This window comes from Oncorhynchus masou, chromosome 6 (genome assembly GCF_036934945.1).
Source record: "Oncorhynchus masou masou isolate Uvic2021 chromosome 6, UVic_Omas_1.1, whole genome shotgun sequence".
Classification (NCBI taxonomy): Eukaryota; Metazoa; Chordata; class Actinopteri; order Salmoniformes; family Salmonidae; genus Oncorhynchus; species Oncorhynchus masou.
Genome location: NC_088217.1, coordinates 1,006,002 through 1,128,147, shown reverse-complemented (window position 1 = coordinate 1,128,147; position 122,146 = coordinate 1,006,002). Strand labels below are relative to the sequence as shown.

General features: G+C 43.3%; 1 protein-coding gene across 3 annotated transcripts; it reads right to left on the bottom strand.

The window, feature by feature from the left end:
• Nucleotides 1–557: 557 nt before the first annotated feature.
• On the bottom strand, nucleotides 558–56,146 carry hdac11 (histone deacetylase 11). 3 transcript variants are annotated; one of them, XM_064967367.1, is made up of 10 exons: nucleotides 55,976–56,146; nucleotides 50,087–50,235; nucleotides 48,618–48,718; nucleotides 41,654–41,770; nucleotides 36,116–36,158; nucleotides 28,593–28,669; nucleotides 27,972–28,034; nucleotides 15,214–15,310; nucleotides 11,443–11,621; nucleotides 558–6,866 (listed from the first exon to the last, which is right to left on the bottom strand). In XM_064967367.1, exons 1-10 carry the CDS (start codon nucleotides 55,987–55,989, stop codon nucleotides 6,591–6,593), a joined length of 1,116 nt encoding a protein of 371 aa, XP_064823439.1. In that variant the 5' UTR covers nucleotides 55,990–56,146; the 3' UTR covers nucleotides 558–6,590. The 3 variants fall into 3 exon arrangements, with proteins under 3 accessions (XP_064823439.1, XP_064823440.1, XP_064823441.1); XM_064967368.1 differs by having other exon boundaries at nucleotides 50,087–50,232; XM_064967369.1 differs by lacking the exon at nucleotides 41,654–41,770.
• Between the last annotated feature and the right edge of the window lie 66,000 nt (nucleotides 56,147–122,146).

The window sequence follows — 122,146 nt, the reverse complement described above, 5'->3', positions numbered from 1 at the left end:
CGGCAACGTTAAAGATAAAGGGTCTAAACCATCTGACCAGATGTTTTTTTGGGTTTAAGTTTCAGGAGCTCCTTTAGCACCTCGGACTCAGTGACTGACTGCAGGGAGAAACTTTGTGCGAGGCAGGGGGGGAAAAGAGAGAAGCATCGGGGATAGTCGCATTAGAAGGGAGATGAGGAAATGTTGGACGGGCAAAGATGCATGGCTGAGTCAAATAGGAATCCTGACTTAATGAAGTGGTGAGCTCAGCCATGTGCTTGTTGTCAGTAACAACCACATCATCAACATTAAAGGACATGGGCAGCTGTGAGGGGGCGGGTTTATTCTCTCTAACTGTTTTCCAGAACTTCTTGAGGTTAGACCTACAGAGAGAGACCTGCTCCTTAAAGATGAACTAGGGGCTGACCCTGTTTTTAATTGTCATTCTCTTCTTTATGGGGGAGTGTTTGTTAACACCACCACTGAAAATATCAATAAAGAGGTCCAAGCGTCTTCAACAGAGTGGATCAAGCTGATTCTATTCCATTTTACAGAGGCCAGTTCATGAAGGAAGGCTTGCTCATTAAAGTTTTTTATCAAGCGTCTATGACAAATCAGGACAGGTCATTTCACTGAGCAGCGATTACGAACACAGGCTGTAAAACAGTGATCATTACATCATCAAACAGGTCATTACAGAAAACACCAGACTGATACCTATCAGGATTATTTGTGAGGATAACATTGAGGAGAGTAGTCTTTTCTGGGTGTTTGGAGTCATGCTTTGTGGGATTGGTAATAATCTGAAAAGATTTAGGGAGTCCCATCGCTATAGGACTTGGTCAGGTGGTTTAAACATGTGCCAGTTTAGGTCACCGAGCAGAACAAACTTAGGGTAAGGGTACAGGAGAGAGCTTAGGGCAGGTAGGGTACAGGAGAGAGCTTAGGGCAGGGAGGGTACAGGAGAGAGCTTAGGGCAGGGAGGGGCCAGGAGAGAGCTTAGGGCAGGGAGGGTACAGGAGAGAGCTTAGGGCAGGGAGGGTACAGGAGAGAGCTTAGGGCAGGGAGGGTACAGGAGAGAGCTTAGGGCAGGGAGGGGCCAGGGGAGAGCATAGGGCAGGTAGGGTACAGGCCGGTGCTGATGGAGGATGATAACACCCAGCAACAGTTAACAGATAACTATTTTAAAGTTTAATACTTAAAACCAGCAAATCAAATTGTTTGGGGACAGACTTGGTGGAGTCAACCGAGCACTGAAGGTGATCCTTGGTAAAGATAGCCACTCCCCCACCTTTGGAAGATCTGTCTTGCCGAAAAAGGATATAACCAGAAAGGTCAGTATTCAAAACACTCTTTCTTAACCACGTCTCAGTAATGACCAACACATCTGGATTGGAGCTGTGAATCCACACTTTCAATTTATCCATTTTAGGTAATACGCTTCTAGTGTTAATGTGCAGAAAACCCAGGCTTTTACACGAGCAGAAATCAGTGAAGCAAATATCAGAGCACAAGTCAGAACTGGGGCTCGCAACCGTAGATGGGCCAGGGTGTACATGCACATTTCCAGATATCATCAACAGTAATACAATCAAGGCACGGCAGAGGACAGGTAGAGCTCCGTAGTGTGGATTTATGACATCTGAATGTGCAGCAGATGGCAATAAGATCATATTGTACAGAAATGTCATCAGGAAACATGAATACAAAGCCGAATGTGGTCAGAATGGGATGGGGGGGGTCAAAAGTCTGTAACCAATAGAGAGTCCCGAGTGTGGGAAAAATCACAGTCTGTTCCACGGTTGGGTAAATACAGTTTGTTGTCAACGAAGTATGCAGGAGTCATGAGGCAAATAGCAAAATGAACAAGAAAAAAAATACACTACCGTTCAAAAGTTTGGGGCCACTTAGAAATGAGCTTATTTTGACAGATTTGTACCTTGTCAGGTCGAGGGTTTGAACATGCAACCTTCCATTTACTAGTCCAACGCTCTAACCACTAGGCTACCCTGCTGCCTCGACAAATGCCCTCCTTGCCTGGTCTGTGAGTTTTAGTGGGCAGCCGTCTCTTGGCGGGTTTGTTGTGGTGCCATATTCTTTCCATTTTTTAATAATGGATTTAATGGTCCCCTTTTGGGATGTTCAAAGTTCCAGATATCTTTTTTAGAACCCAACCCTGACCTGTACTTCTCCACAACTTTGTCCTTGACCTGATTGGAGAGCTCCTTGGTCTTCATGGTGCTGCTTGCTTGGTGGTGCCCCTTGCTTAGTGGTGTTGTAGACTCTGGGGCCTTTCAGAACAGGTTTATATATACTGAGATCATATAACAGATCATGTGAGACTTAAATAAAATCCCACTTGTGTGCAATCTAACTAATTTTGTGACTTCTGAAGGTAATTGGTTGCACCAGATCTTATTTAGGGGCTTCATAGCAAAGGGGGTGAATACATATGCACACACCACTTTTCCATTTTTTATTTTTTAAATTTCACTTCACCAACTTGGACTATTTTGTGTATGTACATTACATGAAATCCAAATAAATGACCAAAATCCATTTAAATTACAGGTTGTAATGATACAAAATAGGAAAAGCGCCAAGGTGGATGAATACATTTGCAAGGCCCTGTAGTTTGTAGTTTGGAGCTGTGCTTTGGGTCATTGTCCTGTTGTAGGAGAAAATTGGCAGTTTTTTCCCTTTTTTCAAACCTTTCTTCCAACACTTTTTTCCAACCTTCGTCTGTTCTTTTGCCCATCTTAAACTTTTCTATAGGCCAGTCTGAGATATGTGTTTTTCTTTGCAACTCTACCTCGAAGGCCAGCATCCTGGAGTCGGCTCTTCACTGTTGACATTGAGACTGGTGTTTTGCAGGTACTATTTAATGGAGCTGCCAGTTGAGGACTTGTGAGGCATCTGTTTCTCAAACTAGACGCTAATGTACTTGTCCTCTTGCTCAGCTGTGCACCGGGGCCTCCCATTCCTCTTTCTATTCTGGTTAGGGCCAGTTTGCGCTGTTCTGTGAAGGGAATAGGACACAGCTTTGTACGAGATCTTCAGTTTCTTGGCAATTTCTCGCATGGAATAGTCTTCATTTCTCAGAACAAGAATAGACTGATGCGTTTCAGAAGAAAGTTATTTGTTTCTGGCCATTTTGAGCCTGTAATCAAACCCACAAATGTTGATGCTTCAGATACTAAACTAGTCTCATTGCCTCTAATCAGACCAACAGTTTTCAGCTGTGCTAACATAATTGCAAAAGGGTTTTCTAATGATCAATGATCATTTTAAAATGATAAACTTGGATTAGCTAACACAACGTGCCATTGGAACACAGGAGTGATGGTTTCTGATAATGGGCCTCTGTAGATACTCCATTTAAAAAATAAGCCGTTTCCAGCTACAATAGTCATTTACAATATGAACAATATCTACACTGTATTTCTAATCAATTTGATGTTATTTCAATTAACAAAACATTTGCTTTTCTTTCAAAAACAAGGACATTTCTAAGTGAAACAAAACTTTTGAACATTAGTATATATGGAGAATACAACAGAATGTATATGAAACAAAAAAAGGAGTTATCTTGAAAGTAAGTTTGTTAGAATTCAAAAATGATTTCTGATTGGAGAAAAGGTGTGAGAAACAGGTTGAATATAATAAGGGTTTGAATGGCTGAATACAATAAGGTTATGAATGGCTGAATGGCTGAATACAATAAGGTCATGAATGGCTGAATGGCTGAATACAATAAGGTCATGAATGGCTGAATACAATAAGGTCATGAATGGCTGAATGGCTGAATACAATAAGGTCATGAATGGCTGAATACAATAAGGTCATGAATGGCTGAATACAATAAGGCCATGAGTGGTGTCTGCTACATGGCATTATTATGTTCATATATTACAACGTTTAACCATCAGAATCATCCTTGATACCACATGCCCTAAAGCTTCTCCCATAATTATAATTCTCTTAGTTTATTATACAATTATAGATTTTTTATATACAGTATATATACACTTATGCAAAAATATTTATTCAATTTTACTGAGCCATTTACTTTATGTACATATTATTATCTTTTAGTATTTGTTGTTGTTGCATCGTCGTGAAGGAACCTGCAAGTAAGCATTTGTTTGGACAACGTAGTGTATACCGTGCATACCCCGTACATAGAGGTACTTTAACATGGACAGACAATAGACTGAAGTATCACTGCTTTCTAACAAGTGCAGGAACCTTAAAACAAACAAAAGTCTTGGGATCAGGAGGATTCTAAATGTCTTTTAGATGTGGTGCGGAGCGTAGCAGATCACATCAGAGATATGTTCCAAATGGCGCCCAATTCCTTATTTAGTGCACTACTTTTAACCAGGGCACGTTGGAGCTCTGGTCAAAAGTAGTGGACTATACAGGAAATTTGATTTGATTTGAAATAGGATGCCATTTGGGATGAAGGCCAGATTTCCCAATCTGAAGAAGAACTACGTTTTGGAATGTTGCTATTCATTTTCATTTTTTCATTAACCGATTCCAATCATATCATATTATTCTCTCATTAATTAATTCACCAATACCAATCATATTGTATTACTCTCATTAATTAATTAACCAATACCAATCATATTGTATTACTCTCATTAATTAATTAACCAATACCAATCAGATTGTATTATTCGCATTAATTAATTAACAATACCAATCATATTGTATTATTCTCTCATTAATTAATTAACCAATACCAATCATATTACTCTCATTAATTAATTAACCAATACCAATCATATTGTATTATTCTCTCATTAATTAATTAACCAATACCAATCACATTACTCTCATTAATTACTTAACATTTTTTTTAAATCACATTGTTATAATGCCCTTTAAACCCTCTGCCAAACACTCATACAACATGTAAAACTCTTCCAATATTATCAACATCCAATGAAGCAAATGTCTGTAAAATCCTACTGTAAAGTCCTTCTGTAAAGTCCTACTATGTCCTACTGTAAAGTCCTACTAAGTTACCTTACAGCCCCTTTGGACAAAGTAGTGCCCTAAATAATAGGGTGTTAGGACACGGCCCATGAGTTTTCCCTGACCAACCCATGTGATTAGACCAGGTAAAGGCCCTTTTTTCATAGATTGGTCCTTCAAGTCAATATGAACTAGCGAATTAAAGTCAGTGGCAGTATCAAACCATACAGGCTCCTTGGCTCAACGTAGTGCACCATATAAGGAATTGGGTGCCATTTGGGTCATAGCCCAGGAGCCCAGGTGAAACTCTGGGCCAGTCAGACCTAACACAGTTCCTAACCATCATCAATATTAGGGTTTAAAAGGCCCTCTTTCTCCCTAGATTGGTTTGAACCAGAAACTAATACATGAACCAGAAAACTTAAGTCAATCTTAAAGTATCACTACAGAATGTCTCAGACCAACCCCGTACCACTACAGAATGTCTCAGACCAACCCCGTACCACTAAAGAATGTCTCAGACCAACCCCGTACCACTACAGAATGTCTCAGACCAACCCCGTACAACTACAGAATGTCTCAGACCAACCCCGTACCACTAAAGAATGTCTCAGACCAACCCCGTACCACTACAGAATGTCTCAGACCAACCCCGTACAACTACAGAATGTCTCAGACCAACCCCGTACAACTACAGAATGTCTCAGACCAACCCCGTACCACTACAGAATGTCTCAGACCAACCCCGTACAACTACAGAATGTCTCAGACCAACCCCGTACCACTACAGAATGTCTCAGACCAACCCCGTACCACTACAGAATGTCTCAGACCAACCCCGAACCACTACAGAATGTCTCAGACCAACTCCGTACCACTACAGAATGTCTCAGACCAACCCCGTACCACTACAGAATGTCTCAGACCAACCCCGAACCACTACAGAATGTCTCAGACCAACCCCGTACCACTAAAGAATGTCTCAGACCAACCCCATAGCACTACAGAATGTCTCAGACCAACCCCGAACCACTACAGAATGTCTCAGTCCAACCCCGTACCACTAAAGAATGTCTCAGACCAACCCCGAACCACTACAGAATGTCTCAGACCAACCCCGTACCACTACAGAATGTCTCAGACCAACCCCGAACCACTACAGAATGTCTCAGACCAACCCCGAACCACTACAGAATGTCTCAGACCAACCCCGTACCACTACAGAATGTCTCAGACCAACCCCGAACCACTACAGAATGTCTCAGTCCAACCCTGTACCACTAAAGAATGTCTCAGACATGTACATTTTAGTAATTTAGCAGACACTGTTATCCATAGACTTACAGGAGCAACTAGTGTTAAGTGCTTTGCTCAAGGGCACATCGGTAGATTTTTCACCTAGCTGGCTCAGGGATTCAAATTTCTGGCCAAACACTCTTAACCACTAGGCTACCCGACCAACCTTGTACCATTACCGACCCCTGCCACAGTCACCTTGGGCATCAGTAAGATCGTGGGGACGTCTGGAAAGGCACTCTATCCCCGAGCATAATATTTTTCCTCTATTGTCCTACGGTTCCAGGAGAAGCTCTGGACCCTAAGATCCAACTCATGTTCGGTTCCAGTCAGATGGTGTTGGGGGCTGGTCCTGTCGACACAGAGGAAGGGGAGGAGTCAGAGCTGCTCATCACGAGGGGGACACCGCCCACACACTCCTCTGCCTCCTCTGCCACCTCCCCATCCTCATTCCCTCCAATCAGGCCCTGGCGTCGCAGGTTGATGATGGAGTCAGCGATGATGCGAGCAGTCTTCTTCTGGTATCCACCAGATGTCACCATCAAGATGGGAATCCCTCTCCTTCGTGCTGCCCGGAACACTATTTCATCCCTCTTTATGATGCCCTGGAAGAGAGTAGCATTTAAGCCTCAGTTTGAGTCTAGACAGCCTCTAGAAAACGGTTTCATCATTTTGTCTTTGACATTTAATCTTAGTGCACAATAACAACCCAAAGCTATGAGGATGAGGAAACGCTCCATAACGTCATAATATGGTAGAATCATTCCACACCCTTTCCCCTGAGGGACTGGAGCTCTGTGTTTCTACTCCTCTCTGCCCCCATGCTTCCCTTTCCCCTCCATTCACAGACATTAACCCCAGCATTGCCAGGTGGAAGGAGACATCTGGACAGTCCCCCCAAATACACACCCTCCTCAGGGGGGAGAGGTGGAGACATGACAATGAGGACAGCTGGTCTGGAGGGTTTAAAGAACAAGTGATTACCATCTCAGGGAATGGAAAGACTGACTTCCCTACCAAACCTACATCAAATCAAATCAAATTTTATTTGTCACATACACATGGTTAGCAGATGTTAATGCGAGTGTAGCGAAATGCTTGTGCTTCTAGTTCCGACAATGCAGTAATAACCAACAAGTAATCTAACTAACAATTCCAAAACTACTGTCTTATACACACAAATGTAAGGGGATAAAGAATATGTACATAAAGATATATGAATGAGTGATGGTACAGAGCAGCATAGGCAAGATACAGTAGATGGTATCGAGTACAGTATATAGATATGAGATGAGCATGTAAACAAAGTGGCATAGTTAAAGTGGCTAGTGATACATGTATTACATAAGGATGCAGTCGATGATATAGAGTACAGTATATACGTATGCATATGAGATGAATAATGTAGGGTATGTAAACATTATATTAGGTAGCATTGTTTAAAGTGGCTAGTGATATATTTTACATCATTTCCCATCAGTTCCCATTATTAAAGTGGCTGGAGTTGAGTCAGTGTGTTGGGAGCAGCCACTCAATGTTAGTGGTTGCAGTTTAACAGTCGGATGGCCTTGAGATAGAAGCTGTTTTTCAGTCTCTCAGTCCCAGCTTTGATGCTCCTGTACTGACCTCGCCTTCTGGATGATAGCGGGGTGAACAGGCAGTGGCTCGGGTGGTTGATGTCCTTGATGATCTTTATGGCCTTCCTGTAACATCGGGTGGTGTAGGTGTCCTGGAGGGCAGGTAGTTTGCCCCCGGTGATCGGTTGTGCAGACCTCACTACCCTCTGGAGAGCCTTACGGTTGTGGGCGGAGCAGTTGCCGTACCAGGCGGTGATACAGCCCGCCAGGATGCTCTCGATTGTGCATCTGTAGAAGGTTGTGAGTGCTTTTGGTGACAAGCCAAATTTCTTCAGCCTCCTGAGGTTTGAAGAGGCGCTGCTGCGCCTTCTTCACGATGCTGTCTGTGTAAGTGGACCAATTCAGTTTGTCTGTGATGTGTATGCCGAGGAACTTAAAACTCACTACCCTCGCCACTACTGTTCCATCGATGTGGATAGGGGGGTGTTCCCTCTGCTGTTTCCTGAAGTCCACAATCATCTCCTTAGTTTTGTTGACGTTGAGTGTGAGGTTATTTTCCTGACACCACACTCCGAGGGCCCTCACCTCCTCCCTGTAGGCCGTCTCGTCGTTGTTGGTAATCAAGCCTACCACTGTTGTGTCGTCCGCAAACTTGATGATTGAGTTGGAGGCGTGCGTGGCCACGCAGTCGTGGTCGTGGGTGAACAGGGAGTACAGGAGAGGGCCCAGAACGCACCCTTGTGGGGCACCAGTGTTGAGGATCAGCGGGGTGGAGATGTTGTTGCCTACCCTCACCACCTGGGGGCGGCCCGTCAGGAAGTCCAGTACCCAGTTGCACAGGGCGGGGTCGAGACCCAGGGTCTCGAGCTTGATGACGAGCTTGGAGGGTACTATGGTGTTAAATGCCGAGCTGTAGTCGATGAGCAGCTTTCTCACATAGGTATTCCTCTTGTCCAGATGGGTTAGGGCAGTGTGCAGTGTGGTTGAGAGTGCGTCGTCTGTGGACCTATTTGGGCGGTAAGCAAATTGGAGTGGGTCTAGGATGTCAGGTAGGGTGGAGGTGATATGGTCCTTGACTAGTCTCTCAAAGCACTTCATGATGACGGAAGTGAGTGCTACGGGGCGGTAGTCGTTTAGCTCAGTTACCTTAGCTTTCTTGGGAACAGGAACAATGGTGGCCCTCTTGAAGCATGTGGGAACAGCAGACTGAGATAGGGATTGATTGAATATGTCCGTAAACATACCAGCCAGCTGGTCTGCGCATGCTCTGAGGGCGCGGCTTGGGATGCCGTCTGGGCCTGCAGCCTTGCGAGGGTTAACACGTTTAAATGTTTTACTCACCTCGGCTGCAGTGAAGGAGAGTCCGCAGGTTTTCGTTGCAGGCCGTGTCAGTGGCACTGTATTGTCCTCAAAGCGGGCAAAAAAGTTATTTAGTCTGCCTGGGAGCAAGATATCCTGGTCCGTGACTGGGCTGGTTTTCTTTTTGTAGTCCATGATTGACTGTAGACCCTGCCACATACCTCTTGTGTCTGAGCCATTGAATTGAGATTCTACTTTGTCTCTATACTGACGCTTAGCTTGTTTGATCACATGTGGTGAGATAGCCAGTCCCCTACCAACCCTACCAGTGGTGAGATAGCCAGTCCCCTACCAAACCTACATCTTCAGGAGGCTGAAGAATTTCGGCTTGTCACCAAAAGCACTCACAAACTTCTACAGATGCACAATCGAGAGCATCCTGGCGGGCTGTATCACCGCCTGGTACGGCAACTGCTCCGCCCTCAACCGTAAGGCTCTCCAGAGGGTAGTGAGGTCTGCACAACGCATCATCGGGAGCAAACTACCTGCCCTCCAGGACACCTACACCACCCGATGTTACAGGAAGGCCATAAAGATCATCAAGGACATCAACCACCCGAGCCACTGCCTGTTCACCCCGCTATCATCCAGAAGGCGAGGTCAGTACAGGTGCATCAAAGCTGGGACCAAGAGACTGAAAAACAGCTTCTATCTCAAGGCCATCAGACTGTTAAACAGCCACCACTAACATTGAGTGGCTGCTGCCAACACACTGACACTGACTCAACTCCAGCCACTTTAATAATGGGAATTGATGTAAATATATCACTAGCCACTTTAAACAATGCTACCTTATATAATGTTACTTACCCTACATTATTCATCTCATATGCATACGTATATACTGTACTCTATATCATCGACTGCATCCTTATGTAATACATGTATCACTAGCCACTTTAACTATGCCACTTTGTTTACATACTCATCTCATATCTATATACTGTACTCGATACCATCTACTGTATCTTGCCTATGCTGCTCTGTACCATCACTCATTCATATATCCTTATGTACATATTCTTTATCCCCTTCACTGTGTATAAGACAGTAGTTTAGGAATTGTTAGTTAGATTACTTGTTGGTTATTACTGCATTGTCGGAACTAGAAGCACAAGCATTTCGCTACACTCGCATTAACATCTGCTAACCATGTGTATGTGACAAATAAATTTGATTTGATTTGATTTTGTGGTGAGATAGCCAGTCCCCTACCAGTGGTGAGATAGCCAGTCCCCTGCCAAACCTACATGTGGTGAGATAGCCAGTCCCCTACCAACCCTACATGTGGTGAGATAGCCAGTCCCCTACCAACCCTACCTGTGGTGAGATAGCCAGTCCCCTACCAACCCTACCAGTGGTGAGATAGCCAGTCCCCTACCAACCCTACCAGTGGTGAGATAGCCAGTCCCCTACCAAACCTACCTGTGGTGAGATAGCCAGTCCCCTACCAACCCTACCTGTGGTGAGATAGCCAGTCCCCTACCAACCCTACCAGTGGTGAGATAGCCAGTCCCCTACCAACCCTACCTGTGGTGAGATAGCCAGTCCCCTACCAACCCTACCTGTGGTGAGATAGCCAGTCCCCTACCAACCCTACATGTGGTGAGATAGCCAGTCCCCTACCAACCCTACCTGTGGTGAGATAGCCAGTCCCCTACCAACCCTACCAGTGGTGAGATAGCCAGTCCCCTACCAACCCTACATGTGGTGAGATAGCCAGTCCCCTACCAACCCTACCTGTGGTGAGATAGCCAGTCCCAGCCAAACCTACCTGTGGTGAGATAGCCAGTCCCAGCCAAACCTACCTGTGGTGAGATAGCCAGTCCCCTACCAAACCTACCAGTGGTGAGATAGCCAGTCCCCTACCAAACCTACCAGTGGTGAGATAGCCAGTCCCCTACCAGTGGTGAGATAGCCAGTCCCCTACCAACCCTACCTGTGGTGAGATAGCCAGTCCCCTACCAACCCTACCTGTGGTGAGATAGCCAGTCCCCTACCAACCCTACCTGTGGTGAGATAGCCAGTCCCCTACCAACCCTACCTGTGGTGAGATAGCCAGTCCCCTACCAACCCTACCTGTGGTGAGATAGCCAGTCCCCTACCAACCCTACCTGTGGTGAGATAGCCAGTCCCCTACCAACCCTACCTGTGGTGAGATAGCCAGTCCCCTACCAACCCTACCTGTGGTGAGATAGCCAGTCCCCTACCAACCCTACCTGTGGTGAGATAGCCAGTCCCCTACCTGTGGTGAGATAGCCAGCCCTCCCAGGGGGTCTCCGTCTAGGATGTCTGTACCGGCGTTGTATACTATGATGTCAGGCCGGACCTCATTGAGAGCACCCTCTGAGTGGAGCTCTACCTTCTGGAGGTACTCATCATCCTCTGTCCCCCAGTCCAGCTCCACCTTACGCTTTATGGCTCCTGAGAGAGACATAGACAGACAGGTAGACATACAGGTAGACAGACAGGTAGACAGACAGGTAGACAGACAGGTAGACAGACAGGTAGACAGACAGGTCCTCCGTCCCCCAGTACATTACATTTAATCGCCCCGGGAAACACAACAATGTACAGTGCATTCGGAAAGTATTGTATTCAGACCCCTTGCTATGGGATTCGAAATTGAGCTCAGGTGCATCCTGTTTCCATTGATAGAGCCCATAGTGCCTATAGAACCCATAGTGCCTATAGAACCCATAGTGCCTATAGAACCCATAGTGCCTATAGAACCCATAGTGCCTATAGAACCCATAGTGCCTATAGAACCCATAGTGCCTATAGAACCCATAGTGCCTATAGAGCCCATAGTGCCTATAGAACCCATAGTGCCTATAGAACCCATAGTGCCTATAGAGCCCATAGTGCCTATAGAACCCATAGTGCCTATAGAACCCATAGTGCCTATAGAGCCCATAGTGCCTATAGAGCCCATAGTGCCTATAGAACCCATAGTGCCTATAGAACCCATAGTGCCTATAGAGCCCATAGTGCCTATAGAACCCATAGTGCCTATAGAGCCCATAGTGCCTATAGAGCCCATAGTGCCTATAGAGCCCATAGTGCCTATAGAGCCCATAGTGCCTATAGAGTGCCTATAGAGCCCATAGTGCCTATAGAGCCCATAGTGCCTATAGAGCCCATAGTGCCTATAGAACCCATAGTGCCTATAGAGCCCATAGTGCCTATAGAACCCATAGTGCCTATAGAGCCCATAGTGCCTATAGAACCCATAGTGCCTATAGAGCCCATAGTGCCTATAGAGCCCATAGTGCCTATAGAACCCATAGTGCCTATAGAGCCCATATTGCCTATAGAACCCATAGTGCCTATAGAGCCCATAGTGCCTATAGAGCCCATAGTGCCTATAGAGCCCATAGTGCCTATAGAGCCCATAGTGCCTATAGAACCCATAGTGCCCATAGAACCCATAGTGCCCATAGAACCCATAGTGCCCATAGAACCCATAGTGCCTATAGAACCCATAGTGCCTATAGAGCCCATAGTGCCTATAGAACCCATAGTGCCTATAGAGCCCATAGTGCCTATAGAACCCATAGTGCCTATAGAGCCCATAGTGCCTATAGAATAGTGCCCCATAGTGCCTATAGAACCCATAGTGCCTATAGAACCCATAGTGCCTATAGAGCCCATAGTGCCTATAGAGCCCATAGTGCCTATAGAACCCATAGTGCCTATAGAACCCATAGTGCCTATAGAACCCATAGTGCCTATAGAACCCATAGTGCCTATAGAGCCCATAGTGCCTATAGAACCCATAGTGCCTATAGAACCCATAGTGCCTATAGAGCCCATAGTGCCTATAGAACCCATAGTGCCTATAGAACCCATAGTGCCTATAGAACCCATAGTGCCTATAGAACCCATAGTGCCTATAGAACCCATAGTGCCTATAGAGCCCATAGTGCCTATAGAGCCCATAGTGCCTATAGAACCCATAGTGCCTATAGAACCCATAGTGCCTATAGAACCCATAGTGCCCATAGAACCCATAGTGCCCATAGAGCCCATAGTGCCTATAGAGCCCATAGTGCCTATAGAGCCCATAGTGCCTATAGAACCCATAGTGCCTATAGAGCCCATAGTGCCTATAGAACCCATAGTGCCTATAGAACCCATAGTGCCTATAGAACCCATAGTGCCCAAGAACCCATAGTGCCTATAGAGCCCATAGTGCCTATAGAACCCATAGTGCCTATAGAACCCATAGTGCCTATAGAACCCATAGTGCCTATAGAGCCCATAGTGCCTATAGAACCCATAGTGCCTATAGAACCCATAGTGCCTATAGAGCCCATAGTGCCTATAGAGCCCATAGTGCCTATAGAGCCCATAGTGCCTATAGAACCCATAGTGCCTATAGAACCCATAGTGCCTATAGAACCCATAGTGCCTATAGAACCCATAGTGCCTATAGAACCCATAGTGCCTATAGAACCCATAGTGCCTATAGAGCCCATAGTGCCTATAGAGCCCATAGTGTCTATAGAACCCATAGTGCCTATAGAACCCATAGTGCCTATAGAACCCATAGTGCCTATAGAACCCATAGTGCCTATAGAGCCCATGGTGCCTATAGAACCCATAGTGCCTATAGAACCCATAGTGCCTATAGAACCCATAGTGCCTATAGAGCCCATAGTGCATATAGAGCCCATAGTGCCTATAGAGCCCATAGTGCCTATAGAACCCATAGTGTCTATAGAACCCATAGTGCCTATAGAACCCATAGTGCCTATAGAACCCAGTGCCTATAGAACCCATAGTGCCTATAGAACCCATAGTGCCTATAGAGCCCATAGTGCCTATAGAACCCATAGTGCCTATAGAACCCATAGTGCCTATAGAACCCATAGTGCCTATAGAACCCATAGTGCCTATAGAACCCATAGTGCCTATAGAACCCATAGTGCCCAAGAACCCAAGTCATTTCATGCCTGTTATAAATAAGTATATTTTAAATGTGACTACTTTAAATGTGTTATGAATTAAACTATTTTACATTTGTTTTGAAAGTACAACAGAATAATGAGACACTGATTTAACCTCCTGAAATAAATCAACTGTACAGGTCCAACACACACACACTTTTTGCACCGACACACACACATACACACACTTTTCCAGCAGGTATGGAGAGGGTTTGTTTGAGAGGGACAGAATGAGAACAGTCTTCAGACGGTAGAGGGGAAGAGAGTCAGAGCAGAGAAATCTCTTTAGGCAGCAGAGTGGGACAGGTCAGAGTCTGCCCCCTGTGGGACACAAAAATAAAACCACTTCTCTATACAGCAACAAACTATAAGAATATTATCGAACCACTATTGATTTCATGGTCCAGTGGCCTCGTCCACATATCAAAACACAATATCCAATTTAGTACCCCAAAAAAACAATATGGAGATCATTTTGCGTATCCGTCTCCAGGGTAGATGTATCGGTTGTAGTGGGTTAGGGGTCATAGGTTAGGGGTACCTTACTCTTTGCGTATCTGTCTCCAGGGTAGATGTATCGGTTGTAGAGGGTTAGGGGTCATAGGTTAGTGGTATCTTACTCTTTGCGTATCTGTCTCCAGGGTAGATGTATCGGTTGTAGAGGGTTAGGGGTCATAGGTTAGGGGTACCTTACTCTTTGCGTATCTGTCTCCAGGGTAGATGTATCGGTTGTAGAGGGTTAGGGGTCATAGGTTAGTGGTATCTTACTCTTTGCGTATCTGTCTCCAGGGTAGATGTATCGGTTGTAGAGGGTTAGGGGTCATAGGTTAGTGGTATCTTACTCTTAGGGTATCCGTCTCCAGGGTAGATGTATCGGTTGTAGAGGGTTAGGGGTCATAGGTTAGGGGTACCTTACTCTTTGCGTATCCGTCTCCAGGGTAGATGTATCGGTTGTAGAGGGTTAGGGGTCATAGGTTAGTGGTATCTTACTCTTAGGGTATCCGTCTCCAGGGTAGATGTATCGGTTGTAGAGGGTTAGGGGTCATAGGTTAGGGGTACCTTACTCTTTGCGTATCCGTCTCCAGGATAGATGTATCGGTTGTAGACGTCCATGATGAAAACACGTCTGTCATCCAGGAAGTCACGCTCATGACCGTTCCCCTAGGCAGAAAGAGGAAGTGATGTCAGAGCCATTCTACACAGAGACCCTTTAGCATCCCTGATATTATGATGTTACCTTCTGACAGAGTGACAGGGTGAGATGAGGGCTAAATAATGTTGCTGTCCGTCCAAAGACGTTCCGGTTAAAATGACACTCATCCAAAAGTCAACGCATGTCCATCACTCTTCATATCCTTCTGTTTCTCGATCTGTCCACTAGTGTCTGGAAGCTGTCATGGAAGCATCACTACTCATCAGTCTGTTGTGCGGTCATCATTATGGAAGCATTAGTTCGTAATCTACATTCAGAACAAGACAACAGTGTCATAACTCTAGGTCTTAATTGGGGTCTGAAACCGCTCTCGTTTCCCACCTCCTCCCCCCATCAGCTTCCTCTCCTCCCCACCCTGGTCTGTGCTGATCAGGCTGTTTTAAGACTCATTTGTATTCCTTCATTAAGATTCAGTCTATTGTTCTTTTCATTAATCATTAACATAGCAGCATCTGTATAGATCTGTTCTGATACCCAACTTTACTTGGGTCAATATACTGATGGAATGCCATTCTAGCATCAGGGCCACTATTCCCTGCATAGTGCCCATATGGCTCTGGTCAAAATGAGTGCGTGCCATTTGGGACAGTCAGAGAATGAATATCATAGAGCCGTATATATTCTGGACAGCTGGAATCTTGACTTAACAAACCTTACTGGGATAATTGGGAGGATGTGGTTTTGGGAGGATGTGGTTCATCTGAACACAAACTAAATATGCTAATTAGTAGGCTTTAAAAAAAGTGCAGTCAGAGTCAACTGGAATTAACATATTATCCACCTCAGAAAGAGATGAGAGGACTGTGTATCTCAATATCAACTGGAATGTTATATTATCCACCTCAGAGAGAGATGAGAGGACTGTGTATCTCAATATCAACTGGAATGTTATATTATCCACCTCAGAGAGAGATGAGAGGACTGTGCATATCAATATCAACTGGAATGTTATATTATCCACCTCAGAGAGAGATGAGAGGACTGTGTATCTCAATATCAACTGGAATGTTATATTATCCACCTCAGAGAGAGATGAGAGGACTGTGCATATCAATATCAACTGGAATGTTATATTATCCACCTCAGAGAGAGATGAGAGGACTGTGCATATCAATATCAACTGGAATGTTATATTATCCACCTCAGAGAGAGATGAGAGGACTGTGTATCTCAATATCAACTGGAATGTTATATTATCCACCTCAGAGAGAGATGAGAGGACTGTGTATCTCAATATCAACTGGAATGTTATATTATCCACCTCAGAGAGAGATGAGAGGACTGTGTATCTCAATATCAACTGGAATGTTATATTATCCACCTCAGAGAGAGATGAGAGGACTGTGTATCTCAATATCAACTGGAATGTTATATTATCCACCTCAGAGAGAGATGAGAGGACTGTGTATCTCAATATCAACTGGAATGTTATATTATCCACCTCAGAGAGAGATGAGAGGACTGTGTATCTCAATATCAACTGGAATGTTATATTATCCACCTCAGAGAGAGATGAGAGGACTGTGTATCTCAATATCAACTGGAATGTTATATTATCCACCTCAGAGAGAGATGAGAGGACTGTGTATCTCAATATCAACTGGAATGTTATATTATCCACCTCAGAGAGAGATGAGAGGACTGTGTATCTCAATATCAACTGGAATGTTATATTATCCACCTCAGAGAGAGATGAGAGGACTGTGTATCTCAATATCAACTGGAATGTTATATTATCCACCTCAGAGAGAGATGAGAGGACTGTGTATCTCAATATCAACTGGAATGTTATATTATCCACCTCAGAGAGAGATGAGAGGACTGTGTATCTCAATATCAACTGGAATGTTATATTATCCACCTCAGAGAGAGATGAGAGGACTGTGCATATCAATATCAACTGGAATGTTATATTATCCACCTCAGAGAGAGATGAGAGGACTGTGTATCTCAATATCAACTGGAATGTTATATTATCCACCTCAGAGAGAGATGAGAGGACTGTGTATCTCAATATCAACTGGAATGTTATATTATCCACCTCAGAGAGAGATGAGAGGACTGTGTATCTCAATATCAACTGGAATGTTATATTATCCACCTCAAAGAGAGATGAGAGGACTGTGTATCTCAATATCAACTGGAATGTTATATTATCCACCTCAGAGAGAGATGAGAGGACTGTGTTATCTCAATATCAACTGGAATGTTATATTATCCACCTCAGAGAGAGATGAGAGGACTGTGTATCTCAATATCAACTGGAATGTTATATTATCCACCTCAGAGAGAGATGAGAGGACTGTGTATCTCAATATCAACTGGAATGTTATATTATCCACCTCAGAGAGAGATGAGAGGACTGTGCATATCAATATCAACTGGAATGTTATATTATCCACCTCAGAGAGAGATGAGAGGACTGTGTATCTCAATATCAACTGGAATGTTATATTATCCACCTCAGAGAGAGATGAGAGGACTGTGCATATCAATATCAACTGGAATGTTATATTATCCACCTCAGAGAGAGATGAGAGGACTGTGTATCTCAATATCAACTGGAATGTTATATTATCCACCTCAGAGAGAGATGAGAGGACTGTGTATCTCAATATCAACTGGAATGTTATATTATCCACCTCAGAGAGAGATGAGAGGACTGTGTATCTCAATATCAACTGGAATGTTATATTATCCACCTCAGAGAGAGATGAGAGGACTGTGTATCTCAATATCAACTGGAATGTTATATTATCCACCTCAGAGAGAGATGAGAGGACTGTGTATCTCAATATCAACTGGAATGTTATATTATCCACCTCAGAGAGAGATGAGAGGACTGTGTATCTCAATATCAACTGGAATGTTATATTATCCACCTCAGAGAGAGATGAGAGGACTGTGTATCTCAATATCAACTGGAATGTTATATTATCCACCTCAGAGAGAGATGAGAGGACTGTGTATCTCAATATCAACTGGAATGTTATATTATCCACCTCAGAGAGAGATGAGAGGACTGTGTATCTCAATATCAACTGGAATGTTATATTATCCACCTCAGAGAGAGATGAGAGGACTGTGTATCTCAATATCAACTGGAATGTTATATTATCCACCTCAGAGAGAGATGAGAGGACTGTGTATCTCAATATCAACTGGAATGTTATATTATCCACCTCAGAGAGAGATGAGAGGACTGAGTATCTCAATATCAACTGGAATGTTATATTATCCACCTCAGAGAGAGATGAGAGGACTGTGTATCTCAATATCAACTGGAATGTTATATTATCCACCTCAGAGAGAGATGAGAGGACTGTGTATCTCAATATCAACTGGAATGTTATATTATCCACCTCAGAGAGAGATGAGAGGACTGTGTATCTCAATATCAACTGGAATGTTATATTATCCACCTCAGAGAGATGAGAGGACTGTGTATCTCAATATCAACTGGAATGTTATATTATCCACCTCAGAGAGAGATGAGAGGACTGTGCATATCAATATCAACTGGAATGTTATATTATCCACCTCAGAGAGAGATGAGAGGACTGTGCATATCAATATCAACTGGAATGTTATATTATCCACCTCAGAGAGAGATGAGAGGACTGTGTATCTCAATATCAACTGGAATGTTATATTATCCACCTCAGAGAGAGATGAGAGGACTGTGTATCTCAATATCAACTGGAATGTTATATTATCCACCTCAGAGAGAGATGAGAGGACTGTGTATCTCAATATCAACTGGAATGTTATATTATCCACCTCAGAGAGAGATGAGAGGACTGTGTATCTCAATATCAACTGGAATGTTATATTATCCACCTCAGAGAGAGATGAGAGGACTGTGTATCTCAATATCAACTGGAATGTTATATTATCCACCTCAGAGAGAGATGAGAGGACTGTGTATCTCAATATCAACTGGAATGTTATATTATCCACCTCAGAGAGAGATGAGAGGACTGTGTATCTCAATATCAACTGGAATGTTATATTATCCACCTCAGAGAGAGATGAGAGGACTGTGTATCTCAATATCAACTGGAATGTTATATTATCCACCTCAGAGAGAGATGAGAGGACTGTGTATCTCAATATCAACTGGAATGTTATATTATCCACCTCAGAGAGATGAGAGGACTGTGTATCTCAATATCAACTGGAATGTTATATTATCCACCTCAGAGAGAGATGAGAGGACTGTGTATCTCAATATCAACTGGAATGTTATATTATCCACCTCAGAGAGAGATGAGAGGACTGTGTATCTCAATATCAACTGGAATGTTATATTATCCACCTCAGAGAGAGATGAGAGGACTGTGCATATCAATATCAACTGGAATGTTATATTATCCACCTCAGAGAGAGATGAGAGGACTGTGTATCTCAATATCAACTGGAATGTTATATTATCCACCTCAGAGAGAGATGAGAGGACTGTGTATCTCAATATCAACTGGAATGTTATATTATCCACCTCAGAGAGAGATGAGAGAGAGAGATGAGAGGACTGTGTATCTCAATATCAACTGGAATGTTATATTATCCACCTCAAAGAGAGATGAGAGGACTGTGTATCTCAATATCAACTGGAATGTTATATTATCCACCTCAGAGAGAGATGAGAGGACTGTGTATCTCAATATCAACTGGAATGTTATATTATCCACCTCAGAGAGAGATGAGAGGACTGTGTATCTCAATATCAACTGGAATGTTATATTATCCACCTCAGAGAGAGATGAGAGGACTGTGTATCTCAATATCAACTGGAATGTTATATTATCCACCTCAGAGAGAGATGAGAGGACTGTGCATATCAATATCAACTGGAATGTTATATTATCCACCTCAGAGAGAGATGAGAGGACTGTGTATCTCAATATCAACTGGAATGTTATATTATCCACCTCAGAGAGAGATGAGAGGACTGTGCATATCAATATCAACTGGAATGTTATATTATCCACCTCAGAGAGAGATGAGAGGACTGTGTATCTCAATATCAACTGGAATGTTATATTATCCACCTCAGAGAGAGATGAGAGGACTGTGTATCTCAATATCAACTGGAATGTTATATTATCCACCTCAGAGAGAGATGAGAGGACTGTGTATCTCAATATCAACTGGAATGTTATATTATCCACCTCAGAGAGAGATGAGAGGACTGTGTATCTCAATATCAACTGGAATGTTATATTATCCACCTCAGAGAGAGATGAGAGGACTGTGTATCTCAATATCAACTGGAATGTTATATTATCCACCTCAGAGAGAGATGAGAGGACTGTGTATCTCAATATCAACTGGAATGTTATATTATCCACCTCAGAGAGAGATGAGAGGACTGTGTATCTCAATATCAACTGGAATGTTATATTATCCACCTCAGAGAGAGATGAGAGGACTGTGTATCTCAATATCAACTGGAATGTTATATTATCCACCTCAGAGAGAGATGAGAGGACTGTGTATCTCAATATCAACTGGAATGTTATATTATCCACCTCAGAGAGAGATGAGAGGACTGTGTATCTCAATATCAACTGGAATGTTATATTATCCACCTCAGAGAGAGATGAGAGGACTGTGTATCTCAATATCAACTGGAATGTTATATTATCCACCTCAGAGAGAGATGAGAGGACTGTGTATCTCAATATCAACTGGAATGTTATATTATCCACCTCAGAGAGAGATGAGAGGACTGAGTATCTCAATATCAACTGGAATGTTATATTATCCACCTCAGAGAGAGATGAGAGGACTGTGTATCTCAATATCAACTGGAATGTTATATTATCCACCTCAGAGAGAGATGAGAGGACTGTGTATCTCAATATCAACTGGAATGTTATATTATCCACCTCAGAGAGAGATGAGAGGACTGTGTATCTCAATATCAACTGGAATGTTATATTATCCACCTCAGAGAGAGATGAGAGGACTGTGTATCTCAATATCAACTGGAATGTTATATTATCCACCTCAGAGAGAGATGAGAAGACTGTGTATCTCAATATCAACTGGAATGTTATATTATCCACCTCAGAGAGAGATGAGAAGACTGTGTATCTCAATATCAACTGGAATGTTATATTATCCACCTCAGAGAGAGATGAGAGGACTGTGTATCTCAATATCAACTGGAATGTTATATTATCCACCTCAGAGAGAGATGAGAGGACTGTGTATCTCAATATCAACTGGAATGTTATATTATCCACCTCAGAGAGAGATGAGAGGACTGTGTATCTCAATATCAACTGGAATGTTATATTATCCACCTCAGAGAGAGATGAGAGGACTGTGTATCTCAATATCAACTGGAATGTTATATTATCCACCTCAGAGAGAGATGAGAGGACTGTGTATCTCAATATCAACTGGAATGTTATATTATCCACCTCAGAGAGAGATGAGAGGACTGTGTATCTCAATATCAACTGGAATGTTATATTATCCACCTCAGAGAGAGATGAGAGGACTGTGTATCTCAATATCAACTGGAATGTTATATTATCCACCTCAGAGAGAGATGAGAGGACTGTGCATCTCAATATCAACTGGAATGTTATATTATCCACCTCAGAGAGAGATGAGAGGACTGTGTATCTCAATATCAACTGGAATGTTATATTATCCACCTCAGAGAGAGATGAGAGGACTGTGTATCTCAATATCAACTGGAATGTTATATTATCCACCTCAGAGAGAGATGAGAGGACTGTGTATCTCAATATCAACTGGAATGTTATATTATCCACCTCAGAGAGAGATGAGAGGACTGTGTATCTCAATATCAACTGGAATGTTATATTATCCACCTCAGAGAGAGATGAGAGGACTGTGTATCTCAATATCAACTGGAATGTTATATTATCCACCTCAGAGAGAGATGAGAGGACTGTGTATCTCAATATCAACTGGAATGTTATATTATCCACCTCAGAGAGAGATGAGAGGACTGTGTATCTCAATATCAACTGGAATGTTATATTATCCACCTCAGAGAGAGATGAGAGGACTGTGTATCTCAATATCAACTGGAATGTTATATTATCCACCTCAGAGAGAGATGAGAGGACTGTGTATCTCAATATCAACTGGAATGTTATATTATCCACCTCAGAGAGAGATGAGAGGACTGTGTATCTCAATATCAACTGGAATGTTATATTATCCACCTCAGAGAGAGATGAGAGGACTGTGTATCTCAATATCAACTGGAATGTTATATTATCCACCTCAGAGAGAGATGAGAGGACTGTGTATCTCAATATCAACTGGAATGTTATATTATCCACCTCAGAGAGAGATGAGAGGACTGTGTATCTCAATATCAACTGGAATGTTATATTATCCACCTCAGAGAGAGATGAGAGGACTGTGCATATCAATATCAACTGGAATGTTATATTATCCACCTCAGAGAGAGATGAGAGGACTGTGTATCTCAATATCAACTGGAATGTTATATTATCCACCTCAGAGAGATGAGAGGACTGTGTATCTCAATATCAACTGGAATGTTATATTATCCACCTCAGAGAGAGATGAGAGGACTGTGTATCTCAATATCAACTGGAATGTTATATTATCCACCTCAAGAGAGATGAGAGGACTGTGTATCTCAATATCAACTGGAATGTTATATTATCCACCTCAGAGAGAGATGAGAGGACTGTGTATCTCAATATCAACTGGAATGTTATATTATCCACCTCAGAGAGAGATGAGAGGACTGTGTATCTCAATATCAACTGGAATGTTATATTATCCACCTCAGAGAGAGAGATGAATGATATTATCCACCTCAGGACTGTGTATCTCAATATCAACTGGAATGTTATATTATCCACCTCAGAGAGAGATGAGAGGACTGTGCATATCAATATCAACTGGAATGTTATATTATCCACCTCAGAGAGAGATGAGAGGACTGTGTATCTCAATATCAACTGGAATGTTATATTATCCACCTCAGAGAGAGATGAGAGGACTGTGCATATCAATATCAACTGGAATGTTATATTATCCACCTCAGAGAGAGATGAGAGGACTGTGTATCTCAATATCAACTGGAATGTTATATTATCCACCTCAGAGAGAGATGAGAGGACTGTGTATCTCAATATCAACTGGAATGTTATATTATCCACCTCAGAGAGAGATGAGAGGACTGTGTATCTCAATATCAACTGGAATGTTATATTATCCACCTCAGAGAGAGATGAGAGGACTGTGTATCTCAATATCAACTGGAATGTTATATTATCCACCTCAGAGAGAGATGAGAGGACTGGAATGTTATCCACCTCAATATCTCAATATCAACTGGAATGTTATATTATCCACCTCAGAGAGAGATGAGAGGACTGTGTATCTCAATATCAACTGGAATGTTATATTATCCACCTCAGAGAGAGATGAGAGGACTGTGTATCTCAATATCAACTGGAATGTTATATTATCCACCTCAGAGAGAGATGAGAGGACTGTGTATCTCAATATCAACTGGAATGTTATATTATCCACCTCAGAGAGAGATGAGAGGACTGTGTATCTCAATATCAACTGGAATGTTATATTATCCACCTCAGAGAGAGATGAGAGGACTGTGTATCTCAATATCAACTGGAATGTTATATTATCCACCTCAGAGAGAGATGAGAGGACTGTGTATCTCAATATCAACTGGAATGTTATATTATCCACCTCAGAGAGAGATGAGAGGACTGAGTATCTCAATATCAACTGGAATGTTATATTATCCACCTCAGAGAGAGATGAGAGGACTGTGTATCTCAATATCAACTGGAATGTTATATTATCCACCTCAGAGAGAGATGAGAGGACTGTGTATCTCAATATCAACTGGAATGTTATATTATCCACCTCAGAGAGAGATGAGAGGACTGTGTATCTCAATATCAACTGGAATGTTATATTATCCACCTCAGAGAGAGATGAGAGGACTGTGTATCTCAATATCAACTGGAATGTTATATTATCCACCTCAGAGAGAGATGAGAAGACTGTGTATCTCAATATCAACTGGAATGTTATATTATCCACCTCAGAGAGAGATGAGAAGACTGTGTATCTCAATATCAACTGGAATGTTATATTATCCACCTCAGAGAGAGATGAGAGGACTGTGTATCTCAATATCAACTGGAATGTTATATTATCCACCTCAGAGAGAGATGAGAGGACTGTGTATCTCAATATCAACTGGAATGTTATATTATCCACCTCAGAGAGAGATGAGAGGACTGTGTATCTCAATATCAACTGGAATGTTATATTATCCACCTCAGAGAGAGATGAGAGGACTGTGTATCTCAATATCAACTGGAATGTTATATTATCCACCTCAGAGAGAGATGAGAGGACTGTGTATCTCAATATCAACTGGAATGTTATATTATCCACCTCAGAGAGAGATGAGAGGACTGTGTATCTCAATATCAACTGGAATGTTATATTATCCACCTCAGAGAGAGATGAGAGGACTGTGCATCTCAATATCAACTGGAATGTTATATTATCCACCTCAGAGAGAGATGAGAGGACTGTGTATCTCAATATCAACTGGAATGTTATATTATCCACCTCAGAGAGAGATGAGAGGACTGTGTATCTCAATATCAACTGGAATGTTATATTATCCACCTCAGAGAGAGATGAGAGGACTGTGTATCTCAATATCAACTGGAATGTTATATTATCCACCTCAGAGAGAGATGAGAGGACTGTGTATCTCAATATCAACTGGAATGTTATATTATCCACCTCAGAGAGAGATGAGAGGACTGTGTATCTCAATATCAACTGGAATGTTATATTATCCACCTCAGAGAGAGATGAGAGGACTGTGTATCTCAATATCAACTGGAATGTTATATTATCCACCTCAGAGAGAGATGAGAGGACTGTGTATCTCAATATCAACTGGAATGTTATATTATCCACCTCAGAGAGAGATGAGAGGACTGTGTATCTCAATATCAACTGGAATGTTATATTATCCACCTCAGAGAGAGATGAGAGGACTGTGTATCTCAATATCAACTGGAATGTTATATTATCCACCTCAGAGAGAGATGAGAGGACTGTGTATCTCAATATCAACTGGAATGTTATATTATCCACCTCAGAGAGAGATGAGAGGACTGTGTATCTCAATATCAACTGGAATGTTATATTATCCACCTCAGAGAGAGATGAGAGGACTGTGTATCTCAATATCAACTGGAATGTTATATTATCCACCTCAGAGAGAGATGAGAGGACTGTGTATCTCAATATCAACTGGACTGACTTATCTTTACTGAGGGACTACTTATACAGTGGTGAGTGGGCCCAGTGAACAGGATGCTATTTGGGAGGCTGAGACATTTACAATGACGCTGGTGAGTGGGCCCAGTGAACAAGATGCTATTTGGGATGCTGAGATGTTTACAATGACGCTGGTGAGTGGGCCCAGTGAACAGGATGCTATTTGGGAGGCTGAGACATTTACAATGACGCTGGTGAGTGGGCCCAGTGAACAATACGGTATTTGGGATGCTGAGACAGTTACAGTGATGCTGGTGAGTGGGCCCAGTGAACAAGATGCTTGTAGTGGCTTCCTTTCATCTTTACCATAGCCACTGCCCAAGCCTGAAGAGGGGTTGTTTGGTACGCATACAGTCCACACTCAAGGTTTCCAAAGGGCCAAACATTCAATGACATCCAGGGATATGGTGCAACAAAAATGTTTATTTTTCTTATATCTAACTAATAAATGATTCTCCAATCAACTTAAAGCATAGAATACTTGATATGGAAAATACATATTATGACCTGTCTGTATGTCTGTATGGTCAAAAAACTATACCGCTCCCGCATCTAGCAAGGACTCCCTCTCCCGAAGGCCCAACTTCCTGCCTTTATCCTAACACACTTACCACAATACAATGAATGGGCAAGAGGGGGGGACAAAAACTGAGTTACACTCACAACAAATGAATATATCTCAATCAGGTAAATATAAATCATAAAGGTACGTACCTAATATTTCATTTACATTAATATTTAATATATTTACACAAATATACATGGAGTTCCGTATGTTCAGTCTTTTATACAAATATGTCCAAATCGGCTCTAACAAAGCTATTTGGGAGGCTGAGACATTTACATTTACATTTAAGTCATTTAGCAGACGCTCTTATCCAGACATTTACAATGACGCTGGTGAGTGGGCCCAGTGAACAGGATGCTATTTGGGAGGCTGATACATTTACAGTGACGCTGGTGAGTGGGCCCAGTGAACAAGATGCTATTTGGGATGCTGAGACATTTACAATGACGCTGGTGAGTGGGCCCAGTGAACAGGATGCTATTTGGGAGGCTGAGACATTTACAATGACGCTGGTGAGTGGGCCCAGTGAACAAGATGCTATTTGGGATGCTGAGACATTTACAATGACGCTGGTGAGTGGGCCCAGTGAACAGGATGCTATTTGGGAGGCTGAGACATTTACAGTGACGCTGGTGAGTGGGCCCAGTGAACAAGATGCTATTTGGGAGGCTGAGACATTTACAGTGACGCTGGTGAGTGGGCCCAGTGAACAGGATGCTATTTGGGAGGCTGATACATTTACAGTGACGCTGGTGAGTGGGCCCAGTGAACAGGATGCTATTTGGGAGGCTGAGACATTTACAGTGACGCTGGTGAGTGGGCCCAGTGAACAGGATGCTATTTGGGAGGCTGAGACATTTACAGTGACGCTGGTGAGTGGGCCCAGTGAACAAGATGCTATTTGGGAGGCTGAGACATTTACAGTGACGCTGGTGAGTGGGCCCAGTGAACAGGATGCTATTTGGGAGGCTGAGACATTTACAGTGACGCTGGTGAGTGGGCCCAGTGAACAGGATGCTATTTGGGAGGCTGAGACATTTACAGTGACGCTGGTGAGTGGGCCCAGTGAACAGGATGCTATTTGGGAGGCTGAGACATTTACAGTGACGCTGGTGAGTGGGCACAGTGAACAGGATGCTATTTGGGAGGCTGAGACATTTACAGTGACGCTGCTGAGTGGGCACAGTGAACAGGATGCTATTTGGGAGGCTGAGACATTTACAATGACGCTGGTGAGTGGGCCCAGTGAACAAGATGCTATTTGGGATGCTGAGACATTTACAATGACGCTGGTGAGTGGGCCCAGTGAACAGGATGCTATTTGGGAGGCTGAGACATTTACAGTGACGCTGGTGAGTGGGCCCAGTGAACAGGATGCTATTTGGGAGGCTGATACATTTACAGTGACGCTGGTGAGTGGGCCCAGTGAACAGGATGCTATTTGGGAGGCTGATACATTTACAGTGACGCTGGTGAGTGGGCCCAGTGAACAGGATGCTATTTGGGATGCTGAGACATTTACAGTGACGCTGGTGAGTGGGCCCAGTGAACAGGATGCTATTTGGGATGCTGAGACATTTACAGTGACGCTGGTGAGTGGGCCCAGTGAACAAGATGCTATTTGGGATGCTGAGACAGCTACAGTGACCATCTCAGTTACAGTGACAACTCACCTGGTGTGCATCCAGATCTATGATGGTGGCTCTGGAGATTCCCTCCACCCTCTCAAACAGAAACTAGGACAGACAAACAGACAGACCGGCAGGAGGTGAACAAACAAACAAACAAACAAAGACAGACAGACGAGACAGACAGGAGAACAGACATATTACTCTTTACCTTAGTCTTAGTCTCTGTCGTGTATTTTATTTAACCTTTATTTAACTAGTTAAGAACAAATTCTTATTTTCAATGACGGCCTAGGAACAGTGGGTTAACTGCCTGTTCAGGGGCAGAACGACAGTTTTGTACCTTGTCAGCTCGGGGATTTGAACTCGCAACCTTCCGGTTACTTGTCCAACGCTCTAACCACTAGGCTACCCTGCCGCTCCATTATTCACATTATTGTGGAATAGTAGACAAATCTATGCTGAACAAAAATATAAACACAACATGCAAAAATGATTGATTTTACTGAGTTACAGTTCATATGAGGAAATCAGGCCATTTAAATTGGGGAAAAATAAGCTTATTGTACATAACATTTCAGTGATCTTTTATTTCAGCTCAAGAGACAGGGGACAAACACTTTACAGGTGTTTATATTTTGTTCAGTATAGTTGCAATGTTCTTACCTTGATAGCTAAGGTGATGTCGGCATAGGCACAGAATCCTCCTCCTTTGTCACTGGAGCAATGATGGAAACCTCCACCTGAGAATGAGTGAGTGAGTGAGTGAGACAGACAGAGAGAGAGACAGAGAGAGAGAACAGAGAGAGAGGGACAGAGAGAGAGAGACAGAGAGAGACAGAGAGAGAGAAAAACTCCCATATCTACTGGGTGAAATTCCACAGTGTGCCATCACAGCAGCAAGATTTGTGACCTGTTGCCACGAGAAAAGGGCAACCAGTGAAGAACACACACCATTGTAAATACATATTTATGCTTATTTATTTTATTTTATCTTGTGTCCTTTTTTTATTTTTTTATTTCACCTTTATTTAACCAGGTAGGCTAGTTGAGAACAAGTTCTCATTTGCAACTGCGACCTGGCCAACATAAAGCTTAGCAGTGTGAACAGACAACACAGAGTTACACATGGAGTAAACAATTAACAAGTCAATAACACAGTACAAAAAAAGGCAAGTCTATACATTGTATGCAAAAGGCATGAGGAGGTAGGCGAATAATTACAATTTTGCAGATTAGCACTGGAGTGATAAATGATCAGATGGTCATGTACAGGTAGAGATACTGGTGTGCAAAAGAGCAGAAAAGTAAATAAATAAAAACAGTGTGGGGATGAGGTAGGTGAAAATGGGTGGGCTATTTACCAATAGACTATGTACAGCTGCAGCGATCGGTTAGCTGCTCAGATAGCACATGTTTGAAGTTGGTGAGGGAGATAAAAGTCTCCAACTTCAGGGATTTTTGCAATTCGTTCCAGTCACAGGCAGCAGAGTACTGGAACGAAAGGCGGCCAAATGAGGTGTTGGCTTTAGGGATGATCAGTGAGATACACCTGCTGGAGCGCGTGCTACGGATGGGTGTTGCCATCGTGACCAGTGAACTGAGATAAGGCGGAGCTTTACCTAGCATGGACTTGTAGATGACCTGGAGCCAGTGGGTCTGGCGACGAATATGTAGCGAGGGCAGCCGACAAGAGCATACAAGTCGCAGTGGTGGGTGGTATAAGGTGCTTTAGTGACAAAACGGATGGCACTGTGATAAACTGCATCCAGTTTGCTGAGTAGAGTGTTGGAGGCAATTTTGTAGATGACATCGCCAAAGTCGAGGATCGGTAGGATAGTCAGTTTTACTAGGGTAAGTTTGGCGGCGTGAGTGAAGGAGGCTTTGTTGCGGAATAGAAAGCCGACTCTTGATTTGATTTTCGATTGGAGATGTTTGATATGAGTCTGGAAGGAGAGTTTACAGTCTAGCCAGACACCTAGGTACTTATAGGTGTCCACATATTCAAGGTCGGAACCGTCCAGGGTGGTGATGCTCGTCGGGCATGCGGGTGCAGGCAGCGATCGGTTGAAAAGCATGCATTTGGTTTTACTAGCGTTTAAGAGCAGTTGGAGGCCACGGAAGGAGTGTTGTATGGCATTGAAGCTCGTTTGGAGGTTAGATAGCACAGTGTCCAAGGACGGGCCGGAAGTATATAGAATGGTGTCGTCTGCGTAGAGGTGGATCAGGGAATCGCCCGCAGCAAGAGCAACATCATTGATATATACAGAAAAAAGAGTCGGCCCGAGAATTGAACCCTGTGGCACCCCCATAGAGACTGCCAGAGGACCGGACAGCATGCCCTCCGATTTGACACACTGAACTGTCTGCAAAGTAATTGGTAAACCAGGCAAGGCAGTCATCTGAAAAACTGAGGCTACTGAGTCTGCCGATAAGAATATGGTGATTGACAGAGTCGAAAGCCTTGGCAAGGTCGATGAAGACGGCTGCACAGTACTGTCTTTTATCGATGGCGGTTATGATATCGTTGAGTACCTTGAGTGTGGCTGAGGTGCACCCGTGACCGGCTCGGAAACCAGATTGCACAGCGGAGAAGGTACGGTGGGATTCGAGATGGTCAGTGACCTGTTTGTTGACTTGGCTTTCGAAGACCTTAGATAGGCAGGGCAGAATGGATATAGGTCTGTAACAGTTTGGGTCCAGGGTGTCTCCCCCTTTGAAGAGGGGGATGACTGCGGCAGCTTTCCAATCCTTGGGGATCTCAGACGATATGAGAGAGAGGTTGAACAGGCTGGTAATAGGGGTTGCGACAATGGTGGCGGATAGTTTCAGAAATAGAGGGTCCAGATTGTCAAGCCCAGCTGATTTGTACGGGTCCAGGTTTTGCAGCTCTTTCAGAACATCTGCTATCTGGATTTGGGTAAAGGAGAACCTGGAAGGGCTTGGGCGAGAAGCTGCGGTGGGGCGGAGCTGTTGGCCGAGGTTGGAGTAGCCAGGCGGAAGGCATGGCCAGCCGTTGAGAAATGCTTGTTGAAGTTTTCGATAATCATAGATTTATCGGTGGTGACCGTGTTACCTAGCCTCAGTGCAGTGGGCAGCTGGGAGGAGGTGCTCTTGTTCTCCATGGACTTCACAGTGTCCCAGAACTTTTTGGAGTTGGAGCTACAGGATGCAAACTTCTGCCTGAAGAAGCTGGCCTTAGCTTTCCTGATTGACTGCGTGTATTGGTTCCTGACTTCCCTGAACAGTTGCATATCGCGGGAACTATTCGATGCTATTGTAGTCCGCCAGTTTACCATTTGTACATTGTTAAAACACTGTATATATATATATATATATATATATATATATATATAATATGACATTTGTAATGTCTTTATTGTTTTGAAACTTCTGTATGTGTAATGTTTACTGTTAATTATTATTGTTTATTTCACTTTATATATTCACTTTATATATTATCTACCTCACTTGCTTTGGCAATGTTAACATGTTTCCCATGCCAATAAAGCCCTTGAATTGAATTGAATTGAGAGAGAGAGAGAGAGAGAGAGAGAGACAGAGAGAGAGAGAGAGAGAGAGAGAGAGAGAGAGAAAGAGAGAAAGAGAGAGACGGACAGAGAGAGACGGACAGAGAGAGACGGACAGAGTGACAGAGAGAGAGAGAGAGAGAGAGAAGGACAGAGAGAGAGGGACAGAGAGGGACAAAGAGAGAGGGACAGAGAGAGGGAAAGAGAGAGACGGACAGAGAGAGGGACAGAGACGGACAGAGAGAGAGGGACAGAGAGAGGGACAGAGAGAGGGACAGAGAGAGGGACAGAGAGAGGGACAGAGAGAGAGGGACAGAGAGAGAGGGACAGAGAGAGAGAGACAGAAAGAGAGAGACAGAAAGAGAGACAGAGAGAGAAAGAGAGAGAGAGACACTTTTGAGCCCAACAATGGCAGCATATTTTCATAGCCCCCCACCCATATGCAGAGGCCTTTGAAGCCCAGATATCCCTGTCCAGGGGTCATTACAATACACCCCATGGATATAAAAAATAACCCTGCAAGGAATAAGTACAACAACAACTAACCACCTCAAGGACAATCCAAAGACACTATTTGCTGAATGCCACAAAGAGGGGAACACAAGCAACTTAATGTTCCACACAGACCATCCCCTGGCACAGTGTTATAAGAGGACACTACCCCCATGTCAAGAGAGAGGGTATTGGCCCAGGGTGGAAACTCACAATACTAGACATTGAGGAAATTGAAACAACCTCTGTCAACGTGTACAAGTCTGGGACAGTGATGGTGCAGGGCATCCTCATGCAGTTCCAGCAGGACTTTTATGGGATCAAAGAGAGAGCACAGTAGGAAAAGCTCTCTCTCTGCGACGACTCCCCCATCCTGAGTGAGTCTGATCAAATCAAGTCATTTCCGGTCACAACTTGTAGACTTGTTTAAGTGCTGCTGTGCATTTTGTTGCTAATCTTACTTTGCTACCTGGCAACTTTACGGTTTCAATTTATCTGGACATGGTTCGTCAGGACCTCCAACAACCGAAGCTAAGTAGTAACATTAACATGATGCTTTATCTGGACATGGTTCTACAGGACCTCCACCAGCCAACCAGTAGTAACATTAACATGATGCTTTATCTGGACGTGGTTCATCAGGACCTCCACCAGCCAACCAGTAGTAACATTAACATGATGCTTTATCTGGACATGGTTCAACAGGACCTCCACCAGCCAACCAGTAGTAACATTAACATGATGCTTTATCTGGACGTGGTTCATCAGGACCTCCACCAGCCAACCAGTAGTAACATTAACATGATGCTTCATCTGGACGTGGTTCGTCAGGACCTCCACCAGCCAACCAGTAGTAACATTAACATGATGCTTTATCTGGACGTGGTTCGTCAGGACCTCCACCAGCCAACCAGTAGTAACATTAACATGATGCTTTATCTGGCCATGGTTCGTCAGGAACTCCACCAGCCAACCAGTAGTAACATTAACATGATGCTTCATCTGGACATGGTTCTCCAGGACCTCCACCAGCCAACCAGTAGTAACATTAACATGATGCTTTATCTGGACATGGTTACCCAGGACCTCCAACAGCCAACCAGTAGTAACATTAACATGATGCTTTATCTGGACATGGTTCGTCAGGACCTCCAACAGCCGAAGCTAAGTAGTAACATTAACATGATGCTTTATCTGGACATGGTTCATCAGGACCTCCACCAGCCAACCAGTAGTAACATTAACATGATGCTTTATCTGGACGTGGTTCGTCAGGACCTCCACCAGCCGAAGCTAAGTAGTAACATTAACATGATGCTTTATCTGGACATGGTTCGTCAGGACCTCCAACAGCCGAAGCTAAGTGGTAACATTAACATGATGCTTTATCTGGACATGGTTCGTCAGGACCTCCAACAGCCGAAGCTAAGTAGTAACATTAACATGATGCTTTATCTGGACATGGTTCGTCAGGACCTCCAACAGCCGAAGCTAAGTGGTAACATTAACATGATGCTTTATCTGGACGTGGTTCGTCAGGACCTCCACCAGCCGAAGCTAAGTAGTAACATTAACATGATGCTTTATCTGGACATGGTTCGTCAGGACCTCCACCAGCCAACCAGTAGTAACATTAACATGATGCTTTATCTGGACATGGTTCGTCAGGACCTTCAACAGCCGAAGCTAAGTGGTAACATTAACATGATGCTTTATCTGGCCATGGTTCGTCAGGACCTCCAACAGCCGAAGCTAAGTAGTAACATTAACATGATGCTTTATCTGGACATGGTTCGTCAGGACCTCCAACAGCCGAAGCTAAGTAGTAACATTAACATGATGCTTTATCTGGACATGGTTCGTCAGGACCTCCAACAGCCGAAGCTAAGTAGTAACATTAACATGATGCTTTATCTGGACATGGTTCGTCAGGACCTCCCACACCCGAAGCTAAGTAGTAACATTAACATGATGCTTTATCTGGCCATGGTTCGTCAGGACCTCCACCAGCCAACCAGTAGTAACATTAACATGATGCTTTATCTGGACGTGGTTCATCAGGACCTCCACCAGCCGAAGCTAAGTAGTAACATTAACATGATGCTTTATCTGGACATGGTTCGTCAGGACCTCCAACAGCCGAAGCTAAGTAGTAACATTAACATGATGCTTTATCTGGCCATGGTTCGTCAGGACCTCCACCAGCCAACCAGTAGTAACATTAACATGATGCTTTATCTGGACGTGGTTCATCAGGACCTCCACCAGCCGAAGCTAAGTAGTAACATTAACATGATGCTTTATCTGGCCATGGTTCGTCAGGACCTCCACCAGCCAACCAGTAGTAACATTAACATGATGCTTTATCTGGACGTGGTTCATCAGGACCTCCACCAGCCGAAGCTAAGTAGTAACATTAACATGATGCTTTATCTGGACATGGTTCGTCAGGACCTCCAACAGCCAACCAGTAGTAACATTAACATGATGCTTTATCTGGACGTGGTTCATCAGGACCTCCAACAGCCGAAGCTAAGTAGTAACATTAACATGATGCTTTATCTGGACATGGTTCGTCAGGACCTCCACCAGCCAACCAGTAGTAACATTAACATGATGCTTTATCTGGCCATGGTTCGTCAGGACCTCCACCAGCCAACCAGTAGTAACATTAACATGATGCCTTCTAATTGCAGTCGCTGTACTCATAATATACAGGAGAACCATCGCCTTACGGCGAGGATAGCTGTGCTGCAAGCCCAGCTTCAGACGCAATCGTTAGGCAAGGGTCATTTCAGTGTAGGAACGGATGAAACAGCGTCTGTGCCACCAGTAAGTACAGATAGTAGTATAAATCTCCTGGCACAGTCCCCGCAGCCGGACAACTTTCTCACGGTTTCTGGAAGGAAATGCTGTAGGAACGCTCAACCGGTGTCGCTCATTCAGCCGACAGAAACTTTCAACAGGTTTTTCCCCATTAAGCAACGAGTCGGAGTCAGAGGCCGAGCCTTCTCTGGTCTCTACTCCCGTTACAGGGTCTGAGACACCAAAGCCTCCCACGGTTAGCTCTGACAAACTGAAAACTATGGTCATTGGCGACTACATTACCTGCAGTATTAGACTTAAAACGAATCATCCAGCGATCATACACTGTTTACCAGGGGGCAGGGCTACCGACGTTAAGGCTAATCTGAAGATGGTGCTGGCTGAGGCTAAAACTGGTGAGTGTAGAGCATAGAAATATTGTTATCCACGTCGGCACCAACGATGTTAGGATGAAACAGTCAGAGGTCACCAAGTGCAACATAGCTTCAGCGTGTAAATCAGCTCGAAAAATGTCGGCATCGAGTAATTGTCTCTGGCCCCCTCCCAGTTACGGGGAGTGATGAGCTCTACAGCAGAGTCTCACAACTCAATCGATAGTTGAAAACTGTTTTCTGCCCCTCCCAAAATATATAATTTGTAAATAATTAGCCTTCTTTCTGGGACTCACCCACAAACAGGACCAAGCCTGGCCTGCTGAGGAGTGACGGACTCCATCCTTGTTGGAGAATAACAACCTCCTCCATTCCTGTCATTATTGAAAGAGACTGTGATACCTCACACCTCACATTGTTTGTCAATTAGGGTGTGCAGGGTGAATACATGGTCTGTCGTATGTTAATTTGGTAAAAAGCCTATTTGACATTTGCTCAGTACTTTGTATCTACTGAGGAAAAGCACGAGTCTGCTGTTAATGATAATGCAGAGGATTTTCCCAAGGTTGCTGTTGACGCATATCCCACGTTAGTTATTATGGTCAAGTTTGTCTCCACTTTTGTGGATTGGGGTGATCAGTCCTTGGTTCCAAATATTGGGGAAGATGCCAGAATTGAGGATGATGTTAAAGAGTTTAAGTATAGCCAATTGGAATATATGTATATTTTATCATTTAATTTAGGATACCATCAACACCACAGGCCTTTGTGGGTTGGAGGGATTGAATTTTGTCCTGTAGTTCATTCAATGTAATTGGAGAATCCAGTGGGTTCTAGTAGACTTTAATAGTTGATTCTACAACACTCTCTCTCTCTGTCCAACCTCCAACTCGCTGTCTGAGTCAATTCATAAGAGTTGAATTGGCAGTGAAACTGAGAAGCCATGAGAAAGAGAGGAGACAGAACTCACCTACATTGATGGCCCAGCCTCGGTCTACAGCCAGTTTCCCTGCCTACAGACGACACACAATACATTAGATTAAAAACAACACAATAATTGTTTTACTTTATTTAACCTTTATATAACTAGGCAAGTCAGTTAAGAACAAATTCTTACTTACAATGACGGACTACGCAGTCATTGTAAATAAAAGGATTAGATTAGAAATAACACAGATTATAAACAACACAATAGACTAGAAACAACACAATACATTAGATTTGAAACAATATAATACATTAGATTTGAAACAACACATTAGATCGGATTAGAAACAACACATTAGATTGGATTAGAAACAACACATTAGATCGGATTAGAAACAACACAACACATTAGATTAGAAACAACACATTAGATTAGAAACAACACAATACATCAGATTAGAAACAACACAATACATTAGAAACAACACATTAGAAACAATACAATATATTAGAAAAACACATTAGATTAGAAACAATACACTATATTAGATTAGAAACAACACAACACATTAGAAACAATACAATACATTAGATTAGAAACAACACAACACATTAGAAACAATACAATAGATAAGAAAAAAACAGTACATTAGATTAGAAACAACACAATACATTAGATTAGAAACAACACAATATATTAGATTAGAAACAACACAATATATTAGATTAGAAACAACACAATATATTAGATTAGAAACAACACAATACATTAGATTAGAAATAACACATTAGAAACAACACAATACGTTAGATTAGAAACAACACAATACATTAGATTAGAAACAACACATTAGAAACAACACAATACATTAGATTAGAAACAACACATTAGAAACAACACATTACATTAGATTGGAAACAACCAATTCGAAACACTACAATAGATTAGAAACAATACAATAGATTAGAAACAACACACTAGATTATAAACAACACATTAGAAACAAAAACAATACATTAGATTAGAAACAACACAATACATTAGATTAGAAACAACACAACACATTACAATATAACACTAATACAACACAACAGGGGCTGAGTCCTTGAGATGAATAAACATGAATCTATAAATGTATCCATAAAAATAAACAAATAATATCCCCAAAAATGTAAATATATCTTGATATGTTGAGTTTTCATTCAGTTTCCCTCCCTCTTCCTTTCTATGAGACTGGTATAGCTTCCTTCTCTACCAGACTGGTATGGCTTCCCTCTCGCTCTACCTTTCTATAAGACTGGTATGGCTTCTCTCTCTCTACCTTTCTACCAGACTGGTAAGGTCTCCCTCTCTACCAGACTTGTATGGCTTCCCTCTCTCTCTACCAGACTGGTATGGCTTCCCTCTCGCTCTACCTTTCTACCAGACTGATATGGCTTCCTTCTGACTTGTATGACTTCCCTCTCTCTACCTTTCTACCAGACTGGTATGGCTTCCCTCTCGCTCTACCTTTCTATCATACTGGTATGGCTTCCTTCTGCCTGGTAATGTTTCCCTCTCTCTCTCTACCTTTCTACCAGACTGGTATGGCTTCTCTCGCTCTACCCTTTCATCAGACTGGTATGGATTCCTTCTGACTGGTATGGCTTCCCTCTCTCTCTCTACCTTTCTACCAGACTGGTATAGCTTCCCTCTATCTCTCTACCTTTCTACCAGACTGGTATGGCTTCCCTCTGACTTGTATGACTTCCCTCTCTCTCTACCTTTCTACCAGACTTGTATGGCTTCCCTCTCTCTCTACCAGACTGGTATGGTGTCCCTCTCTCTCTACCTTTCTACCAGACTGGTATGACTTCCCTCTCTCTCTACCTTTCTACAAGACTGGTATAGCTTCCCTCTCTCTCTACCTTTCTACAAGACTGGTATAGCTTCCCTCTCTCTACCTTTCTATCAGACTGGTATGGATTCCTTTTGACTGGTATGGCTTCCCTCTCCCTTTCTACCAGACTGGTATGGCTTCCCTCTCTCTCTACCTTTCTAGAAGACTGGTATGACTTCCCTCTCTCTCTACCTTTCTACAAGACTGGTATAGCTTCCCTCTCTCTCTCTACCTTTCTACCAGACTGGTATGGATTCCTTCTGACTGGTATGGCTTCCCTCTCCCTTTCTACCAGACTGGTATGGCTTCCCTCTCTCTCTACCTTTCTATCAGACTGGTATGGTTTCCTTCTGACTGGTATGGCTTCCCTCTCTCTCTACCTTTCTACCAGACTGGTATGGCTTCCCTCTCTCTCTACCTTTCCATCAGATTGGTATGGTTTCCCTCTCTATCAGACTGGTATGGCTTCCCGCTCTCTCTACCCTTCCATCAGACTGGTATGGTTTCCCTCTCTACCAGACTGGTATGTCTTCTCTCTCATCTAGTGCTCCTATGACAATCTCCAGTTGTATCAGATACACTACCAAGACTATATGCACACTGTGTTTTTGCATCCAAAATGGCACCCCATTCCCTTTATAGTGCACTACATTTGACAATGGCCTTCAGACCTTCAGACTAGAGGTCGACCGATTAATCGGCATGGCCAATGAATTAGGGCCGATTTTAAGTTTCATAACAAATCGGTAATCAGCATTTTTGGACGCCGATTACATTGCAATCCACAAGGAGACTGCATGGCAGGCTGACCACCTGTTACGCGAGTGCAGCAAGAAGCCAAGGTAAGTTAGCAAAGCTTATCTTATAAAAAAATAATCAATCTTAACAGAATTACTATTTAACTACACATGGTTGATGATATTACTAGTTTAACTAGCTTGTCCTGCGTTGCATATAATCAATGCGGTGCCTGTTAATTTATCATCGAATCACAGCGTACTTCGCAAAGACCGTAATTCAATTGCCAGAATTGTACATAATTATGACATAACATTGAAGGTTGTGCAACAATGTAACAGCAACATTTCGACTTAGGGATGCCACCCGTTAGATAAAATACGGAACGGTTCCGTATTTTGATAAGAATAAACATTTTGTTTTCGAAATGATCATTTCCGGATTTGACCATATTAATGACCAAAGGTTCGTATTTCTGTGTTTATTATAATATAATGAAGTCTATGATTTGATATTTGATAGAGCAGTCTAACCGGTGGTAGGCAGCAGCAGGCTCGTAAGCATTCATTCAAACAGCATTTTCCTGCGTTTGCCAGCAGTTCTTCGCAATGCTTGAAGCACAGCGCTGTTTATGACTTCAAGCCTATCAACTCCCGAGATTAGGCTGGCATTACTATAGTGCCTATAAGAACATCCAATAGTCATAGGTATATGAAATACAAAATGGTATAGAGAGAAATAGTCCTATAATTCCTATAATAACTACAACCTAAAACGTCTTAACTGGGAATATTGAAGACTCATGTTAAAAGGAACCACCAGCTTTCATATGTTCTCATGTTCTGAGCAAGGAACTGAAACGTTAGCTTTCTTACATGTCACATATTGCACTTTTACTTTCTTCTTCAACGCTGTGTTTTTGCATTATTAAAACCAAATTGAACATGTTTCATTATTTATTTGAGGCTAAATTGATTTTATTGATGTATTATCTTAAATTAAAATAAGTGTTCATCAGTATTGTTGTAATTGTCATTATTACAAATATGTATAACATTTTTTGTTTATTAAAACACTTTACAATAAAACTAATTGGTCATCCAATAATCGGTATCGGCGTTGAAAAATCATAATTGGTCGACCTCTACTTCAGACCTAGTGAAGGAGCAAGGACTATACAGAGGAGCTAAGACTATACACTGTGTTGACAGTATACATGGATCCAGTTGTGCAGCCCAGCCGGCCGGCCAGCAATGCTATGAAATCAACCAGCAATCTAGCCAGCCAGTCAGCCAAACAGCCAGCAAGCTAGAAAGCCAGCCAGCCAGCCAACCATTCAGCTAGACAGTCAGCCAGCCAGTCAACCAGACCAGTCAGCCAGCTCGCTAGCCAGCCATTCAGCCAGCCACTCAACCAGCCAGCAAGCTAGACAGCCTGTTAACCAGCCAGCCAGTCTTCTGGCCAGTCAGCCAGCCAGCCAGATGCCAGTCAGCCAGCAAGTTAACCAGCCAGCCAGTCAGCCAACCAGCCAGTCAGCCAACCAGCCAGTTAACCAGCCAGCCAGTCAGCCAGCCAGCCAGTCAGCCAGCCAGACAACTGATGGTATAGTAATAACACGTATTAGCATTTACACACAGACACACAGCTGTGGAGTGAACCACTCAGTTCTCCCTTGGCAACACACAGACACACAGCTGTGGAGTGAACCACACAGTTCTCCCTTGGCGACACACAGACACACAGCTGTGGAGTGAACCACTCAGTTCTCACTTGGCGACACACAGACACACAGCTGTGGAGTGAACCACTCAGTTCTCACTTGGCGACACACAGACACACAGCTGTGGAGTGAACTACTCAGTTCTCCCTTGGCGACACACAGACACACAGCTGTGGAGTGAACCACTCAGTTCTCCCTTGGCGACACACAGACACACAGCTGTGGAGTGAACCACTCAGTTCTCCCTTGGCGACACACAGACACACAGCTGTGGAGTGAACCACTCAGTTCTCCCTTGGCGACACACTGACACACAGCTGTGGAGTGAACCACTCAGTTCTCCCTTGGCGACACACAGACACACAGCTGTGGAGTGAACCACTCAGTTATCCCTTTGCGACACACAGACACACAGCTGTGGAGTGAACCACTCAGTTCTCCCTTGGCGACACACAGACACACAGCTGTGGAGTGAACCACTCAGTTCTCCCTTGGCGACACACAGACACACAGTTGCTGTAGCTGCTGACTCAATATTTATATAAAAGGGTATTTTACATAATGTGCCACAGACAGAGACACAGAGAGAGACAGAGACACAGAGAGAGACAGAGACACAGACACAGAGAGACACAGAGAGAGACAGAGAGAGACAGAGAGACACAGAGAGCTCATGTTTTGCTGAATAGGCAGTATCCGACGCTAAGAGGGATGCCCCCAACCAAGGGTTTGATACTGCAGCAAACGAACCCTGCCTCATGGCCTTGAACCAAATAAAACAAGCACATTAGTGAGACTGACTGAGTTTCAACAGAGGTCATCACAACAGGGCTGCTCTCTGAGTTCATGGGTCTCAGGGAAGGTTAGTAAGACATAAAAAGAAAAGCATCTCTATCCGTAAAGAAGAAAAAAGAAAAAAAGTCATGAATTTATTCCAATACTAATTTGAGAAGAGTCTTTCCCCTCAGAGGCTCTGATACCTGTGAAGGCCCTAGAACAAGGATCTCCATTACAGCTGTTCAGACTCTAAGAAGCCTGTCTCTCCCAGGATATGCCAAAAACAACCAAATAGAACTGGTTTTGAATAAAACATTCAATAACACCCTGTGAATCTATTTCCTGAACACAAAACTCCAGACTGTACTATGACAACAGATTCCTCACGTTACAGTAGTAGCTAATACAGAGGCTGATGAGAACAAAGCTGACAAGCTTACACTATGGCAGACATCATCCAACCTACCATGATGGTGCCTCCGGTCTGCGTTCTGAGTGGTCTCAGGACCCGTCTCTGAACCAGGAAATTAGGTAGGCATAGGAGGGGAGGGATCTCTGTGATGGTCGCTACAACCAGGGACCACTGGATTGGACGAAGAAAACAACACATCATCCTCACACACAGGCAGAACACACACTATGCGAAATTTCGATGTACATCTAGGTTTAGGAAGGTGCTTTCTGAATGGGATTGATTACTGCTGGCAAAATGGCATGGCGTTATTAACAACAGTCTCAACTAACTTACACTGGAATATAATACATATTATAATACATATACACAATAAATAATCATACACATACATGTCATAAAATAAAGCATTAAGTGAAAGCAACAGAATACTGAGGTAGGTATGGTACCTATCTACAGCCCTCCACCAAACAGCTTTGAGGGATATGTGGTTTCCAGTTTGCATAAAGTCCAGTGTAGTTCCTTGATGGCCGTAGTGGTATCGGCTTAAGGGGGAATATACACGGCTGTGACTATAACCGAAGAGAATTCTCTTGGTAATACGCTCAGCATTTGATTGTGAGGCATTCTAGGTCAGGGGACAAAAGGACTTGAGTTTCTGTATGTTATCACAATCACACCATGAGTAGTTAATCATGAAACATACATCCCTGCCATTCTTCTTCCTGGATGGAGAGTTGTTTATTCCTGTCTACGAGATCTACTGAGAACCCAGCTGGCTGTATGGACGGGGACAGTATATCCAGAGAAACTCTGTTTCATGGAATCATGGTTATGTTACAGTCCCTAATGTCTCTCTAGAAGAAGATCCTCGCCCTGAGCTCGTCTACTCTATTGTCCAGAGATTGAACATTAGCGAGTAATATACTCGGAAGCAGTGGATGGTGTGCACTCCTCCGGAGTCGGACTAGAAGTCCACTCTGAATACCTCTTGGAGCAGCCTCTGGGACAAGTGTAATTGCCCTGGGGGGTACAAACAAAGGATCCAATTCGGGAACGTCATATTCCTGATCGTAATGCTGGTGAGTTACCGCCGCTCTGATATCCAAAACTTATTTCCGGCTGTATGTAATAACTCAAAAAAACGTTCTGGACTAATGATGAAAAAAATAACAACAAAGTTGCTGAGGAGCTAGAAGCACAGCTGCCATGTCTGTCGGCGCCATCTTGGTGTGGGGGGTGTGCTTTGGCAAAGTGGATGGGGTTATCTCCTACATGGTTGGCTGCATGGTTGGCCCTATCTGGAGTTATTGTCTGATGGGGCGACAGTGTCCCCTTACCCCCACTGTCTCAGCCTCCAGTATCTATGCTGCAATATGTGCCGTGGGGCTGTCTGTCCTATCTGGTGTCCTGTGTGAACTTAAGTATGCTCCCTTTAATTCTCTCATCTCTCCCCACCTGGAGGACCTGAGCCCTAGGACCATGCTTCAGGACTACCTGGTCTGATGACTCCTGGCTGTCCCCGGTCTACCTGGTCATGCTGCTGATCTAGTTTTTGCTGTTCTGCCTGTGGCTATGGACCCTGAAATGCTTGTTCTGACCAATGAATGCTTGGCTATGAAAAACCAATTGACATTTACTCCTGAGGAGCTGACCTGTTGCACTCTCTACAATCACTGGCAGAATCCTTTTTTTTCTTTAACGAGTCCGACGTGAAGGACATACTGCTTTCCCGGGAACAGGCCCAGATCCCCGTCATTTGTGTGAAGAGAGGGCGAAGACAAAGCTGGACGGCGGGAATCCTTCTGAGAATTCGTAGGCGATCGAATAAACCCCCACTGCCTTCCATTCTGCTAGCAAACGTGCAATCTTTGGAAAATAAAATAGATGACCTACGCGGAAGATTAAACTACCAACAGGACACTGAAGACTGTATTATATTATGCTTCACCGAGTAGACCACATTATCAACATAGGGTTGGCTGGTTATACGCCATATCAGCAGGATAGAACAGCAGCGTCTGGTAAGCGACGGTGGACTGTGTATTTTTGTAAATAACAGCTGGTACACGATATCTAAGGAAGTCTCAAGGATTTGCTCACCTGAGGAAGAGTATCTCATGATAAGCTGAAGACCACACTATCTACCTAGAGTTTTCATCTGTATTTTTCGTAGCTGTCTACATACCACCACAGACCGATGCTGGCACTAGAACCACACTCAATGAACTGTGCTCCACCATATGCAAACAGGAAAACGCTCACCCAGAGGCAGCGCTCCTAGTGGCCGGGGACTTTAATGCAGGGAAACTTAAATCAGTTGAACCTAATTTCTATCAGCTTGTTAAATGTGCAACCAGAGAGGGGAAAAAAACTATGGACCACCTTCACTCCACACAGGGACACATACAAGCTCTCCCTTGCCCTACATTTGGCAAATTACCATAATTCCATCCTCCTGATTCCTGCTAAAAAGCACCAGTGACTTGATCAATACAAAAAAGTGGTCAGATGAAGCAGATGCTAAGCTACAGAACTGTTTTTCTAGCACAGAATGGAATATGTTCCGCCATTCCTCCGATGGCATTGACGCCACACCAGTCATTGGATTCATCAATAAGTGCATCAATGATATCATCCCTACAGGGACCGTACGTACATACCCCAATCAGAAGCCATGGATTACAGGCAACATCCGCGCTGAGCTAAAGGCTAGAGCTGCAGCTTTCAAGGACCGGGACTCTAACACGGAAGCTTATAAAAAATCCCGCTATGCCCTCCAACGAACCATCAAACAGGCAAAACGTCAATACAGTACTAAAATCGAATTCTACTACAGTGGTTCTGATGCTCGTCGGAAGTGGCAGGGCTAGCAAACCATTACAGACTACAAAGGGAGGCACTGCCGAGAGCTGCCCAGTGACACAAGCCTACCAGACGAGCTAAACTAAATCTATGCTCGAAGCAAATAAGACCGAAACATGCATGAGAGCACCAGCTCTTCTGGAAGACTGTGTGATCATGCTCTCCAAAGCTGATATAAGTAAGACCTTTAACCTCTTGAAACTCTGGGGGCGCTATTTCATTTTTGGATGAAAAACGTTCCCGTTTTAAACAAGATATTTTGTCAGCAAAAGATGCTCGACTATGCATATAATTGATAGCTTTGGAAAGAAAACACTCTGACGTTTCCAGAACTGCAAAGATATTCTCTGTGCGTGCCCTAGAACGTGAGCTACAGGCAAAACCAAGATGAAACGGCATCCAGGAAATCAGCAGGATTTTTGAGGCTCTGTTTTCCATTGTCTTCTTATATGGCTGTGAATGCGAGAGGAATGAGCCTGCCCTTTCTGTCGTTTCCCCAAGGTGTCTGCAGCATTGTGACGTATTTGTAGGCATATCATTGGAAGATTGACCATAAGAGACCACATTTACCAGGTGTCCGCCCGGTGTCCTGCGCCGAAATTGGTGCGCAAACCTCAGCTGCAAGTATTTTTCCATGGAATTCAGAGAAGAAAGCAGGCTTCCACGAACGATATATCAATGAAGAGATATGTGAAAAAACACCTTGAGGATTGATTCCAAACAAGGTTTGCCATGTTTCGGTCGATATTATGGAGTTAATTCGGAAAAAGTTTGACGTTGTTGGTGACTGAATTTTCGGTTCGTTTCGGTAGCCAAATGTGATGTACAAAACGGAGCGATTTCTCCTACACAAAGATTCTTTCAGGAAAAACTGAACATTTGCTATGTAACTGAGAGTCTCCTCATTGAAAACATCCGAAGCTCTTCAAAGGTAAATGATTTTATTTATTTGATTATCTGGTTTTTGTGAAAATGTTGCGTGCTAAATGCTACTCAAAGTGCTAAGCTAGCTTTGCATACTCTTACACAAATTAGTGAATTGCTATGGTTCAAAAGCATATTTTGAAAATCTGAGATGACAGTGTTGTTAAGAAAAGGCTAAGCTTGAGAGCAGGTGCATTATTTTCATTTTATTTGCAATTTTCAGAAATCGTTAACGTTGCGTTATGCTAATGAGCCTGAGGCTTTATTCACGATCCCGGATCCGGGATGAGGAGTATCAAGATTAAACAGGTAAACATTCACAAGGCCGCAGGGCAGATTACCAGTATGACAGATTACCAATATGTGTACTGCGAGCATGCGCTGACTAATTGGCATGTGTCTTCACTGACATTTTCAACCTTCCCTGTCTGAGTCTGAGTCACCAACATGTTTCAAGCAGACCACCATAGTCCTTGTGCCCAACACATCCGCAACGCTGATCCTCAACATAGGGGCTCCTGAGGAGTGTGTGCTCAGTCCCCTCCTGTACTCCCTCTTCACTCATGATTGCAAAGCCAAGAACTACTCCAACACCATCTGCTGTTTCCTGAAGTCCACAATCATCTCCTTTGTTTTGTTGGCATTGAGTGTGAGGTTATTTTCCTGACACCACACTCCGAGGGCCCACACCTCCTCCCTGTAGGCCGTCTCATCGTTGTTGGTAATCAAGCCTACCACTGTAGTGTCGTCCGCAAACTTGATGATTGAGTTGGAGGCGTGCATGGCCACGCAGTCGTGGGTGAACAGGGAGTACAGGAGAGGGCACAGAACACACCCTTGTGGGGCCCCAGTGTTGAGGATCAGCGGGGTGGAGATGTTGTTACCTACCCTCACCACCTGGGGGAGGCCCGTCATGAAGTCCAGTACCCAGTTGCACAGGACGAGCTCGAGACCCAGGGTCTCGAGCTTGATGAAGAGTTTGGAGGGTACTATGGTGTTGAATGCTGAGCTGTAGTCGATGAACAGCATTCTCACATAGGTATTCCTCTTGTCCAGATGGATTAGGGCAGTGTGCAGTGTGGTTGCGTTGTCTGTGGACCTATTGGGCGGTAAGCAAATTGGAGTGGGTCTAGGGTGTCAGGTAGGGTGGAGGTGATATGGTCCTTGATTAGTCTCTCAAAGCAGTTCATGATGACAGAAGTGAGTGCTACGGGGCGGTAGCAGGGACAATGGTGGTGCTCTTGAAGCATGTGGGAACAACAGACTGGGATAAGGATTGATTGAATATGTCCGTAAACACACCAGCCAGCTGGTCTGCGCATGCTCTGAGGACGCGGCTGGGGATGCCGTCTGGGCCTGCAGCCTTTACTCACGTCGGCTGCAGTGAAGGAGAGTCCGCAGGTTTTGGTTGCGGGCCGTGTCAGTGGCACTGTATTGTCCTCAAAGCAAAAAAGTCCTTTTTGTACCTGTTTCCACCAGCATCTTCACAAGGTTCTTTGCTGTTGTTCTGGGATTGATTTACTTTTCACACCAAAGTAGGTTCATCTCTAGGAGACAAAATGCGTCTCCTTCCTGAGAGGTATGACGGCTGCGTGGTCCCATGGTGTTTGGACTTGAGTACTATTGTTTGTACAGATGAACGTGGTACCTTCAGGCGTTTGGAAATTGCTCCCAAGGATTAACCAGACTTGTGGAGGTCTACAATTTTTTTCTGAGGTCTTTGCTGATTTCTTTTGATTTTCATCCAGGAAATACATTCACAGGTACACCTCCTATTGACTCAAATGATGTCAATTAGAAGCTTCTAAAGTCATGACATAATTTTCTGGAATTTTCCAAGCTGTTTAAAGGTACAGTCAACTTAGTGTATGTAAACGTCTGACACACTGGAATAGTTAGACAGTGAATTATAATTGAAATGATCTGTCCTTAGACAATTGTTGGAAAAAGTCCTAACCGACTTGCCAAAACTATAGTTTGTAAACAAGAAATTTGGAGAGTTGAAAAATTTGAAAAATTGAAAAATGAGTTTTAATTACCCCAACCTAAGTGTATGTAAACTTCCGACTTCAACTGTATCTGGGCCCCTATTCTGTGGAATTGATTGTGTAAACACCAACAAACATATCTGGGCCAATATTTTGTTTAATTGAATGAGTAAACACCAACAAACATATCTGGGCTCTCTATTCTGTGTAACTGAATAAAGTAAACAGCAACAAACAGACAAAGTTTAAACATGATTTTCCACATGAAACTAAATAATAACCAAGCTTTGATACAATATAATCTTCCCTGATTTGTATCAACATTTTGTTTTGAGTAGTTTGAGTGCTGAGAGGAGAAGGAGGAAGAGCTCGGAGGAGAGAGAAGATACGAAGTAGAAAAGGGGAAAGAGGGAAAAAGAATAAGGAGGTGGAGGAGGAGTAGGGTTAGGGTTTGGTGTACTACACAATGCCATGTGACTCATAGGAGAACCAGAGTGAAGCAATACAGTCTGTTGAGGTAGCGCTTGGTGTCAACCCACCTCGAGTCATGAGGTAGCGTTTGGTGTCAACCCACCTCGAGTCATGAGGTAGCGTTTGGTGTCAACCCACCTCGAGTCATGAGGTAGCGTTTGGTGTCAACCCACCTCGAGTCATGAGGTAGCGTTTGGTGTCAACCCACCTCGAGTCATGAGGTAGCGTTTGGTGTCAACCCATCTCGAGTCATGAGGTAGCGTTTGGTGTCAACCCACCTCGAGTCATGAGGTAGCGTTTGGTGTCAACCCACCTCGAGTCATGAGTTAGCGTTTGGTGTCAACCCACCTCGAGTCATGAGGTAGCGTTTGGTGTCAACCCACCTCGAGTCATGAGTTAGCGTTTGGTGTCAACCCACCTCGAGTCATGAGGTAGCGTTTGGTGTCAACCCACCTCGAGTCATGAGGTAGCGCTTGGTGTCAACCCACCTCGAGTCATGAGGTAGCGTTTGGTGTCAACCCACCTCGAGTCATGAGTTAGCGTTTGGTGTCAACCCACCTCGAGTCATGAGTTAGCGTTTGGTGTCAACCCACCTCGAGTCATGAGGTAGCGTTTGGTGTCAACCCACCTCAAGTCATGAGGTAGCATTTGGTGTCAACCCACCTCGAGTCATGAGGTAGCGTTTGGTGTCAACCCACCTCGAGTCATGAGGTAGCATTTGGTGTCAATTCAAATTGAGTCTGTTGAGGTAAGGCTTAATGTCAACCCACCTTGAGTCTGTTCAGGTAGCGTTTTGTGTGAACCACCAGCAGGTCTTCCTCTGTAGCCTCCCGTGCCTCAACGATGCTCCCATCACTGATCATCTTCTCCTCTGAGAAAGACAGAGGAAAGACAGAGGAGCAAGAGAGATCGATAGAGAGAGAGAGAGCGAGAGAGATAGAGGGAAACAACAGGTTAGACCTGCTCAGTGTCCACCCTACAAACCATACAAATGATGAATAAAACATTTTCCTCCTTCCTGTTCAGCATACAACCAGGCTACACTCCCTTTACCTCCTTCCTGTTCAGCATACAACCAGGCTACACACCCTAATCCTCCTTTCTGTTCAGCATACAACCAGGCTACACTCCCTTTACCTCCTTTCTGTTCAGCATACAACCAGGCTACACTCCCTCTACCTCCTTTCTGTTCAGCATACAACCAGGCTACACTCCCTTTACCTCCTTTCTGTTCAGCATACAACCAGGCTACACTCCCTTCACCTCCTTTCTGTTCAGCATACAACCAGGCTACACTCCCTTTACCTCCTTCCTGTTCAGCATACAACCAGGCTACACTCCCTAATCCTCCTTCCTGTTCAGCATACAACCAGGCTACACTCCCTTTGCCTCCTTCCTGTTCAGCATACAACCAGGCTACACACCCTTTACCTCCTTCCTGTTCAGCATACAACCAGGCTACACACCCTTTACCTCCTTCCTGTTCAGCATACAACCAGGCTACACTACCTTTACCTCCTTCCTGTTCAGCATACAACCAGGCTACACACCCTTTACCTCCTTCCTGTTCAGCATACAACCAGGCTACACACCCTTCACCTCCTTTCTGTTCAGCATACAACCAGGCTACACTCCCTTTACCTCCTTTCTGTTCAGCATACAACCAGGCTACACTACCTTTACCTCCTTCCTGTTCAGCATACAACCAGGCTACACTCCCTTTACCTCCTTCCTGTTCAGCATACAACCAGGCTACACTCCCTTTACCTCCTTTCTGTTCAGCATACAACCAGGCTACACTCCCTTTACCTCCTTCCTGTTCAGCATACAACCAGGCTACACTCCCTTTACCTCCTTCCTGTTCAGCATACAACCAGGCTACACACCCTTTACCTCCTTTCTGTTCAGCATACAACCAGGCTACACTCCCTTTACCTCCTTTCTGTTCAGCATACAACCAGGCTACACTACCTTTACCTCCTTCCTGTTCAGCATACAACCAGGCTACACTCCCTTTACCTCCTTCCTGTTCAGCATACAACCAGGCTACACTCCCTTTACCTCCTTCCTGTTCAGCATACAACCAGGCTACACTCCCTTTGCCTCCTTCCTGTTCAGCATACAACCAGGCTACACTCCCTTTGCCTCCTTCCTGTTCAGCATACAACCAGGCTACACTCCCTGACCCTAAGTGCTCATGTAAAACATTTGAAATGTGATTGATTGATTACCCCTGTACCTTTTAGGAAGTGGATGACTTTCCCCCACTTCCCACTGTCGAAGGGGTGTAGTTTCTCAAGGCCCATGAAGGTGATGTTGTATACTGGAGAGTAGACGATAGGCAGACATGACGACGGCACCTCCAGGTAAAGCTGGGTGCCGTGACTACTGGGAAAAACAAAAAAATATATATAATACAAACTTTATGGTCACCTGTAAACTTTCTTAATAAAATGTGCACTGTCATTACACTGTAACTAAGGTGGAATAGATGCATCCAAATCTAAACTCTCCTATTTATTAATAACTTATCCGTTATTTAATTTGGCACGGTCATTACACTGTAAATGTATGATGCAACTAACATGTGGAGGCAGCGTAGCCTAGTGGTTGGAGCGTTGGACTAGTAACCGAAAGGTTGCAAGATTGAATCACCGAGCTGACAAGATGTAAAAATCTGTCGTTCTGCCCCTGAACAAGGCAGTTAACCCAATGTTCCTAGGCCGTCATTGAAAATAAGAATTTGTTCTTAACTGACTTGTTAAATAAAGGTTAAATAAAATATTCAATATTAAACCACCTCTTATGACGTGGGGAAGATGCAGCCAACCCCCAACTGCAGTTTATCAGCCTCAATATCAGTTATTTGGCAACTACCTACTTTCCCCTTATCTTCTGTGTGAGACATGTTGTTCAGGGGAGTCAACATTATTACAATTCTGTAGCAAACTGTGTCACCATTTGCAAAACTGTTCAACAGAAACTGTTTACTCCAAATGGAAAACACAAACGAGAGTTTCTATTGGACAAATTCAGGTAGATCTCTCCCCGTTTAGTTCAATTTGCGCTGATTGCTTCCGTTTGGATCTTAAACGATGGTTTCCGTAATGAATACACCCCTGGCATCACTGTTTTCATCTGGAATTCATCACAAACACTGGACACACCACTGCAATGTGGACATTTAGGTCATATTTGGTTGAGACGTTGATGAAAAAGATTTAAACCTTTATTCACCCACTCAAGAAGACAGCCAGAAGTTTGTTGAATTATCACTACACTTTCAACCATTTAAAATCACGACAATGTTCAAATGGAAATACAGATATTCTGCATTTATACAATGACTAAATGTGTTACCACTACCACTGTACTTCATCTAATAGCAGAACCACTACAGTTGAGATTAAAAGTTTTTTATTCTTTATTTTTTTATTTCACCAGGTCCAGTTGAGAACAAATTGTCATTTACAACTGTGACCTGGCCAAGATAAGGCAAAGCACAAACAACACAGAGTTACACATGGAATAAACAAACACACAGTCAATAATACAGAAGAAAAGTATATAAACAGTGTGTGCAAATGAGGAAAGCTAAAAAGAAGAGCAAAGGAGCAAAAATATAAAATATAAAATAAAAACAGTATGGGGATGAGATAGTTGGATGGGCTATTTACAGACGGGCTTTGTACAGGTGCAGTGATCTGTGAGCTGCCCTGACTGCTGGTGATTAAAGTTGGTGAGGGAGATATGAGTCTCCAGCTTCAGTGATTTTTGCAGTTCGTTCCAGTCATTGGCAGCAGAGAACTGGAAGGAAAGACGACCAAAGGAGGAATTGGCTTTGGGGGTGACTAGTGAAATATACGTGCTGGAGCGCGTGCTACGGGTGGGTGCTGCTATGGTGACCAGTGAGCTGAGATAAGGTGGTGCTTTACCTAGCAGAAACTTGTAGATAACCTGTAGCCAGTGGATTTGGCAACGAGTATGAAGGGAGGGCCAACCAACGAGAGCATACAGGTCGCAGTAGTGGGTAGTATATGGGGCTTTGGTGACAAAACGGATGGCACTGTGATAGACTGCATCCAGTTTGCTGAGTAAAGTGTTGGAGGCTATTTTGTAAATGACATCGCCGAAGTCAAGGATAAGTAGGATGGTCAGTTTTACAAGGATATGTTTAGCAGCATGAGTGAAGGATGCTTTGCTGTGAAATAGGAAGCCTATTCGAGATTTCATTTTGGATTGGAGATGCTTGATGTGAGTTTGTAAGATGAGTTTACAGTCTAGCCAGACACCTAGGTATTTATAGTTGTCCACATATTCTAAGTCAGAACCGTCCAGAGTAGTGATGCTGAACGGGCGGGCAGGTGCGGGCAGCGATCGTTTGAATAGCATGCATTTAGTTTTACTTGCATTTAAGAGCAGTTGGAGGCCACGGAAGGAGAGTTGTATGGCATTGAAGCTCATCTAGAGGTTAGTTAACAAATCAAATCAAATGTATTTGTCACATACACATGGTTAGCAGATGTTAATGCGAGTGTAGCAAAATGCTTGCGCTTCTAGTTCTGACAATGCAGTAATAACCAACAAGTAATCTAACTAACAATTCCAAAACTACTACCTTACACACACAAGTGTAAAGGGATAAAGAATATGTACATAAAGATATGAATGAATGATGGTACAGAGCGGCATAGGCAAGATGCAGTAGATGGTATCGAGTACAGTATATACATATGGGATGAGTAATGTAGGGTATGCAAACAAAGTGGCATAGTTTAAAGTGTATTACATAAAGATGAAATAGATGATATAGAGTACAGTATATACATATACATATGAGATAAGTAATGTAGGGTATGTAAACATTATATTAAGTAGCATAGTTTAAAGTGGCTAGTGATATATTTTACATCAATTCCCATCCATTCCCATTATTAAAGTGGCTGGAGTTGAGTCAGTGTGTTGGCAGCAGCCACTCAATGTTAGTGGTGGCTGTTTAACAGTCTGATGGCCTTGAGATAGAAGCTGTTTTTCAGTCTCTCGGTCCCTGCTTTGATGCACCTGTACTGACCTCGCCTTCTGGATGATAGCGGGGTGAACAGGCAGTGGCTCGGGTGGTTGTTGTTTTATGATCTTTATGGCCTTCCTGTGACATCGGGTGGTTTAGGTGTCCTGGAGGGTAGTTTGCCCCCGGTGATGTGTTGTGCAGACCTCACTACCCTCTGGAGAGCCTTACGGTTGTGGGTGGAGCAGTTGACATACCAGGCGGTGATACAGCCCGACAGGATGCTCTCAATTGTGCATCTGTAGAAGTTTGTGAGTGCTTTGGGTGACAACCCAAATGACAACCCAAATTTCTTCAGCCTCCTGAGGTTGAAGAGGCGCTGCTGCGCCTTCTTCACGATGCTGTCTGTTTGGGTGGACCAATTCAGATTGTCTGTGATGTGTATGCCGAGGAACTTAAAACTTTCTACCCTCTCCACTACTGTTCCATCGATGTGGATAGGGGGGTGTTCCCACTGCTGTTTCCTGAAGTCCACAATCATCTCCTTAGTTTGGGTTGACGTTGAGTGTGAGGTTATTTTCCTGACCCCACACTCCGAGGGCCCTCACCTCCTCCCAGTGTCCAAAGAAGGGCCAGAAGTATACAGAATGGTTTCGTCAGCGTAGAGGTGGATCAGAGAATCACCAGCAGCAAGAGCGACATCATTGATGTACACAGAGAAAAGAGTCGGCCCGAGAATTGAACCCTGTGGCACCCCCAGAGACTGCCAGAGGTCTGGACAACAGGTCCTCTGATTTGACACACTGAACTCTATCTGAGAAGTAGTTGGTGAAGCAGGTGAGGCAGTCATTAGAGAAAGGCTGTTGAGTCTGCCGATAGGATATCAACGCTGTTATAGAAATAATGATCTCACAGACCTGAGACAGTTGCAAGCTACCTTGATCATGCTTTCTATGATTACATAAGAAGACATAGTTCCAGAAGGCTAATCTCAAAATGAGGCCATGGATGTGTTACTCATTGTAAGGTTGAATAAATACTGTTACATTAGTTTGTGAGATAGCCTAAACGTTATCTACTGTATTACAAAAGTATTGTTGAATTGTTTGGTTGACAAAGCAACCAAATATCAACATTTAGAGGATATCCAATGCTTGGATAGTTTCATATGAGCCACTGGCTTAATCCCGTTCTTTAACTTTTAGTTTAGTTGGAAACTTTAATCGAAAATATAATCTGTTAAATTGTCGACAAGTTACTAGGTTCTTTACGGTGTTGAAAAAGTATTTTTGAATTGTGGTTGGTTGTCAACGCAACCAAATATCAACATTTAAAGGAGTTTAATTCCAGTTTGTCTACAAATTAAACATGTATATGTTGGATTCACATCTCCAGCTCAACCAAAATTGTATGTAAAAGAATGACTAAATAAAATAAAAATCTATTTCAAGTACATTTAAAGTTTGATTCGATTACATTCTTTAACTCTGAATTTATGTTGAGATGGAGACGTGAATCCAACATATCACTTATTAATTGGAATTAAAACCAGACTAAGTCAGTGGCACAGATGGTACGTGGCCTACATGTATAAGCTAGAAACCCCCTGGGCCTATATATATATTATCTATGTTCAGTTGAACCCTGGGTTAAATTGAAACAATAATTGTTGATGACTTCCCTAATGCTGTATAGGCCTAAATAGCATCAATGATGATATGACTTATAAAGTATGGTCACATTTCATTTACTCTGTTAAACCTATCCTTTGGAATGACTGATAGCAATAGTAAATATATGTAGTTATCATTCTCACCAGAGCACGTTGGTAGCAGTCAGTGATAAATACAGTATCAAGGCAAAACTGGGATTGGTTAAAACGCTGGATGGGAAACCACATGAACAGCTGTAGACAGGAAGTGGTTAAAACGCTGGATGGGAGACCACATGAACAGCTGTAGACAGGAAGTGGTTAAAACGCTGGATGGGAAACCACATGAACAGCTGTAGACAGGAAGTGGTTAAAACGCTGGATGGGAAACCACTTGAACAGCTGTAGACAGGAAGTGGTTAAAACGCTGGATGGGAAACCACATGAACAGCTGTAGACAGGAAGTGGTTAAAACCCTGGATGGGAAACCACATGAACAGCTGTAGACAGGAAGTGGTTAAAACGCTGGATGGGAAACCACATGAACAGCTGTAGACAGGAAGTGGTTAAAACCCTGGATGGGAAACCACATGAACAGCTGTAGACAGGAAGTGGTTAAAACCCTGGATGGGAAACCACATGAACAGCTGTAGACAGGAAGTGGTTAAAACCCTGGATGGGAAACCACATGAACAGCTGTAGACAGGAAGTGCTGCCCAGACTGTCGTTTTTTTTCTTTCTGATACTGGATATAATGTTGAAGACCTGACGTTGTTTCAAAGGTACAAATTCAACATATTTTATACAAGGTTTGTCTATGTTGAAAATGGGTTACAATTATAACATAATCCTGTCTTTAAAATGTCACCCTCAAAACAACAGATTCTAAGTTACATTTACAAACAATGTTGATTCAACAGGTTTGTGCCCAGTGGGTGGTGGCTGGAAACATGTGTATTGTAATAGTATGCATCAATCAGAAAGAGGATCATACTGATTTTATTTTCACTAGAAAATAACTTATTGTGTTATTGAACTTCATGAATTTGTTATTTAAATGGTTTGATTTATTACATGGTTTCCGTGCCCATATTATTAAATGAATGGTAACAGCTAAACGAGTCTTTTCAAACATTACTAGGTTAGTCAGAAAGAACGAAAGATTTCAGAAATGTGCTGTAGGCCTAAGTGACCGTAATACAGTCTGAAGTACAATACAGGCCGGAAAGAGAAACTACAAGAACCACATTCCCCCATCGGTTGCACATGCGCAACATAATTTCCAAAGACGAAATGGCATAATAAGGAAATATTTCTCTCGTCTCGTTTTCCAATCTCTGACTGTATCAGTGGTCATTGTTATTCAACATAATTATAACAACTTTTGGAACCAATTTAGAAGCATGTAGCGACATTGAGAAAATGAGTCGTCATCGGCTCTGCAACGCAACTGTGAAATCAGCTTGACTCACCTGTTACACATCATAACCGCTCTTTGGTCTATTAGTTGACGCTAAAACATTTTATTCGAATGCTTTGATATCTTCACAAATGCAACGTTAGATTGTGGTTGTCCGATATCATTCTGTTAGTCAGATCATTGTAATGCAGTCCACAGCGCTTCCTTCCATGCGCACGTCGAATACGCACTCACAACATTCGACCACTACGTCATTTTACCGTAGTCTACTTTCGCTGCGCATCAGTTGTGATTAAACTTTTTTATTTTCAGTGTCAAACATTTACATTTTCTTTAACTTGTTTTATAATAGTGGTGCATGGAGACTATATAAAATGTATGGAATGTATGCATTCGTTTTCATGCTCCTTATTTACAATGTCCACTGGGCAAGCCACCTCATTTCAACATGAACATTTGGGTAATATTTGGTTGCGATTTGATCAATGAGATTTCAAACTTTATTCACCCACTGAAAAAGACAGCCAGAAGTTTGTTGAATTCCCAATGTGTCATCACTAGACTTTCAACCATCTAAAAGTACAAACAAATTCCAAAGGAAAAACAATGTCGATCTTTGGTTTAGTTGTCATCTGAATGATGGGAGCTGGCTGGTAGGAGCGATGGGCCATTAACCGTCAAGCTGATAAGGTACAAATCTGTCGTTCTGCCCCTGAGCAAGGCAGTTAACCCACTGTTCCCCTGAGCAAGGCAGTAACCCACTGTTCCCCTGAGCAAGGCAGTAACCCACTGTTCCCCTGAGCAAGGCAGTAACCCACTGTTCCCCTGAGCAAGGCAGTTAACCCACTGTTCCCCTGAGCAAGGCATTAACCCACTGTTCCCCTGAGCAAGGCAGTAACCCACTGTTCCCCTGAGCAAGGCAGTAACCCACTGTTCCCCTGAGCAAGGCAGTAACCCACTGTTCCCCTGAGCAAGGCAGTTAACCCACTGTTCCCCTGAGCAAGGCAGTAACCCACTGTTCCCCTGAGCAAGGCAGTAACCCACTGTTCCCCTGAGCAAGGCAGTAACCCACTGTTCCCCTGAGCAAGGCAGTTAACCCACTGTTCCCCTGAGCAAGGCAGTAACCCACTGTTCCCCTGAGCAAGGCAGTTAACCCACTGTTCCCCTGAGCAAGGCAGTAACCCACTGTTCCCCTGAGCAAGGCAGTAACCCACTGTTCCCCTGAGCAAGGCAGTTAACCCACTGTTCCCCTGAGCAAGGCAGTAACCCACTGTTCCCCTGAGCAAGGCAGTAACCCACTGTTCCCCGGGCACTGAAGACGTGGATGTCGATTAAAGCAGCCCCCCACACCTTAAATGTGGAAGACACATTTCAGTTGGATGCATTCAGTTGTATAACATATCTTACAAACTAATGTAACAGTATTTATTCAACCTTACAATGAGAAACTAAACTTTAGGCTATTTACTGTATTGTAAAAAGATTATTGACAACGCTACCAAATATCAACATTTAATAGTAACACTTCAAATCAAATTTTATCGGTCACATACACATATTTAGATGCTGTTGCTGGTGTTGCGGAATGCTTGTGTTCAGAGCTCCAACAGTGCAGTAGTATTTTAACAATTTACAACAATACACACATCTAAAAGTAATAGAAAGGAATTAAGAATATATAAATATCAATGCGCAATGTCAGAGTGGCGTTGACTAAAATACAGAAGATAAGAATACAATATATACTCAGCAAAAAAATAAACGTCCTCTCACTGTCAACTGTGTTTATTTTCAGCAAAATAAATGTGTAAATATTTGTATGAACATAACAAGATTCAACAACTGAGACATAAACTGAACAAGTTCCACAGACATGTGACGAACAGAAATTAAATCATGTGTCCCTGAACAAAGAGGGGGGGGGGTTAAAAATCAAATGCAACAGTCAGTATCTGGTGTGGCCACCAGCTGCATTAAGTACTGCAGTCCATATCCTCCTCATGGACTGCACCAGATTTGCCAGTTCTTGCTGTGAGATGTTACCCCACTCTTCCACAAAGGCACATGCAAGTTCCATTTCTGGGGGAATGGCCTTAGCCCTCACCCTCTAATCCAACAGGTCCCAGACGTGCTCAATGGGATTGAGATCAGGGCTCTTCGCTGACCATGGCAGAACACTGACATTCCTGTCTTGCATGAAATCAAGTACAGAAGGAGCAGTATGGCTGGTGGCATTGTCATGTCAGGATGAGACTGCAGAAAGGGTACCACATGAGGGAGGAGGATGTCTTTCCTGTAATGCACAGTGTTGAGATTGCCTGCAATGACATCAAGCTCAGTCCGATGATGCTGTGACACACCGCCTCAGACCATGAGAGACCCTCCACCTCCAAATCAATCCTGCTCCAGAGTACAGGCCTCAGTGTAACGCTCATTCCTTCAACGATAAACGCAAATCCGACAATCACCCCTGGTGAAACAAAACCGCAACTCGTCAGTGAAGAGCACTTTTTGCCAGTCCTGTCTGGTCCAGCGACGGTGGGTTTGTGCCCATAGGAGACGTTGATGCCTTACAACAGGCCTACAAGCCCTCAGTCCAGCCTCTCTCAGCCTATTGTGGACAGTCTGAGCACTGATGGAGGGATTGTGCATTCCTGGTGTATCTCAGGCAGTTGGTGTTTCCAACCTGTACCTGTCCTTCAGGTGTGATGTTCAGATTTACCAATCCTGTGCAGGTGTTGTTACACGTGGTCTGCCACTGTGAGGATGATCAGCTTTCCATCAAGCCTCCCTGTAGCACTGTCTTAGGCGTCTCACACTACGGACATTGCCATTTTTTCCCCTGGCCACATCTGCAGTCCTCATGCCTCCTTGCAGCATGCCTAAGGCATGTTCACACAGATGAGCAGGGACCCTGGGCATCTTTCTTTTGGTGTTTTTCAGAGTCAGTAGAAAAGGCCTCTTCAGTGTCCTAAGTTTTCATAACTGTGACCTTAATTGCATACCATCTGTAAGCTGTTAGTGTCTTAACAACCGTTCCACAGGTGCATGTTCATTAATTGTTTATGGTTCATTGAACAAGCATGTGAAACAGTGTTTAAACCCTTTACAATGAAGATCTGTGAAGTTATTTGGATTTTTACAAATTATCTTTGAAAGACAGGGTCCTGAAAAAGGGATGTTTTTGCTGGGTTTACATATGAGATGAGTAAATCAGTTTGTCAACATTATTTAGACATTATTAAAGTTCCCAGTGATTCCATGTCTATGTATATAGGGCAGCAGCCTCTAAGGTGCAGGGTTGAGTAACCGGGTGGTACCTGGCTAGTGATGACTGTTTAACAGTCTGATGGCCTTGTAATAGAAGCTGTCTCTCGGTCCCAGCTTTGATGCACCTGTACTGACCTCGCCTTCTGGATGATAACGGGGTGAACAGGCCATGGCTCGGGTGGTTGAAGTTCTTGATGATCTTTTTGGCCTTCCTGTGACATCGAGTGATGTAGGTGTCCTGGATGGCAGGTAGCCTGCCCACTGTGACCGTGCAACCCTCTGGAGAACCCTGCAGTTGTGGGCAGTGCAGTTTTAGCCAGCCGGCTAATTTTCAACCGCAGTCCCTGGGCAAGTTATTAAAAACAATTACAATATAGACAATCATTGAGCATGCGCAGAGCAACATAGGACAAGCAAGACGTAGCATACAGACAGACTAACATAGGACAAGGTACCACCTCCTCCACTGCTTTCCCGTTGATGTGAATAGGGGCTTGGATAGTTTCATCTGAGCCACCGGCTTAATCCTATTCTTTAACTTGTATTTTTGGTTGAGATGGAGACCTGAATCCAACATAGTAATGATTCACCTGTAGATTCCATTTGAAATCTACCAGAGCAAGAAACCCCCTGGGCCTATATGTACTGTCTATGTTCAGTTGAACCCTGGGTTGAATTGAAACAATAGCTGTTGGTGACTTCCCTATTGCTATATAGGCCTAAATAGCATCATTGAGGATATATGACTTATAAAGTATGGTTCCATTTAATTTACTCTGTTATAAACCTATCTTTCTGAATGGCTTCTATAGCAACACTGAATATATTTATCTCAATAATAATTCATCATAATCATTCTCATGATAGAATATTGGTAGCATTCAGTGACAAATCTGAAATCTGGGCTTGGTTAAAACCCTGGATGACAGAACACATCAATAGCTGTAGGTAGATCAGCTCTCCAGTAGGAGGTGCTGCCCAGACTATTGTTAAATTGCTAATATTGGATGTTACGTTGAACATTTCAAAGGTACAAATTCAACATACTTTTTATAAGGTTGGTCTATGTTGAAAATTGGTCACCATGATGACATAATCCTGTGGTTTAAATTTCACCCTCAAAACAAGTCCCAATACATTGAAAAATGATGTTGAAACAATGTTGATTCAACCAGTCTGTGCCCAGTGGGTGGGCTACCGTGAGGAGTCAACAGACCCTTTGGCTCCCATAGCCTCAAACCTGTGGCATTGTCAAAATGTAATGAAATCCAGTCCCAGGTTGGGGCTATTGCTCCCTGGGCTTGTGTGCAGTGTGCAGATTGAAAAGCATGATCTATCAATATGCAAATACCATGCTTCCAGTGACAACAGAGAGTGATCTGGTATCTGTGGTAATTAATCAGGAGATGTTCTACTTTCTACCCCTCCAACCTCCTCCCAGCCAAACACACGAGGCCAGCTGCATGGCTCCACCCTCCTCCCAGCCAATCACACTAGGCCAGCTGCATGGCTCCACTCTCCTCCCAGCCAATCACACTAGGCCAGCTGCATGGCTCCACCCTCCTCCCAGCCAATCACACTAGGCCAGCTGCATGGCTCCACTCTCCTCCCAGCCAATCACACTAGGCCAGCTGCATGGCTCCACCCTCCTCCCAGCCAATCACACTAGGCCAGCTGCATGGCTCCACCCTCCTCCCAGCCAAACACACTAGGCCAGCTGCATGGCTCCACCCTCCTCCCAGCCAATCACACTAGACCAGCTGCATGGCTCCACTCTCCTCCCAGCCAATCACACTAGGCCAGCTGCATGGCTCCACCCTCCTCCCAGCCAATCACACTAGGCCAGCTGCATGGCTCCACCCTCCTCCCAGCCAAACACACTAGGCCAGCTGCATGGCTCCACCCTCCTCCCAGCCAAACACACAAGACCATCTGCATGGCTCCACCCTCCTCCCAGCCAAACACACTAGGCCAGCTGCATGGCTCCACCCTCCTCCCAGCCAAACACACTAGGCCAGCTGCATGGCTCCACCCTCTTCCCAGCCAATCACACTAGGCCAGCTGCATGGCTCCACCCTCCTCCCAGCCAAACACACTAGGCCAGCTGCATGGCTCCACCCTCCTCCCAGCCAATCACACTAGGCCAGCTGCATGGCTCCACCCTCCTCCCAGCCAATCACACTAGGCCAGCTGCATGGCTCCACCCTCCTCCCAGCCAAACACACAAGACCATCTACATGGCTCCACCCTCCTCCCAGCCAAACACACTAGGCCAGCTGCATGGCTCCACCCTCCTCCCAGCCAAACACACTAGGCCAGCTGCATGGCTCCACCCTCCTCCCAGCTAATCACACAAGACCATCTGCATGGCTCCAGAGGTTTATAGATCTAGTAATTGCAACTCTTCCTCTCTGATAATGACCCTGGAGGAGGTCGCTGCCGTTTTACGGCCTCCTAACCAAATGTGCTATTGTGTGTGTTTTTTCACATTACTTGTAACTTATTTTGTACATAATGTTTCTGCCACAGTCTCTATTGACCAAAAAGAGCTTCTGGATATCAGGACAGTGATTACTCACCTCGTACTGGGCAATGTTTTTTTCTTTAATGAGTCGGACACAAAGGATTTTACTTCAGTGCCCAACAAGACACAAATTGCCGTGATTCGCATGAGAAAGAGAAGGAGATATTGGGAATGTAGGTCGGGGTGCCTTGTAAGGACAGCAAGTGGGTAATCTGCCTCTACCATCTGTCCTATTAGCCAACGTACAATCATTGGTTAACAAAATAGACAAACTATGATCACAAATATCCTACCAACGGGACATAAAAATATTGTATATGTTTTATATGTTTATATGTTTCACTGAGTCGTGGCTGAACAACGACATGAATAACATACAACTGGCTGGGTTTACGCTGCATCGGCAAGATAGAACAGCTGCCACCGTTAAGTCAAGGGGTGGCAGTCTGTGTATATTTGTAAACAACCGCTGGTGCACAAAATCGAATAATAAGGAAGTCTCAAGGTTTTGCGCGCCTGAGGTAGAGTATCTCATGATAAGCTATAGACCACACTATTTACCAAGAGAGTTTTCATCTATATTATTCGTAGCTGTCTATTTACCACCTAACCGATGCTGGCACTAAGACCGCACTCAATGAGCTGTATACGGCCATAAGCAAACAGGAAGAAGCTCATCCAGAGGCGGCACTCCTACTGGCCGGGGACTTTAATGCAGGGAAACTTAAATCAGTTTAACCTAAATTATAATGTTACATGTGCACCTAGAGGGGAAAAAACTAACTCTGAACCACCTGTACTCCACACACAGAGATGTGTACAAAGTTCTCCCTCTCCCTCCATTTGGCAAATCTGACCACAATTCTATCCTCCTGATTCCTGTTTACAAGCTAAATCTAAAGCAGGAAGCACGAATGACTCCGTCAATAAAGAAGTGGTCAGATGACGCAGATGCTAAACTACAGGCCTGTTTTGCTAGCACAGACTGGATTATGTTCAGGGATTCTTCCCGATGGCATTGAAGAGTACACCACATCAGTCACAGGCTTCATCAATAAGTGCATTGATGATGTCGTCCCCACAGTGACCGTACGTACATACCCCAACCAGAAGCCATGGATTACAGGCAAAATCCCCACTGGGCTAAAGGGTAGACTCTAACCCGGAAGATTATAAGAAATCCTTCTATGCCCTACAACAAACCATCAAACAGGCAAAGCGTAACGTAACATTGCAAAAATCAGAAACTTTCTGTCCAAAAATAATGCAGAAAAATTAGTCGAGTGTAGAGTAGTCGAGTGTAGAGTAGTCGAGTGTAGAGTAGACGAGTGTAGAGTAGTGTTGAGTTGTAGAGTAGTAGTGTGTAGAGTAGTAGAGTGTAAAGTTTAGAGTGGTAGAGTGGTAGAGTATAGAGTGTAGAGTAGTAGAGTGTGGAGTAAAGAGTGTAGAGTAGTGTTGAGTTGGAAAGTAGTATAGTACTAAAGTGTAGAGTAGTGCAGCGGGAAGTAGTATACTATTAGAGTGTAGAGTAGTATAGTATTATAGTAGTATAGTGCTAGAATGTGGAGTAGTATAGTAGAGTATATTGTGATAAATTGCAGGCCACACTACTTGCCTTTTCAGTTATACTTTTAGTGGCTGTTTATTTACCACCACAGACAGATGCTAGCACTAAGACCACACGCAGTCAGCTGTATGAGGAAATAAGCAAACAGGAAACCACTCACCCAGAGGTGGCGCTCCTAGTGGCCGGAGACTTTAATGCAGGGAAACTTAAATCAGTTCTTCAAAGTTTCTATCAACATGTGCAACCAACAATGTGTAACCAGAGGGACTCAATTCTAGATCACCTGTACCTCACACACAGAGACACGTACAAAGCTCTCCCTCGCCCTCTATTTGGTAAATCCGACCACAACTCTATCCTCTATCGATTCCTGTTTATAAGCAAAACATTAAAGCAAGAAGAACCAGTGACTAAGTTCTATTAAAAAGTGGTCAGATGAAGCAGATGCTAAACTACAGGACTGTTTTGCTATCACAGACTGAAACATATTCCGGGATTCTTCCGATGGAATTGAGGAGTACACCACATCAGTCACTGGCTTTATCAATAAGTGCATTGAGGACGTCGTCCCCACAGTGACTGTACATACATACCCCAACCAGAAGCCATGGATTACAGGCAACATTCGCACTGAGCTAAAGGCTAGAGCTGCCGCTTTCAAGGTGCGGGACTCTAACCCGGAAGCTTACAAGTACTCCTGCTATGCCCTGCGATGAACCATCAAACGGGTAAAGCGTTGAAACAGGACTAAGATTGAATCATACTACACCGGCTTTGACGCTCTTCGGATGTGGCAGGGCTTGCAAACTATAACAGACTACAAAGGGAAGCTTAGCCACAAGCTGCCCAGTGACACATGCCTACCAGATGAGCTAAATTACGTCTATGCTCGCTTCGAGGCAAGCAACACTGAGGCTAGCAACATTGACATATTCAAACTGTCCCTGTCAGAGTCTGTAATACCAACATGTTTCAAGCAGACCACCATAGTCCCTGTGCCCATCTACACTAAGGTAACCTGCCTAAATGTCTACCGACCCGTAGCACTCACGTCTGTAGCCATGAAGTGCTTTGAAAGGCTGGTCATGGCTCACATCAACACCATTATCCCAGAAACCCTAGACCCACTCCAATTTGCATACCGCCCCAACAGATCCACAGATGATGCAATCTCTATTGCACTCCACACTGTCCTTTCCCAACTGGACAAAAGGAACACCTACGTGAGAATGCTATTCATTGACTACAGCTTAGCGTTCAACACCATTGTACCCTCAAAGCTCATCACTAAGCTAAGGACCCTAGGACTAAACACCTCCCTCTGCAACTGGATCCTGGACTTCCTGACGGGCTGCCCCCAGGTGGTGAGGGTAGATATCAACATCCTCCACGCTGATCATAAACACGGGGGACCCTCAGAGGTGCAAGCTCAGTCCCCTCCTGTACTCCCTGTTCACCCATGACTGCATGGCCAGGTACGATTCCAACACCATCATTACGTTTACAGACGACACAACAGTGGTAGGTAATGCGTAAGGCCCAGTGCATCACTGGGGCCAAGCTTTCTGCCATCCAGGACCTCTATACCAGGCGGTGTCAGAGGAAGGCCCTAAAAATGGTTAAACATGCCAGCCACCCTAGTCATAGACTGTTCTCTCTGCTACCGCACGGCAAGCGGTACCAGAGCGCCAAGTCTAGGTGAAAAAGGCTTCTTAACAGCTTCTACCACCAAGCAATAAGACTCCTGGACTACCCGGACTATTTGCATTGATGATGTAAAACTGAATCTGGATCTGCCTGCTCATTGGCTAGGGGTCCTCTGATGATGTAATACTGGATCTGCATGCTCATTGGCTAGGGGTCCTCTGATGATGTAATACTGGATCTGCCTGCTCATTGGCTAGGGGTCCTCTGATGATGTAATACTGGATCTGCATGCTCATTGGCTAGGGGTCCTCTGATGATGTAATACTGGATCTGCCTGCTCATTGGCTAGGGGTCCTCTGATGATGTAATACTGGATCTGCATGCTCATTGGAGGGGTCCTCTGATGATGTAATACTGGATCTGCATGCTCATTGGCTAGGGGTCCTCTGATGATGTAATACTGGATCTGCCTGCTCATTGGCTAGGGGTCCTCCGATGATGTAATACTGGATCTGCCTATTCATTGGCTCGGGGTCCTCTGATGATGTAATACTGGATCTGCCTGCTCATTGGCTAGGGGTCCTCTGATGATGTAATACTGGATCTGCCTGCTCATTGGCTAGGGGTCCTCTGATGATGTAATACTGTATATGCATGCTCATTGGCTAGGGGGTCCTCTGATGATGTAATACTGGATCTGCATGCTCATTGGAGGGGTCCTCTGATGATGTAATACTGGATCTGCATGCTCATTGGCTAGGGGTCCTTTGATGATGTAATACTGTATCTGCATGCTCATTGGCTAAGGGGTCCTCTGATGATGTAATACTGCGGGTGTGTATAGGTCCCGAGGCGAGGCTACATGTCGTCTCTGGGATGCAGAGGGTGTGTATAGGTCCCGAGGCGAGGTTACATGTCGTCTCTGGGATGCAGAGGGTGTGTATAGGTCCCGAGGCGAGGCTACATGTAGTCTCTGGGATGCAGAGGGTGTGTATAGGTCCCGAGGCGAGGCTACATGTAGTCTCTGGGATGCAGAGGGTGTGTATAGGTCCCGAGGCGAGGTTACATGTCGTCTCTGGGATGCAGAGGGTGTGTATAGGTCCCGAGGCGAGGCTACATGTAGTCTCTGGGATGCAGAGGGTGTGTATAGGTCCCGAGGCGAGGTTACATGTAGTCTCTGGGACGCAGAGGGTGTGTATAGGTCCCGAGGCGAGGTTACATGTCGTCTCTGGTATGCAGAGGGTGTGTATAGGTCCCGAGGCGAGGCTACATGTAGTCTCTGGGATGCAGAGGGGGTGTATAGGTCCCGAGGCGAGGTTACATGTCGTCTCTGGGATGCAGAGGGTGTGTATAGGTCCCGAGGCGAGGCTACATGTAGTCTCTGGGATGCAGAGGGTGTGTATAGGTCCCGAGGCCAGGCTACATGTAGTCTCTGGGATGCAGAGGGTGTGTATAGGTCCCGAGGCGAGGCTACATGTAGTCTCTGGGATGCAGAGGGTGTGTATAGGTCCCGAGGCGAGGTTACATGTCGTCTCTGGGATGCAGAGGGTGTGTATAGGTCCCGAGGCGAGGTTACATGTCGTCTCTGGGATGCAGAGGGTGTGTATAGGTCCCGAGGCGAGGTTACATGTCGTCTCTGGGATGCAGAGGGTGTGTATAGGTCCCGAGGCGAGGCTACATGTAGTCTCTGGGATGCAGAGGGGTGTATAGGTCCCGAGGCGAGGTTACATGTCGTCTCTGGGATGCAGAGGGTGTGTATAGGTCCCGAGGCGAGGCTACATGTAGTCTCTGGGATGCAGAGGGGGTGTATAGGTCCCGAGGCGAGGCTACATGTCGTCTCTGGGATGCAGAGGGGGTGTATAGGTCCCGAGGCGAGGTTACATGTCGTCTCTGGGATGCAGAGGGTGTGTATAGGTCCCGAGGCGAGGCTACATGTAGTCTCTGGGATGCAGAGGGGGTGTATAGGTCCCGAGGCGAGGCTACATGTCGTCTCTGGGATGCAGAGGGTGTGTATAGGTCCCGAGGCGAGGCTACATGTAGTCTCTGGGATGCAGAGGGTGTGTATAGGTCCCGAGGCGAGGCTACATGTAGTCTCTGGGATGCAGAGGGTGTGTATAGGTCCCGAGGCGAGGTTACATGTCGTCTCTGGGATGCAGAGGGTGTGTATAGGTCCCGAGGCGAGGCTACATGTCGTCTCTGGGATGCAGAGGGTGTGTATAGGTCCCGAGGCGAGGCTACATGTCGTCTCTGGGACGCAGAGAGTGGAAGGGAGATGTTCTGTGCCACGATGCCACTGAAAGTCTTTCACACTTTCTCAAGAATGCTACGATTTGATAACCATGAAGACCTGCAAGACGTGTGAGAGACAAACTGGCAGCCATAAGAGAGTTCTGGGAGAGGCCTGAAGTAACAGTGGATGAGCACCTGGTTCCCTTCAGAGGTAAATTTGTATTCATATATGTAATGTACAGTTGAAGCCTGTAGTTTACATACACTTCATTAAAACTCGTTTTTCAACCACTCCACAAATTTATTGTTAACAACCTATAATTTTGCCAAGTTGGTTTGGAGATCTACTTTGTGCATGACACAAGTAATTTTTCCAACAACTGTTAACAGACAGATTATTTCACTTATAATTCACTGTATCACAATTCCAGTGGGTCAGAAGTTAACATACACTAAGCTGACCGAATTTAAACAGCTTGGAAAATTCCAGAAAATTATGTCATGGCTTTAGAAGTTTCTGATAGGCTAATTGACATCATTTGAGTCAATTGGAGGTCTACCTGTGGATGTATTTCAGGGCCTACTTATGGGTGTGGCCTGCTTCCTTCTTTGGTCAGTAGAGTGTGGCCTGTTCCCTTCTCTGGTCAGTAGAGTGTGGCCTGTTTCTTCTTTGGTCAGTATGGGTGTGGCCTGTTTCCTTCTTTGGTCAGTATGGGTGTGGCCTGTTCCCTTCTCTGGTCAGTAGAGTGTGGCATGTTTCCTTCTCTGGTCAGTAGAGTGTGGCCTGTTCCCTTCTCTGGTCAGTAGAGTGTGGCCTTTTTCCTTATTTGGTCAGTATGGGTGTGGCCTGTTCCCTTCTCTGGTCAGTAGAGTGTGGCCTGTTTCCTTCTTTGGTCAGTAGTGTGGCCTGTTTCCTTCTTTGGTCAGTATAGGTGTGGCCTGTTCCCTTCTCTGGTCAGTAGAGTGTGGCCTGTTCACTTCTCTGGTCAGTAGAGTGTGGCCTGTTCCCTTCTCTGGTCAGTAGAGTGTGGCCTGTTTCCTTCTTTGGTCAGTATTGGTGTGGTCTGCTCCCTACTCTGGTCAGTAGAGTGTGGCCTGTTCCCTTCTCTGGTCAGTAGAGTGTGGCCTGTTTCCTTCTTTGGTCAGTAGAGTGTGGCCTGTTTCCTTCTTTGGTCAGTATAGGTGTGGCCTGTTCCCTTCTCTGGTCAGTAGAGTGTGGCCTGTTCCCTTCTCTGGTCAGTAGAGTGTGGCCTGTTTCCTTCTTTGGTCAGTATTGGTGTGGTCTGCTCCCTTCTCTGGTCAGTAGAGTGTGGCATGTTTCCTTCTCTGGTCAGTAGAGTGTGGCCTGTTCCCTTCTCTGGTCAGTAGAGTGTGACCTGTTTCCTTCTTTGGTCAGTAGAGTGTGGCCTGTTCCCTTCTCTGGTCAGTAGAGTGTGGCCTGTTCCCTTCTCTGGTCAGTATGGGTGTGGCCTGTTCCCTTCTCTGGTCAGTATGGGTGTGGCCTGTTCCCTTCTCTGGTCAGTAGAGTGTGGCCTGTTCCCTTCTCTGGTCAGTAGAGTGTGGCCTGTTCCCTTCTCTGGTCAGTATGGGTGTGGCCTGTTCCCTTCTCTGGTCAGTAGAGTGTGGCCTGTTCCCTTCTCTGGACAGTAGAGTGTGGCCTGTTCCCTTCTCTGGTCAGTATGGGTGTGGCCTGTTCCCTTCTCTGGTCAGTAGAGTGTGGCCTGTTCCCTTCTCTGGTCAGTAGAGTGTGGCCTGTTCCCTTCTCTGGTCAGTATGGGTGTGGCCTGTTCCCTTCTCTGGTCAGTAGAGTGTGGCCTGTTTCCTTCTTTGGTCAGTAGAGTGTGGCCTGTTCCCTTCTCTGGTCAGTAGAGTGTGGCCTGTTCCCTTCTCTGGTCAGTATGGGTGTGGCCTGTTCCCTTCTCTGGTCAGTAGAGTGTGGCCTGTTCCCTTCTCTGGTCAGCAGAGTGTGGCCTGTTCCCTTCTCTGGTCAGTATGGGTGTGGCCTGTTTCCTCCTTTGGTCAGTATGGGTGTGGCCTGTTCCCTTCTCTGGTCATGATGGGTGTGGCTTGTTTTACATGCTGTTTGAATAAATGAAAGCATTGATTTACTATAGGCCTACCTTTTAAAGATGGAATGGGCACATAAGCTTCTATCATGTGGCTGAATATGAATGTGCTCAATTATATTGGTCATTGATGCACGTGAATATCACACGTGGTTTACTTGTTCATTAATTAACTGGTACAGCCTGCTTCAGGGTTGGCATTTGGGCAAATCACCTGTGGAAGAATGTCCTCAGCTCATGATAGAAAACAAATGAGAGAAAATAGACCACACAGTTCGAGCCTTTTCAACACTCAGCCGATGTCAGATATTGATACAGGGAGGAGGACGTTGCTATATTGTAAACGTGGGGACTGCTCGTCACGTCCCGTAAAGGGTTAAATGGCTTTCTGTCCTCAGAGCTGTAGCGGTAATCGGTGGATAGATCTCGTAGCGCAGAGCTGGTGTACTACGACGACGTCTCGCTACAACCGACAATCACTCAACTTCTCCATTCACCCGGTAACAAACAATGGCGGAGCGACGGGCTAACCTGACACTGAACATGAGTGTGACAGCGCTCGATCTACCATTTGACGCGTGAGGAGAGAAGCAGCGCTACGGGGAGATGGAGCAGCCGAACCCAGTAACGGAGAACCCCAGCAAGGCGACGGAGTACCTGACGGAACTCAACAAGATCATAGACACCCAACAGGAGCTGCTGGAGATGCAGAGGGTTCGTATCGAGGACTTGGAACAGCAAGTAACGGATTTATGTTCTGAGAACGCCTGTTTGAAAGACCAACGCAAAGGGAACCGGGCCACCTGCCGCCTCCAACAGTGCAATGGCCTCTCGGCGTTTACGTATGGGGCCATCAAGGAGAATGTCATACAAGAGAAGTAAGTTCTGCGTTTCCTTTCCAGTCATAGCACTGTATAGTTTATGCTGATTTAGGCGGAGAAATAATGTAATTGGTGGTAAGGACCATTCTACCACGTTGGGTTAAAGTTTGTATCTAGAGAATATTTCTGCATGTAGGCTACACAACAAGACAGTCGCCGTGTTTGACATGGGAAAGTGTAGCGCCTAACCGTGTTATTTTCTCACAGGGCTGTGGGTGAATAAACCCCAGATGGAAACTCCGTCATAATCCGCTGCCGGGTCGGTTTGACTATAGCGAGTCTATACCCCCATCCAATCCTTATTGAGGATTTGTATGGATAGTTTCACATAGTATTTGTTAAGACAGTTTCACATTTAGAAATGGTGTGGATTTGGAATTACCGCTTTGCGTAATGACAGAAGGAACCCTGGCGCGCGCCAAATCCAGTTTCAGTTGATGAAGCAAATATACTTTCCGAGGAAACATGAGAGCCTTCGGCCATATCTTGCTTGCTCAGTGTCCATCTGTTAGATTATTGAATTTAATCCCTGTTGCTTTTTTTTTAGAACCAATGTTCATACGTTCTTCTATCCATTGTTTGGGTAATGATGATTGGGCACAAGGTCGTTGTAGTAAACGAATGCAGGGGTTTTCAAACTTCATGAACCAGGGACCCCCATTTATGTTAGCTAAAAAAATAAGTAACGTCTGGTATTATCAGGTGAATGATGATTGCAAGTAGAAGTAATTAAACATTTTAAATGGTTTTGACCTCCACAGTGAGTTGGAAGAAGTGTAAACTCTATTCTAACTCTATTATCTGGAGTGGTGAAGGTTCACGAGGTTGGTTTTAGTCACACATTCGGACATTCAACAGACATTCGCCAAAAGCCATTTACAAATGTAAAAATCAATAACTAATTCACCTTTTTCACAGAATCATCAAACTAGCTATTTATTCTATAAATATATACTATAAGTATATATACTATACTTTACAACCTTTGAATAAAAATGCCAGTTCTGATTTGATAAAATACATACCATCTATGGACTTGGTGTATGTAGGGGCAATTTATTTTCGTGAATAGGGTGGTGAACCGAATCAATTCTTCTTAGTCACATGCGCCAACTACAACAGGTATAGTAGACCTTACAGTGAAATACTGAATACAACAGGTGTAGTAGACCTTACAGTGAAATACTGAATACAACCGGTGTAGTAGACCTTACAGTGAAATACTGAATACAACAGGTGTAGTAGACCTTACAGTGAAATGCTGAATACAACAGGTGTAGTAGACCTTACAGTGAAATGCTGAATACAACAGGTGTAGTAGACCTTACAGTGAAATGCTGAATACAACAGGTGTGGTAGACCTTACAGTGAAATGCTGAATACAACAGGTGTGGTAGACCTTACAGTGAAATGCTGACTACAACAGGTGTGGTAGACCTTACAGTGAAATGCTGAATACAACAGTTGTGGTAGACCTTACAGTGAAATGCTGAATACAACAGGTGTGGTAGACCTTACAGTGAAATGCTGAATACAACAGGTGTAGTAGACCTTACAGTGAAATGCTGAATACAACAGGTGTAGTAGACCTTACAGTGAAATGCTGAATACAACAGGTGTAGTAGACCTTACAGTGAAATGCTGAATACAACAGGTGTAGTAGACCTTACAGTGAAATGCTGAATACAACAGGTGTAGTAGACCTTACAGTGAAATGCTGAATACAACAGGTGTAGTAGACCTTACAGTGAAATGCTGAATACAACAGGTGTAGTAGACCTTACAGTGAAATGCTGAATACAACAGGTGTAGTAGACCTTACAGTGAAATGCTGAATACAACAGGTGTAGTAGACCTTACAGTGAAATGCTGAATACAACAGGTGTAGTAGACCTTACAGTGAAATGCTGAATACAACAGGTGTAGTAGACCTTACAGTGAAATGCTGAATACAACAGGTGTAGTAGACCTTACAGTGAAATGCTGAATACAACAGGTGTAGTAGACCTTACAGTGAAATGCTGAATACAACAGGTGTAGTAGACCTTACAGTGAAATGCTGAATACAACAGGTGTAGTAGACCTTACAGTGAAATGCTGAATACAACAGGTGTAGTAGACCTTACAGTGAAATGCTGAATACAACAGGTGTAGTAGACCTTACAGTGAAATGCTGAATACAACAGGTGTAGTAGACCTTACAGTGAAATGCTGAATACAACAGGTGTAGTAGACCTTACAGTGAAATGCTGAATACAACAGGTGTAGTAGACCTCACTTATGAGCCCCTATCCAACCATGCAGTTAAAAAAAATATGGATAAGAATAAGAAATAAAGGTAACAAGTAATTTAAAGAGGAGCAGTAAAATAACAATATATACAGGGGGGTGCCGGTATAGTCAATGTGTGGGGGGGCACCAGTTAGTTGAGGACATAAAGTGGCAGCTGACTGTGTAGATATGACAAACAACTCATTTTGAGCAGTGTCTGTTATACGTTTGCTCAATGGGTATAATGGTACATCTGATCCCCAACGTCCTCATAGGCTCACTTGGATATATAGAGTTGGAGGTAAAGGAGAAAATATGGAACTAGGACATTAAAACACTGGCAGAATTATTTCATCCACATCATTCACATAAAATATGTCTTAAAGTATAAATACCTTTCTAAGACCACTGTCTTTCTGGACGTTTTAAAAGGTTTGCGGATAGTTCTTTCTGTAAAGAATGTGAATTGAAAGGGATATGGTAGGTGACATATTTTCTCCACTGATATAATGGGTATATCAGGGGGGCGGCAGGGTAGCCTAGTGGTTAGAGCATTGGATTAGTAACCGAAAGGTTGCAAGTTCAAATCCCCGAGCTGACAAGGTACAAATCTGTCGTTCTGCCCCTGAACAGGCAGTTAACACACTGTTCCTAGGCTGTCATTGAAAATAAGAATTTGTTCTTAACTGACTTGCCTAGTAAAATAAAGATAAAATAAAAAAAGTGTGATAGTTGCACACGTCCTTGCTGAATTATGTAGAGCTGATTTGGGCCAGTTTTTTTTTTTTTCATTATCTTTTGTGAATAACCACATTTTCATCTATGCTTTGTGCTAGCAGTTTAAGAGTGAAAGAGGGTAAATAGCATAGGGACAGCCTGGTTGAAGTCCTAGTTTTAATGGATAGTGCCAGTAGATTGCGGCGGCAGTCAGCCTAGTGGGTCGAGCGTGGTAACCGAAAGGTTGCTAGATCGAATCTCAGAGCTGACAAGGTCGTTCTGCCCATGAACAAGGCACTGTTCCTAGGCCGTCATTGTAAATACGAATTTGTTCTTAACTGACTTGCCTAGTTAAATAAAACAACTTAATTCCCGAGGGGTTCACATACAGTTCAGAGGCAAATCATAATGTAAACATTCAGCCTAAAAACCAAACATGTCCCGTCCACTTCTTTATATTAGTGATTTTTTTTTTGTTATCCACCCTCTGGATCTTTCCATGCTATTATAATACATTCCAAAATTTGGGGTCACTTAGAAATGTTCATGTTTTTGAAATGTATATATATTTTTTGTCCATTTTTAAAATAACATCAAATTGATCAGAAATACAGTGTAGACATTGTTAATGTTGTAAATGACTATTGTAGCTGGAAACGGCAGATTTTTTAAATAGAATATCTACATAGGCATACAGAGGCCCATTATCAACAACCATCACTCCCGTGTTCCAATGGCACGTTGTGTTAGCTAATCCAAGTTTAGCATTTTAAAAGGCTAATGGATCATTAGAAAACCCTTTGGCAATTATATTAGCACAGCTGAAAACTGTTGTGCTGATTTTAAAGAAGCAATAAAATCTGCCTTTAGACTAGTTGAGTATCTGGAGCATCAGTATTTGTGGGTTCGATTTACAGGCTCAAAATGGCCCGAAACAAAGACATTTCTTCTGAAACTCGTCAGTCTATTCTTGTTCTGAGAAATGAAGGCTATTCCATGTTAGAAATGTCCAAGAAACTGATGATCTCGTACAACGCAGTGTACTTCTCCCTTCACAGAACAGAGCAAACTGGCTCTAACCAGAATAGAAAGAGGAGTGGGAGGCCCCGGTCCAAAACTGAGCAAGAGGACAAGTACATTTGAGTGTCTAGTTTGAGTCCTCAACCGGCAGCTTCATTAAATAGTACCTTGCAAAACACCAGTCTCAAAGTCAACTGTGAAGAGGCGAGTCCGGGGTGCTGCCCTTCTGGCAGAGTTGCAAAGAAAAAGCTATATCTCTGTCCAGTGTTTGTTCTTTTGCCCATCTTAATCTTTTCTTTGTATTGGCCAGTCTCATATAGCTTTTTCTTTGCAATAATGTCTGTACTGTATTTCTGATTAATTTTATGTTATTGCATAATGCAATGCACAAAAAATATTTGCTTTTCTTTCAAAAACAAGGACATTTCTAAGTGACCCCAAACTTTTGAACGGTAGTCTATGTTATGGTTGTCTTAGTTTTCCATATCGCCACTGTGGAATGTCCATGTTTATCCTCTTGGTTATCTTGATCCATCCACCTGTGTTCTCTGTTAGTCAGGCCTGACTAATTTAATATGACTGAAGATGCAGAATTTTATGCCTTCTAATAGGGCATAACAGACTCGTTTGAACTTTGACCACACACCCTCAAGACGGACTACATGCCCTCTATCAAATCAACACTGGAATTTTTACTCAAAACAAAAGTTTTAAAGTATGCTAGACATTTATAGAATAAACCATATCTAGTTTGATGTTTCTGTGACAAACAGTGAATTAGTTATGGATTTTTGCCATTTTAAATGGCTTTCGGCAAATATCTGTTGAATGTGTGAATATAAACCAACTTTACCTCAGTAAACATTTTGGCATTGAGCGGAGTTCATTTTCCAGTTTGAAGTTCATTTCCTGCAATGCTACCCAGTTTGGCATTGAGTTGAGAGACAATTTTGCAGTTTAAAAGCTAATTTCCTAGGCATGAATCAAATGGGCATGTGCTCTGAATCTCGGTTTTTGGAATTTGATTCTCCCCGACTGTCTAGCTTTCTATTCGATTGTCCTTGTGACTGTCTAGCTTTCTATTTGACTGTCTAGCTTTCTATTTGACTGTCTAGCTTTCTATTTGACTGTCTAGCTTTCTATTTGACTGTCCTTGACTGTCTGGCTTTTTATTTGATTCGCCCTGACTGTCTAGCTTTCTATTTGATTGTTAGTTTTTAAAGATGGTGTTATTTAAATATATTAGTATCTCGTTCTATCTGCTTTTGGTCGTTTAAGTTGACACTGAAACAGTTTTTCATCTGAAAATTACCACTTAGACAGCTGCTGAACAGTTTTCTATACAGGAAAAAAACTAATTAGTGCCAATGAATTTCCTCCGTATTAAAGGAATAGTTTGAGATGTTGGCATTGAAGCCATTTATCTACTTCCCTCGAGTTAGATGAACAGGAACAGCTGGCAAGCCTACTATTCCTGTAGACTTCCAGTCATTGCGCTAATGCTAGTTAGCATTGGCTCATGAAACTACCTCAACTTCCTTCATACTGGACGAGGAGACATACAAATGGTAAGCATTATGGTATGCTGTTGCAGCTAGCTATTTTCATAATTATTTTTCACCCTCAACATTCTGGACCCCCTGCAGTACCTCGAACTTAGGTGTATTAATTCAAGGGTTTTCTAGTGGTCCGCCTACCCCAGTTTTAAAACCCCTGAATTAATGCACCCAGGCTGTATCACATTCGGCCGTGATTGGGAGGCCATAGGGTGGCGCACAATTGGCCCAGCGTCGTCCGAGTTTGACCGGTGTAGGCAGTCTTTGTAAATAAGAATTTGTTCTTAACTGACTTGCCTTGTTTATTTGTATTATTCATAGTTATTATTATTTACAAAATACAATATATTAAACATCAGATCATGACAACCAGATCAGAAATGTTCCTCCACAAACATGGAGATGGTTTCTAACTGTATTCCCACGGACCTCTGAGACTATCACAGTGCAGGTGCATTTATACGGAGACTTGATTACACACAGGTGGATTGTATTTATCATCATTAGTCATTTAGGTCAACATTGGATCATTCAGAGATCCTCACTGAACTTCTGGAGAGAGTTTGCTGCACTGAAAGTAAAGGGGCTGAATAATTTTGCACGCCCAATTTTTCAGTTTTTGATTTGTTAAAACAGTTTGAAATATCCAATAAATGTCGTTCCACTTCATGATTGTGTCCCACTTGTTATTGATTCTTAACAAAAAAAAATACAGTTTTATATCTTTATGTTTGAAGCCTGAAATGTGGCAAAAGGTCGCAAAGTTCAAGGGGGGCGAATACTTTCACAAGGCACTATATATATATATTTGCACTCAGAGCCAAAGATATTACAAAAACACGTCAGACAGTGGATTAATATAAAATTGTATGACGTGATAACGTCGTGACTGCTCGTGTGCATGTGACGTTGGTCCGTATAAACCGGCTGCAACACGGCTGTGGACGAATAGGACAACGTGAGTAGATTACCTTAAACAATGGTCGGACATATTGCACGCAGTCTCTATTACTCTGTTCCTCTGAAATAACTGTAGTTCCTGAACCCTGTTCACATCCACAAATGACTTGGTTAGATGGCAAAGCTCAGCATTAGACCTGCTAATTCTAAATGCATTTAATCTGTTTTGATTTAGTTGAAGTTGTTAATGATGCATAGAATGCCAACAGGACATCGTTCTACCACATAACATGCAATGCCAACTGGATGTTTCTCAACTACCTGACATGCAATGCCAACAGGACATCGTTCTACTACCTGACATGCAATGCCAACAGGACATCGTTCTACTACCTGACATGCAATGCCAACAAGGACATCGTTCTGCTACCTGACATGCAATGCCAACCGGATGTGTCTCTACTACCTGACATGCAATGCCAACCGGATGTGTCTCTACTACCTGACATGCAATGCCATCCAGATGTTGCTCTAATACCCAATGTTAGTTATCCTCTGATTGTATTAGGCTGGGTTCATAGCATTGGTTGTTTCTCAAATAGCACCCTATTCCCTATATAGTCCCATAGAGCTCTGGCACCCTAGTCCCTATATAGTCCAATAGACCTCTGGTCTAATGTAGTGCTCTACATAGGGAATATCCTGCCATTTGGGATGTATCAATTGTGTTGGTGGATAAAGGCTTTTAAGGAGATTAAGTGCAGAGAGAGTATTAATCTGGGATAGTTTTGTAAGGCATGCAGTCCTAACATCCAGTCTTTCTAGGCATCGTTTAGAGGTAAAATATGCAGAGCCTTCAGACAGTATTCAGACCCCTGGACTTATTCTGTTGTTACAGCCTGAATTCAAAATGGGTTTAATTTCTACACACAATACCGCTTCATGACAGTATAAACACGGTTTCAGAAAATTTGCACATTTATTGAAAAACGTACACAATACATGTTAGACTAATCGCTGCCAAAAGTGATTCTTTCTAAGAAAGTCTCTAAGAGCTTTACCTGGATTGTACCATATTTACTCTTCAAGCTCTGTCAAATTGGTTGTTGATCATTGCTAGACGACCATAAATAATAATAAATTAAAAAAACATCATGACAACCAGATCAGAAATGTTCCTCCACAAACATGGAGATGGTTTCTAACTGTATTCCAACTACCCCGAGGGCCAAGGTTCTGGTCGAGAATCACGGTTTTCACTGCTCCTGCAATTTTGCTTCGGTAATGCAGTTTAAGTAACCACTGGCAAGTAAATATATTTTTCATAACGGTCACATATAGATGTCAGGTTTTGCCATAGACTTTCAATTTGATTTATGTCAAAACTGTAACTCCCGGGTGGCGCAGTGGTTAAGGGCGCTGTACTGCAGCGCCAGCTGTGCCACCAGAGACTCTGGGTCCGCGCCCAGGCTCCGAGACAAGATAGTAGCTACTAAAATAATTGGATACCATGAAATTGGGGAGAAAAAAGGGGTAAAAAATAAATAAAAAATACTGTGACTTGGCCTCTCAGGAGCATTCAATGTCATCTTGGTAAGCAACTTGTTTATATTTGGCCTTATGTTTTAGGTTATTGTCCTATTGAAGGGTGACTTCATCTCCCAGTATTTGGTGGAAAGCAGACTGAACCAGGTTTTCCTCTAGGATATTGCTTATCTCTCTTCCATTTCATTTTATCCTAAAAAACTCCCTAGCCCTTGCCGATGACAAGCATACCCATAACATGATGCAGCGACCACTATGCTTGAAGATATGTAGCGGTACTCAGTAATGTGATGTATTGGATTTTCCCCAAACACGACACAGGACAAAAAGTTAATTGCTTTTCCACAATTTCATTCTATACAGGCTTCCTTTTCATGCTATCAATTAGGTTGTTATTGTGGAGTACCTAGATTGACCAAAAATATAAACGCAACAACTTCAAAGATTTGACTGAGTTATAGTTCGTATAAGGAATGTCAATTTTAATAAATTCATTAGGCCGTCATCTATGGATTTGACATTACTGGGAATACAGATATGCATCTGTTGGTCACAGATACCTTAAACTGTATAGTGGCGTGGATCAGAAAACCAGTCGGTACCATTTGCCTCGTGCAGTGCGGCACATCTCCTTCACAAACTGTAGAGTATAAGGCACAAGGCGAGACCCAGATGCAGACATGGGAGGCAGATGGTTTGAGTCTTTGATATTTATTACATTCAAAAGGGGTAGGCAAGAGAGTGGTCGTGGAGAGGCATAAGTCCAGGAGGTACAGAGTGGCAGGCAGAATGTACCCGCCTGCCTGACCAGAGTCCAGAAAACAGTCAAAACCGAGAGGACTAGTAAAAGAGAATAGAAAAACGCAGGAGCTGGTTGACTTGGAACATAGAGACAGGAAACACGGATAAATACACTGGGAAAAACAAGCGACACCTGGAGGGGGTGGAGGCAATAATGAGGACGGGTGAAACAGATCAGGGTGTGACAGTAGAGTTGATCAAGCTGTTGATTGTGGCCTGTGGATTGTTGTCCCACTCATCTTCAATGGCTGTGTGAAGTTGGCGATAACTGTGACATTTTCAGCTTCCAGGAATTGTGTGCAGACCCTTGTGACATGGGGCCATGCATTATCATGCTGAAACATGTGATGTCACAAGTGAATACCATGACAATGGGCCTCATCATTGTATCTCTGTGCATTCGGGCCTCCCAAGTAGAACAGCAGTCTAAGGTGAGGCATCACTACAGACCCGGGTTCGAACCCAGGCTGTGTCACAGCTGGCCGCAACCAGGAGACCCATGAGGCAGCGCACAATTGGCCCGGCGTCGTCCGAGTTACGGGAGTGTTTGGCCGGCCGGGATGTTCTTGTCCCATCGCGCTCTAGCGACTCCTTTTTGGAGGGCCGGGCTGACTTGGGTCGCCAGTTGTACAGTGTTTCCTATGACACATTAGTGTGGCTGGCTTCCGGGTTAAGCGAGCAGTGTTAAGAAGCAGTGTGGTTTGGCAGGGTCGTGTTTTGGAGGACACATGGCTCTCAATATTCGCCTCTCCCGAGTCTGTATGGGAGTTGCAGTGATGGGACAAGACTGTAACTGCCAATTGGATCTCACAAAATTGGGGAGAAAAAGGGGTAAAAAGTCCCCCCCCCTCCCATTTATTTTTTATCTCTGTTCAAATTGCCATTGATAAAATGCAATTGTGTTCGTTGTCCGTAGTTTATACCTGCCCATACCATAACCCCACTGCCACTATAAGACACTCCGTTCACAACGTTGACATCCGCAAACCACTCGCCCACACAATGCCAATGATGTGATCTGTTCTCTAAAACGACATTAACTTACGGTAAAGAAATTAACATCAAAGTCTCTGGCAACAGCTCTGGTGAACATTCCTGATGTGGCATTGCGTTTTGTGCCAAAATTGTGCATTTCAGTGGCCTTTTTATCCCGCACCTCTGATTCAGAGGGGTTGGATTATATGCAGAAGACACATTTCAGTTGAATACATTCAGTTGGACAACTGACTAGATATCTCCCTTTCCCTTTAATTGTCCCCAGCACAAAGAGTACCTGTAATGATCATGCTGTTTAATCAGTTTATTGATATGCCACACCTGTCAGGTGGATGGATTATCTTGGCAAAGGACAAATGCTCACTAACAGGGATGTAAACACATTTGTGTACAAAATTGAAGCAAAATAAGCTTGTTATGCGTATTTCTGTGATCTTTTTATTTTAGCTCATGAAACATGGGACTGACACTTTACATGTTTATATTTTTAGTGTACAATGTTGCTCCATCCTCAGTTTTCTCCTATCACAATCATTAAACTCTAACTGTTTTAAAGTTACCATTGGCCTCATGGTGAAATCCCTGAGCAGTTTCCTTACTCTCCGGCAACTGGGTGTATTGATACGCAACTGGGTGTATTGATACGCCATCTAAAGGGTAATTAATAACTTCACAATGCTCAACGGGACATTGAATGTCTTACTTTTACATTTGTACCCATCTACCAATAGGGGTGCTTCTTTGTGAGGTATTGGAATTACCTCCCTGGTCTTTGTGGTTTAAACTGTGTTTGAAATTCACTGCACGACTGAGGGACCTTACAGATAATTGTTTGTGTGGAGTACAGAGATGAGGTAGTCATTCAAAAATCACGTTAAACACTATTGCACAGAGTGAGTCCATGCAACTTATTATGTGATTTGTTAAGCATATTTTTACTCCTGAACTTATTGAGACATAACAAAGGGGTTGAATACTTATTGACTCAAGAAATGTAATCATAATTTTTTGTATTAATTTGTAAAAATGTCAAACATAATTTCACTTTGACGTGTGTTGGCCAGTGACACAAAAAAATCTACATCTGAATCAATTTTAAATCCGTTTAACACAATGTGGAACAAGTGAAGGGGTGTGAATACTTTCTGAAGGCTCTGTATATTTATCTTTCTTGGTGTTGTTGACGTTCTGTATATCTACGTTGTTTACCTGGTCGTTGAGAGGTAGGATGATGGAATATTACACTGCTCCACTCAGGGTAACAGATCTCAGATCAGTATGCAGAGTGCAGTGCTCTACAGAGATGATGGACCCAAACCATCTAGGAGCTTGGACCTTCTCTTCACATTTCAAGGCCGCGTTAAGATATTGACTCAGACGGACCAAGCTCCTCTCAGGTAATCCCTCCCATCCTCTAAGCGTTATTGTCGTACTGTTGTCTATACTACAGGGGTTGTTGTGATCTTCTACCCATTCGTTTGAACTCCACTCTTAGATCTGCTATTGTTAGCTCAAAAGAGAAAGCCTCTGTGGTCTGCTCACCCAATACTATTAGTTCAAATTTGAGTTCCATAAACTTGAATACCCCCTCTGTTTTCAAATCACATTGAGGACTGTTGCACGATGGCAACCAAAGCTCATATAAGTCAGTTTATAACATTCCAGCACTGTTTACTCTAAGTTTCCCATATTGACATCGGCAGCATCCTCAGACCCTATGGTGCTAAGCTTGGAAAAGTCATTTCAATTTCTACTCCTTCTTTTACTAATAGGGACAGACCAAATGGTGTAGTTCTATGCAATCTTATAGACATACCAGCTATATCAATATCAACCTTCAGACAGGGCCTGCAACCGCTTATTGAACGTAGCTTGTTTGAGTTGGAGACGCCATGTGACTCACCATGTGATTTCGTAAAGGACTTGATTCATCTGAACATTAGGAGCTTACTTCCTAAACTGGATTACATCAAGGTCTGGGCTATGCAGACGAATCTGGTATTGACTGAAACTTGGATCTCAGGGGACATTCTGGACTCTGATATTTAATATTGAGGGTTATAATGTGTTCAGACCTGACAGACAGGGTAGTGGAGTGGCCATTTTTATAAAAAATGATTTCTCTTTACTGAAATCCACATTTGAGCTGCTATCTTATATTTTAAGCATTTGTCTGGGGAGCAATGTATCCATAACTGTTAGAGGGGTCTACCGTTGTCCCTTCGGCTAACTCAAGGAATTAACTAGTTGTTTTTCTTTTACTAAATCAAAAGTTATTATCCTGGGTGACCTACATTATGATTGTCTGAAGCCTATGTTTCTCACTCGAAAAAAACGTGTGATCTAACCCAGCTGGTGACTAAGCCTACACGGCCCAACTCTAGAGATTCTTCAAACTAAACTCTGATCTTATTTTAACAAACACAACACAGAAATGTTTCTACTGATGTCTTTGCCCAAAACATTAGTGACCATTGCCCAGTTGCTTGTGTAAGAGATGTGAAAATACACACGCCTTATCCTTGTGTTGTCACCAAGAGGACCTTTAAAAACTTCAGGAAACAGGCTTTTTTTACATGATCTTTATTTTAGGGCTCTTGATTGTATTTCAGCTATCCCTGAAGCTGATTTAGCTTTCAGCCTCTTTGCAGACGTCTTCAATACTATTGTGAATAATCATGCTCCCTTCAAAAAACTAAGGGTTAAAGGTAGATTGAATGTCTGGTATACTCTGGAATTATCAGAAGTCTTTCATAAAAGATATGATGCTTGGGTCAAAGCCAGGAACACAGGCTTAGTCCCGGACAGTCAAGCTTTTTAACTGAGGAATCATTGATTTTAAAAAGCAAGTGCTTACCTCACCATATTAAATAACTATACCCCATTCAAAAAATGTAGAACTAAGAACAGATAACCCTTGGTTCACTCCAGACTTGACTGCCCTTGACCAGCACAAAAACATCCTGTGGCATACTGCATTAGCATCGAATAGACCCTGCGATATGCAACTTTTTAGGGCAGTCAGGAACCAATATACAAAGGCAGTTAGGAAAGCAAAGGCTAGCTTTTTCATACAGAAATTTGCATCCTGTAGCACCAACTTCAAAATGTTCTGGGACACTGTAAAGTCCATGGAGATTAAGAGCACCTCCTCCCAGCTGCCCACTGCACTGAGGCTAGGAAACACTGTCACCACCAATAAATCTACGATAATCGGAGATTTCAATAAGCATTTTTCTACAGCTGGCCTTTCTTTCCACCTGGCTACCCCTAACCCGGTGAACAGCTCTGCAAACCCCACAGCAACTTGCCCAAGCCTCCCCATTTCTCCTTCACCCAAATCCAGATTGCTGATGTTCTGAAAGAGCTGCAAAATCTGGACTAGAGGTTGACCGATTTAATCAGAATGGCCGATTTTTAATTAGGGACGATTTCAAGTTTTCACAACAATCGGAAATCGGTATTTTTGGGCTCTTATTTAAAATAAAGTTTATTTTTTTGTATACCTTTTTTATTTAACTAGGCAAGTCAGTTAAGAACACATTCTTATTTTCAATGACTGCCTTGGAACTATGGGTTAACTGCCTTGTTCAGGGGCAGAATGACAGATTTTCACCTTGTCAGCTCAGGGGTTCCAATCTTGCAACCGCACAGTTAATTAGTCCAACGCTCTAACCATTGCACTCCACGAGTAGACTGCCTGTTATGCGAATGCAGTAGAAGCCATGTTAAATTGCTAGCTAGCATTAAACTTATCTTACAAAAAACAATCAATCATAATCACTAGTTCTAACTACTAATCCAGTTCAGCAGGCAATATTAACCAGGTGAAATTGTGTCATTTCTCTTGTGTTCATTGCACGCAGAGTCAGGGTATATGCAACAGTTTGGGCTGCCTGGCTCATTGCGAACTAATTTGCCAGAATTTTACGTAATTAGGACATACATTGAAGGTTGTGCAATGTAACAAGACTATTTAGACTTATGGATGCCACCCGTTAGATAAAATACCGAACGGTTCCGTATTTCACTGAAATAATAAACGTTTTCTAAATGGATTCCGGATTCGATAATGTTAATGACCAAAGGCTTGTATTTCTGTGTTATTATGTTATAAAGTCTGATTTGATAGAGCAGTCTGAGTAGCAGCAGGCCCGTAATCATTAATTCAAACAGCACTTTTGTGTGTTTTGCCAGCAGCTCTTCGCAAGCACAGCGCTGTTTATGACTTCAAGCCTATCAGCCTAATGGCTGGTGTAACCAATGTGAAATGGCTAGCTAGTTAGCTGGGTGTGCGCTAATACTGTTTCAAACGTCACTCCGTTTTTAGATTTGGAGTAGTTATTCCCTTTGCAAGGGCTGCTCCTTTTGTGGAGCGATGGGTAACGCTGCTTCAAGTGTGGCTGTTGTCGATGTGTTCCTGGTTTGAGCCCAGGTAGGGGCAAGGAGGGGGACGGAAGCTATACTGTTACACTGGCAATACTATAGTGCCTATAAGAACATCCAATAGTCAAAGGCATATGAAATACAAATGGTATAGAGAGAAACAGTCCTATAAATACTATATTAACTACAACCTAAAACCTCTTACCTGGGAATATTGAAGACTCATGTTAAAAGGATCCACCAGCTTTCATAAGTTCTCATGTTCTGAGCAAGGAACTGAAACGTTAGCTTTACATGGCGCATATTTTACATGGCACACATTTTTACATGGCACATATTACTTTCTTCTTCAACACTTTGTTTTTGCATTATTTTAACCAAATTGAACATATTTCATTATATTTGAGGCTAAATAGATTTGATGTTTTATATTAAGTTAAAATAAGTGTTAATGACAATTACAACAATGAATTATTACAAATAAAAAAATCAGCTGATTAATCGGTATCGGCCTTTTTGGTCCTCCAATAATCGGTATCGGCGTTGAAAAATCATAATCGGTCGACCTCTAATCTGGACCCCTACAAATCAGCTGCGCTAGACAATCTGGACCTCTACAAATCAGCTGCGCTAGACAATCTGGACCTCTACAAATCAGCTGCGCTAGACAATCTGGACCTCTACAAATCAGCTGCGCTAGACAATCTGGACCTCTACAAATCAGCTGCGCTAGACAATCTGGACCCTCTCTAAAATTATCCGCCCCAATTGTTGCAAACCCTATTACTAGCCTGTTAAACCTCTCTTTCGTATCGTCTAAGATCCCTAAAGATTGGGAAGCTGCCGCGGTCATCCCCCTCTTCAAAGGGGGAGACACTCTAGACCCAAACTACTACAGACCTAAATCTATCCTACCCTGCCTTTTTCTAAAGTCTTCGAAAGCCAAGTAAACAAACAGATCACCGACCATTCCGAATCCCACCTTACCTTCTCTGCTATGCAATCTGGTTTCCCGAGCTGGTCATGGGTGCACCTGAGCCACGCTCAAGGTCCTAAACGATATCATAACCGCCATCGATAAAAGACAATACTGTGCAGCCGTCTTCATCGACCTGGCCAAGGCTTTCGACTCTGCCGATAAGAAGGCGGTGATTGACAGACTCAACAGGTTTCTCAAATGACTGCCTCGCTGGTTCTCCAACTACTTCTCTGATAGAGTTCAGTGTGTCAAATCGGAGGGACTGTTGTCCAGACCCCTGGCAGTCTATGGGGGTGCCACAGGTTTTAATCCTCGGGCCGACTATTTTCTCTGTATACATCAATGGTGTCGCTCTTGCTGGTGTTGATTCTCTGATCCGCCTCTACGCAGATGACACCATTCTGTACACATCTGTCCTTTCTTTGGACACTGTGCTAACAAACCCCCAAAAGAGTTTCAACGCCATACAACACTCCTTCCGTGGCCTCTACCTGCTCTTGAATCCAAGTAAAACTAAATGCATGCTCTTCAACCGGTCGCTGCCTGCACCCGCCTGCCCGTCTTGCGTCACTACTCTGGACGGTTCTGACTTAAAATATGTGGACAACTACAAATACCTAGGTGTCTGGTTAGACCGTAAACTCTCCTCTTGCTCCTTTGCACACCTGTATCTCTACTTGCACATTCATCTTCTGCACGTCTATCACCCCAGTGTTAATGCTGAATTGTAATTATTTCGGCACTATTGCCACTGTCTTCCCTCCCTAATCTTACTACATTTGCACACACTGTATATAGATTTTTATTTTGTGTTATTGACTGTTTGTTTATCCCATGTGTAACTCTGTTGTTTTGTGTCACACAGCTTTGCTTTATCTTGGCCAGGTCGCAGTTGTAAATGAACTTGTTCTCAACTGGCCTACCTGTTTAAATAAAGGTGATACACAATATTTTTTATAAGACAAATCAGAAATTGCCTGAATCTGATTATGTAACTGCTTGTAATGGAAACTTGGCTAAATTCTGGAAAACTGTCAAATCCCTGAATGGTTCTACTTCCTACTATCTGCAACAACAAATTAATTCACTGGCCTCATTATGGGAAAAAATGCCATCGTTGATGAGTTGAATTTCCATTTTATTTATCTCTTTTGAAAGAACTAATTCTATTTACAATGAAATTGGGCTGGATGCTGACAGGGGAAAACTTGCTGAAAGATGAAAGTATAGATATTTACAGAGAAAGAGGTCCTGGATGCTTTGCTAGCAGTAGACAACAAGAAATACACAAGGATTGGCCAATTTGATCCTAGTCTGCTTAAGTGTGCAGTGCTCATCATTGTTGGCTCAAAAAACCCACCATTTTTGTATTTATTTAACTTGATCAGTAAAAATGTCAAGTATGTGCTGCCTCTCCATAAGGGATATAAGTGATGTTAATAATGATCACCACATTTCAGGGTTGTCTTTTCTAGTTAAGATTCTTGGTAAATGTACCAACTTTGTTCTTTGAAAAAATCTGAGATGTATGTTGAATGGTCAACTGTCAGGGTTTCGGCCTGGGCATAGCACTATTAGAGCAACCACTTTAGTGGTTAATGATCTTGTCAATGCATTATACACTAAAATGAAATGTGCTGCTATGTTTGTGGGCCTTTCAAAAGTTTTTGATACAGTTGATAATGCTATTTTATTGAATAAGTTGTCCTCGATAAGCCTGAGCTCTAGAGGCCCTTATGATTTCATGATCATCTTAGTGACAGAACTCAGGCCATTGTGATTGGTTAAGTCAGAATGTCTTGACATACATAAAGGTGGATTTTGGGACATGTTCTCTTCACTATTTATATAAACATATTGGTCAATCTGTTCAATTGTAAACTTCATCTATATGTGGATGATAATATTACGTATGCTATAAACCTGACTGTTGATCTGGCTGTGTCAAAATGTCAGTCAGATTTTATAGCAGGAATCCCTTGCTGACTTTAATAATTGTGCTTAATATCAAAATACAGTATCAGTCAAGTTTGGACACACCTACTCATTCAAGGGTTTTTCTTTATTTTGACTATTTTCTACATTGTATAATAATAGTGAAGACATTCTAAACTATGAAATAACATATGGAATCATGTAGTAAACAAAAGTGTTTGAGATTCTTTAAAGTAGCCACCCTTTTCCCTGATGACAGCTTAGCAGACACTTGCCATTCTCTCAACCGGCTTCATGAGGTAGTCACCTGTAATGCATTTAAATTAACAGGTGTGCCTTGTTTTAAAGTTAATTTGTGGAATTTCTTTAATTCTTAATGCATTTAAGAAAAATACATGATTTCATAGGTTATTTAATAGTTTGACTATTTTCTACATTGTAGAATAATAGTGAAGACAAACTAAAGAAACCCTGAAATGAGTAGGTATGTCCATACTTTTGACAAGGTGTGTGTGTGTGTGTGAATATACAGTTGAAGTTGAACGTTTACATTTAAACTCAGTTTTTCACTATTCCTGACATTTAATCCTAGTAAAAAATCCCTGTTTTAGGTCAGTTAGGATCACCACTTTATTTTAAGAATGAAATGTCAAAATAATAGTAGAGAATGATTTATTTAAGCTTTTATTTCTTTCATCACATTCCCAGTGGGTCAGAAGTTTACATACACTCAATTAGTATTTGGTGGCATTGCCTTTAAATTATTTAACTTGGGTCAAACGTTTGGGTAGCCTTCCACAAGCTTCTCACAATACGTTGGGTGAATTTTGGCCCATTCCTCCTGACAGATCTGGTATAACTGAGTTAGGTTTGTAGGCCTCCTTGCTCGCACACTTTTTCAGTTCTGCCCACCCATTTTCTATGGGATTGAGGTCAGGGCTTTGATGGCCACTCCAATACCTCGACGTTGTTGTCCTTAAGCCATTTTGCCACAACTTTGGAAGTATGCTTGGGGTCATTGTGCATTTGGAAGACCCATTTGTGACCAAGCTTTAACATCCTGACTGATGTCTTGAGATGTTGCTTCAATATATCCACATTTTACTTCCTCATAAAGCCATCTATTTTGAAGTGCACTAGCCCCTCCTGCAGCAAAGCAGCCCCACAAAATGATGCTGCCACCCCTGTGCTTCACGGTTGGGATGGAGTTCGTCAGCTTGCAGGCCTCCCTCTTTCTCATCCAAACATAATGGTCATTATGGCCAAACAGTTCTATTTTTGTTTCATCAGACCAGAGGACATTTCTCCAAAAAATAACGATCTTTGTCCCCATGTGCAGTTGCAAACCGTAGTCTGGCTTTTTTTATGGCGGTTTTGGAGCAGTGGCTTCTTCCTTGCTGAGCGGCCTTTCAGGTTATGTCAATATAGGACTCGTTTTACTGTGGATATAGGTACTTTTGCATCTGATTCCTCCAGCCTCTTCACAAGGTCCTTTGCTGTTCTGGGATTGAATTGCACTTTTCTCACCAAAGTACGTTCATCTCTCGGAGACAGAAAGCATCTCCTTCCTGAGCGGTATGACGGCTGTGTGATCCCATGGTGTCTATACATGGTACCTTCATGCGTTTGTAAAATGCTCCCAAGGATGAACCAGACTTGTGGAGGTCTACTATTGTTTTTCTGAGGTCTTTGCTGATTTTCTTTTGATTTTCCCATGATGTCAAGCAAAGAGGCAGTGAGTTTGAAGGTAGGCCTTGAAATACATCCACAGGTTCACCTCCAATTCACTCAAATGATGTCATGGCTTTAGAAGATGCTGATAGGCTAATTGACATTTGAGTGAATTTTCTGGAATTTTCCAAGCTGTTTTAAGGCACAGTAAACTTCTGACCCACTGGAATTGAAATACAGTGAAATCATCTGTCTGTAAACAATTGTTGGAAAAATTACTTGTCATGCACAAAGTACTGACTTGCCAAAACTATAGTTTGTTAACAAAAATTCTATGGTAACCTAACCTACACAAATGCAGAGTACTATATATAGCTGCCACTAACAATGCTTAGTCATGATTGGTTCCACCCCTCCCATGCAGATTGGGGCATCATAAGGCACTCTGGGTTCATCTGGTGGTTATCTGCACAGGTTTGTTGTATTAACCCCACCCTGGTTTAGTTTTACGGATGATTTTGAGACCATGAGGGCTTGTTCTACTCCTAAGTGTCTGTAGTAAAACACATTCTTGTCTATGTAACGCAGTCTTTAACTCATTTGTCAGCTCAAGCACTCTCTGGTGACCATACTCCCAGATTAGCTGCAGGGAACTAGACCATAAAAACAGACATTAGGAGGACAAATGTCTTACTATTAGTTAAATATTAATGTTATCCATTAATATCAGGTAAATACAGTGGGGCAAAAAAGTATTTCTTCAGCCACCAATTGTGCAAGTTCTCCCACTTAAAAAGATGACAGGCCTGTAATTTTCATCATAGGTACACTTCAACTATGACAGACAAAATGAGAAAAAAATCCAGAAAATCACATTGTAGGATTTTTTTATGAATTTATTTGCAAATGATGGTGGAAAACAAGTATTGGTGGCTGACTAAATACTTTGTTTTTGCCCCACTATGTCATTTTTACCTCACAATGCCCATAGCCTGTTCGTCGCAAAAGTCCCTGATATTCCCAAAAAGATTTGTTTAGCTGTGTCCAGTCCAGGTGGTGCTTGTACCCTCTATGGGAAGAAGGATGTCAGCGTTACTCAGCAGCTGAAACCTGTTCCCGACTGAATCCCAACGCGACAACACCAGGCTCCAGAGCATTGACGGTGTAAAACAGGAAATAACAAATAAAATATCCAAGACATTACAACCTTGCACAACATCAATTCACCTCCCATGTTTAGATAAGAAGAATAACCTCATACAATGCAATGAGTGATTTTCACCTGAAGTGCTGGTACTGCTTGATCTGTGTCAGCAGCCTGAAGTACAGAGTCAGGCGTTGTTGCCACCAGCTGTGGGATGTTGACCCCTGTCAAGTGCCGTTTCTTCTTCCTCATCATTGTCATCAGACTCCAGAATGTCTTCTTCAATTTAAATGCTTTTATCTAAATCAGGGATTTCCTCATCGTCTGATTAATTTATCAGAGTCAGTGAGTCAGCACGATTGTCCTCCTGAAAGTAGTCCACCGCAACTTTTTCCCACTGAACTTTGTCAATAGCGCCTGAAATTTAGGGCAGCTGTTATTGAGAGCAGTAGCAACACATTTGCAGTTTTCCATGGCTGTCATGTAAAGCATCATTTCAAAATCTGAGACGACAGGTGGATTAATTAAAGGCTAAACTGTGTCTTGCAATATTGCACTTGTGATTTCATGAATATGAATATTTGTTAGTATTATTATTTTATTGTTGCGCTATGCTATTCAGCGGTTGCTGACGAAAACGATCCCGCGACAGGGATGGGTAGCGTCAAGAGAAGCACCTTGTAGGGATGGGTAATGAAGCACCATATTCTAATTGATAAGCAGCTTGTAGTGATTGGGAGAGGCAGATGCTGAATACATTGGTCAGAATACTTGTTTGTTTGAAGATGGTGATAACGTCTCCATTTTAGTGCTCTTGGTGGTATCCCAAACGCATTTTATTTGATTAAACTTTTGAATCTGCGATAAAACAAAGATGTCAAAACCAGTAATGCCAAATTTCAGTCTGAATGATGATGCTTTGAAGTGATTGAAATGCATCAGACATTTTAAGTTATTAAAGTTCAGGAAAGCAGAAGTAAAGAGCATCAGGCAAACATTGAACATAGAACAGACAATCAATTCATTTTCCCCGGACACTGTGCTGTCACAGTCCCTTCTAACAACTTGTAGAGGGAAACACCAGACATATACAGTATGTTTTTGAATCTTGACAGTCATTCACACAGCCTTAAGGAAGCTTTAATTGCAGAGTGAAACAGCCGTCTTGCCCATTCGAGGCGGCTGCGTTGTCTTTAAAGCACACCATCGCCGCTTTTTGTATTATAGGCCTAGTTAATTCAACTGTTGGAATCATGGACATACATAACGATTAGCACCTTGAGTAAATTATTGTTTGACCTGCCAGCAAATTAATTAACCAGGGAGGAATTATTGACTGGGAAGGAACCAAAGTGTTGGTCAGTGTTTCCAGGTGACCCAAATTTAGATATCATATTATGTGTGTTCTTACTCCATCTAGCTAGCTGGCCAACATATTCATGCTTCATGAATATTCATGATTCACCTATTCATCTCTGATAAGATACTGCTGCACACTCATCTAGGCCTACACCAGCACTGGTACCAGGCATTTTCCGCTATCTTGCTACGTCTGCTCGGATTCTTAGCTGGCTACTTGGCTACGTTTGCTCTGATTCTGAGCTGGCTATGTTTGCTCTGATTCTTAGCTGGCTACGTTTGCTCTGATTTTTAGCGGGCTAGCTAGCTACGTTTGCTCTGATTCTTAGCTGGCTTGCTAAATGTACTAACTAGCGATTAGCATAAGCAGCTAACACATTATTTTAGAAACACTTTGCTAAGAAAAGACAAACTAGCAGATAGTAGTTTGCAGGCAGTGTATAGAAAGCTTGTGGAAAGCAGCATGTCACAAATTGTTGCATCCATCTGACCATGCAAAGTGAATGGCAAAGTGCTTGTGACTCTGTGGTCGAGCAACTGCTCTCCTTCAATCAAATTTATTTAAAGCCCTTTTTACATCAGCAGATATCACAAAGTGCTATACAGAAACATAGCCTAAAACTCAAACAGCAAGCAATGAAGATGTAGAAGCACAGTGGCTAGGAAAACCTCCATAGAAAGGCCAGAACCTAGGAAGAAACCTAGAGAGGAACCAGGCTGTGAGGGGTGGCCAGTCCTCTTCTGGCTGTGCTGGGTGGAGATCATAACAGTACATGGCCAATATGTTCAAACATTCATAGATGACCAGCAGAGTCAAATAATAATAACCAGTGGTTGTAGAGGGTGCAACAGATCAGCACCTTGAGTAAATGTCAGTTGGCTTTTCATAGCCGAGCATTCAGAGGTTGAGACAGCAGGTGTGGTAGAAGGGGTGGAGAGAATGTGAAAACAGCAGGTCCAGGATAAGGTAACACATCTTGTGAACAGATCAGGTTTCCATAGCCACAGGCAGAACAGCAGAAAGTGGATCAGCAGCATGACCAGGTTGACCCGGGGACCAAAACAACCAGGAGCCATCAGGCCAGGTAGTCCTGAGGCATAGTCCTAGGGGGGAGAGGACTAGAGACGGATGAGAATTAGAGGGAGCAAACTAAAGTTCACACAGGACACCAGATTAGGCAGGAGAATTATACCAGATAGGACACTACCCCCCCCCCCCCCCCGGCACATATTGCAGCATAGATACTGGAGACTGAGACGGGGCAGTCGGGGGACACTGTGGCCCTGTCCGATGATACCCTCAGGCAGGGCCAGCCGGCAGTGTATAGCCCACAAATCTCCCCCACCGCAAGAACCCAAGGAAGGAAGATCACATAAGTGATTTCATAGTGAATAGTAAAAAAAAGCTTGGCACAATGTGACACACCCTTCTAGAGACGGCATGGGAGAGCACTAGTAACCCAGTGACTATTTGAATGATTTTCTTGTTTTTGTGAAAATGTTGCTGGCTGAATTCTAGGCTTATAGCTATGCTAGCTATCAACACTCTTACACAAATGCTTGTTTAGCTATGGTTGAAAAGCATATTTTGAAAATCTGAGATGAGTCTTGTTAACAAAAGTCTAAGCTTGAGAGCAAATATATTTATTTCATTTCATTTGCGATTTTCATGAATAGTTAACGTTGCGTTATGCTAATGAGCTTGAGGCTATAAATAGAATCCCGGATCCGGGATTGCTCGACGCAAGAAGTTAACACCCTAAATTAAGTTCAACCTCTAAAAACAAAAAACATTTGCCACAAGAAATTAGCTCCCTGGTATACAGAAAATACCAGAGCCCGGAAGCAAGCTACCAGAAAATTGTAACGAAATGGCCACCAAACTGGAAGTCTTTCAACTTGCTTGGAAAGACCTACTTTTCCAACCCGATTGTTCAATATCAAATCTCCCATTTCTCTCAATTTTAATAAAAATCTGTTGCGCAGTAACTCACTGCCTTCCTGAAGACAAATGTATAAGGACCACTCCAGTCTGGTTTAAGACCCCATCACAGTCCTGAGACCGCAGTCGTGAAGGGGGTAAATTACATTTTAATGGCGTCAGACCAAGGCTCTGCATCAGTCCTCGTGCGCCTAGACCTTAGTGTCGCTTTTGACACCATCAATCACCACATTCTTTTGGAGAGATTGTACACTAATTGGTCAAGTTCTTGCCTGGTTTAGATCTTATCTGTGGGAAATATACAAGTTTGTCTCTGTGGATGACAAATCAATGGTGCCACTGTTCCTCAAGATTCCGTTTTAGGACCACTATTGCTTTCACTTTGTATTCTACCTCTTGCTGATGTTGTCACGTCTAGATTAGACTACTGCAATGATGTACTCTCCGGCTACCTGAATAAGTACCTAAATACATTTCAGTTTGTGCTAAATACTGCTGCCTGTATCTTGCTAGATTGTTTTTCTCTATCATATTACTCCAGTTCTAGCATCTCTATACTGGCTTCCTGTTAACCTTTTGCGTGTAGGGGGCAGTATTTTCATTTTTTGGCTAAAAAAACATACCCATTTGAAATGGCCTAATTCTCAGCACCAGAAACTAGAATATGCGTATAATTGTGAGATTAGGATAGAAAAAACTAAAGTTTCCAAAACTGTAAAAACATTGTCTGAGTATAACAGAACTGATATTGCAGGTGAAAACCTGAGGAAAATCCAATCAGGAAGTGCCTCTTATTTTGAAACCTTTCTGTTCCTATGCATGCCTATCCTCCATTTAAAGGGATATCAACCAGATTCATTTTTCTATGGCTTCTCTAAGGTGACAACAGTCTTTAGACATAGTTTCAGGCTTTTATTTTGAAAAATGAGCGTGAAGGATCAGAGTGAGTTTTTGCGCAAAGGAGTACAGCCGCCATTGTTCCTCCCGCTGTTATTGAAATACCTACACACCCAGTTGATTATATTATCGAATATATATTTTAAAAACAACCTGAGGATTGATGATAAAAAAAGCCTTTGACATGTTTCAGTGGACATTATGGATATTTCCATCTGCGTTGTCGTGACCGCTCCATCCTGTGGATTTTTGAACATATCTCCATTTGTTTGTCGCGTTATTTTGGGTATAAAAATCATCTTTATGGAACAAAAGGAACATTTGTTGTGTAACTGGGAGTCTCGTGAGAGGAAACATCCGAAGATCAAAGGTAAACTATTCATTTGATTGCTTTTCTGATTTGTGACCTAGCTACTTAAGCAAAGTTACATTTTAATCTTTGTTTAGGTGGTTAACTGATTTTTGAACTCCGATGTCCTTGGGTAGGTGGAAGGGCATCTAGTAATCTTTGAGTTGTCTGAATTTATAGCATGGCTTTTGATAATAAGTCTGAGCAGATTATTTGTTGCGATTGCAAATGTCATAAAATGGTGGTCCGATAGTCCAGGATTATGAGGGAAAACATTTAGATCCTCTATTTATTCCACTGGCCAAAACTAGATCCAGGGTATGACTGTGGCAATAAGTAGGACACAATCCTATTGGACAAAACCCACTGAGTCAGGCTCCAAAAGTCAGGCTCCAAAAGCCTTTTGGAGTGGGTCTGTAAACTTTGCCATGTGAATATTGAAGTCACCAAAAATAATGATATTTTCTGCCATGACTACAAGGTCTGATAGTAATTCTGGGAACTCGGTGAGGAATGCTGTATATGGTCCAGGAGGCCTGTAAACAGTACCTATGACAAATGATTGTGTAGGCTGCATAGATTTCATGTCTACAACCTCAAAACAGTCTTATTTAAATGTTTGGTCAATTGAAATTTGCTGTCATAAATGTTACCAACACCTCTGCCTTTGCAGGTTGCATTGAGGATATGGTCACTAGTGTAACCAGGAGGGGCCTCATTTAACAGTCAAGTCATCAGGCTTGAGCCATGTTTCAGTCAGACCAATCACATCAAGTTTATGGTCAGTGATTAGTTCATTGACTATAACTGCCTTGGAAGTGAGGGATCTAACATTAAGTAGCCCTATTTTGATATGTGAGATATCACAATCTCTTTCAATAATGACAGGAATGGAGGAGGTCTTTATTCCAGTGAGATTGCTAAGGTCCAACCTAGATCGAGGCACATACACTGTCTCAATGGGGATAGCTGAGCTGACTACACTGACTGTGCTAGAGGCAGACTCCACAAAGCTGGCTGGTTGGCTATCTCATTGTGGAGTTAGAATTTTCTCTGTGGGTGGATGTGTGTGGGGGGAGGGGGTTGGATGGGTTGTGTGGTCGGAGAGTTAATGGGTGGAGGGTTGATGGTTTGATGCGTAGAGGGTTGATTTGCGGGGGTGGAGGGTTGATGTTGGGTGGGTAGAGTTGATGTGTGGTGCGTGGAGGGTTAATGAGTGGTGGGTGGAGTGTCGATGTGGAGGGTCAATAGGTAATGGGTTAATGTGTAAATAAGTTATTAATAATAATAATAATAATGTCAAGTAAATAATGAAACCTGTTCAATTTGGTTTAAATAATGCAAAAACACAGCGTTGGAGAAGAAAGTAAAAGTGCAATATGTGCCATGTAAGAAAGCAAACGTTTCAGTTCCTTGCTCAGAACATGAGAACATATGAAATCTGGTGGTTCCTTTTAACATGAGTCTTCAATTTTCCCAGGTAAGAAGTTTTAGGTTGTAGTTATTATAGGAATTATAGGACTATTTCCCTCTACCATTTGTATTTCATTAACCTTTGACTATTGGATGTTCTTATAGGCACTTTAGTATTGCAAGTGTAAGAGTATAGCTTCCGTCCCTCTCCTCGCTCCTCCCTGGGCTCGAACCAGCAACACAATGACAACAGCCACCATCGAAGCAGCGTTACTCATGCAGAGCAAGGGGAACAACTACTAGAAGGCTCAGAGCGAGTGAAGTTTGAAACGCTATTAGCGCGCGCAACTAGCCAGCCATTTCACTTTGGTTACACTTCGGTTATGAACAGCGCAATGCTTGACGCACAACGAAGAGCTGCTGGCAAAACGCACGAAAGTGCTGTTTGAATGAATGTTTACGCGCCTGCTTCTGCCTACACCGCTCAGTCAGATACTTAGATACTTGTATGCTCAGTCAGATTATATACAACGCAGGACACACTAGATAATATCTAGTAATATCATCAACCATGTGTAGTTAACTAGTGATTATGAGTGATTGTTTTTTTAAGATAAGTTTAATGCTAGCTAGCAACTTACCTTCGCTTACTGCATTTGCGTAACAGGCAGGCTCCTTGTCGAGTGCAACGAGAGGCAGGTCGTTATTGCATAGGACTCGTTAACTGTAAGTTTGCAAGATTGGATCCCCCGAGCTGGCAGGGTGAAAATCTGTCCTTTTTCCCCTGAACGAGGCAGTTAATCTACCGTCATTAAAAATAAGAATGTGTTCTTAACTGACTTGCCTAGTTAAATAAAGGTATAAAAATCATAATAATTTAAAAAAATAATCGGCAAATCGGCGCCCTAAAATACAGATTTCCAATTGTTAAGAACTTGAAATCTGCCCCAATTAATCGGCCATTCCGATTAATTGGTCGACCTCTAGTTGTGGATGTTTTGATGGGTGGAGGGTTGCTCCTGCCCTTAACAACATTACTGCCTGAATATATCTGCCGCTATCGACAAAGATCAGTGGGAAACAGTTGTGATGGACTACATTTGTAGAGTCTTCTGATGACAGTGATGGGGAAGAAATGGTGATCAACAGTGTTGTCTTGAAACAAGTTGACCGAGTTGACCATTTTACTCGCCCTACTGTAGCAGAGCTGTTTATCCAGAGCGTTGGTGGAAACTGTGCTGCTGGCAACAATAGAATTACGTTTTTTTGCCAACGTTTACTGACAACGGCCATATATCCAACGAATGTTGAGCATTCAAAAATGCATCAGTTATTGTGCGCTCTGGCACACGAAGACACTAGATAGATAGCTAGGTAAACAATGAATTCCAACGCATGACGTAACGTTAGTTAGCAAGCCAGCCAGTTAATGTTAGCTAGCTAGCTAACAGTACACTTGAACTTGAAATTAAAATTATTTGTCAAAATTAGAGTGGGGTCTTTTGTTAAGACATGTAACTAGCTAGCTAAACAATGGACCATAAATACAACTCGTGACGTTACTACACTGCATTAATCTGCAGGTTGCTAACCAACCAGGTTCTATGGCTATAACTAGTCACGCGAATGTGTAAGATACGAAGAATAAAATCATACACAATGTTAGCTAGCAACCCAGCCAGCTAATGTTAGCTAGCTAGCTAACAGTGCACATTAAATGACAACCCTTTCTGTCAATTTCTGTACCCTTTAACTTGACATTAGGTTTAAGCAGTTTTACTACGCAATACATTTATTTAAAAAAGCTGCGTTCGACACGATTACCTAAACATACTGACCAGCTCCAATAGACAGACACTTTCTATATGCTAGACCAATCCAAACTCATCTCTCGACATGTCCAGCACACTCATCTCAGCCAATCATGACTAGCGGGTAGGTTGCTCACTTTTCTGTGGCTAAACCAACTCGGCTCGTAGTTAAAAAATTGTGTACAAGTTTGGTATCAAGACACATGTTTGAGAAGGCATTTCTGCCAAAAGAAAACACATTTTGATTTAAAAAAAAGTTTACTTTCAAACAGCTCTCCAGTGAAGTCGTGACTTGTGAAATACTGAATCGGGTTATGAATCTGAATATGAATCATATTATACAGTTACCGTTTTTCTAATTTACCATTTTCATTGAAAGTTAAAGTTCACTAGATTACTTGTAGTTTTTCATGTTGTCTGTCTGTAATTGTGTAATGACTTGGTGCTGCGTATCTTGGCCAGGGCCATCTTGAAAAAGAGATTCCAAATCTTCCTGGTTAAATAAAATAAGAATAGGATTGATGAGTGCTGAAGTGCGTAGCATGTAAAAATTGTCTCTCCTCAGTTGCAACACTCACTACTGAGTTCCAAACTGCCTCTGGAAGCAACATCAGCACAAGAACAGTTTGTCGGGAGCTTTATGAAATGAGTTTCCATGGCCGAACAGCGGTACACAAGTCTAAGATCACCATGCACAATGCCAAGCATCGGCTGAAGTGGTGTAAAGCTTGCCATCTTTGGACTCTAGAGCCGTGGAAATGCATTCCCTGGAGTGATGAATCATGCTTTACCATCTGGCAGTCTGACGGATGAATCTGGGTTTGGTTGATGCCAGGGGAACGCTACCTGCCTCAATGCATAGTGACAACTGTAAAATTTGGTAGAGGAGAAATAATGTTCTGGGGCTGTTTTTCATGGTTTGGGCAAGTCCCCTTTGTTACAGTGAAGGGAAATCTTAACTCTACAGTATACAATGACATTATATATGTCTCTGTGCTTCCAACTTTGTGGCAGCAGTTTGGGGAAGCATGACAATGTACCCATGCACAAAGCGTGGTCCAAACGGAAATAGTTTGTCTATTGGTGTGGAAGAACTTGACTGGCCTGCACAGAGCCCAGACCTCAACCCCATCAAACACCTTTGGGATAAATTGGAACACTGACTGCGAGCCAGACCTAATCGCCCAACATCCAGTGCCTGACCTCACTAATGCTGTTGTGGCTGAATGGAGGCAAGTTCCCCCAGTAATGTTCCAACTTCTAGTGGAAAGCCTTCCTAGAAGAGTGGAGGCTGTTATGGCTGCCAAAGGGGACCAACTTCATATGAATGCCCATGATTTTGGAATGAGATTCTCAACGAGTAGGTATCCACATACTTTTTCTCAAGTGTATGAACAAGTATAAAGTTGTTGCATGTCGATAGTGTTTTCATCCTCCATGTGATCTGATGTAGAAAAACTCTGGTCCCGTCATAGCCCATATTAAACCTTTCTACAACCAGATGAATCACGTCATACCGTATAAGGTCTGGAGATTTATCTAGTTAGGTAACCAGATCAGGAAAAACTGCGGGCCCCTCTAAGTCTTAGGTGTTTTCTAATAGTCTTACCGCATCATATGTGATTCTGTCTGTCTACAACAAAGAAGGGTGGTTTTGGTTCTACATTTAGAGTTCTAGAGCAGTTTAAATTAACCAACAGTTAAGTGTTAGGCACAGGACCAGATAACGAATTACTCTTGGTCCTCAATACAATTAGACCAAAGAGATGTGCATAGACTTCAGGAAGCATACAATACCTACCTCTGCAACATCTACCAGAGGTCAGAACATGGAGATTGTAGAGGAATACAAATACCTGGGTGCCCTCTTGGACAACAAGCTTCAGTGGTGTAAATGTACAGACCTGATCTACAAAAAGAGTCAACAGAGACTGTATTTTCTCAAAAGATTGGGATCTTAATGTTAATTGTACTATACTGACTCTGATAACAAATCTTTCATTGAGAGTATTTTAACTTTTTGTTTGTTGGTTTGGCAATTCCACTGTCAGCCAGAAAAATATGCTGAGAAGGAGTATCACCACAGCAAGCAAGGTACTTGGAGTCCAACAGACAGGCCTCGATGAGATCTTTAAGGTCAGACCCAAGACCCAAGCCACCCCTGAACCCGGACTTTGAACTACTCACCTCTGGGCGCAGGTATAGGGCACCCTTCGGCAGGAAAAACTGAACTAGAAAATCGTATGTGCACAATGTGATATCTTTCCTAAATAGCTTGGGCTAATGTTCCTATCCACCCAGTAAGGCCAGCAGGCTACTGTTCCTATCCACCCAGTTAGGCCAGCAGGCTACTGTTCCTATCCACCCAGTTAGGCCAGCAGGCTACTGTTCCTATCCACCCAGTTAGGCCAGCAGGCTACTGTTCCTATCCACCCAGTAAGACCAGCGGGCTACTGTTCCTATCCACTCAGTAAGACCAGCGGGCTACTGTTCCTATCCACCCAGTAAGACCAGCGGGCTACTGTTCCTATCCACCCAGTAAGGCCAGCAGGCTACTGTTCCTATCCACCCAGTAAGGCCAGCAGGCTACTGTTCCTATCCACCCAGTAAGGCCAGCAGGCTACTGTTCCTATCCACCCAGTAAGGCCAGCAGGCTACTGTTCCTATCCACCCAGTAAGGCCAGCAGGCTACTGTTCCTATCCACCCAGTAAGGCCAGCAGACTACTGTTCCTATCCACCCAGTAAGGCCAGCAGACTACTGTTCCTATCCACCCAGTAAGACCAGCAGGCTACTGTTCCTATCCACCCAGTAAGGCCAGCAGGCTACTGTTCCTATCCACCCAGTAAGGCCAGCAGGCTACTGTTCCTATCCACCCAGTAAGGCCAGCAGGCTAATGTTCCTATCCACTCAGTAAGGCCAGCAGGGTAGTCTCTTTTTTTTGTTGGTAATGTAACTGTTATGAAAGTTGTATTACGAATTTGTTTTGTTAGTAACAGTAGCATCTGCAGTAGATTCTATAGTAGCAGAAACGGTGGCATCTGCAGTAGCAGAAACGGTGGCATCTGCAGTAGCAGAAACGGTGGCATCTGCAGTAGCAGAAACGGTGGCATCTGCAGCGGCATCTGCAGCGGCATCTGCAGCGGCAGTAGGTGGCATCTGCAGTATCGGCAATAGTTGAGTCTGTAGTAGCAATAACATAAGTAAAATCTATAGTAGCAGTAACAGGAGTTGCAGAATATATAGTAACAGTAGAATCTGCAGTAGCACTAACAGCAGCATCTGCAGTAGATTCTATAGTAGCAGTAACAGTAGCATCTGCAGTAGCAGTAACAGCAGCATCTGCAGTAGATTCTATAGTAGCAGTAACAGTAGCATCTGCAGTAGATTCTATAGTAGCAGTAACAGTAGCATCTGCAGTAGCAGTAACAGCAGCATCTGCAGTAGATTCTATAGTAGCAGTAACAGTAGCATCTGCAGTAGCAGTAACAGCAGCATCTGCAGTAGATTCTATAGTAGCAGTAACAGTAGCATCTGCAGTAGCAGTAACAGCAGCATCTGCAGTAGATTCTATAGTAGCAGTAATAGTAGCATCTGCAGTAGCAGTAACAGCAGCATCTGCAGTAGATTCTATAGTAGCAGTAACAGTAGCATCTGCAGTAGATTCTATAGTAGCAGTAGCAGTAGCATCTGCAGTAGCAGTAGCATCTGCAGTAGCATCTGCAGTAGCAGTAGCATCTGCAGTAGCAGTAGCATCTGCAGTAGCAGTAGCATCTGCAGTAGCAGCAGCATCTGCAGTAGCAGCAGCATCTGCAGTAGATTCTATAGTAGCAGTAACAGTAGCATCTGCAGTAGCAGTAACAGCAGCATCTGCAGTAGATTCTATAGTAGCAGTAATAGTAGCATCTGCAGTAGCAGTAACAGCAGCATCTGCAGTAGATTCTATAGTAGCAGTAACAGTAGCATCTGCAGTAGATTCTATAGTAGCATCTGCAGTAGCAGTAGCAGTAGCATCTGCAGTAGCAGCAGCATCTGCAGTAGCAGCAGCATCTGCAGTAGATTCTATAGTAGCAGTAACAGTATGTTACGAATCCCTTTTTGCCCGACAGTCTAGGGGGGATGGTAATGAGACCCGTAACATAACTCATGCAAATTATTATTGTGACAAAGGAAAAGTGTGAACGAAATAACCACGACAACAGAAATCTACCGTCAAACTCTGTTTATTTATAAACACACGGTAATGGGGGGAGCAGGAAAAGGGGCTGAGCTGGACCCAAGGAAAGAAACAATAAGTATTCAAAAACACCCCTAAGCTAGATTAGCCTACTTTAACAACAGCTAACTAACTAACCAAAAATACAGTGGGTGGTCCACCCAGTTCGAACTAGTGTATTTAACAAAGTTCACCTACGGGTAGTGTATGCCCATGGGCGACTTGTCTTGGTTTCCCCCTTTTCCCACCAGCAATCAACACAAACACCATAACCAAAAACAATACTCACAGGTGATGACAAAGTGCTATGAGGTGCTTAAACAAAAGAGGTTAAGACACAAAGCGAGAGTGAAACACCGAGACCTACAGACATGACATTTACAGAGAGATTGAGCTGAGCTCTAGAACAAACAAATGATGGGGTTTTTAAAACATGGGAAAGGAACTGTGATAGGTCAGGAAATAGGAGGAGGTGTGTCTTCTGATTGATGATTGATTGTTGACTGATTGGGGAGTGATGATTTTCACCTGAGGGGAGAAGGAGAGAAAAGAAACACACACACACAGGATACACACACACACAGGATAACTGTATCCGTAACACAGTAGCATCTGCAGTAGCAGTAACAGCAGCATCTGCAGTAGATTCTATAGTAGCAGTAACAGTAGCATCTGCAGTAGCAGTAACAGCAGCATCTGCAGTAGATTCTATAGTAGCAGTAACAGTAGCATCTGCAGTAGCAGTAACAGCAGCATCTGCAGTAGATCCTATAGTAGCAGTAACAGTATCAAATCAAATGTATTTATATATCCCTTCTTACATCAGCTGATAGATCAAAGTGCTGTACAGAAACCCAGCCTAAAACCCCAAACAGCAAGCAATGCAGGTGTAGAGTCACGGTGGCTAGGAAAAACTCCCTAGAAAGACCAAAACCTAGGAAGAAACCCAGAGAGGAACCAGGCTATGTGGGGTGGCCAGTCCTCTTCTGGCTGAGCCGGGTGGAGATTATAACAGAACATGGCCAAGATGTTGAAATGTTCATAAATGACCACTATGGTCAAATAATAATAATAATAATAATAATAATAATCACAGTTGTTGTAGAGGGTGCAATAGGTCAGCACCTCAGGAGTAAATGTCAGTTGGCTTTTCATAGCCGATCATGAAGAGTATCTCTACCGCTCCTGCTGTCTCTTGAGAGTTGAAAAAAGCAGGTCTGGGACAGGTTGCACGTCTGGTGAAAAGGTCAGTGTTCCATAGCCGCAGGCAGAACAGTTGAAACTGGAGCAGCAGCACGACCAGGTGGACTGGCGACAGCAAGGAGTCATCATGCCAGGTAGTCCTGAGGCATGGTCCTCGGGCTCAGGTCTTCCGAGAGGGAGAAAGAGAGAATTAGAGAGCATACTTAAATTCACACAGGACACTGGATAAGACAGGAAATACTCCAGATATAATAGACTAAGACTAAGCCCCAACACACAAACTACTGCAGCATAAATACTGGAGGCTGAGACAGGAGGGGTCAGGAGACATTGTGGCCCCATCCGATGACCCGGACAGGGTCAAACAGGCAGGATATAACCCCACCCACTTTTCCAAAGCACAGCCCCCACACCACTAGAGGGATATCTTCAACCACCAACTTACCATCCTGAGACAAGGCCGAGTATAGCCCACAAAGATCTCCGCCACGGCACAACCCAAGCGGGGGCGTCAACCCAGACAGGAAGATCACATCAGTGACTCAACCCACCCAAGTGACGCACCCCTCCTAGGGACGGCATGCAAGAGCACCAGTAAGCCAGTGACTCAGCCCCTGTAATAGGGTTAGAGGCAGAGAATCCCATTGGAGAGAGGGGAACTGGCCAGGCAGAGACCGCAAGGGCGGTTCGTTGCTCCAGTGACTTTCCGTTCACCTTCACACTCCTGGGCCAGACAACACTCAATCGTAGGACCTACTGAAGAGATGAGTCTTCAATAAAGACTTAAAGGTTGAAACTGAGTCTGCGTCTCTCACATGGGTAGGCAGACCATTCCATAAAAATTGAGCTCTATAGGAGAAAGCCCTGCCTCCTGCTGTTTGCTTAGAAATTCTAGGGACAATTAGGAGGCCTGCGTCTTGTGACCGTAGCGTATGTGTAGGTATGTACGGCAAGACCACATCAGAAAGATAGGAAGGAGCAAGCCCATGTAATGCTTTGAAGGTTAGCAGTAATACCTTGAAATCAGTCTTTGCCTTAACAGGAAACCAGTGTAGGGAGGCTAGCACTAAAGTAATTTGATAATTTTTTTTGGTTCTAGTCAGGATTCTAGCAGCCAATTTTGCAATGCTACGTAGATGGAAAAAAGCTGTCCTTGAAACAGTCTTGATATGTTCGTCAAAGGAGAGAATAGGGTCCAGAATAACGTCAAGGTCCTTCAGTTTTATTTGAGATGACTGTACAACCATCAAGATTAATTGTCAGATTCAACAGAAGATCTCTTTGTTTCTTGGGACCTAGAACAAGCATCTCTGTTTTGTCCGAGTTTAAAAGTAGATTGTTTGCAGCCATCCACTTCCTTATGCCTGAAACACAGGCTTCCAGCGAGGGCAGTTTTGGGGCTTCACCATGTTTCATCAATGTACAGCTGTGTATCATCCGCATAGCATTGAAAGTTAACATTATGTTTTCGAATGACATCCCACAAGAGGTAAAATATATAGTGAAAACAATAGTTGTCCTAAAATGGAACCTTGAGGAACATTGACATTTACAGTTGATTTGTTAGAGGACAAACCATTTCACAGAGACAAACTGATATCTTTCCGACAGATAAGATCTAAACCAGGCCAGAATTTGTCCGTGTAGACCAATTTGGGTTTCCAATCTCTCCAAACGAATGTGGTGATCGATAGTATCAAAAGCATCACTAAGGTCTAGGAGCACGAGGACAGATGCAGAGCCTCGGTCTGATGCCATTAAAAGGTATTTTACCACCTTCACAAGTGCAGTCTCAGTGCTATGATGGGGTCTAAAGCCAGACTGAAGCATTTCGTATACATTGTTTGTCTTCAGGAAGGCAGTGAGATGCTGCACAACAGCTTTTTCACTTTTTTTTTTGAGAGGAATGGAAGATTCAATATAGGCCGCTAGTTTTTTATATTTTCTGGGTCAAAGTTTGTTTTTTTCAAGAGGCTTTATTACTGCCACTTTTAGTGACTTTGGTACACATCCGGTGGATAGAGAGCAGTTTTTTATGTTCAACATAGGAGGGCCAAGCACAGGAAGCAGCTCTTTCAGTTTAGTTGGAATAGGGTCCAGTATGCAGCTTGAAGGTTTAGAGGCCATGATTATTTTCATCATTGTGTCAAGAGATATAGTACTAAAACACTTGATCTACTGTAGCTTCTGTAGTAAAAGTAGAATCTACAGAAGCAGTAGCATGTATAGTAATGCAGTAACAGTAGCATCTGCAGTTGCAGTAACATTAGTAGCAGCAGCATCTACAATAGCAGTAACAGTAGCATCTGCAGTTGCTTCTGCAGTAAAAGTAGAATCTGCAGCAGTAGCATGTATAGTAGCATATGCAGTAACAGTAGCATGTATAATGGCAGTAACAGTAGAATATACATTTACAGTAGCAGTTACAGTAGCAGTATAATCTACAGTATCTTCTGCAAAAAAGTAGAATCTACAGTAGCAGTAGCATTAACCTCCAAATGAGCTTCAATGCCATTACAACTCTCCTTCCGTGGCCTCCAACTGCTCTTAAATGCTCGTGAAACTAAATGCATGCTCTTCAACCGATCGCTTCCCGCACCTGCCCGCCCGCTCCTAGCATCACTACTCTGGACGGTTCTGACTTAGAAAATATGGACAACTATAAATACCTAGGTGTCTGGTTAGACTAAACTCTCCTTCCAGACTCGCATTAAGCATCTCCAATCAAATTTGAAATCTAGAATCGGCTTCCTATTTCGCAACAAAGCATTCTTCACTCATGCTGCCAAACATACCCTCGTAAAACTGACTATCCTACTGATCCTTGATTTCGACGATACCATTTACTAAATAGCATACAACACTCAGCAAATTGGATGCAGTCTATCACAGTGCCTTGGTTTTTGTCACCAAAGCCCCATATACTACCCACCACTGACCTGTATGCTCTTGTTGGCTGGCTCTCGCTTCATTTTTGTCGCCAAACCCACTGGCTCCAGGTCATCTATAAGTCTTTGCTAGGTAAAGCCCCGCCTTATCTCAGCTCACTGGTCACCAAAGCAGCACCCACCCGTAGCACGTGCTCCAGCAGGTATATTTCACTGGTCATCCCCAAAGCCAATTCCTCCTTTGGCTGCCTTTCCTTCCAGTTCTCTGCTGCCAATGACTGGAATGAATTGCAAAAATCACTGAAGCTAGAGACTCATCTCCCTCACGAACTTTAAGCATCAACTGTCAGAGCAACTTACCGGTCATTGCACCTGTACCTAGCCCATCTGTAAATATCCCACCCAACTACCTCATCCCCATATTGTTATTTATTGTGTTTTTGCTCCTTTGCTCCCCAGTATCTCTACTTGCACTTTCATCTTCTGAACATCTATCACTCCAGTGTTGCAAAATTGTAATTATTTTGCCACTATGGCCTATTTACTACCTTACCTCCATTATCTTACCTCATTTGCACACACTGTTTATATACTTTTTAAAATTTTGTTAATGACTGTACATTTGTTTATTCCATGTGTAACTCTGTGTTTTTGTTTGTGTCGCTCTGCTTTATGTTGGACTGGTCGCAGTTGTAAATGAGAACTTGTTCTCAACTGACCTACCTGGTGAAATAAAGGTGAAATTAAATAATTAAAAACATGTATATACTGTATTTTATAACATCTATTGCACATTGTCTATGGGGCTCGGAAATCGCTTGTCCATATACTTATATGTACATATTCTCATTCACCCCTTTAGATTTGTGTGTATTAGGTAGTTGTTGGGGAATTGTTAGATTACTTGTTAGATATTGGTGCACTGTCGGAACTAGAAGCACAAGCATTTCGTTACATTGTTGGCAAATGATAATAAAAGTGTATGTGACAAATACAATTTGATAGCTGTAACAGAATCTACAGTAACAATGAAAGCATCTACAGTAGCATTTATAGTAACAGTAAAATCTGAAGTAGCATAAACAGTAGAAATAGCAGTAAAATCTACAGTAGCTGTGACCACATCTAAAGTAATAGTAGCATCTACAGTAGCAGTAGCATCTACAGGAGATTCTACAGTAGTGGTGGTGGTGGTAGTAGTAACAGTAGCCTGGGCTAGCCCCGCGTTGTAGCCTGGGCGAGCCCTAACCCTGTGTATTGTGGCAGTATGTTCCTGCTGTTGTCCTAATCCACACTCTCACTCTCTCACCCCGCCCACGCTGCCTGCTTTGGTCCTGACCTCTGGTGAACTCCCCTCTAGATTTAGGCTGCATGATGTACCCTGTAGGGGGGATTACACACCCTGTGTGTATAGCATGGGAACCTACAGGATTAGAATAACACAGCTTTACTAGCCTTGCATAACACCCTACTGGGTTAGAGAGACATGGCTGGAAATGAATCTGGCTAATGCCCCAATGGCACCCTACCCCCTATATCAAATTGTATTTGTTACATGCCCTGAATACAACAGCTATTCAGGTATCACCTTACAGTGATATGCTTACTTACAAGCCCTTAACTAACAGTGAAGTTTTAAGAAAATTCCTAAAGAGATAAGAATAACAAATAATTAAAGAGATGCAGTACATAAAAATAGCGAGGGTATATACAGGTTGTACCGGTACAGATTCAATGTGCGGGAGGCACCGGTGTTGAGGTACTTATGTACATGTAGGTATGGTTATTAAAGTGACAATGCATAGATGACAGAGTAGCTGCCGGGGGGGGGGGGGGCAATGCAAATAGTCTGGGTAGCCATTTGACTAGATGTTCAGGAGTCTTATGGCTTGGGGGTAGAAGCTGTTTAGAAGCCTCTTGGACCTAGACTTGGCACTCCGGTACCGCTTGCTGTGCGGTAGCAGAGAGAAGAGACTATGCCTAGGGTGGCTTGAGTCTTTGACCATTTTTAGGGCCTTCCTCTGACATAACCTTGCATAGAGATCCTGGATGGCGGGAAGCCTGGCCCCGGTGATGTACTGGGCCGTACGCACTACCCTCTGTAGTGCCTTGCGGTCGGAGGCCTAGCAGTTGCCATAACAGGCAGTAATGCGACCCGTCAGCATGCTCTCGATGGTGCAGCTGTAAAACCTTTTGAGGATCTGAGGACCCATGTCAAATATTTTCATTCTCCTGAGGGGAAATAGGTCTTGTCGTGCCCTCTTCAGAACAGTCTTGGTGAGCTTGGACCATGTTAGTTTGTTGTTGATGTGGACACCAAGGAACTTGAAGCTCTCAACCTGCTCCGCTACAGCCCCGTCGATGAGAATGGGGAAGTGCTCGGTCCTCCTTTTCCTGTAGTCCACAATAATCTCCATATAGGCTGTCTCATTGTTGTCGGTGATCAGGCCTACCACTGTTGTCATCAGCAAACTTAATGATGGTGTTGGAGTTGTGCCTGGCCGTACGGTCATGAGTGAAGAGGGAGTACAAGAGTGGACTGCGTGCACCCCTGACGGAACCCTGTGTTAGGGATCAGTGTGGCGGATGTGTTTTACCTACCCTTACCACCTGGGGGAGGCCGCCTGGAAGTTCCGGATCCATTTGCAGTGTTTAGTCCCAGGGTCCTTAGCTTAGTGATGAGCTTTGAGGGCACTATGGTGTTGAACGCAGTGGTCAATGAATAGCATTCTCACATGCAGTTAAAATCAGAAGTTTACATTCACTTGAGCCAAATACATTTAAACTCAGTTTTGGAATTCCTGACATTTAATCCTAGTAAAAATTCCCTGTTTTAGGTCAGTAAGGATCACCACTTTATTTTAAGAATGTGAAATGTCAGAATATAGTGATTTATTTCAGCTTATATTTCCAGTGGGTCAGAAGTTTACATTCACTCAATTAGAATTTTGTAGCTTTGCCTTTAAATTATCTAACATGGGTCAAACGTTTTGGGTAGCTTCCCACAATAAGTTGTGATTTTTGGCCCAATCCGCCTGACAGAGCTGGTGGAACTGAGTCAGGTTTGTAGGCCTCCTTGCTCGCACACGCTTTTTCAGTTCTGTGGGGCAACATTTTCTATGGGATTGAGGTCAGGGCTTTGTGATGGCCACACCAATACCTTTACGACTTTGTTGTCCTTCAGACTTTTTGCCACAACTTTGGAAGAATGCTTGCGGTCATTGTCCATTTGGAAGACCCATTTGCGACAAAGCTTTAACTTCCTGACTGATGTCTTGAGATGTTGCTTCAATATATCCACATAATTTTACTTGCTCATGATGCCATCTATATTGTGAGTGCACCAGTTCCTCCTGCAGCAAAGCACCCCCACAAGATGATGCTGCCACCCCCGTGTTTCACGGTTGGGATGGTGTTCTTCAGCCCTCCCTTTTTCCTCAACCTAACGATGGTCATTATGGCCAAACAGTTCTATTTCTGTTTCATCAGACCAGAGGACATTACTCCAAAAAGTGCGATCTTTGTCCCCATGTGCAGTTCAAACCGTAGTCTGGCTTTTTTAGGTGGTTTTGCTTGCTTGCTGAGTGGCCTTTCAGGTTATGTCGATATAGGACTGGTTTTACTGTGGATATAGATACTTTTGTACCTGTTTCAAGCATATTCACAAGGTTGAATTGCACTTTTCGCTCCAAAGTACATTCATCTCTAGGAGACGTAGCGTGTCTCCTTCCTGAGCGGTATGACTGCTGCATGGTCCCATGGTGTTTATACATGTGTACTATCGTTTGTACAGGAGAACATGGTACCTTCAGGCATTTGGAAATTGCTCCCACGGATGAAACAGGTTTGTGGAGGTCTACCATTTGTTTTCTGAGATTGAAGGTAGGCCTTGAAATACATCCACAGGTACACCTCCAATTGACTAAAGTGTTGTTAATTAGTCAATTTTCAAACGCTTCAAAAGCCATGAAATTATTTTCTGGAATTTTCCAAGATGTTTATAGGAATAATTTGACTGAGCGTATGTAAACTTCTGACCCACTGGAATTGTGATACAGTGAAATAATATGTCGAAACAATTGTTGGAAAAATGACTTGTCATGCACTAACCATCTTGCCAAAACTATAGTTTGTTAACCTCTCTATGGTATGTGCGTCCCACCTGGCCAACATCCAGTGAGATTGCAGCCAAATTCAAATACAGAAATGCTCATTCTAAAAATTCAGGAAACAAAACATATTTTACATAGGTTGAAAGATGAACTTCTTGTTAAACCAACCAGTGTCATATTTATAAAAATTTATAAAAATGCTTTTCGGTGAAAGCATATCTAGCCCAGAACATAAGTTGACAAATTATTACAAACAGTAACCAGTCAAGCAGAAGTGTTACAAAACTCAGAAATAGAGATACAATTAATCCCTTACTTTTGATCTTCATATGGTGGCAATCAGAAGACATTCATTTACTCAATAAATGTTCCTTTTGTTCGATGAAGTCTCTTTATATCCAGAAACCTTAGTTTTGTTAGCGCGTTTTCTTCAGTAATCCACAGGCTCAAACGCAGTCAAAACAATCAGTCAAAAAATCCAAATTGAATCCGTAAAATTCATAGAAACATGTCAAACGATGTTTATATTCAACCCTCCGGTTGTTTTTTAGCCTAAATGATCTATAATATTTCAACTGGACAATAATGTCATCAATATAAAAGGTAAACAAGAAATGTGCATGAAAAAGCTCTGCGACACGGTAGGGTCCACTTGTTCAGACTGGTCTTACTCCCTCATTTCTAAGAATACAAGCCTGAAACGATTTCTAAAGACTGACATATAGTGGAAGGCATAGGAACTGCAAATGGAGTTGTAAGTCAATGGATACTGTAATGGCATTGAATAGAAAACTACAAAACCAAAAAACTACTTCCTGAATGGATTTTTCTCAGGTTTTCGCCTGCTAAATCAGTGCTGTTATATAGACACTATAGACACTATTTTAACAGTTTTGGAAACTTTAGTGTTTTCTATCCAAATCTATCAGTTTTTTTGTAATAGTATTTTTATTGGAAATTCACAATTTTCACCCATATTAAGAGATACAACAGAGACAAGGCACACAGAACAAAAACAAGAAAAACCGCACCCACTTACACATATCTACGCACATATATATATATACAATCATACAGATACATACATACAAAACCATACACAAGCGCACACACACACATACACACCCATACATGCGTACATTTTCCTCTTCCCGCTCGGTGCTTCTATCACCCCATCACCATCATTGCCTCTCTCAATACATACATTTTAAACAAACTTCAAACAGAAATTAAACAAAAAAGATCAGTTTAAACCAAGAGGTTAGGTTCCACACTTGGAACATACAGTGTAGTTCTGAAATACATAGATCCCCGCCATTCTAAGTGAATCCTTGCAGCATAATAGCTGATACATCAGGTTCTAGGTAATTTATATAAGGTTCCCATACTTTGTAGAACTGGTCTGTTTTAGAATGCAATGTACATGTCAGATATTCCAGAGGCACCCATTCAAATAGTATCTTATGCCAATCTTTAATAGAAGGGACCTTATCACTAATCCACTGTGAAAGGATGTTTTTCCTCGCTGCGAAGGTAAGGGTGTTGTAAAGCCTCCTTTTACCCACAGAAGTAACATGCCTACTAGGGAGACCTAAAGAAACTGGGTCCAGTTCTAGATCAACCCCTAGGATCTTTTCAATTTCTTGCAGAACACCAGACCAGTATCTTTGTATTTTGGTACATGACCATAAACAATGTGTTAGGGTGCCTGTATCAGTTTTGCATTTAAGACACTGAGGGGAAGAGGACGTGGGGCTAAAAGCATGTCTGCGATTTGGGATATATGCAATCTGTGTATTATTCTTAATTGGATTGCTCTAGTACGGTTACATATAGATATTGTTTTTGCATATCTCAATGTCCTCCCACGTCTCTTCGTCAATAGTAACAGACAATTCTTTCTCCCACACTTGTTTCACCCTCTGTGTGTTGACAGCAGAAAAGGACCTTAAAGTATCATAAAACAGACTTACAGACATTTTCCTTTGTGGGAGAAAAAGCATTTTTTTCAATGAGAGACATATCAGGGTTACCAATTAAGGTGGTGCTCTTCAGAATATAATGTCTTACTTGTAGGAAGCGGAAAAAGTCCTGCTTTGGGAGTCGATATTTCTCGACCATCTGCTCAAATGACAACAATCTTATCAGCAAATAAGTCATTTAGCCTGCGTATGCCCTTATTAAGCCATAAGTTAAAACCAGCATCCAGCAATCCTGGACTGAAATCTGGGTTGTTAAGAATTGGGGTAAGAGCAGAGGTTTCTTTGGACCTTCCCAGGAAGCGTTGAACTGACCTCCATACTTTGAGTGTGTTAAGTGTAACGGGATTATTGCAGTGATCTTTTACAGACTTGAAACTTCTGAAGAATAAAATATCCTGTAAGGGGTATTTTGAAAGAGGTCTCAATGTCTAACCAAATAGAGGAGTCATCATTTGTGATCCAGTCAGAAATATAACAAAGGTGGGCACACCATTGATAGAACCTGATATTGGGCAGGTCCAAGCTGCCCATAGAACTTGGCAGCTGCAATATTGCCATCTTAAGTCTTGGCTTGCGTTTACTCCATATAAAGGAACTTAGCCATCCATTTACATCCTTTATTACTGTATTGGAGAGTAATACTGGGATCATTTGGATTGGGTAAAGTAGCCTAGGTAAAATGTTAATTTTCAAGAGGGATAGTCTACCCAACCAAGAAATCGGGAGAGTTCCAAATATCCCCAGATACATGAAACCTGAGGGAGACCATTTAAAAGGGAAGGGGGGAGAAGTATTAGGTACCGAGTGTAGGCTACCAAGTGGCATAGCCTCTGACTTAGTAAGGTTAATCTTATAACCTGAGAATTCACTGAATAATTCAATAATATTAATAAGAGATGTAATTGAAGTCTCGGGACTAGAGATGAATATCAGGACATCATCAGCATACAAGCTTATTTTATGGTGAACATCACCAATGAGCAGCCCCTGTATAGCAGGCGTTACCCTGATGGCCTCGGCCAGTGGTTCCATAATGAGTTCAAAGAGGAGGGGGGATAAAGGACAGCCCTGTCTGGTACCTCTGTGTATAGAGAAGCTATTTGACCTTAGCCCATTAGTAAGGACAGCAGCCTGAGGATCATCATATAAAAATTTCACGGAGACACCTGAAACCCCACCTCTTCAAGGAATACCTAGGATAGGATAAGTAATCCTTCTCACCCCCCCCCTTAAATGATTTAGATGCACTATTGTAAGTGGCTGTTCCACTGGATGTCAGAAGGTGAATTCACCAATTTGTAAGTCGCTCTGGATAAGAGCGTCTGCTAAATGACTTAAATGTAATGTAATGTAATGATATAAAGTTGTCCCCCAGACCAAATTTATTTAGAGCAAATAATAGGTAAGACCACTCCACACGATCAAATGCTTTCTCAGCATCTAGGGAGAGCACAAGACCATCCACAGCACTTTGTTGGTAGGCTTGAATTACATTAAGAAGCCGCCTAACATTGTTGCATGACTTAGGGCCCCTAATGAAGCTAGTTTGGTCTCCTTTCACAATTAGTGTCAGTGAGTCCTCTAATCTTGTGGAATTTTAGAAAGCAATTTTCTATCCACATTCAGAAGGGAAATTGGTCTGTACAACGAACAAGACTCTGGACATTTTCCCTTTTTGAGAATAAGTGAAATGTTGGCTTCTCTCAGCGTTTGAGGAAGTTGGTCATTTGAAAATGAGTGGTTAAACATATCACGCAATGGCTCAAGGATCAGGTCATGGAACTCTTTATAGAACTCACTACAAAACCCGTCTGGTCCTGGGGCCTTACCATTTTGCAGATTCTTATATGCGAACATGATCTCTTCCTTGGTAATAGGGGCATTAAGGAGGGACCTCTGCTCTTCGGAGATAGTAGGGAGCTCAATCTTACAAAAGAAGTTCTCCATTAATTTGGGTGCATCCTTTGGCAGTTCTGAGGGATAAAGGTTTGTATAAAATTTCTTAAATGAGTCACTTATCAATTTATTTTCATATAAATGATTACCATCAGGGTCAGTAATAGTAGCAATTGACTGAGAGTCAGCCCTCTTTCTAGCTAGGTATGCCAAGTATTTTCTTGGCTTATCGCCATGTTCATATAGCTTTTGCCTGACAAATCTCATTTTCTTTTCAGCATCCTGTGTTAGGAGAGAGTCTAACGTTGATCTAATGACTGATATTTCCTTTAATAGGGCAGGAGTGGGCGTTTTAATATAGTCCTTCTCTTTAGTTCCTAATTCACCCTCTAACATGTTTTGCTTTTCACGCTTTTTTCGTCTCTTAGTAGCTGTGTACGACATAATCAGACCCCTGGGATACGCTTTACAGGTCTCCCAAAGGAGCGAGGGATTATCTGTTGATTGAGAGTTAATAAAGAAAAACGCTTTAAACTCTGTAATAAAATATGATGTGAATGTATGAACACAACCTTTCTTAAAGACCAATCTCCAATGTCTTGACCGATTGAATGCCCCGTTGAGTTTTATGTCCAGGATCACCTCAGCATGATCAGATATGACTATGCTTCCTATCCTAGCAGATAAAACAGACTGCAAAGACGTCCTGGGCATAAAAAAATAATCTATTCTAGTCTGACATACATGAGGTGCAGAGAAAAAAGTGAACTCTATTGGAGGGATGAAAGGCTCTCCAGACATCCGCATACCCCAGATCATCACAAATAGCTTTAAGTGACTTAGCTTGAGGAGAGAGTGAAGCTATACCACTGGGAAACCTATCAATAAGGGGGTTCACAATCAGTTAAAATCTCCTCCAACCACTGCAGTGTCCGAGTTTAATTCTGAAAAATCTAGAAACGCCTTAGTGAGGAAATCAGGGGGGTGAGCAGGGGGGAAGTAAATATTCATTATGGAAATGTTCTGCCCTTGTAAAGTACCATTAATTATAACAAAGCAACCAAATTTATCTTTCACACAATTCAAGACCTTAAGTGGTAATTGCTACACCTCTACTTCTGGATGTAAATGATGAGAAAAACACTTGACCAACCCCCCCCCCTTGTTGTAATTTCAGGTGCTCTTTATCCTCCAAATGAGTTTCTTGCAACAGGGCAATATCAATATTTTATTTTTTCAAAAAAGACAGAACCTTCTTCCTTTTAATGGGGTTATGGCTCCCTCTCATGTTCCATGTACATACACGCAGTCTATTACCGGCCATTGTATCTTGACCATTTAAAATCCAGACTGGATCCTACTGTAAAAGTGGGGTGGTACCTTTTGCCATGTGTTGCACTCTCCTATCTCACTGAGCATAAACAAACTATATGAACCCTGAACTCGAACTATATTAAACCCAAAAATTAAACATGTAAAGATCCAAAAGGGGGTTTTCCCGCTAGCTAACTTGCAGGGGATTTCAACTCTCCAATGTAGACTCTTAAGTCCGCATTGCCGCTCAATAGCCTCATCCTTTATATATATGGAAAAGAAAATCAATAAAAGAAGATTGAGGCTCTTCCACCTAAAACCAAGCCTGGGCACCAATATGGATTCACACATATCTCAGCCTGAGCTATAGCGGCTATTACTTTAGCAAGAAAAATAATAAAGATAGGAACATTACTGATCCGGAGCACGTGAGGACTCACACAACTGTTTCATGATCAGATTCAACCAAAAAATAAACAAAGTTATTCAATACTGTGGAGGTGCAGCTTGAAGTTATTTACCCGAGAGAGTCAATAAACGCAGCAGCCTCTTCAGGTGTGTAGAGCTTTTTAGGTGATCTATCAGTTATATATCTTCTGGGCCCGAGTACCAGGCCATTTCATTTGGGCATGCTTTTCATCCAAATGCTGCCCCCTACCCTAGAGAAGTTAACAAGAAATTTGTGGAGGGTATAAAAAAATAGTTTTAATAACTCCAACTTAAGTGTATGTAATCTTCCAACTTCAACTGTAGGTGTTATTTTTGTCCAGGTGGGAAAGGGCTGTGTGGTGTGCAATAGAGATTGCATCATCTGTGGATCTGTTGGGGCAGTATGCAAATTGGAGTGGTTCTAGGGTTTCTGGGACAATGGTGTTGATGTGAGCCATGACCAGCTTTTCAAAGCATTTCATGGCTACAGACGTGAGTGCTTCGGTTTGGTAGTCATTTAGGGAGGTTACCTTAGTGTTCTTGGGCACAGGGACTATGGTGGTCTGCTTGAAGCATGTTTGTATTACAGACTCGGACAGGGAGAGGTTGAAAATGTCAGTGAAGACCCTTGCCAGTTGGGCAGCGAATGCTCGGAGTACACTTCTGGGTAATCTATCTGGCCCTGCGGCCTTGTGAATGTTGACCTGCTTAAAGGTCTTACTCAAACCGGCTGGGGAGAGCGTGATCACATTCGTCTGGAACAGCTGATGCTCTCATGCATGTTTCAGTGTACCTTGCCTCGACGCGAGCGTATAAGTTATTTAGCTCGTCTGGGAGGTTCATGTGGTAGGCTCGTGTCACTGGGCAGCTCTCGGTACTTCCCTTTGTAGTCTGTAATGGTTTGCAAGCCCTGCCATATCCGACGAGAGTCAGAGACATTGAAGTGCGATTCCATCTTTGTCCTGTATTGAGGCTTTGCCTGTTTGATGGTTCGTCGGAGGGCATAGTGGGATGTTTTATTAGCTTCTGGGTTAGTCCCACTCCTTGAGAGCGTCAGCTCTACCCTTTAGCTCAGTGCGACTGTTGCCTGTAATCCATGGCTTCTGGTTGGGGTATGTACGTACAGTCACTGTTAGGACGATGTTCTCAATGCACTTGCATTGATAAAGCCAGTGACTGATGTGGTGTACTCCTCAATGCCATCGGGAAGAATCCCAGAACATGTTCCAGTCTGTACTAGCAAAACTGTCCTGAAGTTTAACATTTGATTCATCTGACCACTTTTTTATTGACTGAGTTACTGGTGCTTCTTGCTTTAATTTTTGCTTGTAAGCAGGAATCAGGAGGATATAATTAAGGTCAGATTTGCTAAATGGAGAGGGAGAGCTTTGTATGCGTCTCTGTGTGTGGAGTAAAGGTGTTCTATATTTTTTTCCCTCTGGTTGCACTTTTAACATGTTGATAGAAATTAGGTTAAACTGATTTAAGTTTCCCTGCATTAAAGTCCACAGCCTCTAGGAGCGCCGCCTCTGGATGAGAGTTTGCCAGTTTGCTTATGGCGGAATGTGGCTCATTGAGTGCGGTTTTAGTGCCAGCATCAGTCTGTGGTGTTATGTAGACAGCTACGAAAAATACAGAAACTCTCCCGGTAGGTAGTGTGGTCTACAGCTTATCATAATATACTCTACCTCAGGCAAGCAATATAGTGCACTACTGTTAACCAGTGCACTACTTTTTTTAATGTTATATAGTGAATCGGGAGCCATTCGGCACATAACCTGTTTAATTACTCTATCATGTTGTCACTGATTTGATAATGGATGACATTTAAGAAACATTTACTCTGTATGAATATTATCAGTCAATGTAATGTAGAAACAGATTTAATTCTGGCACTCATTCTTCAAAACGATCCAGTGGAATGATCTGCTATATTTGTTTTTATTTGATAAATGGTAGAAATGTCAATCCATGAGTCAGAGGGGCGGCAGGGTAGCCTAGTGGTTTGAGCGTTGGACTAGTAACCGGAAGGTTGCGAGTTCAAACCCCTGAGCTGACAAGGTACAAATCTGTCGTTCTGCCCCTGAACAGGCAGTTAACCCACTGTTCCCAGGCCGTCATTGAAAATAAGAATATGTTCTTAACTGACTTGCCTGGTTAAATAAAGGTAAAATTACATTTAAAAAGAGCGGGGGAGACATGTTGTTTAATCGTGATGGTTCCAGCAAGGCTATAGGGTTTACTATTGCTCTGCTGGAGCCTGGAGGGAGAGGGTGAAGAGCTGCATGTCTCTCTCTCTCGTTGTCAGCTCCCCCTTGCCTGTCTTGTGATTGATAATACTCCTTGTTATTCCTGTTGTTTCAACTCCAGCAGCTTCCTAGGGAACACTCAAGCTGTCGCTGGCTGGCTGGCTTTTGGCTGGCTGGCTGGCTGGCCGGCCTGCCTATCCTGTCTGTCATAATTGAAAATATCTGTTCAACCCCCTGATATCTCCCTTCACCTTCCTGACAGACACACACATGAATAAGATTATTTCAATTTAAGTTTTTGTGTGACCTGCCTTGACCTTGTGAGGGGCAGGAAGTGTCAGAAGTAAGGTATCAGCTGGAAGGAAGTGATGTCACAGTCTGGAAGAGACAGAACAGACCAACACGAAGTAGCTGGGGTCAACTTCCGGTCTCTCCCTCTCTCCCTGGCTTTTTTTCAATTGGATTTGCTCTCTCCTCCTTCCTCTTACGCCTTTGTTTACTAAAGTTAAAAGGTAATTGAGGAGAGGGAACATGGACTTGTATGAAATGAGACTCTCCTCCACTTGCGGAAGATTACTTTTACAACTAACCAAAAAAGGTGGGTCAAAGGGTATGTGGCAGATTTCAAAAGTCTTCCATGGTTCCTCTGGTATGATACACATGATTACCAAATTGACATCTTCTCAACCACCTACTGGCTTCCTGGTCACGGAGGGGAGAGGGTGGATGGACTTTTGCCAAATGAGAGGTTTGCCTCAGTGGAATGGCATCGTCAGTATGACATTCAACAAAGGAATCTCACATTCCATGCATTATTAAGCAGATAATTAAACAGTAGCTGGGTTCTATAACATTATTCCAGGGTTCCTATTACAAGGCTGGGTTGTTGAGAGAGGGGTTCTGAACACAGCTGAAGGAAGATCTAAGGTCCTGTTCAAATAAAGTCCACCTTATAAGGTGCCATTTGGGTCTCATCCAGAGACCGAGACAGTCTCTCAGCGCGTTCCACCCAGAGACAGACTCTCAGCGCGTTCCACCCAGAGACAGACTCTCAGCGCGTTCCACCCAGAGACAGACTCTCAGCGCGTTCCACCCAGAGACAGACTCTCAGCGCGTTCCACCCAGAGACAGACTCTCAGCGCGTTCCACCCAGAGACGGACTCTCAGCGCGTTCCACCCAGAGACAGACTCTCAGCGCGTTCCACCCAGAGACAGACTCTCAGCGCGTTCCACCCAGAGACAGACTCTCAGCGCGTTCCACCCAGAGACAGACTCTCAGCGCGTTCCACCCAGAGACAGACTCTCAGCGCGTTCCACCCAGAGACAGACTCTCAGCGCGTTCCACCCAGAGACAGACTCTCAGCGCGTTCCACCCAGAGACAGACTCTCAGCGCGTTCCACCCAGAGACAGACTCTCAGCGCGTTCAGAGGCAGTACTGTATACATGGCTAAAACAGCATACTGTTGTAAAATAAAATCTGCTGCCAGATATCTAGTATTTATTTTCCAAACCACCACCTGCTGAATTCATAGAGCATGATCTCTCAACAGTGCCACTCCAACAGCACTATGTCAGGCCCAAACAGCATATTATAGTTATGCTTTCAGATTCAATGCTACATGGTAGTATATCTGAATTCCTGGAGAATGAGCTCTGAAGATTGACCACTCTAGCGGGTATTGTGGACCTCCACTCTAGGGAGTAGTGAGACCCTCCGCTCTAGGGAGTAGTGAGACCCTCCGCTCTAGGGAGTAGTGAGACCCTCCGCTCTAGGGAGTAGTGAGACCCTCCGCTCTAGGGAGTAGTGAGACCCTCCGCTCTAGGGAGTAGTGAGACCCTCCGCTCTAGGGAGTAGTGAGACCCTCCGCTCTAGGGAGTAGTGACTCGAGTGTGGACCCTGACTCGAGTGTGGACCCTGACTCGAGTGTGGACCCTGACTCGAGTGTGGACCCTGACTCGAGTGTGGACCCCGCTCGAGTGTGACCCCCGCTCGAGTGTGACCCTGACTCTACGGTGGTCTCCGCTCTAGTGTGACCCTGACTCTAGTGTGGTCTCCGCTCTAGTGTGACCCTGACTCTAGTGTGGTCTCCGCTCTAGTGTGACCCTGACTCTAGTGTGGTCTCCGCTCTAGTGTGGTCTCCGCTCTAGTGTGACCCTGACTCTAGTGTGGTCTCCGCTCTAGTGTGACCCTGACTCTAGTGTGGTCTCCGCTCTAGTGTGACCCTGACTCTAGTGTGGTCTCCGCTCTAGTGTGGTCTCCGCTCTAGTGTGACCCTGACTCTAGTGTGGTCTCCGCTCTAGTGTGACCCTGACTCTAGTGTGGTCTCCGCTCTAGTGTGGTCTCCGCTCTAGTGTGGTCTCCGCTCTAGTGTGACCCTGACTCTACGGTGGTCTCCGCTCTAGTGTGGTCTCCGCTCTAGTGTGACCCTGACTCTAGTGTGGTCTCCGCTCTAGTGTGGTCTCCGCTCTAGTGTGACCCTGACTCTAGTGTGGTCTCCGCTCTAGTGTAGTCTCCGCTCTAGTGTGGTCTCCGCTCTAGTGTGACCCTGACTCTAGTGTGGTCTCCGCTCTAGTGTGGTCTCCGCTCTAGTGTGGTCTCCGCTCTAGTGTGGTCTCCGCTCTAGTGTGGTCTCCGCTCGAGTGTGGTCTCCGCTCGAGTGTGGACCCTGACTCGAGTGTGGACCCTGACTCGAGTGTGGACCCTGACTCGAGTGTGGACCCTGACTCGAGTGTGGTCTCCGCTCTAGTGTGACCCTGACTCTAGTGTAGTCTCCGCTCTAGTGTGGTCTCCGCTTTCGTGGGTAGGGTTACCTCCGCTTTCGTGGGTAGGGTGACCTCCGCTCTAGTGTGACCTCCGCTCTAGTGTGACCTCCGCTCTAGTGAGTAGTGCGATCTCCCCTCTAGTGTGACCTCCGCTCTTGTGTGAACTCCGTTCTTTTGTGGTGTTATGATCACACCAAGAGTTGTTAAAGCATACACCCCTGCCCTTCTTCCCAGAGAGGTGTTTATCTCTGTCAATGGAGAAGGCCGGTGGCTGGACCGATTCCGGCAACAAATCCCGAGAGAGCCATGTTTCTGTGAAACAGTGAATGTTAGTCTCTGTCTCTCTAGAAGGCAACTCTTGCTCTTATTTCATCTACCTAGTTCAGAAGGGACTGGACAATGGCAAGTAGTATACTCTGGAGAGGTGAGCGATGTGCCAGTTTTTTATGAAGCCTGACCAGAAGACTGCTCTGTCTGCCCCTTCTGCGTTGCCTTTGCCTCAGCTACTCTTCCTGGGGTTTATTATGGATCCCCTTTAGTTCCTGCCAAGGCAGCAGCTACTCTTCCTGGGGTTTATTATGGATCGCCTTTAGTTCCTGCCAAGACAGCAGCTACTCTTCCTGGGGTTTATTATGGATCCCCTTTAGTTCCTGCCAAGGCAGCAGCTACTCTTCCTGGGGTTTATTATGGATCCCCTTTAGTTCCTGCCAAGGCAGCAGCTACTCTTCCTGGGGTTTATTATGGATCCCCTTTAGTTCCTGCCAAGGCAGCAGCTACTCTTCCTGGGGTTTATTATGGATCCCCTTTAGTTCCTGCTAAGGCAGCAGCTACTCTTCCTGGGGTTTATTATGGATCCCCATTAGTTCCTGCCAAGGCAGCAGCTACTCTTCCTGGGGTTTATTATGGATCCCCTTTAGTTCCTGCTAAGGCAGCAGCTACTCTTCCTGGGGTCCAAACACATTAAGGCAGTAACACCATATTACATATAAAACAAAAGATTAAACAGTACATAATATAACATTATTACACCACTACATATCTACAATACAACATGTATAATACCACCATACAACAATATTACATTGTACGTGTGTGTGCCTGTGTGTGTGCGCATGTCTGTACCTGTGTGTGTGCTAGTGCCTGTGTGCGTATGTCTATACCTTTGTGTGTGTGTGAGTGTGCTTGTCTGCATATGTCTGTATCTGTGTGTGTGTGTGCGTATGTCTGTATCTGTGTGTGTGTGTGTGTGTGCGTATGTCTGTATCTGTGTGTGTGCATATGTCTGTACCTGTGTG

Excerpts from the sequence above, each read along its gene's own strand:
- hdac11 (XM_064967367.1), bottom strand. Across the intron at positions 48,719-50,086 it reads AGTCATCCACTTCCTAAAAG|AGGAGAAGATGATCAGTGAT; the intron begins GTACAGGGGTAA and ends TGTCTTTCTCAG. Across the intron at positions 28,670-36,115 it reads AGGCTGGGCCATCAATGTAG|GTGGAGGTTTCCATCATTGC; the intron begins GTGAGTTCTGTC and ends ACTCATTCTCAG.